Raw genomic sequence first — 144,179 nt, 5'->3', positions numbered from 1 at the left:
CATCCACACGTCTAATAAGAGATAAGGACACTTTTTAGAGAATCCTAAACCCAAAAAAGTACAGAAATGCCCCTAAATAACCCAAAACGACCCACCTGGCCAACTTTAAAAATGAACATATACCGAAATAGGTATCGATTCGAAGGTCACGAACCTCAACATCACATCCGGACGTCTAATAAGAGAAAAGGACACTTTTTAGAGAATACCAAACCCAGAAAAGTACAGAAATGTCCCCAAAAAACCCCTAACGACAAACCCGATCTGGTTTAAACCGAAAAAGAACATATGCCGAAATAGGTATTGATTCGAAGGTCACGACCCTCAACATCGTATCCACTTGTCTAATAAGAGATTAGGGCACTTTTTCGAGAATACCACACCCAAAAAAGTGAAGAAATGTCCCCAAAAAACCCCAAACGACAAACCCGATTTGGTTCAAACCAAAAAAAGAACATATGCGGAAATAGGTATCGATTCGAAGGTCACGAACCTCAACATCGCATCCACACTTCTAATAAGAGATAAGGATGCATTTTAGAGAATCCCAAACCCAAAAAAGTAAAGTAATGCCCCCAAATAACAACAAACGACTCACCCGGTCTGGTTTAAACAGAAAATGAACATATGTCGAAATAGGTATCGATTCGAAGATCCCGACCCTCAACATTGCATCCACACGTCTAATAAGAGATAATGACACTTTTTAGAGAATTCTAAACAGAAATAAGTACAGAAATGCCCCCCCAAATAACCCCAAATGACCCACCCGGTCTGATTCAAACAAAAAATGAACATATACCGAAATAGGTATCGATTCGAAGGTCACGACCCCCCCAACATCGTATCCACGTCTCTAACAAGAGATAAGGGCACTTTTTAGAAATTACCAAACCCAAAAAAGTACAGGAATGCCCCCAAATAACCCTAAACGACCCACCCGGTCTGGTTTAAACCGAAAATGAATGTATGTCGAAATAGGTATCCATTTGACGGTCACGACCCTTAACATCACATCCACACGTATACTAAGGCATAAGGATAGTTTTTAGAAAATACCAAACCCAAAAAAGTATAGAAATGCCCCCAAATAACCCCAAACGATCCTCCCAGTCTAGTTTAAACCGAAAATGAATATAAGCCGAAATAAGTACTGAGACGAAGTTCACGACTCTTAACATCACATCCACACATCTAATAAGAGATAAGGACACTTTTTAGAAAATACCAAACCCTAAAAAGTACAGAAATGCCCCCAAATAACCCCAAACGACCCACCCGGTCTGGTTTAAACCAAAAATGAACATATGTCAAAATAGGAATCGATTCGTAGGTCACGACCCTCAACATCGCTTCTACACGTCTAATAAGAGATAAGGATACTTTTTAGAGAATCCCAAACCCAAAAAAATACAAAAATGCCCCCAAATAACCCCAAATGAGCCACCCGGTCTTGTTAAACCGAAAATGAACATATGTCGAAATAGGTATCAATTCGAAGGTCACGACCCTCAACATCACATCCACACGTCTAATAAGAGATAAGGACACTTCGAAGAAATTACCAAACCCAAAAAAGTATAAAAATGCCCTTAAATAACCCCAAACGACCCACTCGGTCTGGTTTAAATCGAAAATGAACATATGTCAAACAGGTATCGATTCGAAGGTCATGACCCTCAATATCGCATCTACATGGGTAATAAGAGATAAGGACACTTTTTAGAAAATCCCAAGCCCAGAAAAGTACAGAAATGCCCCCAAATAACCCCAAACAACCCACCCAGTCTGGTTTTAACCGAAAATGAACATATGCCGAAATAGGTACAATTCGAAGGTCACGACCCTCAACATCGCATCCAGACATCTAATAAGAGATAAGGACACTAACTAATAAATACAAAACCTGAAAAAGTACAGAAATGCCCCCCAAATGATCCCAAACAACCCACCCGGTCTGGTTTAAATAAAAATTGAACATACGTCGAAATAGGTATCGATTCAAAGATCACGACCCTCGACATCGTATCCACACTTCTAACAAGAGATAAGGACACTTTTTAGAGAATCCCAAACCCAAAAAAGTACAAAAATACCCCTAAATAACCCCAAATGACGCACCCGGTTTGGTTCAAACAAAAAATGAACATATACCGAAATAGGTATCGATTCGAAGGTCACGACTCTTAACAACGCATCCATACATCTAATAAGAGATAAGGACACTTTTTAGAAAATAAAAAACAAAAAAAACTATAGAAATACCCAAAAAAAAACCCCAAACGACAAACCCGGTCTGGTTTAAACAGAAAATGAACATATGCCAAAATAAGTATCGATTCGAAGGTCAGGACCCTCAACATCGCATCCGCACGTCTAACAACAGATAAGGGCACTTTTTAGAAAATACCAAACCCAAAAAAGTACAGGAATGCCCCCAAATAACCCCAAACGACCCTCCCGGTCTGGTTTAAATAAAAAATGAACGTATGTCAAAATGGGTATCGATTCGAAGGTCACGACCCTCAACATCACAACCACACGTCTAATAAAAGATAAGGACACTTTTTAGAAAATATCAAACCCAAAAAAATACAGAAATGCCCCCAAATAACCCCAAACGACCCACCCAGTCTAGTTAAAACCGAAAATGAACATTAGCCGAAATAGGTATCGATACGAAGGTCATGACCCTTAACCTCACATCCACAAGTCTAATAAGAGATAAGGACACTTTTTAGAAAATACCAAACCCTAAAAAGTGTAGAAATGCCCCAAAATAACCCCAAACGACGCACCCGGTCCGGTTTAAATAAAAAATGAATATATGTCGCAGTAGGTATCGATTTGAAGGTCATGGCCCTCAGCATCACATCCACATGTCTAATAAGAGATAAGGACAGTTTTTAGAGAATCCTAAACTGTATAGAATTGCCCTCAAATAACCCCAAATGACCCACCCAATCTGGTTTAAACCGAAAATGAGCAAATGCCGAAATAGGTATCGATTCAACGGTCACGACCCTCAACATTGCATCCACACGTCTAAGAAGAGATAATGACACTTTTTAGAAAATCCAAAACCCAAAAAAGTACAGAAATGCCCCCAAATAACCCCAAACAGCCCACCCGGTTTGGTTTAAACTAAAAATGAAAATATGCCGAAATAAGTATCGATTCGAAGGTCACGACCCTCAACATCGCATCCACACGTCTAATAAGTGATAAGGACATTTTTTAGAAAATACAAAACCCAAAAAAGTACAGAAATGCCCCCAAAAAACCCCAAACGACCCACCAGGTCTGATTTAAACAAAAAATGAACATATGTTGAAATAGGTGTCGATTCGAAGGTCACGACCCTGAACATCGCATCCACATGTCTAATAAGAGATAAGGACAATTTTTAGAAAATAAAAAACCCAAAAAGTACAAAAATGCCCCCAAATAACCCAAAACGACCTACCCGGTCTGGTTTAAATCGAAAATGAACATATGCCAAATTAGGTACCGATTCGAAGGTCACGACCCTGAACAGCGTATCCACACGTCTAATAAGAGATAAGGACACTTTTTAGAAAATACCAAACACCAAAAAGTAATGAAATGCCCCTAAATAACCCCAAATGACCCACCCGGTCTGGTTTAAACCAAAAATGAACAAATGTCAAAATTGGTATCGATTCGATGGTCACGATACTCAACATCGCATCCACACGTCTAATAAAGATAAGGACACTTTTTAGAAAATACCACATGCAAAAAGTATAGAAATGCCCCCAAAAAACCCAAAATGACAACCCGGTCTGGTTTAAATCGAAAATGAACATATGTTGAAATAGGTATCGATTTGAAGTTTACGACCCTCAACATCGTATCCACACTTCTAACAAGAGATAAGGGCACCTTTTAGAAAATACCAAACCCAAAAAAGTACAGGAATGCCCCCAAATAACCCCAAACGACCCACCCGGTTTGTTTTAAATCGAAAAATTAACATATGTTGAAATAGGTATCGATTCGAAGGTCATGACCCTCAATATCGCTTCCACACATCTAATAAGAGTTGAAGGAGACTTTTTAGAAAATACAAAACCAAAAAAAGTACAGAAATGCCTCTAAATAACCCAAAACAACCTGCCCGGTCTGCTTTAGACCGAAAATGAACATATGTTGAAATAGGTATCGATTCGAAGGTCACGACCCTCAACATCGCATCCACACGTCTAATAAGAGATAAGGAGACTTTTTAAAAAATACAGAACTGAAAAAAGTACAGGAATGCCCCCAAATACCCCAACTGAACCACCCGATCCGATTTGAACCAAAAATGAATGTATGTCAAATTAGGTATCGATTCAAAGGTCATGACCCTCAACATCACATCCACACGTATAATAAGTGGTAAGGACACTTTTTAGAAAATACCAAACCCAAAAAAGTAAAGAAATGCACCCAAATAACCCCAAACGGCCAATCCGGTCCAGTTAAAACCGAAATTGAACATAAGCTAAAATAGGTATCGATACGAAGGTCACGACCCTTAACATCACATCCACATGTCTAATAAGAGATAAGGATACTTTTTAGAAAATACCAAACCCTAAAAAGTACAAAAATACCCCCAAATAACCCCAAACGACCCACCCGGTCTGGTTTTAATCAAAAATGAACATATCTTGAAATAGGTATTGATTCGAAGGTCACGACCCTCAACATCGCCTCCACACGTCTAATAAGAATTAAGGACACTTATTAGAAAATATAAAACCCAAAAAAGTACGGAAATCCCCCCCCAAATGACCCCAAACGACCCACCCAGTCTGGATTAAATAAAAAATTAACATATGTCGAAATAGGTATCGATTTAAAGATCACGACCCTCAACATCGCATCCACACGTCTAATAAGAGATAAGGACACTTTTTACAGAATCCCAAACCCAAAAAAGTATAGAAATGCCCCCAAATAACCCCAAACGACCCACCCGGTCTGGTTCAAACAAAAAATGAACATATACCAAAATAGGTATCGATTCGAAAGTCACAACTCTCAACATCGCATCCACACATCTAATAAGAGATATGGACACTTTTTAGAAAATACCACACACAAAAAAGTATAGAAATGCCCAAAAAAACCCTAAATGACAAACTCGATTTGGTTTAAACCACAAATGAACATATGCCGAAATAGGTATCGATTCGAAGGTCACGACCCTCAAAATTGCATCGACACGTTTACCAAGAGAAAATGGCACCTTTTAGAAAATACCAAAGCCAAAAAAGAACAAGAATGACCCCAAATAACCCCAAACGACCCTCCCTGTCTGGTTTAAATTGACAATGAACATATGTCAAAATAGGTATTGATTCGAAGGTTACGACCCTCAGCATCTCATCCACACGTCTAACAAGAGATAAGGTCATTTTTTAGAGAATCCCAAACCCAAAAAAGTATAAAAATGCCCCCAATCGAATGACCCACCCGGTCCTGTTTAAACCGAAATGAACATATGCTGAAATAGGTATCGATTCGAAGGCCACGACCCTCAGTATCGAATCCACATGTCTAATAAGAGATAAGGACACTTTAGAAAATCTCAAACCCCAAAAAGTATAGAAATGCCCTAAAATAACCCCAAACGACCCACCCGGTCTGGTTTATACCGAAAATGAACATATGTTGAAAGAGATAAGGACACTTTAGAAAATACCAAACCCAACATATGTCGAAATAGGTATCGATTCGAATGAACATATGTCAAAATGGGTATTGAATCAAAGGTCATGACCCTCAAAATCGAATCCACATGTCTAATAAGAGCTAAGGACACTTTAAAAAATCCCAAACCCAAAAAAGTACAAAAATGCCCCCAAATAACCCCAAACGACCCACCCAATCTGGTTTAAACCGAAAATGAACATATGTCAAAATAGGTATCGATACGAAGGTCTCGACCCTCAACATCGCATCCACACGTCTAAGAAGAGATAAGGACACTTTTTAGAAAATACCAAATCCAAAAAAGTACAAAAATGCCCCCAAATAACCCTAAACGACCCACATGGTGTGGTTTAAACCGAAAATGAGCATATGCCAAAATAGGTAAAGATTTGAAGGTCACAACCCTCAACATCGTATCCAAACATCTAACAAGAGATAAGGGCACCTTTTAGAAAATACCAAACCCAAAAAAGTACAGGAATGCCTCTAAATAACCCCAAAAGACCCACCCGATATACTTTAAATCGAAAATGAACATAAGCCAAAATAGGTATCGATATGAAGGTCATGACCCTTAACATCACATCCACACGACTAATAAGAGATAAGGACACTTTTTAGAAAATACCAAACCATAAAAAGTATAAAAATGTCCCCAAATAACCCCAAACGACCCACCCGGTCTAGTTTAAACAAAAAATGAACGTCTGCCAAAATAGGTGTCGATTCGAAGGTCACGACCCTCAACATCGCATCCACACGTCTAATAAGAGATAAGGACATTTTTTAGAAAATACAAAACCCAAAAAAGTACAGAAATGCCCCTAAAAAACCCCAAACGACCCACCGGGTCTGGTTTAAACTGAAAATGAACATATGTTGAAATAGGTATCGATTCGAAGGTCACGACCCTGAACATCGCATCCACATGTCTAAAAAGAGATAAGGATAATTTTTAGAAAATACAAAACCCAAAAAAATACAAAAATGCCCCCAAATAACCCAAAACGACCTACCCGGTCTGGTTTAAACCGAAAATGAACAGATGCCAAATTAGGTACTGATTCGAAGGTCACGACCCTGAACATCGTATCCACACGTCTATTAAGAGATAAGGACACTTTTTAGAAAATACCAAACACCAAAAAGTAATGAAATGCCCCTAAATAACCCCAAATGACCCACCTGGTCTGGTTTAAACCGAAAATGAACATATGCCGAAATAGGTATCAATTCGAAGGTCACTACCCTCAACATCGCATCCACACATGTAATAAGTGATAAGGACACATTTTAAAAAATACCAAACCCATAAAAGTATGGAAATGCCCCCAAATAACCCCAAACGACCCACCCGGTCTGGTTTAAACTGAAAATGAACATATGCCAAAATAGGTATCGATTCGTAGGTGACGACCCTCAACATCGCCTCCACACGTCTAATAAGAGATAAGGACACCTATTAGAAAATGCCAAATGCAAAAAATCCAGAAATGCCCCCAAATAATCCCAAAGGACCCATCCGGTCTGGTTTAAACTGAAATGCAACATATGCCGAAATATGTTTCGATTCGAAGGTCACGACCCTCAACATCGCATCCACACGTCTAATAAGAGATAAGGACACTTTTTAGAGAATCCAAAACCCAAAAAAGTATAGAAATGACCCCAAATAACCCCAAACGACCCACCCGGTCTGGTTGAAACCGAAAATGAACATATGTCAAAATAGGTATCGATTCGAAGGTCACGACCCTCAACATTGCATCCACACGTCTAGTAAGAGATAAGGATACTTTTTAGAAAATACCAAACCCAAAAAAGTACAGAAATGCCCCCAAATAACCCCAAACGACCCACCGGGTCTGGTTTAAATAAAAAATGAATATATGCCGAAATAGGTATCGATTCGAAAGGCACGACTGTCAACATCACATCCAGACGACTAATAAGATATAAGGACACTTTTTAGAAAGTACCAAACCCAAAAAAGTACAGAAATGCCCCCAAATAACCCCAAACGACCCACCCGGTCTGGTTTAAACTGAAAATGAACATATGTCGAAATAGGTAGCGATTCAAAGGTCACGACCGTCAATATCGCATCCACACGTCTAATAAGAGACAAGGCAACTTTTTAGAAAATACCAAACCCAATAAAGTGCAGAAATGCCCCCAAATAACCCCAAACGACCCACCCAGTCTTATTTAAATCGAAAATGAACATATGCCAAAATTGGTATCGATTCAAAGGTCATGACCCTCAACATCTCATCCACACATCTAATAAGATATGAGGACACTTTTTAGAAAATACCTAACCCAAAAAAGTACAGAAATGCCCCCAAATAACCCAAACGACCCACCCGGTCTTGTTTAAACCGAAAATGAACATATGTCGAAATAGGTATCAATTCGAAGGTCATAAATGAACATATGTCAAAATAGGTATCGATTCGAAGGTCATGACCCTCAACATCGCATCCACACGTCCAATAAGAGATAAAGACACTTTTTAGAAAGGCCCAAGCCCAAAAAAGTACAGAAATGCCCCCAAATAACCCCACACGACCCACCCTGTCTGGTTTAAACTGAAAATGAACATATACCAAAATAGGGATCGATTCGATGGTCACGACCCTCAACATCGCATCCACACGTGTAATAAGAGATAAGGACACTTTTTAGAAAATACCTAACCCAAAGAAGTATAGAAATGCCCCCAAATAACCTCAAACTACCCACTCGGTCTGGTTTAAACCAAAAATGAACAAATGCCAAAATATGTGTCGATTCGAAGGTCACGACCCTCAACATCATATCAACACATCTAATAAGAGAAGAGGACACTTTTTAGAAAATATCAAACCCAAAAAAGTACTAAAATGCCCCTAAATAACCCCAAACGACCCACCCGGTTTGGATTAAATAAAAAATGAACATATGTTGAAATAGGTATTGATTCGAAGGTCACGACCCTCAACATCGAATCCGCACGTCTAATAATAGACAATGACACTTTTATGATAATCCCAAGCCCAAAAATGTACAGAAAAGCCCCCAAATAACCCCAAACAACCAACCTGTTGAGGAAAAGTCCTCATAAATAAACTCCACTCATCTATCATGATGATATATATGTTTTGATGATAACAAATAAATCGAATTGTACTAACTATTATTTAAGGTGTAAGAGCATAGCAGCAAGTGAGGGGGAGCACTCAATTCAAGAGATTGATGCTTAAAGCAAATTGAACTTGTCCAATCTTTCAAGAACTCAAAGAATCAAGAAGAATGAAGAAAAAGTTTTGAAGACAAAGATCAAGACAAGTTAGAGGAACTCACTTTGAAGACATTCATGTAAAGAAGTGAAGTTCAAGACTTGAAGAAGATTGAAGACTTAGAATTGTACATATAATCTTGTGTTAAAGTCACAATCAATGTATCACACACACTCACGCATGCATATATATAGAGTGACCCTAGGAGGTGTTTTTACATGGACCTAACCTAAGCAAATGGCCCCACACTTGTCCAAGCATGGACTTAGCCATTTTCACCAAAATCAACTGATCCGGGCATACCGAATCCTAATCCGGCATTCCGAATCCATCTTGACCCGTTTGTTTGCAATCTCAGGGTTTGCTCACAGAGAGCAACTGAAATGTGCTACTTCTGATCTGGCATACCGAATTGAGAATCCGGCATACCGAATCAGATACAGCATACCGAATTGCAATATGTCTGTTCTGTTAGACAATGGATAGATTCCATGATCCAGCATACTAAATTGGGAAACATCATACCGAATTAGGACAGAATTATATCCTAAAATGGCAATGAACCTTAGATGCTTTGAGCACCTTTGTCTATAAATAGGTGAGCTCAATTAGACTAATGACAATCAATCAAAGCTAATCAAAGGCATCAAGAAGGCATTGAAACTTGATCACTCAAAGTGTCAAAGCATTTATCATCAAGCATTCATTCGAGCACATCTCCTCACTAGCTCCTTCATCACACTTGGCTTTAAGCTTCAAAGTGAAAGGTAGCAACACACTACTAATGTTGAGGTAACTTCTTCTTTAGTACCATTTTATTTTATATGGTTGTTTGAGTCCTCTTGGTGGGAATCAAGAGTAGTTTGAGTCCGCTTGCTCTGAATCAAGATTGGTTGAGTCCTCTTGCTCGGAATCAAGAGTGGTGGTAAGTCCTCTTGCTCTCAATCAAGAGTTGTACGAGTTCTCTTGCTCATTCTCAAGATTCTTATTAGTGAAATTCTCTCTAAGGTAAGAGGAGTGGACGTAGGCATAATTGGCCGAACCACTACAAAACAATTGTATTACTTTTGCAATTTACTTGCTTAGTTTTATTAATTGTTTTATTTCTGTACTATTTCCACTAGCTTCACCTATTCACCCCCCCTCTAGGTGAATTCACACAATCCGATCTGGTTTTAACCTAAAATGAATATATGCCGAAATAGGTATTGATTCGAAGGTCATGACCCTCAACATCGCATCCACATGTCTAATAAGAGATAAGGACACTTTTTAGAGAATTCCAAACCAAAAAAAAATATAGAAATGCCCCCAAATAAATCCAAACAATCATCCGATCTGGTTTGGACAAAAAATGAACATATGCCAAAATACGTATCATTTCAAAGGTCATGACCCTCAACATTGCATCCACACGTCTAATAAGAGATAATGAGACTTTTTAGAAAATACCAAACCCAAAAAAATACAGAAACGTCACCAAATAACCCAAAATGATCCACCCAGTATGGTTTAAACCGAAAATGAAGATATGCCAAAATAGGTATCGATTCTAAGGTCACGACCCCCAACATCGCATCCACACGTTTAATAAGAGATAAGGACACTTTTTAGAGAAACCCAAACCCAAAAAAATATAGAAATGCCCCCAAAGAACCACAAATGACCCACCCGATCTGGTTTAAATCGAAAATGAACATATGCCAAAATAGGTATCGATTCGAAAGTGACGACGCTCAACATCGCATCCACACGTCTAAAAAGAGATAAGGACACTTTTTAGAAAATACCAAACCCAAAAAAGTACAGAAATGCCCCCAAATAACCCCAAACGACCCACCCGGTCTGTTTTAAATCGAAATGAACATATGTTGAAATAGGTATCCATTTGCAGGTCACGACCCTCAACATCGAATCCACTCGTCTAATAAGAGATAAGGACAATTTTTAGAAAATTCCTAACCCAAAAAAGTACAAAAAATCCCCCAAATAACTCCAAACGACCCACCTGGTCTGGTTCGGACCGGAAATGACCATATGTCGAAATACGTATCGATTCGAAGGTCACTACCCTCAACATCGCATCCACACGGGTAATAAGAGATAAGGACACTTTTAGAAAATACAAAACCCATAATAAAAGTACAGAAATGCCCCCAAATAACCCCGAACGACCCACCCGATCTAGTTTAAACTGAAAAGGAACATATGCCGAAATAGGTATCGATTAGTAGATGACGACCCTTAACATTGCATCCACACGTCTAATAAGAGATAAGGACGCTTTTTAGAAAATACCAAACACAAAAAATCCAGATATGATCCCAAATAACCCCAAAGGACCCACCCGGTCTGGTTTAAACCGAAATGCAACATATGCCGAAATAGGTAACGATTCGAAGGTCACGACCCTCAACATCGCATCCACATGTCTAACCAGAGATAAGGACACTTTTTAGAGAATCCCAAACCCAAAAAAGTACAGAAATGACCCCAAATAACCCCAAACGATCCACCCGGTCTGGTTTAAATCGAAAATGAACATATGTCGAAATAGGTATGGATTCGAAGGTCACGACCCTCAACATTGTAACCACACGTCTGGTAGGTGATAAGGATACTTTTTAGAAAATACCAAACCCAAAAAAGTTCAGAAATGCCCCCAAATAACCCCAAACGACCCATCCGGTCTGGTTTAAACCGAAAATGAATATATGCCAAAATAGGTATCGATTCGAAGGTCACGACCGTCAACATCGCATCCAGACGTCTAATAAGAGATAAGGACACTTTTTAGAGAATCCCAAACCCAAAAAAGTATAGAAATGCCCCCAAATAACCCCAAACGACCCACCCGATCTGATTTAAACGGAAAAGGAACATATGCCAAAATAGGTAGCGATTCGAAGGTCACGACCATCAACATCATATCCACCCGCCTAATAAGAGATAAGGCCACTTTTTAGAAAATACCAAACCCAATAAAGTACAGGAATGCTCCCAAATAACCCCAAACGACCCACCGGGTCTTGTTTGAACCAAAAATGTACATTCGCCGAAATAGGTATCGATTCGAAGGTCACGACCCTCAACATCGCTTGCACACGTCTAATAAGAGATAAGGACACTTTTTAGAAAATACCAAACACTAAAAAGTAATGAAATGTCCCTAAATAACCCCAAACGACCCACCCGGTCTGGTTTAAACCGAAAATGAACATATGTCAAATTCGGTATCGATTCGAAGGTCACGATACTCAACATCGCATCCACATGTCTAATAAGAGATAAGGACATATTTTAGAAAATCCCAAAAGCAAAAAGTACAGAAATGCCACCAAATAACCCCAAACGACCCCTCGGTCTGGTTTAAACCGAAAATGAAAATATGTTGAAATAGGTATCTATTCGAAGGTCACGACCCTCAACATCGCATCCACACGTCTAATAAGAGATAAGGACACTTTTTAGAAAATACCAGACCCAAAAAAGTAAAGAAATGCCGTCAAATAACCCCAAACGACCCACCCGGTCTTGATTAAACCAAAAATTAACACATGTCAAAATTGGTATCGACTCGATGGTCACGACCCTCAACATCGAATCCGCACTTCTAATAAGAGATAAAAAAACTTTTTCGAAAATACAAACCCAAAAAAGTATAGAAATGCTCCCAAATAACCCCAAACGACCCACCCGGTTTGCTTTAAACAAAAAATGAACATATGTGGAAATAGATATCGAATCGAAGGTCATGGCCCTCAGCAGCGCATCCACATGTCTAATAAGAGATAAGGTCACCTTTTAGAGAATCTCAAAACCAAAAAAGTTCAAAAATGCCCGTAAATATCCCCAAATGACCCACCTAGGCTGGTTTAAATCGAAAATGAACAAATGCTGAAATACGTATCGATTCAAAGGTCACGACCCTCAACATCGTATCCACACGTCTAATAAAAGATAAGGACACTTTTTATAAAATACCAAACCCAAAAAAGTGCAAAAATACCCCCAAATAACCCCAAACAACCCACCCGGTCTGGTTTAAACCGAAAATGAACAAATGCTGAAATAGGTATCGATTCGAAGGTCACGACCCTCAACATCGCATCCACACGTCTAATAAGAGATAAGGACACTTTTTAGAGAATCCTAAACCCAAAAAAATACAGAAATGCCCCAAAATAACCCGAAACGACCCACCCGGTCTGCTTTAAAAATGAACATATACCGAAATAGCTATCGATTCGAAGTTCACGAACCTCAACATCACATCCAGACGTCTAATAAGAGATAAGGACACTTTTTGGAGAATACCAAACCCAAAAAAGTAAAGAAATGTCCCCAAAAAGTCCCGAACGAAAAACCCGATCTGATTTAAAGAGAAAAAGAATATATGCCGAAATAGGTATCGATTCGAAGGTCACGACCCTTGACATCGCATCCACACGTCTAATAAGAGATTAGGGCACTTTTTCGAGAATACCAAACCCAAAAAAGTGCAGAAATGTACCCAAAAAATCCCAAACGACAAACCCGGTCTGGTTCAAACCAAAAAAGAACATATGCCGAAATAGGTATCGATTCGAAGGTCACGACCTTCAACATCGCAACCACATGTCTAATAAGAGATAAGGACACTTTTTTGGAAATTCCAAACCTAAATATGTACAAAAATGGCCCCAAATAACTCCCAACGACCCACCCGATTTGGTTTAAGCTGAAAATGAACATATGTCGAAATAGGTATCGATTCAAAGGTCACGACCCTCAACAACACATCCACACGTCTAATAAGAGATAAGCACACGTTATAGAGAATCCCAAACCTAAAAAATTAAAGTAATGCCCCCAAATAACACCAAACGATCCACTAGGTCTGTTTTAAACAGAAATTGAACATATGCCAAAATAGGTATCGATTCGAAGATCCTGACCCTCAACATCGCATCCACACGTCTAATAAGAGATAAGGACACTTTTTAGAGAATCCCAAACCAAAAAAAGTACAGAAATACCCCCCTCCAAATAACCCCAAACGTCCCACCCGATCTGGTTCAAACAAAAAATGAACATATACCGAAATAGGTATTGATTCGAAGGTCACGACTGTCAACATCACATCCACATCTCTAATAAGTGATAAGGACACTTTTTAGAAAATGCCAAACCCAAAAAAGTACAGAAATGCCCCACAAAAAACCCCAAACGACAAACCCGGTCTGGTTTAAACAAAAAATGAACATATGCCAAAATAGGTATCGATTTGAAGTTCACGACCCACAACATCGTATCCACGCATCTAACAAGAGATTAGGGCACCTTTTAGAAAATTTCAAACCCAAAAACGTATAGGAATGTCCCCAAATAATCCTAAACGACCCACTCGGTCTGGTTTAAACCAAAAATGAACGTATGTCGAAATAGGTATCCATTCGAAGGTCACGACCCTCAACATCACATCCACACGTATAATAAGAGATAAGGACAGTTTTTAGAAAATTCCAAACCCAAAAAAGCACAGAAATGCCCCCAAATAACCCCAAATGACTCACCCGGTCTAGTATAAACCGAAAATGAACATGAGCCAAAATAGGTATCGAGACGAAGGTCACGACTCTTAACATCACATCCACACGTCTAATAAGAGATAAGGACACTTTTTAGAAAATACCAAACCCTAAAAAGTACAGAAATGCCCCCAAATAACCCCAAACGACCAACCCGATCTGGTTTAAACCGAAAATCAACTTATGTTGAAATAGGTATGGATTCGAAGGTCACGACCCTCAGCATCTCATCCACATTTCTAATAAGTGATAAGGTCACTTTTTAGAGAATCCCAAACCCAAAAATATATAAAAATGCCCCCAAATAACCCCAAACAACCCACCTGGTCTGGTTTAAACCGAAAATGAACATATGTCGAAACAGGTATCGATTCAAAGGTCATGACCCTCAATATCGCATCTACACGTCTAATAAGTGCTAAGGACACTTTTTAGAAAATCCCAAGCCAAGAAATTTAAAGAAATGCCCCCAAACGACCCACCCGGTCTTGTTTAAATCGAAAAGGAACATATGCCAAAATAGGTAGCAATTCGAAGGTCACGACCATCAACATCGCATACACACGTCTAATAAGAGAAAAGGCCACTTTTTAGAAAATATCAAACCCAATAAAGTACAATAATGCTCCCAAATAACCCCAAACGACCCACTCGGTCTTGTTTGAACCGAAAATTAACATTCAACAAAATAGGTATTGATTCAATGGTCACAACCCTCAACATCGCATCCACACGTCTAATAAGAGATAAGGACACTTTTTGGAAAATACCAAACACTAAAAAGTAATGAAATGCCCCTAAATAATCCCAAATGACCCACCCGGTCTGGTGTAAACCGAATATGAACATATGTCAAAATTGGTATCGATTCGAAGGTCACGATACTCAACATCGTATCCACACGTCTAATAAGAGATAAGGACACATTTTAGAGAATCCCAAAAGCAAAAAGTACAGAATGCCCCCAAATAACGCCAAACGACCCCTCGGACTGGTTTAAACCAAAAATGAACATATGCCGAAATACATATCAATTGAAAGGTCATGACCCTCACCATTGCATCCACACGTCTAATAAGAGATAATGACACTTTTTAGAAAATGCCAAACCCAAAAAAGTACAGAAACGCCACCAAATAACCCAAAATGACCCACCCAGTCTGGTTTAAACCAAAACTGAAGATATGCCAAAATAGGTATCGATTCTAAGGTCACAACCCTCAACATCGCATCCACATGTCTAATAAGAGATAAGGACACTTTTTAGAGAAACCCAAACCCAAAAAAATATAGAAATGCCCCCAAAGAACCACAAACGACCCACCCGATCTGGTTTAAATCGAAAATGAACATATGCCAAAATAGGTATTGATTCAAAAGTCACAACGCTCAACATTGCATCCACACGTCTAATAAGAGATAAGAACACTTTTTAGAAAATACCAAACCCAAAAAAGTACAGAAATGCCCCCAAATAACCCCAAACGACCCACCCAGTCTGTTTTAAACCGAAATGAACATATGTTGAAATAGGTATCCATTCGCAGGTCACGACCCTCAACATCGAATCCACTCGTCTAATAAGAGATAAGGACAACTTTTAGAAAATTCCTAACCCAAAAAAGTACAAAAAAGCCCCCAAATAACTCCAAACGACCCACCTGGTCTAGTTCGGACCAAAAATGAACATATGTCGAAATACGTATCGATTCGAAGGTCACTACCCTCAACATCGCATCCACACGGGTAATAAGAGATAAGAATACTTTTTAGAAAATACAAAACCCATAATAAAAGTATAGAAATGCCCCCAAATAACCCCAAACAACCCACCCGATCTACTTTAAACTGAAAGGGAACATATGCCGAAATAGGTATCGATTAGTAGATGACGACCCTTAACATTGCATCCACACTTCTAATAAGAGATAAGGACACTTTTTAGAAAATACCAAACGCAAAAAAATCCAGAAATGACCCCAAATAACCCCAAAGGACCCACCCGGTCTGGTTTAAACAAAAATGCAACATATGCTGAAATAGGTAACGATTCGAAGGTCACGACCCTCAATATCACATCCACATGTCTAACTAGAGATAAGGACACTTTTTAGAGAATTCCAAACCCAAAAAAGTACAGAAAGGACCCCAAATAACCCCAAACGACCCACCCGGTTTGATTTAAATCGAAAATGAACATATGTCGAAATAGGTATGGATTCGAAGGTCACGACCCTCAACATTGTAACCACACGTCTGGTAGGTGATAAGGATACTTTTTAGAAAATACCAAACCCAAAAAAGTTCAGAAATGCCCCCAAATAACCCCAAACGACCCACCCGGTCTGGTTTAAACAAAAAATGAACATATGCCAAAATAGGTATCGATTCGAAGGTCACGACTGTCAACATCGCATCGAAACGTCTAATAAGAGATAAGGACACTTTTTAGAGAATCCCAAATCCAAAAAAGTATAGAAATGCCCCCAAATAACCCCAAACGACCCACCCGATTTGATTTAAACGGAAAAGGAACATATGCCAAAATAGGTAGCGATTCGAAGGTCACGACCATCAACATCGCATCCACCCGCCTAATAAGAGATAAGGCCACTTTTTAGAAAATACCAAACCCAATAAAGTACAGGAATGCTCCCAAATAACCCCAAACGACCCACCGGGTCTTGTTTGAACCAAAAATGTACATTCACCGAAATAGGTATCGATTCGAAGGTCACGACCCTCAACATCGCTTCCACACGTCTAATAAGAGATAAGGACACTTCTTAAAAAATACCAAACACTAAAAAGTAATGAAATGTCCCTAAATAACCCCAAATGACCCACCCGGTCTGGTTTAAACCGAAAATGAACAAATGCTGAAATAGGTATTGATTCAAAGGTCACGACCCTCAACATCGCATCCACACGTCTAATAAGTGATAAGGACACTTTTTAGAGAATCCTAAACCCAAAAAAGTACAGAACTGTCCCAAAATAACCCGAAACGACCCACCCGGTCTGCTTTAAAACTGAACATATACCGAAATAGCTATCGATTCGAAGTTCACGAACCTCAACATCACATCCAGACGTCTAATAAGAGATAAGGACACTTTTTGGAGAATACCAAACCCAAAAAAGTAAAGAAATGTCCCCAAAAAGTCCCAAACGAAAAACCCGGTCTGATTTAAAGAGAAAAAGAATATATGCCGAAATAGGTATCGATTCGAAGGTCACAACCCTCGACATCGCATCCACACGTCTAATAAGAGATTAGGGCACTTTTTCGAGAATACCAAACCCAAAAAAGTGCAGAAATGTACCCAAAAAATCCCAAACGACAAACCAGGTCTGGTTCAAACCAAAAAAGAACATATGCCAAAATAGGTATCGATTCGAAGATCACGACCTTCAACATCGCAACCACATGTCTAATAAGAGATAAGGACACTTTTTTGGAAATTCCAAACCTAAAAATGTACAAAAATGGCCCCAAATAACTCCCAACGACCCACCCGATTTGGTTTAAGCTGAAAATGAACATATGTCGAAATAGGTATCGATTCAAAGGTCACGACCCTCAACAACACATCCACACGTCTAATAAGAGATAAGCACACGTTATAGAGAATCCCAAACCTAAAAAATTAAAGTAATGCCCCCAAATAACACCAAACGATCCACTAGGTCTGTTTTAAACAGAAAATGAACATATGCCAAAATAGGTATCGATTCGAAGATCCTGACCCTCAACATCGCATCCACACGTCTAATAAGAGATAAGGACACTTTTTAGAGAATCCCAAACCAAAAAAAGTACAGAAATACCCCCCCAAATAACCCAAACGTCCCACCCGGTCTGGTTCAAACAAAAAATGAACATACACCGAAATAGGTATCGATTCGAAGGTCACGACTGTCAACATCACATCCACATGTCTAATAAGAGATAAGGACACTTTTTAGAAAATGCCAAACCCAAAAAAGTATAGAAATGCCCCACAAAAAACCCCAAACGACAAACCCGGTCTGGTTTAAACAAAAAATGAACATATGCCGAAATAGGTATCGATTTGAAGTTCACGACCCACAACATCGTATCCACGCGTCTAACAAGAGATTAGGGCACCTTTTAGAAAATTCCAAACCCGAAAAAGTACAGGAATGCCCCCAAATAATCCTAAACGACCCACTCGGTCTGGTTTAAACCGAAAATGAACGTATGTCGAAATAGGTATCCATTCGAAGGTCACGACCCTCAACATCACATCCACACGTATAATAAGAGATAAGGAATGTTTTTAGAAAATTCCAAACCCAAAAAAGCACAGAAATGCCCCCAAATAACCCCAAATGACTCACCCGATCTAGTATAAACCGAAAATGAACATAAGCCAAAATAGGTATCGAGACGAAGGTCACGACTCTTAACATCACATCCACACATCTAATAAGAGATAAGGACACTTTTTAGAAAATACCAAACCCTAAAAAGTACAGAAATTCCCCCAAATAATCCCAAACGACCCACCCGGTCTGGTTTAAACCGAAAATCAACATATGTTGAAATAGGTATCGATTCGAAGGTCACGACCCTCAGCATCTCATCCACATTTCTAATAAGTGATAAGGTCACTTTTTAGAGAATCCCAAACCCAAAAATGTATAAAAATGCCCCCAAATAACCCCAAACAACCCACCCGGTCTGGTTTAAACCGAAAATGAACATATGTCAAAACAGGTATCGATTCAAAGGTCATGACCCTCAATATCGCATCTACACGTCTAATATGTGATAAGGACACTTTTTAGAAAATCCCAAGCCAAGAAATGTAAAGAAATGCCCCCAAACAACCCCAAACGACCCACCCGGTCTCTTTTAAATCGAAAAGGAACATATGCCGGAATAAGTAGCAATTCGAAAGTCATGACCATCAACATCGTAACCACACGTCTAATAAGAGATATGGCCACTTTTTAGAAAATATCAAACCCAATAAAGTACAGGAATGCTCCCAAATAACCCCAAACGACCCACTCGGTCTTGTTCGAACCGAAAATTAACATTCGACAAAATAGGTATTGATTCAATGGTCACGACCCTCAACATCGCATCCACACGTCTAATAAGAGATAAGGACACTTTTTGGAAAATACCAAACACTAAAAAGTAATGAAATGCCCCTAAATAACCCCAAACGACCCACCCAGTCTGGTGTAAACCGAAAATGAACATATGTCAAAATCGGTATCGATTCGAAGGTCACGATACTCAACATCGTATCCACACGTCTAATAAGAGATAAGGACACATTTTAGAGAATCCCAAAAGCAAAAGTACAAAATGCCCCCAAATAACGCCAAACGACCCCTCGGTCTGGTTTAAACCGAAAATGAACATATGCCGAAATACGTATCGATTGAAAGGTCATGACCCTCACCATTGCATCCACACGTCTAATAAGAGATAAGGACACTTTTTAGAAAATACCAAACCCAAAAAAGTACAGAAACGCCACCAAATAACCCAAAATGACCCACCCAGTCTGGTTTAAACAAAAAATGAAGATATGCCAAAATAGGTATTGATTCTAAGGTCACGACCCTAAACATCGCATCCACACGTCTAATAAGAGATAAGGACACTTTTTATAGAAACCCAAACCCAAAAAAATATAGAAATGCCCCCAAAGAACCACAAACGACCTACCCGATCTGGTTTAAATCGAAAATGAACATATGCCAAAATAGGTATCGATTCGAAAGTCACAACGCTCAACATCGCATCCACACATCTAATAAGAGATAAGGACACTTTTTAGAAAATACCAAACCCAAAAAAGTACAGAAATGCCTCCAAATAACCCCAAACGACCCACCCGGTCTGTTTTAAACCGAAATGAACACATGTTGAAATAGGTATCCATTCGCAGGTCACGACCCTCAACATCGAATCCACTCATCTAACAAGAGATAAGGATAATTTTTAGAAAATTCCTAACCCAAAAAAGTACAAAAAAGCCCCCAAATAACTCCAAACGACCCACCTGGTCTAGTTCGGACCGGAAATGAACATATGTCGAAATACGTATCGATTCGAAGGTCACTACCCTCAACATCACATCCACACGGGTAATAAGAGATAAGGACACTTTTTAGAAAATACAAAACCCATAATAAAAGTACAGAAATGCCCCCAAATAATCCCAAACGACCCACCCGATCTGGTTTAAACTGAAAAGGAACATATACCGAAATAGGTATCGATTAGTAGATGACGACCCTTAACATTGCATCCACACGTCTAATAAGAGATAAGGACACTTTTTAGAAAATACCAAACGCAAAAAAATCCAGAAATGACCCCAAATAACCCCAAAGGACCCACCCGGTCTGGTTTAAACCGAAATGCAACATATGCCGAAATAGGTAACGATTCGAAGGTCACGACCCTCAACATCACATCCACATGTCTAACTAGAGATAAGGACACTTTTAAGAGAATCCCAAACCCAAAAAAGTACAGAAATGACCCCAAATAACCCCAAACGACCCACCCGGTCTGGTTTAAATCGAAAATGAACATATGTCGAAATAGGTATGGATTCGAAGGTCACGACCCTCAACATTGTAACCACACATCTGGTAGGTGATAAGGATACTTTTTAGAAAATACCAAACCCAAAAAAGTTCAGAAATGCCCCCAAATAACCCCAAACGACCCACCCGGTCTGGTTTAAACCAAAAATGAACATATGCCAAAATAGGTATCGATTCGAAGGTCACGACCATCAACATCGCATCCAAACGTCTAATAAGAGATAAGGACACTTTTTAGAGAATCCCAAACCCAAAAAAGTATAGAAATGCCCCCAAATAACCCCAAACGACCAACCCGATCTGATTTAAACGGAAAAGGAACATATGCCAAAATAGGTAGCGATTCGAAGGTCACGACCATCAACATCGCATCCACCCGCCTAATAAGAGATAAGGCCACTTTTTAGAAAATACCAAACCCAATAAAGTACAGGAATGCTCCCAAATAACCCCGAACGGTCCACCGAGTCTTGTTTGAACCAAAAATGTACATTCGCCGAAATAGGTATCGATTCGAAGGTCACGACCCTCAACATCGCTTCCACACGTCTAATAAGAGATAAGGACACTTTTTAGAAAATACCAAACACTAAAAAATAATGAAATGTCCCTAAATAACCCCAAACGACCCACCCGGTCTGGTTTAAACCAAAAATGAACATATGTCAAATTCGGTTTCGATTCGAAGGTCACGATACTCAACATCGCATCCACATGTCTAATAAGAGATAAGGACATATTTTAGAGAATCCCAAAAGCAAAAAGTACAGAAATGCCACCAAATAACCCCAAACGACCGCTCGGTCTGGTTTAAACCGAAAATAAAAATATGTTGAAATAGGTATCTATTTGAAGGTCACGACCCACAACATCGCATTCACACGTCTAATAAGAGATAAGGACACTTTTTAGAAAATACCAAACCCAAAAAAGTAAAGAAATGCCGTCAAATAACCCCAAACGACCCACCCGGTCTTGATTAAACCAAAAATTAACACATGTCAAAATTGGTATCGACTCGATGGTCACGACCCTCAACATCGAATCCACACGTCTAATAAGAGATAAAAAAACTTTTTCGAAAATACAAACCCAAAAAAGTATAGAAATGCCCCCAAATAACCCCAAACGACCCACCCGATTTGCTTTAAACAAAAAATGAACATATGTCGAAATAGATATCGAATCGAAGGTCACGACCCTCAGCAGCGCATCCACATGTCTAATAAGAGATAAGGTCACTTTTTAGAGAATCTCAAACCCAAAAAAGTTCAAAAATGCCCGTAAATATCCCCAAACGACCCACCTAGGCTGGTTTAAATCGAAAATGAACAAATGCTGAAATAGGTATCGATTCGAAGGTCACGACCCTCAACATCGCATCCACACGTCTAATAAAAGATAAGGACACTTTTTATAAAATACCAAACCCAAAAAAGTTTAAAAATACCCCCAAATAACCCCAAACAACCCACCCGGTCTTGTTTAAACCGAAAATGAACAAATGCTGAAATAGGTATCGATTCGAAGGTCACGACCCTCAACATCGCTTCCACACGTCTAATAAGAGATAAGGACACTTTTTAGAGAATCTTAAACCCAAAAAAGTACAGAAATGCCCCAAAATAACCCGAAACAACCCACCCGGTCTGCTTTAAAAATGAACATATACCGAAATAGCTATCAATTCGAAGTTCACGAACCTCAACATCACATCCAGACATCTAATAAGAGATAAGGACACATTTTGGAGAATACCAAACCCAAAAAAGTAAAGAAATGTCCCCAAAAAGTCCCAAACGAAAAACCCTGTCTAATTTAAAGAGAAAAAGAATATATGCCGAAATAGGTATCGATTCGAAGGTCACGACCCTTGACATCGCATCCACACGTCTAATAAGAGATTAGGGCACTTTTTCGAGAATACCAAACCCAAAAAAGTGCAGAAATGTACCCAAAAAATCCCAAACGACAAACCCGGTCTGGTTCAAACCAAAAAAGAACATATGCCAAAATAGGTATCGATTCGAAGGTCACGACCTTCAACATCGCAACCAAATGTCTAATAAGAGATAAGGACACTTTTTTGAAAATTCCAAACCTAAAAATGTACAAAAATGGCCTCAAATAACTTCCAACGACCCACCCGGTTTGGTTTAAGCTGAAAATGAACATATGTCGAAATAGGTATCGATTCAAAGGTCACGACCCTCAACAACACATCCACACGTCTAATAAGAGATAAGGACACGTTATAGAGAATACCAAACCTAAAAAATTAAAGTAATGCCCCCAAATAACACCAAACGACCCACCAGGTCTGTTTTAAACAGAAAATGAACATATGTCAAAATAGGTATTGATTCGAAGATCCTGACCCTCAACATCGCATCCACACGTCTAATAAGAGATAAGGACACTTTTTAGAGAATCCCAAACCCAAAAAAGTACATAAATACCCCCCCCCCCCAAATAACCCCAAACGTCCCACCCGGTCTGGTTCAAACAAAAAATGAACATATACCGAAATAGGTATCAATTCAAAGGTCATGACCCTCAATATCACATCTACACGTCTAATAAGTGATAAGGACACTTTTTAGAAAATCCCAAGCCAAGAAATGTAAAGAAATGCCCCCAAACAACCCCAAACGACCCACCCGGTCTTGTTTAAATCGAAAAGGAACATATGCCGAAATAGGTAGCAATTCGAAGGTCACGACCATCAACATCGCATCCACACGTCTAATAAGAGATAAGGCCACTTTTTAGAAAATATCAAACCCAATAAAATACAGGAATGCTCCCAAATAACCCCAAACGACCCACTCGGTCTTGTTTGAACCAAAAATTAACATTCAACAAAATAGGTATTGATTCAATGGTCACGACCCTCAACATCACATCTACACATCTACTAAGAGATAAGGACACTTTTTGGAAAATACCAAACACAAAAAAGTAATGAAATGCCCCTAAATAACCCCAAACGACCCACCCGGTCTGGTGTAAACCGAAAATGAACATATGTCAAAATCGATATCGATTCGAAGGTCACGATACTCAACATCGCATCCACACGTCTAATAAGAGATAAGATTTTAGAGAATCCCAAAAGCTAAAAGTACAGAATGCCCCAAAATAACGCCAAACGACCCCTCGGTCTGGTTTAAACCGAAAATGAACATATGCCGAAATACGTGTCGATTGAAAGGTCATGACCCTCAACATTGCATCCACACGTCTAATAAGAGATAAGGACACTTTTTAGAAAATACCAAACACTAAAAAGTAATGAAATGTCCCTAAATAACCCCAAATGACCCACCCGGTCTGGTTTAAACCGAAAATGAACATATGTCAAAATCGGTATCGATTCGAAGGTCACGATACTCAACATCGCATCCACACGTCTAATAAGAGATAAGGACATATTTTAGAGAATCCCAAAAGCAAAAAGTACAGAAATGCCACCAAATAACCCCAAACGACCCCTCGGTCTGGTTTAAACCGAAAATGAAAATATGTTGAAATAGGTATCGATTCGAAGGTCACGACCCTCAACATCGCATCCACATGTCTTATAAGAGATAAGGACACTTTTTAGAAAATACCAAACCCAAAAAAGTAAAGAAATGCCGCCAAATAACCCCAAACGACCCACCCGGTCTTGATTAAACAAAAAATATACACATGTCAAAATTGGTATCGACTCGATGGTCACGACCCTCAACAACGAATCCACACGTCTAATAAGAGATAAAAAAAACTTTTTCGAAAGTACAAACCCAAAAAAGTACAGAAATGCCCCCAAATAACCCCAAACGACCCACCCGGTTTGCTTTAAACAAAAAATGAACATATGTCGAAATAGATATCGAATCGAAGGTCACGACCCTCAGCAGCTCATCCACATGTCTAATAAGAGATAAGGTCACTTTTTAGAGAATCTCAAACCCAAAAAAGTTCAAAAATCCCGTAAATATTCCCAAACGACCCACCTAGGCTGGTTTAAATCGAAAATGAACAAATCCTAAAATAGGTATCGATTCGAAGGTCACGACCCTCTTAACATCGCATCCACACGTCTAATAAAAGATAAGGACACTTTTTATAAAATACCAAACCCAAAAAAGTTTAAAAATACCCCCAAATAACCCCAAACAACCCACCCGGTCTGGTTTAAACCAAAAATTAACAAATGCTGAAATAGGTATCGATTCGAAGGTCACGACCCTCAACATCGCATCCACACGTCTAATAAGAGATAATGACACTTTTTAGAGAATCCTAAACCCAAAAAAGTACAGAAATGCCCCAAAATAATCCGAAACGACCCACCCGATCTGCTTTAAAAATGAACATATACCAAAATAGCTATCGATACGAAGTTCATGAACCTCAACATCACATCCAAACGTCTAATAAGAGATAAGGACACTTTTTGGAGAATACCAAACCCAAAAAAGTAAAGAAATGTCCCCAAAAAGTCCCAAACGAAAAACCCGGTCTGATTTAAAGAGAAAAAGAATATATGCCGAAATAGGTATCGATTCGAAGGTCACAACCCTCGACATCGCATCCACACGTCTAATAAGAGATTAGGGCACTTTTTCGAGAATACCAAACCCAAAAAAGTGCAGAAATGTACCCAAAAAACCCCAAACGACAAACCCGGTCCGGTTCAAACCAAAAAAGAACATATGCCAAAATAGGTATCGATTTGAAGGTCATGACCTTCAACATCGCAACCACATGTCTAATAAGAGATAATGACACTTTTTTGAAAATTCCAAACCTAAAAATGTACAAAAATGGCCCCAAATAACTCCCAACGACCCACCCGGTTTGGTTTAAGCTGAAAATGAATATATGTCGAAATAGGTATCGATTCAAAGGTCACGACCCTCAACAACACATCCACACATCTAATAAGAGATAAGGACACGTTATAGAGATCCCAAACCTAAAAAATTAAAGTAATGCCCCCAAATAACACCAAATGACCCACCAGGTCTGCTTTAAACAGAAAATGAACATATGTCAAAATAGGTATCGATTAGAAGACCCCAACCATCAACATCGCATCCACACGTCTAATAAGAGATAATGACACTTTTTAGAGATTCCCAAACATAAAAATGTATAGAAATACCCCCCCCAAATAACCCCAAACGTCCCACCCGGTTTGGTTCAAACAAAAAATGAACATATACCGAAATAGGTATCGATTCGAAGGTCACGACTGTCAACATCACATCCACATGTCTAATAAGAGATAAGGACACTTTTTAGAAAATGCCAAACCCAAAAAAGTATAGAAATGCCCCACAAAAAACCCCAAACGACAAACCCGGTCTGGTTTAAACAAAAAATGAACATATGCCGAAATAGGTATCGATTTGAAGTTCACGACCCACAACATCGTATCCACACATCTAACAAGATATTAGGGCACCTTTTAGAAAATTCCAAACCCAAAGAAGTACAGGAATGCCCCCAAATAATCCTAAATTACCCACTCGGTCTGGTTTAAACCGAAAATGAACGTATGTCGAAATAGGTATCCATTCGAAGGTCACGACCCTCAACATCACATCCACACGTATAATAAGAGATAAGGACAGTTTTTAGAAAATTTCAAACCCAAAAAAGTATAGAAATGCCCCCAAATAACCCCAAATGACCCACCCGGTCTAGTATAAACCAAAAATGAACATAAGCCAAAATAGGTATCGAGACGAAGGTCACGACTCTTAACATCACATCCACACGTCTAATAAGAGATAAGGACACCTTTTAGAAAATACCAAACCCTAAAAAGTACAAAAATGCCCCCAAATAACCCCAAACGACCCACTCGGTTTGGTTTAAACCGAAAATCAACATATGTTGAAATAGGTATCGATTCGAAGGTCACGACCCTCAGCATCTCATCCACATTTCTAATAAGTGATAAGGTCACTTTTTAGAGAATCCCAAACCCAAAAATGTATAAAAATGCCCCCAAATAACCCCAAACAACCCACCCGGTCTGGTTTAAACCGAAAATGAACATATGTCGAAACAGGTATCGATTCAAAGGTCATGACCCTCAATATCGCATCTACACGTCTAATAAGTGATAAGGACACCTTTTAGAAAATCCCAAGCCCAGAAATGTACAGAAATGCCCCTAAACAACCCCAAACGACCCACCCGGTCTTGTTTAAATCGAAAAGGAACATATGCCGAAATAGCAATTCGAAGGTCACGACCATCAACATCGCATCCACACGTCTAATAAGAGATAAGGCCACTTTTTAGAAAATATCAAACCCAATAAAGTACAGGAATGCTCCAAAATAACCCCAAACGACCCACTCGGTCTTGTTTGAACCGAAAATTAACATTCAACAAAATAGGTATTGATTCAATGGTCACGACCCTCAACATCGCATCCACACGCCTAATAAGAGATAAGGACACTTTTTGGAAAATACCAAACACTAAAAAGTAATGAAATGCCCCTAAATAACCCCAAACGACCCACCCGGTCTGGTGTAAACCAAAAATGAACATATGTCAAAATCGGTATCGATTCGAAGGTCACGATACTCAACATCGCATCCACACGTATAATAAGAGATAAGGACACATTTTATAAAATCCCAAAAGCAAAAAGTATAGAATGCCAAATAAAGCCAAACGACCCCTCGGCCTGGTTTAAATCGAAAATGAACATATGTCGAAATAGGTATCGATTCGAAGCTCACGAACCTCAACATTGCATCCACACGTCTAACAAGTGATAAGGACACTTTTTAGAAAATACCAAACCCAAAAAAGTAAAGAAATGCCCCCAAATAACCCCAAATGACCCACCCAGTCTTGATTAAATCGAAAATTAACACAAGTCAAAATTGGTATCAATTCGATGGACATGACCCTCAACATTGAATCCACACGTCTAATAAGAGATAAGGCCACTTTTTAGAGAATACAAAACCCAAAAAAATACAGAAATGCCCCCAAATAACCCCAAACGACCCACCCGGTATGGTTTAAACCGAAAATGAACATATGTCAAAATAAATATCGATTCGAAGGTCACGGCCCTCAGCAGTGCGTCCACACGTCTAATAAGAGATAAGGTCACTTTTTAGAGACTCTCAAACCCAAAAAAGTTCAGAAATGCCCCTAAATATCCCCAAACAACCCACCTGGTTTTGTTTAAATCGAAAATGAACAAATGCTGAAATAGATATCGATTCGAACGTCACGACCCTCAACATCGCATCCACACGTCTAATAAAAGATAATGACACTTTTTATAAAATACGAAACCCAAAAAAGTTTAGAAATATCCCCAAATAACCCCAAACAACCCACCCGATCTGGTTTAAATCGAAAATGAACAAATGCCAAAATAGGTATCGATTTGAAGGTTACGACCCTCAACATCGCATCCACATGTCTAATAAGAGATATGGACGCTTTTTAGAGAATCCTAAACCCAAAAAAGTGCAGAAATGCCCCAAAATAACCCGAAACGATCCACCCGATTTGCTTTAAAAATGAACATATACCGAAATAGGTATCGATTCGAAGATCACGAACCTCAACATCGCATCTAGACGTCTAATAAGAGATAAGGACACTTTTTGGAGAATACGAATCCCAAAAAAGTATAGAAATGTTCCAAAAAACCCCAAACGACAAACCCGGTCTGGTTTAAACCGAAAAAGAACATATGCCGAAATAGGTATCGATTCGAAGGTCACGACCCTTAGCATCGCATCCACACGTCAAATAAGAGATAAGGTCACTTTTTAGAGACTCTCAAACCCAAAAAAGTTCAGAAATGCCCCTAAATATCTCCAAACGACCCACCTGGTTTGGTTTAAATCGAAAATGAACAAATGCTGAAATAGATATCGATTCGAACGTCACGACCCTCAACATCGCATCCGCACGTCTAATAAGAGATAAGGACACTTTTTATAAAATACGAAACCCAAAAAAGTTTAGAAATATCCCCAAATAACCCCAAACAACCCACCCGATCTGGTTTAAATCGAAAATGAACAAATGCCAAAATAGGTATCGATTTGAAGGTTACGACCCTCAACATCGCATCCACATGTCTAATAAGAGATATGGACGCTTTTTAGAGAATCCTAAACCCAAAAAAGTGCAGAAATGCCCCAAAATAACCCGAAACGATCCACCCGGTTTGCTTTAAAAATGAACATATACCGAAATAGGTATCGATTCGAAGATCACGAACCTCAACATCGCATCTAGACGTCTAATAAGAGATAAGGACACTTTTTGGAGAATACGAATCCCAAAAAAGTATAGAAATGTTCCAAAAAACCCCAAACGACAAACCCGGTCTGGTTTAAACCGAAAAAGAACATATGCCGAAATAGGTATCGATTCGAAGGTCACGACCCTTAGCATCGCATCCACACGTCAAATAAGAGATAAGGTCACTTTTTAGAGACTCTCAAACCCAAAAAAGTTCAGAAATGCCCCTAAATATCTCCAAACGACCCACCTGGTTTGGTTTAAATCGAAAATGAACAAATGCTGAAATAGATATCGATTCGAACGTCACGACCCTCAACATCGCATCCGCACGTCTAATAAGAGATAAGGACACTTTTTATAAAATACCAAACCCAAAAAAGTTTAGAAATACCCCCAAATAACCCCAAACAACCCACCCGGTCTAGTTTAAACCGAAAATGAACAAATCCTGAAATAGGTATCGATTTGAAGGTCACGCCCTGAACATCGCTTCCACACGTCTAATAAGAGATAATGACACTTTTTAGAGAATCTTAAACCCAAAAAAGTACAGAAATGCCCCAAAATAACCCGAAACAACCCACCCGATCTGCTTTAAAAATGAACATATACTGAAATAGCTATCGATTCGAAGTTCACGAACCTCAACATCACATCCAGATGTCTAATAAGAGATAAGGACACTTTTTGGAGAATACCAAACCCAAAAAAGTAAAGAAATGTCCCCAAAAAGTCCCAAACGAAAAACCCGGTCTAATTTAAAGAGAAAAATAATATATGCCGAAATAGGTAGCGATTCGAAGGTCACGACCCTTGACATCGCATCCACACGTCTAATAAGAGATTAGGGCACTTTTTCGAGAATACCAAACCCAAAAAAGTGCAGAAATGTCCCCAAAAAACCCCAAACGACAAACCCGGTCTGGTTCAAACCAAAAAAGAACATATGCCAAAATAGGCATCGATTCGAAGGTCACGACCTTCAACATCGCAACCAAATGTCTAATAAGAGATAAGGACACTTTTTTGAAAATTCCAAACCTAAAAATGTACAAAAATGGCCTCAAATAACTCCCAACGACCCACCCGGTTTGGTTTAAGCTGAAAATGAACATATGTCGAAATAGGTATCGATTCAAAGGTCACGACCCTCAACAACACATCCACACGTCTAATAAGAGATAAGGACACGTTATAGAGAATACCAAACCTAAAAAATTAAAGTAATGCCCCCAAATAACACCAAACGACCCACCAGGTCTGTTTTAAACAGAAAATGAACATATGTCAAAATAGGTATTGATTCGAAGATCCTGACCCTCAACATCGCATCCACACGTCTAATAAGAGATAAGGACACTTTTTAGAGAATCCCAAACCCAAAAAAGTACATAAATACCCCCCCCCCCAAATAACCCCAAACGTCCCACCCGGTCTGGTTCAAACAAGAAATGAACATATACCGAAATAGGTATCGATTTGAAGGTCACGACTCTCAACATCGCATCCACATGTCTAATAAGAGATAAGGACACTTTTTAGAAAATGCCAAACCCAAAAAAGTACAGAAATGCCCCACAAAAACCCCAAACAACAAACCCGGTCTAGTTTAAACCGAAAATGAACATATGCCAAAATAGGTATCGATTTGAAGTTCACGACCCTCAACATTGTATCCACGTGTCTAAAAAGAGATAAGGGCACCTTTTAGAAAATACCAAACCCAAAAAAATACAGGAATGCCCCCAAATAACCCCAAACGACCCACCCGGTCTAGTTTAAACCGAAAATGAACATAAGCCAAAATAGGTATCGAGACGAAGGTCACGACTCTTAAAATCACATCCACACATCTAATAAGAGATAAGGACACTTTTTAGAACATACCAAACCCTAAAAAGTACAAAAATGCCCCCAAATAACCCTAAACAACCCACCTGGTCTGGTTAAACCAAAAATGAACATATGTCGAAACATGTATCGAATCGAAGGTCATGACCCTCAATATCGCATCTACATGTATAATAAGAGATAAGGTCACCTTTTAGAAAATCCCAAGCCCAGAAAAGTACAGAAATGCCCCCAAATAACCCCAAACAATCCACCCGATCTGGTTTTAATCGAAAATGAACATATGCCGAAATAGGTATCAATTCGAAAGTCACGACCCTCAACATCGCTTCCACACGTCTAATAAGAGATAAGGACACTTACTAGAAAATACAAAACCCAAAAAATTATAGAAATGCCCCCTAAATGATCCCAAACGATAAACCCGGTCTGGTTTAAATCGAAAATGAACATATGTCAAAATAGAAATCGATTCAAAGATCACGACCCTCGACATCGCATCCACACTTCTAATAAGAGATAAGGACACTTTTTAGAGAATCCCAAACCCCAAAAAATACAGAAATGCCCCTAAATAACCCCAAATGACCCACCCGGTTTGGTTCAAACAAAAAATTAACATATACCGAAATAGGTATCGATTTGAAGGTCACGACTCTCAACATTGCATCCATACATCTAATAAGAGATAAGGACACTTTTTAGAAAATACAAAGCACAAAAAAGTACAGAAATGCCCCAAAAAAATTCTCAAATGACAAACCCGATCTGGTTTAAACCGAAAATGAACATATGCCGAAATAGGTATCAATTCGAAGGTCACGACCCTCAACATCGCATCCACACGTCTAACAACAGATAAGGGCACTTTTTAGAAAATTCCAAACTCAAAAAATTATAGGAATGCCCCCAAATAACCCCAAACGACCCTTCCGATTTGGTTTAAATAAAAAATGAACGTATGTCGAAATAGGTATCGATTCGAAGGTCACGACCCTCAACATCACAACCACACATCTAATAAGAGATACGAACACTTTTTAGGAAACATCAAACCCAAAAAAATACAGAAATGCCCCCAAATAATCCCAAATGACCCACCCGGTCTAGTGAAAATCGAAAATGAACATAAGCCGAAATTAATAGCGGTACGAAGGTCATGACCCTTAACCTCACATCCACACGTCTAATAAGAGATAAGGACACTTTTTAGAAAATACCAAACCCTAAAAAAATGTAGAAATGCCCCCAAATAACCCCAAACGACTCACCCTGTCCGGTTTAAACCAAAAATGAATATATGTCGCAATAGGTATCGATTGGAAGGTCACGGCCCTCAGCATCACATCCACATGTCTAATAAGACATAAGGACACTTTTTAGAGAATCCTAAACCTGTATAAAATTGCCCTCGAATAACCCCAAACAACCCACCCAGTCTGGTTTAAACCAAAAATGAGCTAATGTCGAAATAAGTATCGATTCGACGGGCAGGACCCTCAACATTGCATCTACACGTCTAATAAGAGATAAGGACACTTTTTAGAAAATCCAAAACCCAAAAAAGTACAGAAATGCCCCCAAATAACCCCAAATGACCCACCCAGTCTGGTTTAAACCGAAAATGAAAATATGCCAAAATAGGTATCGATTCGAAGCTCACGACCCTCAACATCGTATCCACACGTCTAATAAGTGATAAGGACATTTTTTAGAAATACAAAACCCAAAAAAGTACAAAAATTCTCCAAAAAAACCCCAAACGACCCACCCGGTTTGGTTTAAACCGAAAATGAACATATGCCGAATTAGGTATCGATTCGAAGGTCATGACCCTGAAGATCGTATCCACACGTCTAATAAGAGATAAGGACACTTCTTAGAAAATACCAAACACCAAAAAGTAATGAAATCCCTGTAAATAACCCCAAATGACCCATCCGATTTGGTTTAAACCAAAAATGAACATATGTTGAAATAGGTATCGATTCGACGGTCACGACCCTCAACATTGCATCCACACGTCTAAATCCCTCACGGATTCCCATCTCCCTCATTCTCTCTATCTCTCATGTTTTCTTTTTCTTTTCTTTTTTATTATTATTAAATTTCTTTGTAAAACAATAGCTATAAAAACCTACGGACAGATTAGAGAGGGATTCCATTCCCATAGCAGTAGTCGTGCCCTCTTCTCTTCTTCTTCTCTCTAGTTTTCCCTCTTTCTTCTTTTATTTTTGTTTTTCGATCTTGGGTTCGGCAAGGGAGGAGGGTCACCTTTCCAGAAGCTTCATCGCCATCGATCGTCATCACTATTGCTGCCCTTTGTCTCTTCGCACCATGATTGGCTAAGTTCCCTCTGTCTTTAGGTGTAGATGAACTAGTGGTGTTTGCTATTGAAAATTCTGGTTTGCATTCTTGATTGCTTGATGTTGAGACCCCATCCCTGTTTGGATGATTTTAATAGATGTATTTAGTTGGAAAATTTTGTTTCTATGATTCATTATTTTTCATTCAAGTAATGGTATTTTGTTCTTAAGTGATTGTACCAATAATGGATTATAGCTGAACGAACTAAGCGTGCCAAGCCCTATAAGCGAAGGATGATAGTACTGGTCAAGATAGTCCATACCTAGGAGGAACCCTACATTCTGTGGTATTATTAGGCCTGTGGTTATAATAAATCGAAGCATGCAACCGAATTAAATAGCTACCCATTGGGGATTCAAACCCTAAAGATAGTCTTCTCCCTTATTTGCATATCGTTGTTAGCTTAGATTTGTTTCTTTAGTTCATAGTTTAAAATTAGATTTATTACAATTTAATTTTCATCACTTTCATCTCATCACCTTAGTAATTTAGCCTTCCAGTTCCCCGTAGATCGACCCCTTACTTGCTACCTGCTAGATTAATTTAAGGTTTTATTTTTGACCAGTTAATGACACGATCAGTGTCCCTTAGGGATTGGTGGCATGTAAAGTGGGGTATCACCCATCGATAACGAGGCTCTGATTCCACTGTAAGCATCCAAAGTGCGATCCAACATAAGCGAAAACAAGATCATGGTTATCGATGGGAGATGTTATTCAATAACAGAACAATACAGGGATCGATCATTACCTAGAGCCTCACAGATGCCAGACCTGCAGCCGATGATAGCCCTTTCACGATCGTTCCACGCACCACACAAAGCTTTGCGTTTCCCGCACAGTCAAGTTCACTCCTCCACACTTCCAAGGAACACAAGACCTTGGACTTTCTCTAAGATCAAACACTAAGAGAGGGAGAGGGAGAAAACGGTTTTTAGGAGGGAGAGGGAGAGCTCCACAATTTGGGTTCCTTGTGCATTCTTGTGTTTTTGGAAATCTCTTGTATTATATAAGATATGCCCAACTCTCATTCCCAAAATGGCAGCTCACATAGGCAAGGCATATTAAGTTTCCAATTGGGACTCAATTGCTAGCCCATCCAATCTTTTCCAACAAGGAAAAATCTTCATTGCTAGGGGAACCAAATATTGGGTTCAATATCCAATATTCAGCCAATATGTTTCCTTTTCTAACATAATAATCCGTATCTAACCAGTAATTTTTGTACATTTACACATGAAATTCATACATAGATGAAGATGAATACAGAAATAAATAATTAAATCTCACTACAAGGGCACCATCCTTAGGTGTACATCGATATCCAAGACCAAGCCACTGGCTCCACTTGATTTGCACCCATAGGTACTCATCAAGAGATTACCTGCATGTCAACTAAAAAGAGGTTGCGTAATGGGGTTAGCTCTACAAGCTAGTGAGAGAGCAAAGGGGAATGCACATACATGCAATTACAAACAGTTCATGATGCATGCAAATGTTAGATTTATTTTTCACCTAGCACACAATCTAAGTCAAGTGTATGCTACTGTGATAACTCGGGAGACACCGTGGGTCACTTAGCTTATCGCCACAGTGAAACCTCAGTTATCAAAAGGAAGCCTACGCCGGTAGAAGCCATTAGACCACTCTGTGGCAGACCCTGATAGCCATCACTACCCCTGACCTGGCCTCTCTCCCCCACAAGCAATAGGTGTTCAGACTATCCAACACATAAACCCCTATTGGTAAGGGTTGTAGCACAAGGGAACAAGAATCCTAGCCACAGATATACTACATGCAAGTCCTATCATCCTGAGAGGTATTTCGGGTGCATCAACGTCCCATCCATCTAGTACTCGGGTACCAGCATGGCATGGCAAATGCAGATCAGGATGACACTTAATAAGTTTTTATAATTTTGGGGTTCCGATACCGGTACACCCGGCACCGTGACCCGATACCAAAATGAGAATATTATCATATCACATTAGTAACCATTCACAGTTAAGATCAATAATGCAATGCACAAGATGCTTATACTCATATAATAGCATGATAATGATTGCTTAATAGTTATTCAAGCCCAAACAAATCACCCAAAACTCACTCACCTAACTCAGGTATTACCTGGCATGGTTGATATGAATCTCACCGGTGCACCTTCTATCCATCGAGTTGGGTAGCCTAAGAAAGCAAGAGAAACGTCGAAGATGTATAGAGGGGTCTCATTTCATGCCCCCAAAGTAAAAGTTGGGTTTCAACCAAGGTAGCACAGACGAACTCACAGACAAAAGTAACAGGGTGAGTCCGTCCTTGACTCCATTCAAGCCAAAAGGTCAAAGCACGAGAGACGGATCCACGGATGGAACTTCCACCTGGATCTGTTCCTGCATCCGTTCGAAACCCTGAGACCTACCCGAGAGCAAATAGAACCACGGATGAAAGCAACAGAGTAAATCCATCCCTGCATCCGTTCGGTCCCTGAGACATTCCCGAGAGGGAATGGAACCACAGACAGAAGCAACAGAGTAAACCCGTCACTACATCCATTCGGTCCCAGTTGCTCGAATACACTGGACGAACCCATGGACGGAACCACTACGGTGACTCCATTCATGCATTTGTCGGAGTTCTTTCCGGGATTTCTTAAGATTTTCTCCTCAATCTCAGAACCTGGAGTTCACCAGGGACTCAGGGTCATGGAGGGGAGCCTTAGGCTTTCCTAGGGTCACTAGAACCTAGGCTTACCTCATGGATCCAAGATCACATAAAGATCTAACTCCATTTGGTCCAATGTAGGGTTTAGTGGTGCAAAACCAGGTAATCAGCAACTGAAGCTGAAATGTAACTGATAGAAAGCCTTCACTAAGCTTGGTCTTCTTCATTAAGGTCTTATTCAAGGGCCAAGCCTCACCTTGAGTCCCAGATGGAACCTTAGGTCAGCTCAATCTCAAGAAACCTACTCAAATTAAGAGTGTAAATGGAGAAGAGGAAGGTACCAAGAGGAAGGTACCAAGTGTTAGAGCATTCCTTGGTGAGTGGAGCTCCAATCCCAAACTAGCCTTGAAGATCCACCTCCTCTTTTCTCCTTCTTCCCTTTTTCTTTTTTTCTTCAATCCTTGTCCGGACAGCAAGAGGAGTAAAGGTAGGGCAGCCAAACCCCTTTGGCATGCCTTCCATCTTCTTCCTTTCCCCTCCCATTCCTCTTCCTTACTTCTCCTTCTTCTTTCTTTCCTCTTCTCCTCCACAGTTTTGGCTTGGAAAGGGAGAGATGAGAGAATATGGGGCTAAGCCCTATCTTTTAAGGACCAAAAGAGGCCTTAGGGCTTGTTTGCCTAAGTGTCCCTAAGACTAAGGATGGTCTTTTAGGTCTAAATGGGCCTTAAGGCCTATTTGGTGAGGGCCACAACTTGTTAGGTCTAATTGGTTAGGTCCCCTTTGGCTTAGCCTAAGATCCTACAAGGGCACAATAGTTTAAGGGCTTGTTTGGCTCAAGCTAAATAAAGAAACCCATTGTTCAATTAAGTTAAGTCATGTGGGCCCACCTTCATGGCCCAACTAATTAAGAAAAGGTAAGGATGGGAGTCCATCTTGTCCGAGGATCTAATTATGGCATCTAGGACACAGGGACATTGGTCCCACATGAATATACATCAAGAGGGCAAGAAACAGTACGGACGGATCCACGAATGGAACCAGTCTAATGAGTCCATTCGTGACTCCGTTGCTGCTGTCAGGGCCCAAACCTCAAGGAAAGTTGCGGGGCTTCAACCTGCACCTTCAGGGCTTCGAGGGGATTCGTATAATGGGATTTAAAGTTCAAGGTCACAAGTGTTGGCTTGTGCCACCGTGGCATTGCCTGTTAGCAAAAGTTTAATTTGACCCGGGGTATTAGGATGTATTTTGGGTGCGAGTGTAACATTCCCCCAACCTTATAAAAAAATTTCATCCTCGAAATTTGATGATCTAGAAGTCTCAATGGGTGAGGATTGTTAAATCAACACCTCCTACACAACCATTGTACGGACTAATTCCTAGGTCCGGTCAAAGCGGGGTAGTGCCTTCGTAGCACGGTAGATCAGGACTTACACTTTCCTCTCTCACAGAGTCGTATTACCACAGGAGGTGTGGTTCACGGTAACTCGAGCTCAGTTTGGGTTAAGAGTCAATGATCAAAATATATCAGGAAAATAGGGCCTTAAAACTAGGCTAAGTCACAAGGAACCGAAGTTTCCTTCTATCTCCAAGTCCAGCCAGTGTCACACTCTGGTCATACTTAAGTTACAAGGTTTATCCTCGTCTAGTCTTTGGCACAAGGTTCAAATTTTGAATGCTTTCACTTCGGATCTTTCATTACCTAACCCAACTTTAGAATGATTTGGAATATTGATGGAATCTTATATTGTTCACTCCCAGTATGGAAGGAGCGCATTTGGTGACCCATTACCCCATTCTTATCTATTGTTGGAGAAGGTACTGTTACCTCCTTTAGTTTCAGCTTTCATAACCTCGCAAGTCCACAATCCATCCTTCCAACGGGAGTAGGTCCATATTAGTCCTCTTTTGAGAACTAAACAATCCTTTACCAATTTCGGTCTAAGTCATTTCTTATAAGCAAGCCGTAAAATCATTGACCAATAACCCGCAACTAACTTGATTAAGGTCGGGCTCAAACTAGCTAACATAGTAAGGTCAAGGCAAGGTCATACTAGCAATACATGGAAGCCATCATAGTTAACCATTTAGGGTTTGAGGGAGGTAATTATTTGGTTTCAATGTTTCACACATAAGGTCAAAATAAACTTAATAATTATATTCACATTCCTAAGAAGGTATCAATCACCAAGGTAAATTCATAAGAACAAGAAATTCTTAGGTACAGCACACTAGGTCATTTAGGAGTTCTAAATACGACTTGGAACTCCATCTATGGGTCAAATTTAAAAGTTTAGATGGACCAAGCAAAAGTCCAATTTGGGTTGTCACTAGCCGGTGAGGTTTCAGGAATGGCTTTCACTTATACATGATCTTCATTAGTTGTTTAGACTAGGTTATTTAAAATAACAAGCTTGACATTAGGTTGTTACCCTCCTTGCTCTGTCTTGCCACAAATTTTGGTTTGATACATTCATTAAGGTTTCTACATTGTATAGGTTTAGGCTTCTTGGCAAATTTTGGTTTGTTTGATCATGAGGCTTAGGAATTCTTGTCCTCAAAGCATAGCATTTAGATTATACAATAGCCACAAATAGGCCAAACAACATGGGGGTAGAACTAGGGTATAAGCACATAATCATCACATACGGGTGTGGCCACAAGGCCTCAAAAATCTGGGTTCAAATTCCTAAAAGAAAATGGATGGAATCATTGTTGTGAGTCCATTCGTGGCTCCATCATAAAATAGGCAAGACGGATTAACAGACAGATTATGTAACATGAATCCGTTCGTTCTTCCGTTCTCAGAAAGTTGGGTTTGGTAAAAATACTGAAACAAACGGATTGACTCATGAGGGTGGATCCGTTCGATGTTCTGTCCCATTATCGGAATGAAACTCTTCAATTTTATGCTGGACTGATTCACGGACGGAATCACGATGGTGGATCCGTTCATGAGTCCATTCGTAAAATTTTATAAAAACAGAGCCACGAGTTTTTCAAACTCATTTTGGCTCCAAGAGGGAAGAATAGAATCGTAGAGCAAAAGCCCTCCAAGAGGCCTTTGTCCGTGAATCCCTTGCCCCCCCCCCTTAGTGGTTTTTTCAAGATTCAAGGCATTAAAGCTCATCCCCACCATCTCAAGGTAAGGGATCCTTCCCTATTCTCCTTTCTTCTCCCTGGTTCCTCTCCCAGTTTCTCTCCTAGGGTTTTCGGTTGTGCCTCCTCCTTGCTCTATCTTCTTCCTTGATCAAAGGGTAAAACCATTAGAGATTTGCATGTATTTATCTTATTGTTTGCTCTTCCAACACATGTGAAAACCGAAACCATGCCAAGACTCCATTGGGGGCTAGGGTTTTTGATTGATTCCTACCCTAATCGAACCATAATACTATTTTAGTACATTTTTGTATGCTTATTATGTTTTGATTGAATTTAAAATTCCTTCCAAGGGAATTCTAGAGATTAAATGTCAAGTTTACCATATTTAGTTGAATTACTTCCATTGTATCTAGCAAATGGTTGGGATAGGACTTTCAAATTCTTACTAGTTTGGGAAAAATTTCCAAGGCATGACCAATCTCAATGTATGCCCTAAAATTTTATGGAAATAAATTTTATTGTCCTATATTCAAACATGTTTATTTGTTTGTGTTGTTGTTGTTATAGAATTTGTAATTCATCCCCCCTTTTTCATTCCATCACATTAAATCTTTGTCTATTGTTGTGGTTCCCATTTAATCAAATATTTGTTGATATTGATTGAGGTATAGAGTAGTCATGAGCATAGGTTGTCCCTATTGATCTCATCCCTTCATGTCCATGCCCTAGGGATTTGTATATCATACTCCTTTCCCCAAGTTGATCATACTTCCCAAATGGTAATCGTGTCTCGTTTAATTGTTGTGAAACCTTTCTTAACCCAGATTTTCCACATGACATAGGCATTCATATCTATAATTATACTTACTAATCATGTTTAACTTATTCCAGTTGGCTCAATTATTGTTGTCTCTTTTTGGTGATCTCTTGTGTGTAGGGAATACTCATGGCTCCTCGTAAGCGAAACGATTTAGCCGTCGTACCCACTCCCCCTCTTGCCTTCAATGTGGGGAGGTTTATATCAGCAGAGACCAAGGGAATTTACAGGGAACACCTCTATGATAGAAATATTTTGCTGGAGAGGGATACTGTTGAGGAGGAGCTAATCGCCTTCAAGGTGGGCATCAGATTTGGCAAGCTGAAGCTCATCCAGACTTCTACTATCCCACCTTGGTCAAGGAGTTTTATTCCAACTTAGTGCTAGTCAAGGAAGATGGAGAAGGTGTTAGATTGACCTCATTTGTGAAGGGAATCACCATTGCCTTCCATGAAGTGGAGTCAGGGATTCTCTTAGATATTTCAGTAGAAGGGGATCGGGTTTATTATTCTCCAGGTAGCGATCTTGACAGATGCCTTCCTCCAGCAAACCGCCAGAAGTTGTTCAAGATCCTTACAAAAGACAAGTCAGATGAAAATGATGATCTTTCCAGGTTTCCCCCCTCTCCGCGAGTTCTCACCTTCATTGCCAAGACCAACTTGGCTCCCTCCAAAGGACACAGCACCCAGCCTCCTCTGATGGCAGCAGCACTGGCATACTCCCTTTATACTGGTCAGCAGATATGTTTCCCCTATGTGGTTATCCAACGCATGGCTCATGCGGTGGCAAACCCTCGCCACAAGAACACATTGCCATATGGTAGGCTGCTCACCCGCATTTTCCTCTACTTTGGGATAGACCTCGACCACGAACCCAAGGGAACCAGCATAGAAGGACCTTTGGGTTTGATGCATTACAGAGGATGGGGTTGTACTGTAACTATGACAATTTTGGGGGGCCGGTCAAATATGGTGAGGGTGAAGGGCCCCGAGAGATCGATGAGCATTCTCTCCTGAGGGTAGGTGGCACCTGATGACGTGCCTCGCCATCTATCTCCTCCACATCTGGATCTCCTTCTTCTTCTTCTTCTTCCTCATTGGCTCTTTCTTCTTCTTCTTCTTCTTCGCTTGACGACACCATTACTTCGCACTTATGCGGGCACTTTCCCCAATCAATTTTGACCGCCTCATCCGGATAGTGCTTTATCACCCAATCTTGCATGCCGTGTGTCCTGGAAACAAAGTTCGGTATTTCCTCGTCAATCATCATTTCTCTAAACTCCTCCGAAGCTTTGAACTCCGTAATGATTCTCTTCTCCACATCTTCCAGCGCGCTCCTTAACCCATTCCTCTCTTTTTCCACTTCCCATTTCTCTTCATAGGCTTTATCGGCTCTCTTTCTCTCCCCCTCTATCTCCTTCTCCAGACTCTTTATTTTCTCCTTCAATGCGCTATTCTCCTTCTTCAATACTTCCAGATCACTGTTCGCCTGACTCAGTAATCGTGTTCCTTTCTCCATCCGCACCACTGTTTTAGTGGCATGCAAGAACACCTGCAAAAATAGCAAATGTTCATCAGACGGGTTTTGTATAACATCGATATTTACATATCCATTTTTACCTACTCACTTACCTCGGCTAGTGCGACGTAAGACGGTGCGGCTAGGTGTGTGTTTGACATCTCTTCCATCTTCCGTTAGTCAATCGGCAGCCTCCACCCATATAGATATTCCTTCGCCGCATTCGGACGAACCAAACTACTATCATTTATCCTCAAATTCCACAGAGGCATATAAGCTATGTCCCCCTTGTTTTGGGGAGGAGTATGCTCCCGGATCCTTGCGACTGAGTCACTAGGAGGTTCACTGTGCTCGGGGATCACCTAAGATCCCCCGACGCCCTCCTCGATAGTCAGCATTGCTGGGGGCGGACTTTTTTGTCCTTCTTTCCTGCTTCTCTTTCCTTTGCTCTTCTCGGCTCCTCCTTTCTTCCTCTTCTGTTTCTCCAGCCTCTCCGCCTCTTTTCTCTTCTTCACTTCTTCTCTCTTCTCGGTAATTCTTTGATTAAACTCCTCCGTGTCAATGGCCACTGCAGCACCATTATATTAAGGATTAGTATTATAAAAAAAAATCCTTATTACATGTCTTATGGCTATAAAATATCGCTAGATCGGCTCACTAGAACTCAGACCATAATGAACAAGAAACGTCTCTACCTCCAGTCAGTTGCAACGTACTTCTGCATTTTCCTACCTTGTCAACTTCCCATGAATTACTGAGTCCTTGATACTCATTTCCAATAACTCATTAACAACTTTTGGCATGGTCTCCGACCATCTTGTGTTAAAGGGGAACCTTGTGCTGCATTTCACGAAGAAAAACTTATTTTCCAGTCCGAGAATTTTGACACATGCCTCTACTACTTTGATACATTTCCTTGCTTGGAAATAAAACCAGCTATCCCCCTGAGGGACAGGTGCGAGTAGAAAGCAAATGTTGAACAATTCCAGTGTTGGATTCCCCCTTAAATACTTCATACAAGCCACAAACGCCCCTACACTCCTAAATGAGTTGGGTGCCAGTTGCGCGGGCACTACACCATAATGCACGAATATCTTTGGATATAGCTCATACATTGGAAATCAAAAACTACTAGTGAAGTGATTCTCATAGAAGCACGCTTCACCCTCTATCCTCAAGCATGCTCGCTCTCCATCTGAGGGTAATCTAAGCTGGTACGTGTCCGAGATACTATAAACCAACCTAGTCCGCTCTAGATCGAACGCTCTTAAGATCGGTTTTTCTTTCATTGCATCCACTTGGGGGGGTATGTCCGCCCTTGCGGCCATATCGGCAAGATCTTCATAATAGTCAGGACTTGTGTCTACTTCCTCGGATTGTAAATCAACATCCTTGTTCCCTAATCGCATAAGTGACTCACTCGCAGTTTCTTCAGAGGATGTTGCTATAGCCTCTACGGTTTGCTTACCAGACATATTTTCATAATAGAAATCAAGGACTCTACAAAGTTAAAATGAGATCAAGTTGGACACTTACTGGTTTAACTACGAGTCCTATCCTGATGGTATCACTCTTCGAGCAATCGATCACTCCACACCACTTTCTCTCTGGGCATTCTGAAGTCTGTTGATAGCAAATGAAACTCTCCAACCCATCCTCCCTCATCCTTTATAGGTTTTTGGGGCATTTAATGAACGATCACTCTTCCCCATGCATCACACTTTCACCTTCTCAATGCCCCAACCGTCACCTCATTATTAAATTTTGAATTTTCAAATCACAACGTTATGATTGACACGTCGGCATCGTTGTCAGAAACGAATCATAACGTTGATCCCCAGTCCCCCATGTTGTTAATAAGTTGATATTCGGCATACTACGCTCAGTAATGTTATGGTATCTAAGCCGAGCATTAACTGTCGGGCACCCAAATGCTCGGCATATTTCGCTCGATAATGCTACGACATCATAGCTGAGCATTACCTACCGAGCACCTGAGTGCTCGGCATATTTTTCTCGGTAATGCTGCGGCATCATAGTTGAGCATTACCTGCCGGGCACCCAAGTGCTCAACATATTTTGCTCGATAATACTGCGGCATCAAAGCCGAGCATTACCTGCTGGGTACCCAAATGCTCGGCGCATTGTGCTCCTTGATGCTGCGGCATCAAAGCCGAGCATTACTTGTTGGGCACCCAAATGCTCAGCATACTTCTCTTGGAAATGTTGCGGCATCGAAGCCGAGCATTACCTACCGGGCACCTAAATGCTCGGCATATTTCTCTTGGTAATGCTGCGGCATCATAGCTGAGCATTACCTACCGGGCACCCAAGTGCTCAGCATATTTTGCTCGGTAATGCTGCGGCATCGAAGCCGAGCATTACCTGCCGGGCACCCAAATGCTCGGTGCATTATGCTCCTTAATGCAGAGGCATCGAAGCCAAGCATTACCTACCGGGCACCCAAATGCTCGGTGCATTATGCTCCTTAATGCTGAGGCATCGAAGCCGAGCATTACCTGCTGGGCACCCAAATGCTCGGCACTTTGTGCTATTTAAATGCTGCGGCATCGAAGCCGAGCATTACCTGTCGGGCACCCAAATGCTCGATGCTTTATGCCCTTTAAATGCTGCGGCAACGAAGCCGAGCATTACTTGCCGGGTACCCAAATGCTCGGCGCATTGTGCTCGGTAATGCTGCGGCATAAAAGCTGAGCATTACCTACTGGGCACCCAAATGCTCGGCACATTTTGTTTCTTCATGTTGTGGCATCAAAGCCGAGCATTACCTGTCGGGCACCCAAATGCTTGGCACATTTTGTTTCTTCATGCTGTGGCATCAAAGCCGAGCATTACCTACTGGGCACTCAAATGCCCCGCACATTTTTCTTAAATGTTGTGGCATCATAGCCGAGCATTGCCTTCCAAGCACCAAAATGCTCGACACATTTCGCTCGATAGTGCTATGACTTCGGTGCCAAGCATTACTTGCCGGGTATGCGAATGCTCTGTTGCCTTATCTCCTTTACACAATTAATAGCTTAACAAAAGAAATTTCTTTTTGCCTAAAAAATTTATCTTCCCCTCTGTCATTTCTCATATTTTTTCTACTCCCTTACCCTTATTTAATAAGTCTAGGGAGTGAGGGGAATCTGATACATATGAAAATATACTTATACAGGTGTCAACATATCTATATGGTTCCACTGACAATACACCACCGTGTGGGCCACCCTTCATTAATGCACCCATGACGTTACATCTTCCAATCCCTTCTTAAGACAACTTAGCATGACCGACCATATCCAAGTCGGCTATGACAGCTGACTATCTACCTAGCCAGATACAAGTCGACCCAGACTATATAAGGAACAGTGTTAACAGAGGTAAACGGACACATTTTTACTTTTACCGATTCTTCTCTCATATTGATAGTTGCCTGGTTCTAACTTAATATTCGGAGCTACATCGGATTAACCCCCGGTCGACCCGAATATCCTCCTTTTGTCTTATAGGTCATCCACCTCAACTCGGACAGAATTACACGGCAACACTCACCAATACCAATGGAATGTGTTTTCTTAAAGCTCTGACAGATCCCAATATTTTGAACTTTTGGCAACATATTGCTGATTATGCCATGAGAAAACAGATTTTTTATGTTTTCCATGGAGAGGATGTACTCGTGAATAGTCAGCTAATATATTTTATTTTTATTATCCAAAAAAAAAAATTTAGGGTTTAAGGTTTCTTGACCATAAAGAAAAATTACCATTTGATGAAGCAATCCTCAATCCTTGATCTTTAACTAATGCCATCCAATGGTTGACATTAATGATTACACATTTTATTGCCAAAATTATAACAATGCTTTGGAGGGTGAATCCCAACCCTCCATCTCCTCTTTTGGTCCTAGGGTCACAAATACTCCCTATGATCGGTACCAAATTAAGAAAGAGAGGCTCTCTAAATCTATAAATAGAGGCCTCCCCCATTCACAAGGGCCCTGAAATGGCTAAGACAATTCGAAACTCTTAGCCATTGACTTAGCTCTCCCCCTTTTGAGACTGGTGCTTGGCGCGAGAGGCACACTCCCCATTTCGGATTGTATTCTGGCCAAGGTATCTCCTTTTAATTTCGTTTTCATATATTCCCTAATGTAGTGTATATAGTGATAATGCAAGTGCTCCATGTGGGGGGGGGGGGGGAATCGTTATCCTCTCTTGTTACAGCACGGTGCAGTAGCGCATCCTGCAAAGGCCATGTGGCACAACAGGTCCCACATGGTGCACATGGCCTCTACAACTGCCGCATGATGCGTTACATCACTATGCTGTAACAGGAGAGGATAAAAATTCGGGGGGAGGTTGGGATTGTTGTTCATAGTGGGGCAATAGTTTCCTCCATGTCAGATTTAAAATTTAGTGCACATATAGAATTTTAGGCTGCTTTTTGGAGGAAAACCACATTTCATAATTTTGTTTCACCATGATTTTTAGCGGATTTTTGTATTTTGCCTCGAGATTTGTGCACACTTTTGTCAAGTATGAAAGAAACTCAAAAATTAGGATTTGGCCTCATCAGACCTTGAAACACCTTCTGATTCTGAGATTTTTCAGTGACAGAAATATATCCTACATATTTTCACCGAATTTGGTTATTTTAAAATTTTTTTACGTATTTATTTCTTTAATATTACTTAATGAATATTTTTTTTTTATCAGGGGTATTCTAGTCATTTGACCAGAACACCAAAAATCCGAGCAGAAAAAAATATTGTGATATGACTTCTGCCAATAAAGGGCATTAATGTGTTCTATGGAAGTTTTCTAGAATTTTCCAAAATCCTTAGGTATCTTAATGAAAAAGTGTTCCCATATAAGAACTTAATTCTCATTTTACTAAACATCTGATGAGGGACTATTCTTTTTTCTCTTTTCCCAAAAGAGAGAATAATGAAAGAAAACATTACTACAATAAAAGGTATGCAATTAATAAATGCATTCCATAAGTGAGATTACCCTTGATCCTATGGTTGGAAGCCATTAAATGCTTTATCTAATAATGATTAAAAGGATCATACCTTCTTCTAAATCACATAGAAAATTAAACAAATAATGTTTTAGATTTATTCAACAAGTGAATCTAATAAAGAAGATGCATACATGTACACAGAAGACGTTGGGGGAGACAGAGAGAGAGAGAGATGAATAGATAAATTTGAACGTTGGATTAAATTTATACAAACTTTCGAAGTGACAAGAATGCCAACCGTTTATGATAATAATGATAAAAGGCTTATGGGGTTATTCACATTCTCCTTTGTATATTTTACTCGTTTCAAATATAAGCTTCAGCGTCTGAAATGACTTTTGTACTAAGGAGATTGTTTGCTTTTTTTAATATATCAAAAGAAGTGAAAGATTTTGGAGCTAGTACAACTTCCATCTTTTCTCCAGTATTTTGAAATGCACTTTGGACCGGAACCACCTGCGAATAACAGACAAATGAAGGAGGAAACAATTAATTGGAATCATTTAATCAAAACCAATTCATAAGCTAGACATGAAAATTCAACTCAAAGTCAACTATTAGACACATGGAGCTTGTGGAATGAACTCATATTTGATTACAAATAAAAAGGAAAATTCTAGAAGAGTGGACATCAGGCTAATATATTAGACTAGATAAAAATTTGGGTATACCTGCTAAATATATTTATAGGGAAGGAAACCAAAACCTCTACTGGGAATCCGAAAAAGAATATACATAATAAACAGTCTTGGTACCTCATAACAACTTCCAAGAAATGGATACTGTACTATTGGTACATGTGCATCATTCATGTGAAGAAACATTGCCAGTCATATGTTTTGTGCTATAATTGTAGGTCCTGTTACACATCTTTTTATTTCTTCCTAGGCAAATGGGAATTCTTGTTAATATAAATTTATTTCAAGCATAACATGAGGGAATTGTGTTAATGTAGTCACGCATTAAGAACAGTGGTATGGATGATTGTAGCAGAGGCCATTGAGTGCAGCGATAAGGAGTGATATCATACAGATTATAGGGATTAAAAGACCAAGAGGAGTAGACCAAAAATGACCTGGGAAGGAGTAATGAGAAAAAATACGAATAACCTAGGCTTGGCAACTAACAATTTTTTTGGGTGGAATCATTACCAACTAACATGACCAAAAATAAAGTTGAATGGCAGAACAAAATCTGTGTATCCGACTCTATTTAGTTGGGAATAGCCATAGTGAAGTTGATTTGAGTTGGAGGGTGAACTATAAACACAAACATTCAGTCCAAAGGGGATACATGAATTTCATTTCAGGCTTGAAGTATTTTCCTAGTTGTTCTAGGAGTTTGAACGTCAAATTGGTTGTTCGTTCTTAAGTCAGGGTTTTTATTTTCCTCGCCACTATAGGAGTTCAATTATGCTCTTTCCAATACACCAAGCACTCCACTTGGATTTGTTGCTAAAATATCGGTGTTAAACCCGAAAACTCCCAGCGGATGGCCAATAACCCAAGGAAAGTCTATCATTAGACAAATAAGTAATGGTTTGAGTGGTATTAAGATTAGGCTAGTTCTAGTCAGAGTAGGAGTGAGATTTTGAATGGAATATGTATGTCGCCCTCTGGCCCTACGATTTGAGTGGCATATATTTGATTCTCTTAAGTAGAATAGGTTGCTTATGAATTGTTAACTGGGGCCAAAGATATCTAATCTTCTCTATTCTTCTTTTCCTACTTCAATTTATCACCCTATTTCTGGATTCCGTCCTTTTCCATCACTTTGTTTTCAGTTTCTTGTGTGTTCTGTTTTCCCTAGTAACAATTGTCAGTTACTGTTAATGGGTATTTTTCAGTCCCATAACAACATTGTTTCTTAATTCTTTCCCTATTCTCTTTTTATATATATAAACCCTATTCAATACTATCCTTATCCTTTCATTATCCTCTTCAATCTCTATAAACCCTATTCAACCCTATGTTTTATCCCAACATCTTTCTGGTAAGTGGTTCAGAATTAGAAAATCCACAACCTCACGCATTGCTAAATCAGGTGTTGACACAAATACACATCCATAACTCCAGTCTTGTTTTCTCTCCATCTTTATGCAGTAGTGTGTAGCTAATCAGTTGAATCATGGCAGTAAAAGGAAAAACATTTGAATAAAATTAGGGTGGCTGACACGAGGATGTTGAGATGGATGAGTTGAAAAACTTGAAATGATAGAATAAGAAACAAATAGAAGATGCTTATACATAATAAAGTAAGACAAGTTCAGGTGGCAAGGACATGTGCAACAAAGATCTCTTGATCATAGTTGTCAAGGCTTCGCCTAGGCTGCCTTGGCATCCAGGCAGTTTTTTAGGGGTCTAGGCGATAACTGTCGCCTTAGTGCAAGGTGCTGGTTTTATTGGTATCGAGCCAGATTTCACTTATTTATGCCAAATATCATCTAAGTAAATGTTTCTATTTACTTAAGATATTATTCATGAATAAGCAAATACCCCCTATTTGAAACCAATAAAAATAGTTACAAATCAAATTCTAAAAGGATAAAAAGTCAATCCCCAGTTCAAGAACAAAAACTGGATTTTCAATGGTAGGTGAAATTTTCAACTTTCAAATGTTGGGGTTTTTCTCAAATCTAAAAGTTCTATAAATCTTATCATTATCAAAACATCATTAAAAACCAAAAGAGCGGTCAAATAATATTTTGTTTTGATGTCTAAAAATTTATTTCCATTTAGAGCAATTTTAAACAGCATTTGCATACACCAAATAAGGTTTGACCGGAACATAACTCCTTCAATATAAATTAGATTCCAGCAATTTTGGATTTGTTGGAAAATTGGTTTTTGTGCTCTACCTAATACAAAAAGTCTCATGTAAAAATAAAATCATTTGACTAGTCAAACTTATTAGAGAACAAGAATATTTCTTTAAATCGAGAGCAGTTTAATTATTTATAAATAAGATTATATTTTTCAAGAACAGTATAAACCAAAAGTGAGACAAGGTATACCAGGACAATGATCATTTCCAAGAATAGTATAAACCAAATGTATGTTTTGATTGTTTCAAACTTTCAATAGTTTGCTTCTTCAGTTCTGTTGTATTCTAGTTCCATGTTGATTTTTGATGACTTGATGTGACTTAATGTTGATTTTTAATGACTTGATGTGGCTAAATGTTATTTTTGATGATATAAGGTATATATTATAGCATACTAAATAATGTCAAAACAGATGGGAATAAAAAATAACACTTAGGCGCTTTGGTCGCCTAAGCCCTTAGGCACCCCTCCACCGCCTGGGGTCGCCTTGACAACTATGCTCTTGATCCACTAGAATCATGGTAAGGAGGAATTATATGATTCAGATTAGAGGCACTTAAAAAGCAAGGGTAAGGTCTAAACTGACTTTGGGGGAAGTAGTGAGAAAAGATATGCATGGTGATGCAGGATCATTTAGTTTCGGCAGTAAGAGTGAGAAATTAGGGACTATGATAGCAAGTCTAAGGAAGCGGACTGTGGTTTGGCTTTAGGGGACAACAGAATTGATGTTTGTGGTGATTTTGGAGAAAACAGCAATGTTGTAGGTTGGAGTGGGGGCAACAAATCTAGTTAGTAGAGGGAATAGTAGTGTATATGGATGGAAGGTGTTTATAGCAATAAGACCTTAAGCAATCATACACAGGCTTCAGGGAATCACACTAGTGCTTCTAGGAAAGTACACCTAGAAATGGAAGCATTCACACCTCCATGGAAGAAATCTCCACATGTGAACTTTCTGAAACTTCAATACCTCTGGAAAGTGAGACATTACGTAGGAAAATAAACTTGACTTTCAAGTAGTAAACTCCCAAGTCCCAACTCTTAAAAGGTAAAAAATTGGGCTCGAAGTAACCTAGCCTCTAAAGAATAGAATATTTGGGCACTAAAGAACTACCCAAAAGAACTAGTATGAAAATGCTCCTTGATTGAAAATTATAAAATTACCCCTAGGACAAATTATAAAAAATATCATTCTCTTTACGAAAACACCCTGACCTAATACCCTTAGGCAAAACAGTGATTTGAAGACTCCATCATCAACTTAACTCCCACACCTCATCCTTATAGTAGTGCCAAATAAGAATCCGAGCGATGCAATTAAGTCCACAATGCCTCCTTTTATACACCTCAAGGTTCTGGAACTGATCGTCACATGGAATAGGGTTGACAAGAAGTATGGCTTTGAATAGAGTTGAATGGAAAAACAAGATCTGTGTACATGACCCCATTTAGTTGGCATAAGGCTTAGCTGAGTCGTATCGTATTTTGAAGTAAGAACAAGAAGTTGAAGCTTACTACTGGAGCAGTCCATAATCATCATGATTATCCATGTTTGTAAATTGAAACCTATATAATGCTGAATTCTTCTTTCCTATCAGCATAATTTGAGTATTAAGGATGGCATTTCTGCAAAATTTGAACGGACAGTTATACTCTTTGGGTAGATCTTGCTCCTGTAAAATGTGATATGATGGTGATCTGCTGTGCAGAGTTTCATGTGGCAGAGTTTTGTAAAGAGACCCCAAAAAACATAATCTGTGTTTCAATTTCATTATCAGCAGGTAGTGCTGTATAGCCTGCTATTTGATCAGTATGTTCTCACTAATTTGTGCATGGAAAATCAGTATGGTATAATAAATTGACCTACTCGTCGGAAAACAGTAAAAAAAGCAGATCATGACCTAATACTTGAGATGGTTCAGTGACTAAAACACAATGATATGGAAAAAACCCCAAGGGAAGGTGGTGGATAGATTTATAGAGAATAGGTGGGCCTGTTTCAAATATATGAGGCTAGAAGAGCTTCTGTTACTAGTTAACACTAGCACTCCTTGAAGAACATCTAGGCTCCATGGAACACACTTTCATCAATAGAAAATGCACCTTCTCATTCCAAATAAAAACCATCCCTTACAAATGACTTAGAAAACCTTTTATAGACTTGGACCTCCACTGCCATGGACAATGGGCTACTCCTCTAAAAAAAACTAAGTGGGGCCCACTTAGCAAACGTTTCTTGCTGGTCATGTTCTGCATCACACAATTGGGTTACGCATTTCTACACAAACAACAATTGGATGGTCCACCCTCTAAAGCTACTTCATAGAATTAAGGTATTCATATTTCTATCCCTCACATCTTAAAATAAAAATTTTTAGGTCATTATCCAAGATTAATTATACAACTATTGGATCTACTAACTTTTCTTTCCTAGATAAATCATCTGTTAGAAGCACAGTTACTCTCGCTGATGTTAGCTCATCTGCTGCATGTGAGTGCACAATTGCACATGTCTGCTTGCTGCTGTCCCCCCCCCCCCCAACCCCCTCTCCAAATCAGTAGTTTAGTACTTATCAACATTTTCATTCTATTTGTTGTCTTCATAAATTAACCATGTCGCTTTTCAATGTTAATTGACACTTCATCCTTCCACTGTATTCCAAGGTCTAAACAGGATGGAAAAGGAACTTCTTGGTACACATGGATCTGGACCATAACTCTCTCAATCAAGTAGTTGATGCTTCTCCTAAGTCTATTCTTCAATATGGAGGAAATCTTTTTTAGATAATCCAGCATTAAATAACTTAGAGTTATAGGTTCCCTCCAATTATTTAATTTCAGAGTTGCATTTTGATGTCTGATTTAAAAAAAAAGAATCTAAGTTTCTGTCCTGCCAGTAGTAGAAAAATGTAGAATAGTTCATCTAGCATTGATTCATAATCATACATGGCTGCCTTTTAAAGCTATTGTTTTGGTAGGTTTTGAAAAGGAAATATAACAAAATCACACACCTTTTTTGGCTCTTTGAAAGAATTCTCATCCATTAAATTATTGGATGTGAGCACAGTTTTTGTTGCCCCAAATAAGCCTATGGAGTTCAGATCCAGTCCGTTAACAGATATCTTTAGGTTCACTGTGTTTCCCCCAAAGTTGACAATCTGCAAAAACATTTCAACATGCCAGTAAGAATAGCCTATGAAACTCGAGTACAACACAAAATTGGTTTTCTTTACTGGATGATGCAAATGAGGAAGCAAGGTGATAACTGATACTAAACGCTGATTCCAGAAAAACATTAAACCATGAGTTTTCTACCCAAAATTAAAGGAAAAAGAGACTTGTGTAACCTAAATCCAGAAAAGGAAGCAAAGCTATTATGGAGAAATTGGAGAAAATCCTATCACAATCTTTATGAGGAATCAGAAAACTGTGTTATGAGTTTGAACCAATTGTCCCCGAAAGATATTTATACATCATAGATAACAACTGCTCGGGGCAGGGATATAAGTCTCATTTAACTCATTAGAAAAAGGTGCATGCCTCATTTTCACCATAAACCAACACGAAACACATCTCAAACTTGTATAATTTAAATATATGCTTTTAATAACCATCATATAAGGATAGATAACCCATAGTCATAAAAAAATAAAAATAAAAAACCAAAGTCCATTGTGCTAGGTACATTACACAAAAGAAATGTCATTGGAGAATGCAAGAAAAATGGTGCATTTGTAAAAATATATTTATTTCCACATATGGTGGAAATAATGGAGAAGAAAACAACAATATATGTCAGAAAAATAAAAAAAGTGTGGGGTAAAATGTGATCTCAATAAGCATCCTAAATGATATTTTCACATGGTTCCAAGTTTAATACCTTTATTCTTATGTAATTGTTGTTGTCATTCATGTCTTTCCAAGTAATTGCAGAGGCAATTAGTGAATTTGGAGAACTTGCTTCGAGGGTGGTGTTGAGAACCGTTGCACCACTTGATTCTGCGAAAAATTGTTGCATCCAATAGCTAGGAGTTCCATACTGTTGCGATGAATCAAAGACAATTGCATCTGGGTTCCACCTTAATGATTAAAAATCATCAAATTTCAGTGAAAAGTAACTTAAAGCGTCACAGCAGATATTCGTCAAGAGGCCACTATAATAAATAAAAATTTGGATGAAAAAAAGGGAATGTTTACCGTCGATCATTAGCATTTACAAAAAGTGGTGCATAGCTTGCCATCTCAATGACATCACTGTATTAGAAAGGAAAACTGGAACTCTTAGCAATGAACAGAACATCCAAAGAAAACTAGGAGTTTAGACTTTAGAATAACACTCTTGATTTGTTTCCTATCAAAAAATGAAATCCAATAATCTGTTTATCTGCCGATTGATGAGAGTAAACAAAAACATGACCCCAAACTCTTTATCCATGTGTAGTGTCCCATCGTTCAAAGAACACCAAAACTAATGATATTTGGCCTTATCTACAGGATCAAGATAATATCTAGGTTGTTTAATAACTATTACAGACCCGAGTTTTGTGAGAAATATCAAATAGCCAAGTATAAAACTGATAAGGCCAAATATTCTAGGCTTAATTCAGTTTCATCAGATAGCTTGGAGGACACTGTAACTATTATGTTTAATCAATAGTAATTATGTGTTTTTCATCCAAAAAAAAAAAAAATTTGAAGGAAACACAGCATATTGGATTGATTCCAAAGGAAACAGGGCACTGTGGTGATTCAAACCACAGAGACACATTTTTTATATTCCAGATTCCAAATTTAATGGACGATCTGAACACCCAATCAGCATGTTTCCCGGAAGTGTTTCATACATCATTCTCTTTCCAAAGAAATTTCTCATTGTTGGTTGTGATCAAGCAATCCATGGATTTTTCTCCCCTTTCAGATAGATACGCAACTGGTGCAATGTAATACACGTGGAAATGAAAGAGGCCCAACTATTGAAATGTCAAGATCATATGCACAAGAGCAGCAAAAATGTTGGCATAGTCGCATAGATCACCCTATGATGCATTTGAAGAGGTTATTGGCTAACAGGCATAAATACTTGCAAACTAGAGCATTTAATGGAACTTGATTGACTCCATTCTCTATGGTGATATATTCCAATGTCAAATAAGGTTAGTAACCAAGTGAAGCATTTTCAAGGGTGGTGGAGAACATGGGGAAAAGTGAGATACCAATATAACTTTCAGTTGGACATGTGTTTATGGCAGAACAAGCATAAGGTGTAAGAATTTGTATGCCATTGAATATTTATCATGAACCTGAAATTAGAAGGTTATAGAAATATCCCTTCAACCTATATCAAAAATTTTCTGGATAAGAAATGAATATATGATAAAACGCTAGCATAAAATGAAACCAATGATAAAAATGAAACAAACACTCATGCCTAACATGTTGAGATGTGCACATAATAATATTCATGAGAATGCTTCCAAAATAGAGCTTTCGAGCCAAAAGTTTTATATTTTCTTCCCCCATGGAAAATAAAGAACAAATTAGTCATAAATATTTCATGATTCAAGCATTTATACGTATTACAAGAATTCTGTGTGGAAAATTATAAAAAGACCTGTTCCTTTCCAGCCCAATAAGGAATCCAGCTTCAGCCAGTGACGCTAAAAGGCTTCCAGTGCCAGCATCTTTTCCAGTAACAGCATATTCACTAACAAAAGCCTGAAATGTTTTCACCGGAAGCATTAATCACAACCAGCAGTGCAAGAATACAATTTAAAATAGAGATAGTATAACACCTTCGGACCACTACGCGATGTATGATCAAATTGATGAGCCATAGAGAACATGTTGTTAGCAGATGTGTAAACCTAAGCAGAAAAAAGATAGAGTTAGACAATGGTTCCTGCCAAATGACCTAACAATACCAAGAAATGGTTGATCAATAACATTTACAGATTTACTGTTAGTTTTGTCTGTAATCTTACATGAAAATCATAGAGATCAGCTGGATGATCCAAGGGGCGAGAGGATCCATCACAGTTTGAAATTATCATGATGTCTGGGTAGGAACTTTTTATGGCGTAATAGAATTTAAGGTAATTTCCTGAGAAACAAACAGTTCACAGTAAACCTCCGGTTATTAAGGGGTTTATCTCAAACTCTCATGAAAAATTAAAGGCAAATCTCATGATAAAAGTTGCCTTTATCATTTAGAAACTTCATGGATGAATCATACCTATCAATCGTACGGATTAATGAATTATACATATGGCATAGCCAAAATATTAGGCATCTTTCTTTATCAAAATTAGAATGTACAAACCACTGCCAATGATGATATAGACTATAAACATGCTACCATTCAGTCATGTCGAAGAAAAATTCTTCAAGCTATGGGTCACATACAGGTTATTCAAATTACTTTCTAGACAGAGCCCCCACACCCCCAGCCCACTACCCCCAAAAAAAAAAGGTTTTGAACAGATAACAAGAACATGTGGATGTGACGAAGGAAAATTACTTGGAGAGAGAAAAAGAACCAAAGTAAAATAGAACAGAGCAGACAAATGTTGAAGGGAATTATAAAATATCCATCTTTGAATTCTAAAATTGCATTAGCAACAATGTCTTAGCCTGTGACAGCACAATGAGTACCTTCCAAATAAAAATTCTTTGTAGAAGTATCAATAACAACCAGCAAAAACAAACTTTCAGGATTTATGATGAGGGAGCATAAAGTAGTCAAACCATGGTTTAAAGTATCGGTCTATATCGTATCGGTATCGGTTGGTTCCAATACGTATCTTTTTTTTAGAACATACTATGTCTTGATTGGTATCGTATTGTATCAGCTGATACAGCTGATATGGCTCGACACAATACGTACTGATACTACTGATACATACGTTAAAGGGTTCTGTGAGAGTATTGATACGTATCGGTATGTATCGACCGATACGGCTCGATACAAACCGATACAACTCGATACATACCACTACAGTCATTACCAATCGATACACGTCGATATGGCCATTAAAGGCCCATGTGCCTATTAGACTATGATTTTGTTTTTGAGATAAAAAATTGAAGGGGATTTCAATTTATTTGATTGAAGGAGATACTTTCCTCTTACTATCTTTCATTTGTCTTTTTTCCTTTGTCATTTCTTATCTCTTTCCCAACCCTCTTCTCCCATCTTTTCTTCACCTATTTTTTGAGACTCTATTTTTTCTATTTTGTTTTGTCTGGATCCATGTAGCCAACGCCATTAAGTTGGGATAAGGCTGAGTTTGTTGTTGTAGATTGAAGGGGATTTCACAAAAAAACTTGGATCTTTGTGTTTAAATCATGGGTTTTAATCCTATTTTTTTGCTATAAATCGATAGATTTAAGTAAAACTAAGTTAGTTGATGCATCAAACTTGATCATTGGCAAGGATTTGTACTCAAATTGATGAAAGTCTCGTCTCGGTATACGTTGTTCTCCATTTTAGTGTTTATGCATGATACATGTTATATATTGCTTATTTATATTGTTTTTTGCTCCAAAAATGTATTTCCATGTGTATCTTGACCATTTCCATGCGTATCTGTAGTGTACGATACATATCTCTGATAAGATACGATAAGTCTCTTAAAATACCCTTCTGATACAATACCCAATACCGATACTTTAACCTTGAGTCAAACCCCAAATCAGAAAAATCCAGCTAGATATTAGTACTAACAGGGAACAAACCAGAAAACTGGGAGAAAACAGTGGTGTTGCATGGTGAATTTGACAGAAATTTAACCCCCAAGCCCAAACTTATAAAATAAATAGAAAGTTATAAGGGGTAATATATATGATTCCACCTGCAGTGGTTATGAAATCCACCATGAAGAGAATCCACTCTTCCACTAAGGAATCCACCAGACACACTAGTGAAACCACAACAGCAACTACTAATTCCACAGTAGCAAAATTCAGGAAATCTGAACTGATGTATTACATCCAATCATTAGGGGAGGCCATAGACCTTTAGATATATTTATGGTGTGAGCTAACCCAAATAGGATAGCATGAGAACTATTACAAATAACCTTATCCAAAAAAAAAAAACCTATTTTACTACAAGACTGACTCTACGAATAATGATAAGATAGGGATAACTTGTACAGCTAACATATTTCAGCTCATAAATAAGATTAAATAATAAATAATAGAAGTAAAATAGAAAGAACTACTAAGACCCCAACTAATCCCGTACTCCTACCTCTTACCCATATTTTAGACCCACTAAAGATTCAAATTACAATGAAAACTGAGTCTTGAAGATTGGTTCGGTTCAGTTCTCTTCTGGTTTGGTTCTCTTGGTAAAGTGTGTAATGTAACTAGGTACATTGGAGTGTCTAGATTCATTATGCACATGTTTAATGTGTTATTGTGTGATTGTGCCATCATACCATATTTGCAATATTCTCAAGATTATAAATAAAGTGGTGGCCTCTGTCTCATTGACAAGTGGTGGAGGGCCGGTTAGGAGAAGAGAGGAAGCTCGGAAAAATCAGAGTTGCAGGGGGAGAGAGGAGAAATCGCATATGAAGGAGGGGGGGGGGAGAAGAGTGCACACGCACACAGCCCTTAGGCTACTCAAACCATAAACTCAATTCATTCTTCAAATCTATTCAACGATGGGGAGTTACACCATATATAAAGAGAAACAAAAGACGCCAAATAATAAAGACTTAACTTTCTAACTAGGAAACTAATTCAAATAAAGAAACTAAGAACAATTGGGAAACCAAATATCCTTCGTACCTAACTTCTAAAATAAAGAGAATAAAATAAACTAAAAGACAATATTTCCCCGAAATAACATAAATTCCTAAAATCCTACTAAATTCCAAAAACTCAATCTGGACCCGGTTCATCTCCATCTGGATACCAAATTGTGTTTGGATCGATCCAAGGTACAGTATCTGCATCAATTCCCCCAGTGTTGAGAAAAACTCGCCCACGAGTTTTGTAGAATGGTAGAAATAAAAGCTCACGAGCGGGGGCTATAGGTTCCATGTCTTCAACTTGAAGAAAATCCAAAATATGAAGCTTTGGGGATGCATCCATGACTAGAAAATTATGGAATAACTTTCACTACACTGGAATCCGTCGCTACATGATCCATGATCTGCTCATCATCCGTTGCCACTATTGGCTGTTCTGGTTGAGGTTGTATCACTGGTGTTGTCTCTTTTGGCTTGGAACAAACCTCATCAACTAACCCATGAAGAATGAATGTATGGGGCATGAGAAAAGGATGTAGAGTGCACACGTTCCCGTCACAATCAATAACGCCTTTTCATTCGTCTAGCCATTCATGACCCAATTTAATAACACGCCGAGGAGAATCAAACATTTCACAATGAGCTTCATCACAATAATAAGAAATAGAGAATTCGACAAATACATAATCCACAGAGTGAATAATGATCCGGTCATTCTTGGATAGCATCTCTACCCCAAATCGTGAGAGGAGATTGTTGCTTTTCCATTCATCAATAAACAACATAGCAAGCTTTCACCCCAAGGGGTCAGCTCAGTTGGCAAAAGACCAACTCCTCAAATAAGAGGTCATGAGTTCAAACCACCTTGGGGCCTATCCCCATCCCCTATCCCCCCCCCCCCAACTATTAAAACTCTCCAATTCCAAAATATATATATATATATATATATATATAGCAAGCTTTTCATTGGGCAATCGAACTCTAAACTTGAACACAAAGTAATCCATGGCCAGAAGAAAAAAGTACTATAATCAAAGATTTAATGGCAATCCTATAATGAAGTGAAACCTATAACAATAATGGCAGAATTGTAATTTTGGGAAACACATCAGAGGAGCGGGTAAACTCGGAAACTAAGGAAAATTTAGGATATGGGTAGACAGAGGGGCAATTCTGGAAAAAGGAATTTAAGCCTTAAAACAACTGAGACGTTAGACGGGAGGGGTAATATTCGGAAATTGGGGAGTAATGGGAGAACGAGGTAGAAGACGTTATGGACTTGCTTTCTACCACTGGAGAACCAGAGAGGAGATGGCAGGAGAAGTGCTGTGAGCTGCAACCGAGGAGCTCGAATTAAACCAGCAGTGGAACTTCGACGACCAGCAATGCACGCTGGAGATGGAGTTTGAACCATAGCTGCTGAAATCAGGAGTGATTTTTTTCTTTTTTTCTTTTGGTTCTTAGTTCTCTTGCTCTCTCTTCTATTCTCTTCACACGTTTTTCTTGTCTCTTGCAATCTCTGTTTTCTTCCCCTCTCTCTCTCTCTCTTTTTGGGTTGCTGGCAGAACACTGAGGTGAAGGGGAAAATCATTTGGAGTAAAAAGAAAAGGAGGCAGTGGTGTAACAGAAGGGGGGTTCTGGGCTTTTGGTGGAACACGAGGGCTAGGGCAAGGGAATCAATTGAAGGTCTGAAGAAAAGGGGAGGGTGGTCGAAGGGGTTTGGCTGGCTGTGGAATCAAAGGGGTTTTGGATGAGGGGAGGGGGTTTCAGTGGAAGTCGAGGGTTTTTTTTTTTGTTCGCTATTACAGGCTTATAGAGAGGGGTAATGAAAGGAGAACAGAAACTGTTGGAGTCAGAAGGGGGGGGGGGTTAGGGAGATGGCACTGTGGTGGTTTTTTTTTTTTTTTTGTGGGAATCGCAGGGGGTTGCTGCTTGGGTTTCAGTGGAGCCGAAGGAAAGGGAAAAGGGTAGGGGTGCTGCAGAAGATGGAATGGTTATTGGTGTGACTGTAGGAACAGCTGAAAAAAAAAAAGAATACAAAGAAGTAGAATGGGATAAGAGAGATTGAAAGAGAAGGAGATGGATCCTTCGGCTCTGATACGAAATTGGTGGAGGGCAGTTTAGGAGAAGAGAGGAGGCTGGGAAAAATCAGAGTTGCAGTGGGAGAGAGGAGAAATCTCATAAGAAGAAGAGAGGGGGGGGGGAGAAGAGTGCACACGCACACAGCCCTCAGGCTACTCAAACCATAAACTCAATTCATTCTTCAAATCTATTCAACAATGGGGAGTTACACCATATATAAAGAGAAATAAAAGACTCCTAAAAATAAATACTAACTTTCTAACTAGGAAACTAAGAACAATTGGGAAACCAAATATCCTACGTAGCTAACTTCTAAAGTAAAGAGAATAAAATAAACTAAAAGACATTATTTCCCCAAAATAACATAAATTCCTAAAATCCTACTAAATTGCAAAAACTCAATCTAGACCCAGTTCATCTCCATCTGGATACCAAACTGGGTTTGGGTCACCAAGGTAGTGCATTTGCATCAACAAGCCAAATCATTCTCTCTTTCTCTGAACTTGGTATCAGAGTGCAATCCCTTTATGGAATTTTTTGAGTCCGCTGCCACCATTGTCGAGGCTTCGGCCTCTTGGTTCAGCATGGTTGACTGAACATGTGTTTATGCATGTCGCACCACACTAACCATTGCTGACCACTAACCACCACCATGCTACCTACCGCTGCCGCCAGCACCGTGGCCCTTTTTGCCCTCCTTTAGGGCATCCCTTTTGCACTGATCACGTCGTTTTCCCACTGCCACCCCCAGCCCCTCTGGCACCTGCCAGCCCTCCTCCGGCCACTGCCTGCCTGCTTGCTGCTACGTCTTCCTGGGCTTCTCCAGCCCCTGCCGGTACATCTCCAGCCCCTGTTGGTGCTCTCCAGCCTCTGCCAGTGCATCTCCAGCCCCTGCAGGTGCCTTTTCCGGCCCTATATTTGGCTCTAAAACTGCTGGGACTTCTCTTTGATGCATCTTTGAGGTGTTTCTGCCTCTTTATGGTTCTCTACCTCTCCCGATCTTGTGGCGGGCACCTTCTTTCCAACTTCTAGTGCATTTGTTGGGTTTTTCATGGAGGGATCTAGTATATCTGGTGCTACTGGGAGCGGTGATCTAAGTCACCCCATTGCTCCTTACCATCGTCCTACTCTCCAACCTGGCTCCACTAAGTTGAATGGAACAAATTACTTAGCTTGGTCTCGTGCATGCCTCCTTACCATTTGTGGTAATATTTTTTGGTGTATATTAATGGTGACAACCCTATACCCACAGAAACTCCAGCCAAGGATAACTAGTTAGCACACGATGCCCTGGTCATGTCGTTCCTGTTGAACTCCATGGAGTCATCCATTAGTTCCCGTTTTGTCCTCCTTAATTCAGCCAAGGAGTTATGGGATGCTGCGAAGCACACTTATGGTCAAGCTAGCAACTATGCCCAAATATATGAATTCATCGTCAAGTTCAGAAAACTAAATAGAAGGATCTTTCTATGTTTGTCTATTATTCTGACCTGACGAGATTATGAAAACAATTGGACTTCTACTATCCTGTCACTATGACTAGCCAAGTTGATGCTGCTACATTTGCAAAGGAACGTGAAATGGAATGAGTTTATGCTTTCCTCACTAGCCTTAATCCAGAGTATGATCAGATACACATTCAAATTCTCAAAAGGAGTAACTTTCCTACTTTACTTGAAGCCTATAATATGATTCAACATGAGGATCACCGCCGTTATATCATGATGCCTCTTACTGCACCTCCTTGGTCTGCTCTTGTTATTACACCACAAACTTCTTTACCTATGGATAGTACTGGTTCAGTCAGTAAAACTAGTCCTACTCATCCTCCAGTACAATGTGACTATTGTGGCTGCCCTCGTCATACTAGGGAGACTTGTTGAAAATTACATGGCCGTCCTAAGGGGTAGAAAGGGAGGGATAGCTGGTTCTGCTCGTCCTTCAGCTCAGGCTAACTTGACTAAAATTCCTGAGGTTACCAGTATTTTCATCTACGTCTTCAGAACAACTTGTGACTCAGCTCCAACATATGATGTCTCAAATGGATACTGCATCTTCTACCCTGGCAACTTCCACTTTACCTACCTCCCATCTTGCCCGATCAGGTATATTTTTGGCCTCTTCCCAATATAGCTCTTCATGGCTTCTTGATTCTAGAGCCTCTGACCATATGAACTGCTCCTCGGACTTGTTTTCTTCTTATCTTCCTTGTTTGGGTAAGGATAAGGTCCGAGTGGTTGATGGTTCTCTCTCAGCTATTTCTAGTAAAGGCTCTATTTCTTGAACCCTAACCATTTCCTTGTCCTCTGTTTTGTATGTCCCTAAACTCTATGCCAACTTACTTTTTATCCATCGTCTTACCACTAATCTTAATTGTTCTGCTCACTTTTTTTCTACCCATTGTGTTTTTCAGGACCTACCGACAGGGGCAACGAGTGGATATGGTAGAGTGTGGGATGGTCTTTACTATTTGGATCCTGGTCTCACTACAGCTCCCTCACCAGTTTCAGCTCATATTACTCGAGAAGCCAGTGCTCTCTGACAGTTGCATCATGAACATTGTCGTCTTGGTCATCCCTCTTTAAATTTTGCATTGTTTGCTTCCTTCTTGGTTAAACAATGTAACTTGGATCATTTTAATTGTGATGTTTGTGAACTTGCCAAGGACACACGCTCTTCCTATTTTCCAAGTGATGATAAAGTTTGATTCTATTTGCTGCTATTCACTCTGACCTATGGGGTCCTTCTCGGACATTTGCTCGGGGTGGGTATAAATGGTTTATTACTTTCATTGATAATTACTAGACTAACCTGGGTCTACTTTCTTCACACCAAGTCGAAGGCTTTTTCTTGCTCCCAATCCTTCAATAAAATGATCCAGACACAGTCCAATGCACATTTTAATGTTCTCTGAAGCGACAATGGGACACAGAGTACCTTGATGGCCCTTTCCTCCAGTACCTTTATACCCATGGCATCCTCTCTCAGACCTCCTGTTCACACACTGGAATAGAATGGTATTCCAGAACGCAAGAACAAGAACCGCCATCTCCTGAAGGTCACGTGCTTTCTAATGTTTACCTTGAATCTTCCTTGGGTATTCTACTTCTCAAAAGGGTTATAAGTGTTATCATCCTCCCTCTCACGAGCTTTTATTACCATGCATGTCATCTTTCTAAGAGGACGAACCTTATTACCAATCTTCTCTTCAAGGGGAGACTCTAGAAGAAGAGAATCCTTCATGTCTGTTCATCATAGACACTGTTCAACTTCAGGGGGAGCAAACTAATGTGATCGATGCTGCCACTAAATACAAGGATCTTATCACCTATCACAGAAAGGAAATGGCTATCCCTAACATACCATGTCCACCTACGCTCCCTGAGCCGGTCCCACCAACCCATGCACCAAGTAATACATCTTCTTCCTCTGATGATCATTTTATTGCCTTAAGGAAAGGAGTCAGAACTTGTACCACACCCTAATTCTAACTTTGTCTCCGATGAATCTTTATCTCCCTCCTACCATGCCTTTGTTTCTTCGTTGTCTTTTGTGTCTATTCCACAGAGTTGGAAGGAGGCTATTGCTGACCCAAAATAGAAGAATGCTATGGTAGAAGAAATGCAAACCTTGAATAAGAATGATACTTGGGAGCTTGTACCTTCTCCTAATGGGAAGAAACCAGTTGGATGCAAATGGGTGTTCATAGTAAAACAAAACGTAGATGGAACGATTGCTCATTATAAGGCCAGATTAGTTACTAAGGGATTCACACAGACGGCATCGATTACTAGGAGACCTTTGCTCCAGTTGCAAGAATGAACTCTGTTCGAGCCTTGTTATCTTACATTGCAAATCTTGGATGGAGTCTCCAGTAGTTGGATGTAAAGAATGCCTTCTTGAATGGCGATCTTGAGAATGTCTACATGGATATCCCTCCTGGTTTTGACTCACCTACTACAGCTGGCAAAGTCTGTCAACTCAGAAAGTCACTCTATAGGCTGAAGCAATCTCCTTGTGTATGGTTTGGGAGATTTCAAAAAGCAATGATCAAGTTTGGCTACAAGCAGAGTAATGCTGATCATACCTTATTTGTCAAACAAAGGACAGGAAAGTCACTGCGCTGATTGTATATGTGGATGACGTAATAATTACCGGAGATGATGAAGCAGAAATTTCATCCCTGAAACCTCAGTTGGCAGCTGAATTTGAAACTAAGGATCTAGGACATCTAAAGCGCTTCGTAGGGATTGAAGTAGCCCGATCCAGCAAAGGGATCTTTATATCCCAATGAAAAATTGTCTTAGAACTTCTTGAAGAAATAGGGATGCTTGGGTGTAAACCTATTGACTATCTCATTAAAGTCAATCACCAACTGGGCGGCCCAGGTGGTGACTCTATCGACAAAGAGAGTTACCGGTGCCTCGTTGGAAAACTTAACTATCTCTCCCACACCAGACCAGACATGTCAATGCTATGGGGGGTCGTTAGCAGATTTCTTCATGATCCAAAGACCACTCATCTTGAAGCAGTATATAGGATTCTTCAGTACTTAAAGTCAGCCCAGGGAAAGGAATCCTATTTCAAACAATGGAAGTCTAAAGTTGGATTCCTTTATTGATGCTGACTGGGCTGGCTCTGTTGATGACCGACGATCTACTTCAGGTTCGTTGTACATTCCTTGGAGGGAATTTGGTAACATGGAGGAGCAAGAAACAATCTGTAGTTTCCAGATCTAGTGTTGAGGTAGAATACATATAATGTAGTCCTAGATTGAATGTAATCCAACTAGGAGCCAAACAACCAGGATATTCTATGAACAGTAATTCAGGTAGGTTAAAAATGGGTATATGTAATCCAACTAGGAGCCAAACAACCAGGATCTGCTATGAACAGTAATTTGGGTAGGTCAAATTAGGGTTAGGGTTTGAGGGGACCTAGGGTTTGATAGTAGGGTTATGTCAAATTGATGTAGGGGAGTCTAACAGTGAAGGTTACGTCAAGTTTTAATGGTGGGAAGTGTGCTGCAAAGGATATTGGCAGCAAGGTTTAAGGTTAGGGTTTAGGTTTCTGAAAAGAGGAAAAGATGGATTTCTAGGGTTTAGGATGATCAATTTCGGCTGCAACTTGGATCGAGTTTCCCAATGGGTGAGGGGAGAAATTGATCCAAAATTGGGGTAGTTTTGATGGCTGGTTTGGTCTGTTAGAGTTGGTAGAAGTTATGTAATAAGGGTAGTTTAGGAACTAGCCTTTTGTCTAGTTGCCTCATTGTGTATTTTCCTTATTTTCCCTTTTTTACCTTTTACCTCCTTAGGGAGGTGGATGTAATATTCTTCTTATTATCAATGAAGTATTATAGGTGTGTTGAGAACTCTCTCACACACAAGACATTACAACTGAACTTTCCTCTTTTCCATTCTCTTGTTTCCTTCTTCTCCTCGTCCTTCAACTTCCTCTCCTTCTATTACTTACATTAATAACCTAAAACTCAACTTGGTCTGGGCAGAATTTAGGTCTTGGGAAAAGTGAAAACAAAAAGGGGAAATCTAACGGGGTAGCAGTTGGGATGAGTCAAACTTACTATGGTTGCAGAATTTCAAGCAGCTTGCTTGATTCTAAAACTTCTATAAAAATCAAAACTTGAACTAGAACTTGAATTTAGAGCTTCAAAAGAACCACCAGGGCTTCCCACCGCAAGGTGTCAATCGGATCAAACACCGATTCCTTCAAACAATCCACCCAGGCTTCACACCACAAGGTGTCAATTGGATCAAACACCAATCCCACCAGCCTTGATCAAACACAAGACAAAATTCTTCAATGGAGAAGAAGAGCAGGAAAAATCTTGTCATTAATATCAAAATTCGTGTCCCATACTTGCCCCCTTACAACCTTATATAAAAGACTCAAAAGACTCCTACACTTAAAAGGAAAGACCTAACTCAATCCTTAATCTATTAGGTAACCTATACTAACTAGGGAAGTGAAATAACAAACGAAATATACTCAAAACATGGCTGGACTTGTAGAGTCCTAATCCAGCCCAACTTAAATAGTCACATGATATTCACCCAAAAGAAAATAATCATATGATCCCATGACCACTAATTACATAAAAATAAAACTAAGTAAGGAATCCCGTATGCAACCTAATTATCCATATTTTAGGCCCATAAAAGTGGCCTATTACATAGAAAATCCATGGGATCAAAGGCCCAACATGTATATAACCTAACCCTAGACTTATTCCTAATAAAAGAAACTTATTTTGATGATGAATCTGCATCAACAGGGCGATGGCACAGGGAGTTTGTGAACTCATGTGGTTAAAGAAACTCCTCCAATATTTAAAAATAGTTCCTAAAGGGCCTATAAGACTCTACTGTGACAACAAGGCTGCAATCAGTATAGCTCATAACCCTGTTCAGCATGATAGAGCAAAACATGTTGAAATTGACCGTCACTTCATCAAGGAGAAGATTGAAGATGGTCTGATATGCACTCCATTTGTTACTGCTGAACTGGCCGATGTGTTTACTAAAGGCTTAACAGTTAAAACGTTCCATCCTATTGTTTCCAAGTTATGCATGTGTGATATCTATACACCAACTTGAGGGGGGGTTTAAAGTGTTGAAGATTGGTTCATTGCGGTTCTCTTGGTAAATTGTGTAATATAACTACATACATTGGAGTGTCTAGATTCATTACACACATGTTTAATATGTTAATTGTATGATTGTGCAATTATACCATATTTGTAATATTCTCAAGATTATAAATAAAGTGGTGGCCTCTATCTCATTGACAAGCCAAATCATTCTCTCTTTTCTCTCTTCCTCCCAACTAAAACCCCTTGGACCAAAAGCCCATTATGTATAGAACCTAACGCAAGGCTTATTTCAACTTAAATAAGCCCACTTCTGTAATTTATATGCATCAGAGAAGGATACTTAGGATGCATTAAAGTCAATAAATCCTTTTGTAAAGACTAGGCACAAATTAAATTACTCATAGGTGTAGTAAATTTTGAATTAGCTCCAATACTGGATGAATCATATTGAGTACACAAGGAAAGTTGTAAACCCCCCCCCCTCCCCGGAAAATTGAAACCAGAAATGAAAGTTTAGAATCCAATGAAAAAATCAATCTCTCTACAAAGCTTAGGCATGAACTTTAGAGAGCAATAGGTAGAATGCTTTGTAGGCTTAATTATAGCAAGTAATGAAGAGAACCTATGAACCGAAAAAGGTAAAGAAATTATACAATAAAGACTTAAAAATCAAATTAAGTTCTAACACAGAACTTACAAATCAGATATTGCAACAATAATCAGGAATTGATTAAAACTGAAAATATAAAATCTGATCTTCCATTTGACGAAGATCAACAGAATTGCAGAATTGAATGTGGAGAAATAAAGATAATAAAGCTGTCAAGTATCAGTACTGAGCAGCATGTCAAAAAGTTTGTTTTAAGAGATGTCTTAAGGACATGTGAGAGAGATGTTTAGCGATGCTAGATACGCAGCATGGATGTACTTATGTTATATGTAAAACTAGTGTGTTTAAACATTGTGTACCATAAATAAGCAATAAATAGTAAAATCAAACCAATATCAAGTTATCTCTGTCTTCAGTCTGTCATATTCCCGCATCGGCTGGATAAAAGCCAATAGTGTCTGTCGGAAGGAGGCAGGGGAAGCACCCTATATGGAAATTCTCAGTTTTTAGTCCCCTCCCCGCCAGTGGATTCATTTCCCTAATACGTCTTCCTTCCCGAATCTGATCAATTATGGCAAGGGGTGGTCCTCTGTCCCAAGAATTCCTCTAAACCATCCCGACCTCCGGCTTCCTTCGACCCAAAGAAGATCCAATTATTCGTTAAGGCTAATAATGGTTTGCTCAATATTTCAAAAGTCCTCCGGCCGGTATTTAGTTTGCCGATGTTTCCAATTTCAAATCATTTGAAGAAGGAAAAAAAAAAAAGAAAATCCTTATTTATGCAATTGTTTTGACTTTTCCAACAATATATAAAAATTTAAATTATTGGGAACAATTAATCATTCACAAATAACTCAGAACATAAAAAACTATCTATCTCCACGCTTATTTAAAACTTATAGACCATTAGAAGACCAAAAAAGCCAAAAATTCCCAATATATACAAATTTTTTATGTTCCTAAAATTAGTGAAAAACTCCAAAAATGAGAACCATAGATCCAAGCAAGACAAAGCACATCCACACTATTCACATAAGAATATTACATTTAAAGCAAGAAAATTTCAAGAATAAAAGCATAGATTTAGGCCAGTTTTCCAATTTAATGTGATACTGTTATCAATGTGTTGAGTAGCAGATTATATATTGTAATTGTTGTCACAAGCGCTGACATATTGTGTTGAGCAGCATATTGTAGCACTTTGCTTTGGAAATTGGCCTGGATTAATGGTTCAATATTCTGGCTCATCGGTTCAATAAGGAACCTAATCAATTCTGGTTTGATATTTGGTCAGCAAGATGGTTTGGACAGCTCATCAGTTACTGAGGCAGTCAGCATGATGAGATGGCAGGTGAAGTCTTAACCAGCTGTACAAGTTGAATATAGAGTATTTTAATCCAGCAAGGATTTAAAGTAAAACTCAGCAGCTCGGTCATTATTTCAGCAAGGTTTGAGTCCTAATTCTCATGGTAAGTTTGGTCAGCTCCTTTGTTGAATCAGCAAAGTTCTCTTGAAGTATTTAGACAGCAGCTTAGAGAGAAGCAACTTGTATGAACTCTTTCTACATTGAGTAAGATTCAGCAAAGCTAATATTCTCAATCTGATACAAGTTGGACAAAAAAACTGAATTGTTGTTTATCTTAAACCTGATCCTAATCGGCTTAGAAGTCTTGATATATGCATTAACAGACACTGCCAGTGATGTTAGAAGACTTTGAGTACAAGTAGTACAGCTGCTGTCTGAGATTCAATATGAGGGTGTGTGTGTGTGTCGACAGCAGCTCCTTCTATCTAGTATCTGAGTTTATAAAAATCCCAAATTATTTGGGATAGAATGGGACTCCTATACGGATTACAGCAAGGCCTAAAATATTCAATTAGCAGGCCTGCGGGCTAAAGAGAAAAAGAAGGATTTCAGATTCATATGGAATCCTCTTTATATGTGTGGACAGTTTCTTTGCTGAGTTAGAGTTTATAAAAAGGGAGAATCCGCAGCTGATTATGACCAGAGAGATGAGTCAATTCAATGTGATATGCAAAACCTTCTAAGCTGTAAAACTGTAAGAGAAAATAGAAGAAGTTTTGAATAAAAAGGACTCTTGAAGCGTTGTTGGGAATATTGAATGCAGCCATGCAGATAATGTCTCGGTTATACTGTTCAGAAAGGGATCTTGAAATTCGGTTAGCAGACAGGATTCTTTTTGTGTGTATACAGCAACTGCTCAAGGTTTATCTCTTTGTTTCTTTATTGCTCATGAGTTGGGGTTGTAAAAAATCGGAGTTCTTTGTTGAGAGAAGAAAAAGGGTTCGACAAAGACTGGGACTCATTACTCATCCATGATGTTGGATCTCTATACTGATATGGGTTCCTTAAACCAACTGTGCTGTTTTCACCTATGGTATAGACTTTCAAGATGCAAAACCGAGGATGAGAGCAGCCTATTGAAAGAGTAGAAGAAGGGTTGCAGATTACTATTTCTGATCTTGGTGCAGCATCCTTTCTTTAAAGGAGGGGGCATGCTGCCTACAGATTTTGCCTGTTGACAGTTTTGTTTTATGAGAGTGAGTGAGCTGCAGTGAATCAGTCACAAGACTCACATACAAGGTGCTGAAGCCTTGGAGGAAGGGTGGTGAAGCCCGATCGCAGGCCACAGGTTGTGAAACCTATCAGTCATATCCCCTTTTATCTTCTTCCTTAAATGTCGTGCAGAGTTTTCCAGCAAGCTTCCTCATCCAACCAAGAACTACTTTGGGTGGCTTCTCATTTCTATTTTATGTTTTACTCTTATATCTACCTTTGTTTTTTTCCTCACATTATTCTGCAAGATTATCTAAGTTTACTGTCATACGATTTCTGTTCTGTCCATTCTGTGCAACAGAACTTCAAACATGCATTCCTCTCTAATCCATGGACGGAAGATCTTCAATTTAGTATGTTGTTCTACTCCTTCACTTCTACGTTTGATTCAAGTTTGGTGTTCATCCAACCAGGCGCATGTGAGTTTTAGTTTTTTTCCGTGTTTCTAATTCTGGATTTTCAGTTTCTATTTTATGTACTTGCGTGTTTTTCCCAATCTAACCATCATCTTGCTTTGATATTTTAACCACATTTTCACCCCATTAGAGCCTCCATTCTATATTAATTTCAACTCCATCAGATGTAGGGCTTGTTAGTTCTAACTCCATTTATGCCCCTATTTCTCAGTTTTCTGGTTCACTGATTCTAGTTTCTCATAGGTTTGCTAGTGTTTGTTACTTCAGCCTAGCTTACCTCATGTGCTCTTCTCTTATTTTCAGATTTCAAATCCGTTCTTAGGTTTCTAGATAGATAAGCTCAATCATTAAGCTGGTTTTCAACTGAGTTTCCAGTTCCGGATATGGACACAAGTATGGATCTTGGATCTTGGACCTGGTTTGGACCCTGATATGGATCTAGATCCAGATCTGCTGCATCAGTTTAATCAAGATACACTTAGAGATTTTAATGATTTTTTTTATCATGAAAAGGAACCAATGCTACAGGGGGATCAAGCACAAGCATCAGGTAAAGGTCCATGTCCAGGACTTGTACATCTGTGACTGAAATCTTAGGATATGGGAACTGAGCTAATATCCATCCATCCACCAACTTGGAAGGATATATAGACGTTATATAGAAATTAGACAGAATTCAATGGTAAAAAGAAGCAAATCAATAGTCTCAATGCACTTATTATGCATTTCAAAAGTATTTAGCACCAAATATATGAACTATGAACATGGAACTAATGAATCATGCTATGAAATTTTGGAGAGGGTTATTGAAACACACTTGAAAAAAGAGACTACTATTTCGGAGAACCAATTTGGTTTTATACCAGGGAGATCCACAACACAAGTTATCTATCTACTTTTAGGAGACTCATGGTAAAAGTTGATGAGATGGGGATTCCACAAAGTGACCATTTTAGGTATCTAGGATCAATCATCAGTAAGGAAGGTGATATAGAAGATGATGTCTCTCAGAGGATTAGAGTAGGAAAGGGCATTTCTGTACTCATACCCAACTGTTAGGGCAATCTTTCACTCATTAGTTAGCTTTACTGGAGTTGGGGTATTGGGGAAAGAAAGGTTAGTTTAAGGCTGAGGGGTGAAGAGGCCGCCAGGTTTAGGGGTTTACCTCGTTAGCCCTACTAGTAGGAAAGGGTTTCTGCCGCTCCTTGATTGAGCGTAGCGGGCTCCATGCCCTGGCTTCTAATGAAACCGGGAAGAGGCAAGTGGGAAAGCTTGTTGAGATAGGGGGGAAGTGATTGATTAGTTAATGCTCCAGTACAGGGGGAGTTTGCAAAGTAAGACCGAGGAGTTGGGTTTTGGATATGGAACAGCTAAAAGGAAAGCTAGCCGCAGGTCCTCTTTTTCAGTACCAGCGTAGAAAAGCCCTAACCTAGGTTGGGCGCTCCTGCGCCCCGCACCTAGCAAAGCCACATACAATTTTGAAGTTGAGCCTTTTCAGCAATGGGGCCTAGGACTGATATGATGATTGGTTTAGGTAGGGTGGCCGGCCTACTAAGGGCACCTGTGAAGTCAACTTCACTTGACCGTGTCTGCTTCAACTTCACCCGTCACTTGTATCGTGTAGTGTAGCAAAACTAACAAGTGGTTGGTACCCAGGTAAGTACAAAAGACAGTAGTAAAGCAGAGAGTATTAGGACACCAGCCCAGTCAGCATGCAGATCATGCGGGCCGGGTGATCACCGAGAAGAGCCCGAAACGCGAAATTTACAGAGTATCACCAAACAAGGAGGGATTAGAAAGGCGCCGGTAAAGGTGATCGAGACCAGGTTTGTTTAAATCCCTGAGAGAATAGTTTAGGAATTTGCAAAAGCTAGTAAGATGTGAAGAATGCGGAGTGCAGCCTTCATCATAGGCTAGCATAGCAGAGAATAATGCGAAATCCAGGAAGAGGGAGGGGAATGCTAAATCTGAAGCAAACCGTTAGGCTAGTTCCAGTGGAGTGAGTATATTACTTGGATGAAGTGGAGAGGTGCATCCGGAGTGTGATGTAATTGACGGATTCCTTTACAGCTTAAAGGGAAAATTTTACAAGACAGTCATAAGACCGGCTACGATTTATGGTGTGGAGTGTTGGGCTGTCAAGAGGCATCATAGAAATAAGCTAAGTGTAGCAGAGATGAGGATGTTGAAGTGGATGAGTGGCAAAACCAGGAAGGATAAAATAAAGAATGATAATATTAGAGCTAGTTTGGGAGTAGCCCTGATTCAAGATAAGCTTCGAGAAAGTCGTCTGAGGTGGCATGGCCACGTTCAATGGAGGCCTTCAGATGCTCCAGTTCGAAGGAATGACTTGATTCTAAATGAAGGTTCTAAGAGAGCTAGGGGCAAGCTTAAAATGACCCTAGGATAAGTGGTGAGTATAGACATGCATAGTTTAGGTCTTCTTTCAAGTATGATGTCAAATAGAGCTGATTGGAGGGAAAGGATCTGCATACCCGACTCCGGTTAGTGTGTTTAAGACTGATTTCTTGTTGTTATTGTTGTGTTTTTTGTCTTTTCCTTTACCTTATTAACTTGTCTGCACTAGGATCCATGTAGCTGACCCCATTTAGTTGGGATAAGGCTGAGTTGTTGTTGTTTGTATGACCAATGGAGCTTGCAATATGACACTAAGATGTATCTAATCAATGATTAAAAAAAATGTGTATTAGTGCAGTATGAGCCCATAGTTAACCTTGGGAATAATGAACAGATCCTAAACAAATATTCCCCCCCTCCCAAAAAAAAAAAAAAATAGGACAAAAGAAAGCAAAACAAAAAAAGTAGTGCATGCATACCCATGTCATGTCTAACATGTCTAAAGAAAGGAAAGAAAGGACATACCCAGTGCACAAGGGTCCCACCACTGCGGGGTCTGGGGAGGGTCATAATGTACGCAGCCTTACCCCTGCTTTCACAAAGAGGCTGTTTCCAGACTCGAACCCGTGACCACTTGGTCACAATGGAGCAACCTTTACCGTTGCACCAAGGTCCACCCTCTCATGTCTAACATGTCTACTACGTGTAAAATAAAGTCAAGCACATCATGAACGATAATAAAATAACAAGGATTATGGATCATGAAAGAATAAAGATTAGGCAGTAACCAAGTTTCCTTGTTTATAACATGGTATAAAATCTCGCGAAATATCGGCGATATATCGCGATATTTCGTGAATCTCGACATGACCGAGATACGAAACAATGTCGAAATAAAAAAGTACAATAACTCGTCGATATATCGAGATATTTCGACGATATATCGTGGAACTCACGATATATCGCGAGATATCGCGAGATATTGTAAAGTGACAATAGTGTCACATTCAAAATCCTTATAAATTTCATATTTCGCAGCTCTTGGTCGATATTTCGACCGAGAGCTGCTGAAAATGAAATTTTCTCTCTTCTTCCTCCCTTCCAAGCCTCATTGAAGCTCCTTGTCGCCGGGAAGACGTCGGAGGGTCATCTAAGCTCATCATCCAAGCCTATTTTCATTATTTAAGGTAAATTATATTTCTCTAAAACTATTTTTTTTAAAAAAAACTTTGTACAAATGTTGTTGGATGTTGATGATATTAATATATGTTAGACACCGGAGGCCGATCTACAGCCTCACGGTGTCGAAATTTTTTTCCCATATGTATTTTTTTTATTTTTTTTCTGGTTTTAAAAATTCATTTTCCTACAACTAAAATAGGAAATAATTAGGGGTAATATGACTTAGATGGTAATGAATTAAATATATGTTAGACACCAATGGCCGATCTACGGCTTCACAGGGTCGGATTTATTTTTCTGCTCTTAAATAATTCTTTTAATTTTCGAAAATTAAGAAAAATATATAAAAAATTAAAAAAACAGAAATAAATAAGGAAAAATATGAGTTTTAAGTTTAAAAAATAATGAAAAAATATGAAAGTTATTTCTATATGTTTTGAAATGCATTACATGTATATTATGTTTACTAATTCATAGTTTTGTTGTGTTAGGTCAATACTTATATTAACATTATATATAAAAAATTGGTTTTAATTTTGTGAAAAATATAAGGGTTAGGGGAAAAATATTAAATAACTATACAAGTGTATTAGTAATCTAAAAGTGTCAATTGAAGTGCATCTACATTAAGTTTTTTAATTATTTGTGTTACTTACATTGCAGTAAACAAGTATCATTATGGCGGATCGTGATACACAACGTGCGAGGGGCAAGCAAAAGGTGGGGGAAAGTAGTCAACAAAGGGGGCGGACGGAACAAAGAGAACAGAGGGAACAAGAGAGACCAACCAGCCAGCATAGGGGTGACATTGCATGGTTACATGGTACTCCCATTGATGGGGATAAGAGAAAATCTATATGTAATTATTGTCACATGCAATTTATGGGAGGTGGGTCCAGTAGATTTAAACAACATCTGACGAGGATCTAAAGATGTTGTAGGTTGTCATATGGTCCCACTCAAGTAGCCAGGAGATTGGTGATAGTTTGAGGGGAAGAAAGAAGAGGAAGGCGACAAGCAAAGGATAAGAGAACAACTTGAGGATACATGAGGAGTTCGATGGGAGGAGGAAGACGATACAATGATGATGATGACTCCTCCTCCTCCTCTGATGATGACATTGCGAGCACTGATGACATACAAACAGCAGAGGAGGCTAGGGATTTTAGGCGGACTGTTTCAAGGAGTAGAGGAAGTTTTCAAGATGATCACAGAGACAAAGAGTAGGGGGTAGTGGAGGAGTCGGCGATTCGGAGGTCCTAAAACTTTGAATCCTTTTAAAAGATCACAAAGTGTGAGGGCAACCCCAACACCTCTACCAAGATGCAGTACCACCATCAACATCCGATCCTAAATTGCATAAGAAGAAAGGAAGCGATCAACCCGAATCAAAGGAGCATGGAAGGGGATGAAGGGATTGGTTAAAGAATCAATAGCTAAGTGGATGCTATACCATACCATCCCAGCAAACACTGCACAAGGCCCCCATTATGATACCATGATAGATACCATTGCAGAGGCTGGCCCAGGATTCAAGGGCCCCACCCCATATGAGGTAATGAATGTTTATCTACCTCAACAAAAGAGTGAGATTGATGAGTACATTAGTGAGATGAGGAATATGTGGGAGACATATGGGGTGACTATAATGGCAGATGGATGGACTGGGCCTACAAGAAAGTCCATCATCAATTTCATGGTTTATTGTGATGAGAGGACAGTGTTCCTCAAATCTGTGGATGCATCCAAAGAGATAAAGGATGCAAAATATATTTCTGATTGTTAAAGGAAGTAGTGGAAAAAGATGTGGGTATTGAGAATGTTGTCCAGATTGTAACGGACAATGGAAGTAACTTCAAGCTGGCCGGTGAGAAGATGATGAACAATAATAAGTACCGGCTCTTCTGGACTCCTTGTGCAGCCCATTGCATTGACTTAATGCTAAAAGATATGGGAAAGTTAAAGTTGGTGAAGACTGTGGTTGAAAGTGCAAGACAAGTCACCAACTTTGTATACAACCACTCCTATGCACTCAATCTATTGAGGGAAAAATGTGGGGGTGACTTGGTTAGGCCTGGCATCACAAGATTTGCCACCAACTACATTGCCCTCAAAAGCATTGAGACAAAGAAGGCGGGAGAAGCATGTTTGCTTCGAGGAGTGGTTTCATGGAAGGGTTCCAAGATCGCAAATGGGAGGGAAGCACAAACAACGATGTCATCCGAGGACTTCCGGACCAAACTAAGCAAAGTGGTGAAAGTTTTAGAGCCGATAATTCAAGTTCTACATGTTGCGACTCGCTCGAAGGGCCCAACCATGCCAGTCCTATATCTTTGCAATAGACTTGATGAAAGATAGTGTCTATAGTGTGGGTCCTCGCAGAGCAAACACTTCTTAGATATCATAAATGCTCATTGGGAGAATCAACTTATGCATCCACCGTATAAGGTTGGTGAGTAAATTTGTTTTATGTTTACTAATTCATAGTATTATTATTTACTAATTACCTATGCATTTGACAATACCTCTATTCTATATGTCATATTTCAGCATACTACTTGAACCCTAAGTATCAATATAACAATAGGCTTGGGTTGGAAACTCAACTTATTGATGCTGTGAAACAAGTAGTGAAGAAGTTGGAGCCAGATGGTGCACTACAAGCAATTTGCAACAATGAAGTGAGTTCATTTGGAAACTCAACTTATTGATGCTTTCAAATAAGTAGTGAAGAAGTACTTACTAATTTTCCACATGGGTATAGATCAAGGTATTTAGGGATGCATTGGGAAGTTTTGGAACCGAGGCTGCGATAAAGGCAGAGCACGTGGTGATCTTGGTAATTCTTTTAAGTTTTAAATTACATATGTATTGAAATTTGAAAGTTGAAAGTTGAAACAACATTTGACACATGTCTTTTTGTTGTAAACTTGTAATGCATTGAATGGTGGGTGTTGTATGGGAATCGGCTGAAAACTTAAGAAGAATAGCAATTAAAGTCCTTCGCCAAACATGTTCTCGCATCCGGTTGTGAGAGGAACTGGAGTACCTTTGCACTCATCCACTCCAAGAGGCGCAACAGATTGGGGTCTCAACGTTATCCACATGGTGTATGTGCACTACAACTTGAGGCTGAAACTGCAACACATACGCACGGGACATGAGGGACGAGGGGCACCATTGATCTAGCGACATCTTTCAAGTTGACTCGAGCGATGATGACCCTATTGTGGATTGGGTGAGGATAGAGGTGAGCCAGTGTTGGATGAGGAGGGAGGTAGGCCCGACCCCATGATAGCTTAGATTGGTGCGATGTGACGGCGAGTATATGGTGACGAGGGTCGAGATACATGCGAGGAAGCCTCACCCATACCATTCCAGCCACGGTGGCAATGTTGCTTGATGATGAAGACTGGTCTAAGTCCTCAAATGATGATGATGGTGATGATGGTGATGCTGGTGGTGGTGATGGTGATGTTGGTGGTGGTGATGGTGGTGGTGGTGATCTTTGGTGAAGAATATGACGGCATGCAAGAGCGTTATGTGGTAGGCCAGGAGGCCGGATTCGGCACCTGTAGACCCACTCCGATTCACTGGAGAGACACAGTTTGATCATGCCACACAAGATACGGACCACGGAGCACGTGCCCCCGCACCCCCACCCTCGAGAGGCCCCCTACATACATACAACAGAGCGTAGGGGTCGACAAACACAGTTGCAACCTGATCACATGGACATTGATAACCTATCTAGCTCTGTTGGTGGTTTGAGTATGGGTGATAGGGAGGGAGGACCGACTGGACATTGGCGTGCCCCATCTTTTGACGCACATGCCACTCCATTGGCATCGGATTATGGTGCATCACAACCTTACGGTGGATATGGATATGGATCATCATCATATGGGCAGTTTAGTGGGGTAGGGGACTATGACTACCAGTCCCAGTCCCAGGGACATACTGGATCATCTTTTGTAGATAACATCTTTGCATACCCTAGCGGACCTAGCTACCAACCTCACCAGCCATACATGCAGCCAATGCCATCGCCTCTTGCGCCGGCGCCAACATCATATCACAGTGGATCATCTTCTTCACGGACTGGATCGATTGGTAACCCTAGTTTATATCCTAGGATAGGTTACCTACAGACTGTTGATGATTCCATTTACGTGACACTTGTGGATGACTACACTCGTTTCTTCTCCGATTCTATACCGTGGTCCACATATGTCATTCAAACAGAGAGCAATGGACGTCGACTCCAGCGAGGCATGAGTGGGATTGATCCAGGGAGGCACAGCAACTACTATTAGCAGTTTAGCACTTGTAATTTGTAACTTAAGTTGTGATTTCATTAATCTATGTGTATTTAACTATTTATACATTAAGGTCGGCGACCGTATGTCAATCAAGGGTGCAAGCCCAAAACACCAATTTGAATTCACATTTTTACAATTTTATGGTTTAAATGTGTTTATTAAGCTTAAATAAGGCTGTCCATGAAGTTTCAGGCCTAAATATGGCCAAATACCCCCCGAGATGGACCCCCGAAATATTGCAGAAAAAATGCAATATTTCGGGAATATTTCGCGATATCTCGGATATTTCGGATATCTCGGTAGGCCCGAGATACCGATATATCGCGAGATATAGTACTATGGTTTATAAGTGTTAGTCCCTTTACACCTTAAACACCAATTAAAACAATGGATAAATAGTTCTGTCTAAATTGTCTTAAATAAATCCCTACCAAAACTGAGAAGTTTTTACTCCTCACCTTTGTTTACTAAAATCAATGATTTCCTTCAGGTAGAAAAGCTGATGATAATTTAGTTTGTATTTAAGGCATTGGCCATGCTCTATCTTTGAATACTGCCTCAAACCTTCCAATCCAAATGCAAAACAAGAAACACACTAGCAAAAAAATGCATACCTTTGTAATTCTTTTTCCAACAATCCTCATTCCCTATTGCAACATATCTCAAGTCAAATGGTTCTGGGTGTCCCATTGCTGCTCGAACAGAGCCCCACTTTGAACCAGAATCACCTCTTGCAAACTCAATGCTATCAAGAACTTCCTGCAGCATTATTACATACTTAACTTTGTGAATATATACCTCCAGAATTAAAATATTTGATTCAATCATTATAACCTCTCTGGGAAAATATAAAATGATGTTCTAAAATTCAAAAATGCTCAACTAGGTTATGACTGTCATCAATGTTATGGTAAGCACTCTGTTTTTCTAATGTCGTCCATTTGTCGACACGATTATAAGTGCATTCACTAGGTATACTAGTAGACGTACAATCAGTCCAAATCAATAACCATTTCGTGCAATGCCCCCACAGCAGGAAGAGGCAGTTGTCATTTGAAAGGACTCCCCCACCCGAGAAGGGTAACCTCGCACTCCTGGAAAAATGCTTCAAAACGAAAGAATGTTTCTCCAGGGCCCCACCCACCCCCTTTCTTTGCCCACCGATAAAAGAACGAGTCCCAACTGATTAACTCAACAAATAAAACACCACGAGTCTGGACATTACAGCTGGGACAATTTTTATGAGCACTGCAGCTGTGCACATCCTTTCTACTCTCAACTCAATAAGCCTTTTCCCAACTAAAAGGGATCAGCTACATGGATTCTGTTCTGCCATCAACCCTGTTCGCGTACAGCTTTTTCAAACTCTTCATTATATAATATCATTCAACTCATCTATGTATAAATACAGAATATGAAGAAAACATAGACTTTATATACATTAGGCAAACTCTATTATTTCTAATTACAGAGAACCCAGAAATGTCCCTCAGGGGCCCTTGTAGCCTGATGGTGAACATATAAATATCAAGCCCTTTGTTACACACTGATTGTCGTCCTTCAATTTTTGAGTATCCCAAATTGTCCATCTTACATATTGGGTAGTGGATTTTTAAGAAACCATAATACACCTTGCATTTAAGAGGTTTTAAATAAGTGGAAGGGCAATGTTAGAAAATAGAGGGGTTTTTAATGCTCGTGTCACCCTGCTTAAACATTAAGCTTTTTCAAGGAGAACAGTGATTGTAAGATGGAGGGACCATATGAATTGACAAGGGTGAATAAGTGTGCTGATACTGTATGCATGGCTATATGTACACAGCATTGGAGATGCACATCATCAATAGCATTAAACAGGCCAGATAAGCCACTTCTCCAACTTTGCACTACATAATATGTAATAGGTAACACTGAAACGTCAAATTCAGGTATCATCAGGGGGTTATGTCGACCAACCTAGCAATGTAAATGCAGGTATCGTCAGGGGGTTATGTCAACCAATCTAGCACTGAACAAACTATAGAATTCTATCTCTGATAGAATCAAACTCAACTATTCATGTTGAATTGGCTGTGCTATTTATTGAGCTACCTTCGTGCCCCTAGAATCCTGATAGATAGTGGAAAGATTGCCTGGGAGATACCAAAGCAGTCAAAAAGATTGGTGCAGGATCATAAGCTAATATGTTCACAATATTATAGTTTGTTTGATGGTATCTGCTACTCAGATAACCATAGTAATTCTAGAGCTAATATGTTCACCAAACCCCAACTTCTAGAAGGGAAGCATTAATTTACTACAAGGTCAACGCGAGCTCTGCCTGTTGCTTTGACGATTCATGATAACTCGAGGGATATATGTTGAGTTCTTGGTGCCAATGTCATTGCATGTCTTCGAAATACACCATTACCAAATGTCACAAACAAGGAATTAAGGAACAAATAACAATAGTTCAAGTGCAGTCCAGTCTACATTGATTTCATTATAGAACTTGGTCAATGGAAAGCATATTTTGTGGAGTGGATTAAGTACAAGCATATGAGATTTCAGAAGATCCCATCCAACTGGAACATATATCTTTGACACTGTACTGTCTGTTCTATTGATTCACATCACTTATAGATAATACCAATTATTCTTGATATTATTAAGGCATGAATGAATCAGATCTTTCGCAATATCAGCATATCAATAGATTCCTATCACAGGAAAAGCATTTTAATGAATGGTTATAAGTTAAAGTAAAAGACTTACCTGCACGAACGGTAAGACTGTGGGAGTATTGACCTGGTCATTATGACTAATTCCTGTAAATGACAGAAAGGAAATGCTGACATTTCAAACAAAGCAGATGAGGGCAATGTTTATTGTCTTAAAGCTCGTCGTCAAGTGGTAGTACCATTATTGAATACCCATATTGGCAATGCACCAAGGTCCTCTGCTAGCTGCAGAGAAGAAATATTAATAATTACTCAAATAGCTTATCAAATTATAACAAACTCCATTGATGATGAATTCATCCAGTAGGAACTATGAAGTAAAAATCCTTTAAAGAAACCCACTTGAAGAAATTCAAAGTATCCAAGTCCATCATCGGTCCAGTACATCCAAACATCACCGAAGTGTCCAGGCCTCTCCTCCCAGGGACCAATGGTTTCTCTCCACCTAAATGCATTTCTTAACCATTCACCTTCAACAAAGCATCCACCTAATACAATATATGGATCACAAAGTTCTCAGTATTAATCATTTTGAAACCCTGAAAACAAAACAAAGCAGAAGATTGCAAAATTCTTTTGCCTAGAAATCTATTTCCAGCAGCCACAGAAAGGTTTCCTACAATCAAGTAAAAAAATAAGAGGTAGAATTGGGTCATTTTAAGTTATGTTCTTGGACAATGACACTCTAAATCAGAGAATTTCATAGATATTACAGTTTTTGTGAAGAAGCTGAAGAACCATAAATATTCAGTCACCAATGTGAAGGAAAGGGAAATCCACATAAGGACTACCAACATTTCATCAACAATGAAGTGAATGAACCTGCTGTAAGGAATGTTGCAAATGGGTTTTCTATGAGATGGTGTCTAGAGATTTTAGCAATACCCAGTCGAAATGCAAAATGCTGCCAGACTCAGCTCAAGATATTTGAGTGTGATTATCACACTCAACATCTCTAAAACTGGTCCCAAACAGTAATAGGAGAACTAGGAAACTCTAAATTTCAAGTGGACAAATTCGGGACAGATAGCCCTTCTGCAGCCACTGGTTCAGCTACACTCTTTCCCGCTATCCTCCATCTTTGAATTTTAAATGAGAAACACAGGTGGTTGCATATTTAATTCAGCCTTGGAATGCAGAACCAAAGCATTTAAATCCCTAGGTGGAACGGCAGAATCAAGTGTTCCTTTGTTCTCCACTAGGACCTATATTGTGGGCATGATATTAGGCAGCCAAACACTCTTAGACACTTGAGTCTGTATTGAAAACTATATCGTGGACATTGATAATAGGCAACCAAAAGCTTCAATGCACATTCATCAGAAAATGAACTAACTTCAAACTGACAAAACAACAAATTTTACTGTAATACCGGGAAATCTGATGAACCGAGGTTTAAGACTTGCAAGCATCTCAACAAGCTCGTTCCGGAAACCATGTCCCTGCACCCGAAGAAAGGTTGGATAAAGAATAGCAATTTAAAATAAATAGATTCCATAAAAAGTAAAACATATAGCTCATCCTGATTTAGAGATCATGAACAAACTGAAAATTCTGTGAAGGACTAATACTTGAGAACTGAAACTGATAGCCATGTTACAGGAGGAACAATTCAGCATACTTCTTTTGCAAATATGTAGAAAAATGGGGAGCAGGGGAGGGGCTAAATGTTAGAGTTACTAGTAGTTATGTTCTAAGGGTAGTTTGGGAACTAGCCTGTTAACTAGTTGCCCTGTTTTGTAATTTCTATCTTTTTCCCTTTTTTACTGTTTACCTCCTTAGGGAGGTGTATGTAATTCCTTTACTTCTACTAATGAATCAATATAGCTGTGGAGAGACATCTCTCACACACACAAGTTACCAACCGAAATATTATTCCTCCATTATCTTCTTCTCTTCTTCTCTTCTTCTTCTCCATCTTCTTCTCCTTCACTTACCTAAATTCCAACCTAAAGACCAACTTGGTATCAGAGCCAAAAGGTTTGAGAGTCGTATCACCACTCTTTTCCACATTTTTTCCCTCTCTTTGAAATCCTTTGAGTTCTAGGATTTCAAAGAAGAGGTTCATATGTAAATCCTTTGCTGAAGTAATATGACATAGGTTTTCTACAACCTATTTGGTGATTGAAGATGGTCCTTGAGATAGTGTGGAGCTCCTTTGAAGTTATTTTCAAGTAAACCAAGCAGCAGCCTGGGGTTCCGCCAGTTCAAGGTTGCAGACAATCTCAGTCCTTCTTTCGATATCTTTTTGGAGCTTGGAATAGCTCAATAGAATCGTGGGTCCCTTCTATGCTCCAAGTGTGCCTCCTTGATGAATGAAGGTATTGTTCAAGCATAGCTCAGTTTCGTTGGAACTGTCGCTGCCCGATTTCCGCGCTTCAAGGTTGAATCCATGGCTCACTTCATTTCAGCATGGGTTTGACTGTTGGACCAGCCCACTAGGATCGTACAGGGGTCCTATTTATTGTGCTTGTGGTCCTCTTTGATGGATGAGAGCATCTTTTGAGCCCACCTCAGTTTCGTGGTGACAGATTTTCTGCCCAGGTAAGCCCAATAATGCTGTATTGTCCTTGTTCTTGCATTTAGGGTATGTTGGGCTTCTTGTCTAGTTGAGAAGTGATTTTGAACATCTGTATGTGAGTATTGGAGCTTGTTTAAGCTGCTTTTTCTTATTGGGGAGTGTGGGAGTGAAGCTTTTTCTTGCTGGAATCTCTGTTTTGTGTGTTGGGATAATTTCGTGGGTTGAGTGTGCCTCCCCTTTGGTCATTATCCTGCTTTATGGTCAAGTGCTATTTCCCATACACTATGGCTGATACACCTACATCTGAACTTGGTTCGGCTACCTCACAGCCTCTCCCCACAGCTCCTCCAATTGTCTATGAGAATGTGCCTACACAGATTTCCTTTGTGAAACTTGATGGCACTAACTATTTGGATTGGTCACACTCCGTAAGGCTTTCACTAAGAAGCAAACGGAAACTTGGCTATATTACCAGTACCATTACGGCTCCTAAGCCTACCTCACCTACTTATGAACAATGGGAAGCCGACGATTCTACAGTCATGACATGGCTGATTTTCTCTATGACCCCTGAGATTGGACAGAGGTTTATAAGAAAAGAGACTGCCAAGGCCATCTGGGACAGCGTTTCACAAACTTATGATCGGGTGGGTGACTCTGCCAAGGTCTACCAGCTTCACCAAAAGATCAACTCCATGCGACAAGGTGATAGGACCATTTCTGAGTACTATAATGCCTTTCTTGGCCTCTTGGAGGAATATGATCACTACAGATATCTTCACTTGAAGGACCCAGAGGATGAGGCTAAGGTCTATCGAACTCTTGAAAAAGAGCGTGTCTTTACCTTACTTGGTGGTCTGAATCCTGACTATGAGCCTATCAGACTTCAGATCTTAGGCCGGTCTCCCTTCCCATCTCTTAGTGAGGTCTGTAGTTACTTACAGAGTGAGGAGATTAGACGTGTTGCTATGGAGCCAGCTTCTGTATCTTCTCTTGAGAGGTCAGCCCTCAACTCCAGTTCTTCTCGCGACACCCGTGGAGGTGGTCGTGGCCCGGGGCCTAGCCGAGAGGTAGCCAACACAGTAGAGACAATGGGTGCCAATAGTGTTGGTCGGGACCATTTTAAATGTGACCATTGTGGGAGAACTGGACACACCAAGGATCGGTGTTGGTCTCTTCATGGTCGTCCTCCTAGCACACGTAGTCGTGGTGGCCGTAGATGGGGAGCCCGAGCTCACTCTGTGATGACTGAGGCAGATACTATACCGGATGACCCCACATTTATGGAGACAGTGATTCAACGGGTCATGTCACAGCTTAGCACATCTTCTACACCTTCTGTAGCCAGCTCCTCATCATCCTCGGCCTTACAGGTCTCTACTTCAGCCTCTACTGCAGCCCAGTCTTGGGTCATTGACTCTGGTGCTACTGACCATATGACTGGTTCGTCCCATAATTATGATTCCTATACCATTCGCCCTGGTAAGGATAAGGTTAGAATAGCTGATGGCTCCCTATCCTCCATCTCTGGTAAGGGTAGTATTCCTGTAAGCTTGGCTATTTCTCTTTCTTCTGTTCTTCATGTTCCTAACCTTACAGTTTATCTGTGAGTCACTTGACAAAATCTTTGAATTGCTCCGTCACATTTTTCCCTTCTCACTGTCTTTTTCAGGATTTGGTAACGAAGAGGATTATTGGTAGTGGACGTGAAGAGCAAGGCCTTTATTTTTTTGACCCTTTTCTGCCCACAGCTCAGTCTTATGTGTGTGGTCATACTGAGAGAAGTTCTGTGGAGTCTGTTATGTTATGGCATCGGCGTCTTGGCCATCCATCTTTTGTTGTAATGAGGAAACAATTGCCTCACTTATTTTCTTCTGTTGTTTCTTCTCATGTTTTTCAATGTGAACCCTGCATGTTTGCCAAACATTGTCGTTCCTCTTATCCATATCATGGTAATAGAACTGTTGCTCCTTTTCATCTTGTGCACACTGATGTTTGGGGACCTTCTCCTACTACCTCTTTATTTGGTTATCGTTATTTTGTGTCCTTTATTGATGATTTCTCTCGTGCTACTTGAACTGTTCTGATGAAACATAAAAGTGATATTTGTGATGGGTTTAAAACCTTCTATCAGATGATTCTTACTCAGTTTGACACCCGAATCAAAGTTGTTCGATCTGATAAAGGGGGGGAATACATGTTTAGTGGTCTCCAAAACTTCTTTACTGATAATGGCATTCTCCATCAGCTAGCGTGTGTTGACACTCCCCAACAAAATGGGGTTGCTGAGAGGAAGAATCGCCATTTATTAGAGGTCACCCGTAGTCTCTTATTTGGTATGCATGTCCCAAAAACCTTTTGGTCCGCTGCTCTTCTCACTGCTTCTTTCCTCATCAATCGCATGCCTACCAAACTTCTTGACTACAAATCTCCCTTGGACATTGGTTGTGTTTGTAAGTTTCAGCTTTCTCTCTTCCCCCTAAGGTCATTGGTTGTGTTTGTTATGTGTATGTAAACAAATCTGCCCGCACTAAACTTGATCCCAAAGCTCTCAAGTGTCTCTTCCTTGGGTACTCTTCTACTACCAAGGGCTACAAGTGCTATCATCCTTCTTCTCGCCGGTGTCTTATCTCAAAGGATGTCACCTTTCTTGAATCTCTTCTTTTCTTTGCCCCTTCTCAGCATCCTCTTCAGGGGGAGAAGTGTGGAAGTGAACAAGCTGCTGATTTTCTTCATTCTCCTCTTCCTATCTCTCCTTTTATGTTTGACATTGGTACACACAGGACTGTGGATGTGGTTAATACTAGTGATCAATCTCAATCAGATGTGAACACAAAATTGGTGGTTGAAAGTGGTCCTAGTAAGGAGAAGGATTACCACATTACATACAGAAAGGGTGAAGGCGTACATAATCAAAGAAAGCAAACCTACCAAGAGTCCTCTGTGGATCCAGATCCACATCTTGAGCTTCATCACTCTCAATCAGGTGACATCCCTTCTCCACCTTGTGATTTAGATCTTCCTATTGCTGTTAGAAAAGGGAAAAGAGCTTACACTAATCCAATAGCCCAGTTTATTTCCTATGATGCTCTTTCTCCCACAAGTATGGCCTTTATTACTGCTCTTTCTACAGCTTCGATTCCCAGGAATGTCATCGATGCTATGTCTGACCCAAAGTGGAGACAAGCTATGTCTGAGGAGATGATGACCCTTGAGAAGAATGGTACTTGGCAATTAGTGGACCTTCCTAAGGGACGTATCCCAGTTGGCTGTAGATGGGTCTATACAATCAAATATAAATCTGATGGTAGTGTCGAAAGATACAAAGCAAGGTTGGTTGCCAAGGGATACAGTCAAGTCTATGGGATTGACTATCAGGAGACGTTTGCTCCTGTGGCCAAGCACAATTCTATAAGAGTCCTCTTATCCTTGGCTGCCAATAATGATTGGCCTTTATACCAGTTCGATGTGAAGAATGCTTTCCTTCACGGTGACTTGGAAGAAGAGGTGTACATGCAAACCCCTCCTGGCTTCAAAATGCCTTCAGCTGAAGGGAAAGTGTGCCTTCTCAAGAAAGCACTATATGGTCTCAAACAATCTCCCAAGGCATGGTTTGAGCACTTCCGACAGGCTATTCTGAGAAATGGGTATTCCCAGAGTCAAGCTGATCACACTCTCTTTACCAAGTGGGGCAATGGTACTATCACAGCCCTCATTGTTTATGTTGACGATATTGTGGTCACAGGCGATGATATAACTGAAATAAGTAAACTGCAAGACTACCTGGCACAGCAGTTTGAAATCAAAGATCTGGGTCCCTTGCGGTACTTCTTAGGGATTGAAGTATCAAGAACCAAGAAAGGAATCAACATATGTCAATGGAAGTTTGTCTTTGATTTGTTGACAGAGACAGGGATGTCAGGCTGTAAACCAACAAATTCTCCCATTGAGCAGAATCATAAACTGGGAGAAGATTATGGTTCTCCTTTGGTTGATGCGGGAAAGTACCAACGGCTAGTGGGGAAGCTTATTTATCTTGCTATGACTCGCCCAGATATCTCCTATGCAATGGGAGTGGTGAGCCAATTCATGCATGCTCCCAAGAGTGGCCACTTAGATGTTGTGTACCGCATTATTAGGTATTTGAAGTCTTCTCCAGGGAAAGGACTATTATATGCCAAACACAATCACTCGAGAGTGGAAGGCTTCACTGATGCTGATTGGGCTGGCTCCATTACAGACAGAAGATCTACCTCTAGCTATTGTACCTTTGTGGGAGGTAATTTGGTTACTTGGAGAAGCAAAAAACAGCATGTTGTAGCCAGATCTAGTGCAAAAGCAGAATTTCGAGCTATGTCTCATGGTGTTTGTGAACTCATATGGTTGAAAAGGTTTGTTCAAGAACTGGGATTTGCTACTGAAGGCCCTATGAGACTCTACTGTGACAACAAGGCTGCCATCAATATTGTCCATAATCCGGTTCAACATGACCGAACCAAAAACATTGAGGTTGATAGGCACTTCATCAAGGAGAAGATTGATTCTGGCCACATTTGTACTCCGTTTGTGCAGACTGGTGATCAGCTGGCAGACATCTTCACTAAAGCTCTTGCTTTTCCTCAATTTAGTACACTCTTAAGCAAGCTGGGAATGCATGATATATATTCTCCAGCTTGAGGGGGAGTGTTAGAGTTACTAGTAGTTATGTTCTAAGGGTAGTTTGGGAACTAGCCTGTTAACTAGTTGCCCTGTTTTGTAATTTCTATCTTTTTCCCTTTTTAACTGTTTACCTCCTTAGGGAGGTGTATGTAATGCCTTTACTTCTACTAATCAATCAATATAGCTGTGGAGAGACATCTCTCACACACACAAGTTACAACCGAAATATTATTCCTCCATTCTCTTCTTCTCTTCTTCTTCTCCATCTTCTTCTCCTTCACTTACCTATATTCCCAACCTAAAAACCAACTCTAAAATCCAGTCATGCAGCTGGAAGAAATATGAAATGGAATATTTTTTAATTAGAATTCTGGGAAAAAATATTCTGCAGCAAAGTCCCAATCAGCCATCTAAAATCCAATCAAGTATTTGAAGTTGTATGCTTAGTCAGAATACTATCTTGAATATTAAGGCCAGATTTGGTACGATTTCTATTTCAATTTTGGATTGATTTCATGAAATAGTCAACAAATAGATTTTTTATTTGGGAGAGGGGGGAGGCGGGGGTGGGTTGGTGATGGTAGCGGGGGGAGGCCAGGGTGGGGGCAGGGGTGGGGTCAGGAAGGGGTGGTGATGGTGGTGGGGAGGTGATGGCGGTGGTGGCGGCGGCGGTAGGGAGTTGGTAGTGGTGGACCGGGGAGGGGAGATTCTCAGTTGAGTATGTGCTTTCCTCCATGCAACCCACCTTGAAAGAGCAAGCTGTTGTTTAATAAAAAGCAGGGAAGCTTGAATTGTATAATGTTGATTTATATGCTTCACTTTCTGAGGTTTCTTTACATACCGTAGTGTTTCACTTCATTCCCCTCTGTCCATCTGTTTAAATTCGCTTTATTTTGGTGATATTTTAATCAAATTGATGCAAAGTGAACTGACAGGTGGGAAAGGATATAATTCAAAATACTGAGAGAAAAGGAAGGAAATTAAAAGCAAAGAAATGGACCGGGTGTAAGCATGGAAAGTGAACATGGAGGGATGGAAAACTAAAGGAACAGGGACCTGGGAGATATTGTAGAAGTAGAGGTCTCTGGTGCCAATCCTGATAGTCCTTTCTTCTGTATTCGTGCAAATGCATTCCACCTTGGTCCGCCTTAGCACATAGAGAGCTCGATTCTGTCGGGAGAATGATCCCACATTGGATACCCCTGAAGTGGTAGTGGGGGAGGCGAGGGTGGGGGCAGGGGTGGGGTCAGGAAGGTGGTGGTGGTGGTGGTGGCAGGGAGGTGGTGGGGGAGGGGGCATGGTGGTGGAAAAATACAAAGGAAAGATACCTATACATGGGTGGATATACAACTGAATTTGAATCCCATATATGACACGTGGCCAATCCGAACCATCCCTTGGATATCCAATGGTCAGAATTCCACATGACCCTGCCACATGGAAAAACTAGGTGGACCATCCAAAGATTCCATATTAGGACCACCGTCCACAAGAACTCTTGCCAACAGACAAAGAGAAAAAGAAAATTCGAAGTCAAAATAACAAAACACTCATAACACTATAACAAAATCTCAGCAATAGTTTCATTATAAATCAAAATAAAATATCATGAAACATTTGATTTCGACAAAAAATTCTATCAAGAATATTTTTTCTTGAGAACCAAGTTGGCATCGCTATGCTTGCAACTATTAGAAAAAGACTTAAGAGGATTAGTGACAATTTCATTCCTTATAAAAAGAAGAAAATAAAAATAAAAATAAATGCATTTTGTAAAATATTTATCTAAATATTCATTAACATAATGGATTTAACTTAATAATGCATATAATGGTAATACCTTGTAAGTGTCCAAAGGCATTGCTGACACTTGATCAAACCAGATCACTCCTTTTTTTGTTGTTGTCAACTGAAGTCTTGAATTAGGGTTTGTTCCTTCAGCTTCCAACAGAACTTCCTTCTTTGTCCAGTTTGAAACATCAGAAGCAGCAGCTCTGCAAGAATCAGAGGAATAAAAAAATAGATTGACATCTGAAGCAAGCCTAGAAGATATTGTTGTTAATAGCCATTAGTTAGAGAACATAACTGGAACTATCCAAACCCGCAAACGATACTCACATAATGTTGGCAGTAGCCAGGATCTGTGATCCATTTGAGCTTGCCAATGAAACTGAGATGTCAACTGAATCTGTTGATGTAATATAAAAAACCACTTTGTAGGTCTTCCCTTGTTCGATATTCTGCATATCAAAAGGATGGTGTGATCCAAGACAGTATCAGCAAGCATGATATTCAAAATTTATGGTCAAAGTTTTTAAAGCAATAATTGAACAGATAGGCATGGGGGCAACACTGGTCACAACTCAACTCAACTAAGCCTTATCCCAACTAAATGGGGTCGGCTACATGAATCCCACTTTGACATTCAAATCTATTCAAATTTTAAACCGGACGCCACACTTAACACAAATTTCATCATCCGTCTTATGTGGCTCACATAAGGATTCAGAAAGAATCAGAACAGATCAAACTCAATCATCAAATAGGTGAAACTCCTTTAGATCACAAGGAAAGGTGATGGGAGGGGAGGGGAGGGGAGGGGGGGGGGGCACTTTCTGAAAGATTATGCTTACCATGCCCCAGAATCCAGGGTTATAAATTCCTACTCCGCTTGCGGGACAGGTTTTGGAACCTTCAATGTCACACAGTACCTCCATTCGAAGTGCCACCATATTACGACTGAAACATGATGACCGTTCAGTTGACACAATTAGAGATGATTCATCGCCAATTACAGACCAAGGATCAATATTCGAGGGAGTGTTAGGGCCCCCAGCTTCAAAACCTGGAATCAAAATTGCAGCAACAACGCTAAAGACTAAGTTTACCATCAGATGAAGCTGACAAGAGATTATTATTTTTTCTTGCTACATAACAGCTATAGGAACACCACATGGATATGAAACAAGAAAGACACTGTAATGTTTCTGCACAGCATTATTGTAAGAACTCATAATAAAATATAAAAACATAACCACCACCTATAAGATCAAGCTAAAGAGAACATCATCCTTGTCCTTGTACCTTTTCCCCAGAAAAGGAATGAGCAGAAAGAAATAAAATGCAGTTTCCCTATTGCTGTTTCCATGAGAATAAAATGGAAGGATATCTAGAATCCATTAGGGGTAATGCTTCATTCTGCAAGACTGTTAAAAATTTACATGTCATATATTTGCAGCTTGTGACCATACCACAGTTTAGTAAACCAACACCAAAGAGGGAGAAGATAAAGTGGAATGATGGTAGGAGATACCTTCCATCACACCAGCCTAAACACTTTATAATATTCTAAAACATACTCTTAGTAGGAATCCTACTAAGGAGGAAGTCATAGTTAAGTTAGACAACAATATAAGCTAAGCCTAATCCCAATCACAAATGGAAACAATAAAAGCAATAACAAATATATATAACTTAGCTAACAAAGCAGAACTATCCCATGGTATGCTGGTCCATGGATGTCCATGGACCAGCACCAAATGCTACAGACTCTAACACATCTCACATGGCACATGCAACCACGAGCACAATATTTAGTCCATAGAGATATCAAATGCTGAGAATAGAACCAATATGATCTCCTATGAATCTTCGGAATGGAGTTTTAGCATATTTATTTGTGTGCTTAATTAAAGAAACGTATTTTTTATAGTCAATATTATTAATCAGGTCTGATCTTCGTCTATTACTGATCTCAAATGTCACCTGATGATAGGTGGATTCAAAATCACACCTATCAATGCCACCATTGCAGCCATAATGGAAGGCTGAAATGTCATATTGTATAGTAGAAAACTATCGTAGTCATTAAGCATGCTAATTTTTTATTTAATTTAACCAGCTAAAGTGCTGCTGATGACTAGCTTTTAATTATTGAATGGTTTCTCTTCTATGGTTATAATTCAACAGAATTAAGAAATTACCTCTGTTGCTTACAAGTTCTGCCCATAACCCACCAGCCCCTGCATGGTTGATCTCCTGCAGAAAAAAAATAAATTCAAAATGTTTCCACTCATCAGCATCCAAGGAAAACATATTAAGACAAAAACACAGGAGATAAATATGCCTAGTATGTTTTTAGTTCTCAAATTACCAATGATGAATGCCTAGTTAGTTTAGACCTTTTAAATAAAAGAACAATTGAGACTCCTTCCCTCCGACCACGTTGAAGTGGTTTTGTTGGATTGTATGGGCCAGAATACCGTGGGGGTATTCTGGACATTTTCTTCTTTTATTATGTTTCTTTTGAATGTGGGTTTTAGTCCCACATTGCTTATTGTAATTTTGTCCTATGTTTTCATTATTATAAATAGATGTGCTTGGGCTGATCATAATCATCCAAGCATTCATACTCTAATTCTAATCTGTTAACATGGTAGATGTTTGCTAGGAATGTCCCATCTCAATATTGGGGAGACACGGTTCTCACTGCTGCCTATCTCATCAATAGATTACCTACTCGGGTCCTTGACTCCCGTAGCCCATTTGATGTTTTACTGGGGAATTCCTCCTTTATTGTGCCTCCCAAAGTGTTTGGTTGTATGTGTCATGCTAAAGATACAAAATCTCCAGGCAAATTTGAACCTATAGGGCTACGTTGTATTTTCTTGAGTTATTCTCCAACCCAGAAAGGTTATAAGTGCTACCATCCCCCTTCCCGCCGTACTTTGGTTAGTATGGATGTTGTCTTTCATGAGACCCTTTCCTATTTTTCTTCACTACCTCTTCAGGGGGAGAGTTCTAGTGAAGATGTGCCTTTTGAGATTCCTCCTCTTGAGGTTCCTCTAGCTGCTTCCCAGCCACCTATGGCTACTGCCTACCCACCCACGGCTACTGCCCAGCCTCCTTTGGATGCTGCCCAACCTTCTTTAATTGATGCCCAACCTCCTCTGGCCATTCCCCCCTCATCTGAAGGGAATCCTTTATAGGGGAGACCATAGAAAAGAATGTTGTTAATGTTCCTATTCATGGGGAGCTGACACCAGTCCAGAGAACTATTGGTGAATTTCAGAAGAGGATTGACAACTCCAATATACTCACCTATAAAAGGGGGCTGGACCAACAGAGGGCAGCTTCAATCCACTTTAGCACTAATACCCATCCAGTTGCCGGCTCAAGATCCAGATCCTTCCTCTCCTGGTAAGCATTCTTCTTCCGACTTACCTATTGCTCATCGCAAAGGTACTAGGACTTGCACTTTACATCCCATATCTCGTGTTGTTTATTATAGTTCTCTTTCTCCTTCTTTTCGTGCATTTGTAGCTTCTCTTTCTTCTGTTTTGATTCCTAAAAATTGGTAGGAAGCATCTACAGATGGAAAGTGGAAGGCAGCAATGTTGGAAGAAATGAGAGCACTACACAAAAATAATACGTAGGATCTAGTGGCTCTTCCTCCAGGGAAAAAACCAGCGGGTGTAAATGGGTCTTTGTGGTCAAACAGAAGGCTGATCGTTCAGTGGATCGATATAAGGCACGTCTGGTTGCAAAGGGGTTCACTCAAACTTATGGAGTTGACTATCAGGAGACCTTTGCACCAATAGCAAAACTCAACACTGTACGAGTGTTATTATCTTGTGCTGCAAATCTTGGGTGGGATCTTCAGCAGTTAGATGTAAAGAATGCCTTCCTCCATGAGGAGCTTGAGGAGGAGGTATATATGGACATTCCATCAGGCTTCTCTGATGACAGGACCAAGGGGTAGGGTCTGTAAATTAAAGCGTGCCCTTTATGGGTTGAAGCAGTCACCTAGAGCCTGGTTTGGAAGATTTCACAAGGCTATGATTTCAGCAGGCTATAAGCAGAGCAATGCTGATCACACTTTGTTTATCAGACGAGTTGGTGACAAGGTAACTCTTCTCATAGTCTATGTAGATGATATTGTGGTCACTGGTAATGATGGTGATGCTATCAAGAATTTGAAGCTCTTCCTTGGCCGTGAGTTTGAGGTAAAAGATCTCAGACCTCTAAAATATTTTCTAGGGATAGAAGTTGCTCGATCTTCGAAGGGCATCTTTCTTTCTCAAAGAAAATATATCTTTGATCTAATGACTAAGACTGGGCTGCTAGGTTGTCATCCTTCAGATACTCCTATGGAAGCTATTACAAGACTTAAGGAGAAAGAGGGTGAACCTGTTGACAAGGGTTGTTATCAGCGATTAGTGGGCAAACTAATCTACCTCTCTCATACACGACCTGACATAGCCATGGCTGTAAGTTTGGTGAGCCAGTTTATGCATGATCCCTATTCCTCTCACTTGGAGGCAGTCCGTCGTATTTTGCGGTATTTGAAGTCTGCTCCAGGAAAAGGAATCCTTCTCTCTCCCAATGGTCACTTGAAGATTGAAGGTTATACTGATGCCGATTAGGCTGGCTCCACTGACAAAAAATCTATCTCCGGCTATTGTTCCTTTGTGGGTGGGAACCTTATCATATGGCATAGCAAAAAGCAGAACGTTGTGGCAAGGTCCAGTGCTGAAGCTGAATTTCATGCGATGGCACAAGGAATTTGTGAACTTCTATGGCTTAGAGGATTGTTGCAAGATATTGGTGTTGCTGTCCATCTTCCCATGATGACAATAAAGCAGCCGCAGCCATTAGCATTGCTCATAACCCTGTCTAGCATGATCATACTAAACATGTGGAGGTTAACCGACATTTCATCAAGGAGAAGCTCGAAGCCGGACTCATTTGTGTTCACTTTGTGAAGTCTCCTGATCAATTGGCTGATGTGTTCACTAAGGGACTAAGTGGCACAGTGTTTCTTCCTATTTTAGTCAAATTGGGCATGCATGACATATATGCTCCAACTTGAGGGGGAGTGTTGGATTGTATGGGCCAGAATACTGTGGGGGTATTCTGGACATTTTCTTCTTTTATTATGTTTCTTTTGTATGTGGGTTTTAGTTCCACATTGCTTATTGTAATTCTGTCCTATGTTTTCATTATTATAAATAGATGTGCTTGGGGTGATCATAATCACCCAAGCATTCATACTCTAATTCTAATCTGTTAACAGGTTTCATGAAAACTCACAATCCTCCAGCAACTCTAAGTCTACAACAACAATTCAACATGCAAGCTCTATAGAAGAATAGGAAGCAAGGGCACAAGCAACATTAGAAGACAGTCTAACATGCAACTAGGAATAGAACTCAAAATTGACAAAAAAAATCACTAAAATGCCTGGTTGGTGTAACTGAGCTTAGAAGTAAGCAATGCCACAATCATTGGAACTTATTCACCAATACTGCCATCAATGTCTTCATGTTGCATGACCTCTTAACATTTCACCACAGATTCCCAAATCCTTTGCTTGTTGTGCAGTGACAGTACCAATATCCACTAATCGTTGTTTCCAGATACAGTTTCCAGTTGACATTTCTTCTGATTCATCGATACGAGAAGCAAATTGTTGTGTGCAGGAATCAATATCTCGGCATCGGCATATTGAGTGTACCAAATCCTTATGAAGTAATGGTAATTTAAGGGGGCTAGCTTATGGGCCAGGCGTCCCTTTGACCTGATAGATATCATCACTTCCCCGCCAACAATAATTTTTTTACAGCTGAGGTAGCAGGGTAATGGTAAGTGTTACCACTCCTGTCTCTCAGCACTCACAAGAATAAATCAATGGCTGTTGGTTCCTCTCAAAGTACAGCTTCTACGAAAATTTCTCCACTTCTTCAGGAGCTTTTAAGATTTGAGGGGCTTTGCCAGTTGGGAAGGACCTTAAGGATAATTCCTTTTCATTCTCTAATAAAAAATCAAGGTAATGGAATGGTGGTATGATGGGAGTTATGGGAGTCTTCTTCAAGAGAGGGGGTAGTAGTGGAGGGCGGTTCAAGTGATGAGGAATTAAACTCTTAGGCACATCAGATATATCTGTTCAAGGGTGATTTTTGCGGAGCTTTTGAATATTTGGAGGGAGACAAACCATCCAGTATATTTTCTCACATCCCTCTCCATTAGCATTTTATAAATTTGTTTCTCTTCCGAAATTCCCACAAAAGGGATTCTTATCATTTCATATACTCCCAATCATGGTTTAAAGTATCAGTTTGTATCGTATCGTATCGTATCGGTCGATACAATACATACCGATACGTATCTATTTTTAGAAAAGTAGTATGTCTTGATTGGTATTGTATTGTATTGGCCGATACAAACCAATACGATATGATACGGACCGATACTTATGATACGTAGGTTAAAGGTTCTATGAGAGTATCAATACATATCGGCTGATACGGCTCGATACAGCTCGATACATACCGATACAGTCGATACCAACCGATACACATTGATACGGCCATTAAATGCCCATGCGACTATTAGACTATGATTTTGTTTTAGAGATTGAAGAAGATTTCACAGAAAAAGGTAGGTTTCAAAAAAAAATTATTCTTTGTGTTTAAATCATGGTTTTTTTAATCCTATTTTTTTGCTATAAATCGATAAATTTAGGTAAAACTAAGGTAGTTGATGTATCAAACTTGATCATTTGTAAGGATTTTACTCAAATTGATGATAGTCTGATCTCATTATACATTTATCTCCATTTTAGTGTGTATGCATGATACATGTAATATATTACTTATTTATATATTTTGCTCCAAAAGTGTGTTTCCATGTGTGTATCTTGACCATTTCCTTGCATATTTGTAGCATACAATACATATCTCTGGTACGATATTATACGTCTCTTAAAATCACCCTTCCAATACGATACCTGATACCAATACTTTAAACCTTGCTCTGAATCATAATTAATGATTTTGGTCGAAATTCAATTGAAATTTGCTACATTTCAGTGGTCAATTGGTCATATTTTGGTTCGAAATTAGGGAAATCCTAATCAAACACCTCTAAACATATTTGAACCTTTAGATTGTAAAAACCAAACCCAAAATAGTAGTTCGGCATCAGACCCTATGTTGGTACTATACATTGTATGTTTTGATATCGTCTCTCTTATATAACTTATTCTATATATAATTTAGTACTAGAAAACACAACACTCACTAAAAGCAATTGAATATGTATTAAGAATGAAAAAAATACATTTAATAGTATACAGTAAAAAAAATTCATACTGTCATTGTAGACACTTAATTGGGATTGCTTTTTAAGCATGTTTACATATGTTTGAAGCATTAGATTGGAGAAAAGAACACCCAAAGTTCTAGTTTGGCTTCGGACCCTATGATATATAGTGCCCATGTTATCTTTTGCCTATGATATATAGGTCTGTGCAATCAGACAATTGTTTTCAATACTTGATGTAATTCCCATGACAAAATAAGAAATCAAATTCCTTCTAAAACAATAGGATTTGGACTCTAATGATATGCATTGAATTGATTAGAACAGCAAGCATTTAATTTGACAGCTCAATTTAAACAATATCTGAAATTGCCACAAATCAGCTATTTAATGGACTCCCAAAATCCATTACAGGATAATAGAATTTTCTTATCTCAAGTGCTCACCTCAAAGAATAGGCCAAACAGCGTCTCAGGAATCTGCCAACCCGAGGCCTCAGAAGCATTTATAGAAAAGTGTGCTGACTGATTAGTGTCTGTACTGACATCAAAACTTTGGCACAAAGCAAATAGACCAAAGAGCATGAACAGAACACTGAGATAAGCCTGGAATGAACCCATGGTTCCTCACTGCATCCAATCTTCACACCTACGGTGAAGCTGTAATACAGAAGCAATTTGAATCATACCCAACCAAATTTTAAGATTATACTCTAGAAAATAACATAAAAGCAAGCAAGTAGAGAGCTTTAATACAGCTTTAGGTAAACAAAATCTTCAAAAACACTACCAATTCTCAATTTTGTTTACTGAGAAGAGAACTTAGAAAAGAATCTTGAATGAAGCGTAAGACTTAAAATTCCCACTCACTTGGACTGGAAAAAAAAATGCAACTCAATGAAAAGACGAATTTCGTGAAGAATATCTAATCAGGGAGCTCAAGAAACATTTACCTGAATTCAATCAAAAACAGCTATTTTTCTTTCCCAAAGGATTAACTGTAGACTACAGAAGTGTCGAAAGATGAGAAAGTCAATTGAGATATATAATTGTGGGTAGGCTCAGTCCGATTCGTATCTTTCTTCCTTGCTTGAGCCGAAACGTCTAACTCGAGCAGACGACGACCGTACGCATGCCGTTGCTTGGCGTGGCAGTGCGGAAAGAAACTACTTTTGTTTCGGTTGTGACGTTGCGTCATATAAGCGTACTGCACTAGTGCACACTGGGTTTTTTTTTTTTTTTTTTTTTCTTTCCTGTTTGTGAGAGTAGTGGATAAAGACGACAACAATACAGTTTTTTAAATCGGGACTGGAGGTAGCAGTCGGACCTGCTTTTGGTTCGGTTGATAGTTGAACCGGTCCTGGTTGAACAAATTAATCTCAAGTGTTTAACCACTCGACATGAATGGCCAAACTGTTGACCCGGATTTAACGATGAGAACAATTATACTGGCTTCATATGGAACTTTTTAGGAAGGAATTGCCTTCCATTTTTTTATTATTTTCTACTTTTATCTCCCCAACTATTTTTATGATGGTATGAGTTTGACGAAGCAGGTTAATCAATTTGCAAGCGGTGAATGGTCATAATTTTTTCTACCAAAAAACACAAAAGAATGGTCATAATTTTGGTGAGTGCTTCGTGTGTTCGAGTGCTTTTTTCTCAAGAGTCTGAGAGTTTGAAGACGTGATAACAACATTGGCTTCTGTTCGCCAAGGTTGCATTTGGGCGTCTCGTTCTGAATCTGCAAGACAATTGTTAGAAGGATTTTTAGGTATTTTCGCCATTTATGCATGTAGTTTTCTCTGTCGTTTGTGTGTTTCATCTCCGCCTTATTGCGTGTAATTCATTTTCCTCCTTCCTTCTTTGCTTCTTCCACCATGATTCTTGGAACCGCCATGGATGATGATGCCGATGATGATGACGAATATGCTTGGGAAAGCATCCCACTTTCATGGATCATCACCCTCCCCCTTCCCCTTCCCTTCCCCCTCCCCTGAAGCTCCCCGTTCTGCTCTATCCATTTTGCCCCCTCACTCTGTGGGCATCAGCTCTGCGATTAATTATGGATTTTAATCATTGTCGGCAACCAATCGCAGTGTCTGTGCTTCAACTTTGGGTTTCAATTTCTCAGCTCTCTATGGACAACGTCGAGGGGCTTCCAATCAAGGGAGGTATTTTATTTTTCTATGTTTATGTGTTTGCAGGTGTTGCCAACTTATGTGTCGATGGTATCATGGTTATCGTTGGCTCCAAGGCTCCAACCGTCGTTTAATCTTCATCATTCCTCTCCTGTCACCGGACGAAGTTCCACTCACCAATCCAGCAAATCCTTGCAAATCTGTTCGAAAATAGGTTGTAGCAGCGATTCTAGTGGTCTTCTTGTTATAGATCAAAGCTCCACTCGTCGATCCAGTAGACCTTTGCCGATCCAGCAAGTTTGTTTGAAAATAGCTTATGCCAGCGTGTCGACATGCGTGGGTAGTTTGGTGTGGGTCTTTTCTGAAGGTGATCAACATAGATTCGCGGAAACATGGTAGGATCGATTCTATCAATGGAGAATGCTATTAAATCATCTAGAACAACAGGGAGATGGTTACCTAGAGTCTCACAGAAGCAAGACCTCCAACCAATGATAACCCTTTCTCAGTCGTTCCATGCACTACGCAAAGCTTAATGTTTCCACACGATCAAGTCAACTCCTCCACACGCAAGGGTTCTCAAAACCCAAGCTTTCTTCAAGATCAAACACTAAGAGAGAACGGTTCTAGGGAGGAGAGTGTTCCACTGATTTTCCAAGGATGAGATAGTCCTTGAATTTTGGCCATCTCATGAATATATGTAATTTGCCCTCTCACTCTCAAATTGGTAGTACACGTGGGCAGGAAATATTGAGTTTCTTATTGGGATTCAATCACCAACCCATCCAATCTTTCTCACCAAGGAAAGATCCCTATTGTTAGAGGAATCCAATATTGGGTCCAATTTCCAATATTGACCCAACATCTTTCCTTTTCTAACATTTTCGACTTGTATAGGAACCCATCTTTTGGCACGCATATGCGTGCACTTAATTTTAGTTGTGTCTACAGCTTTTTATCTAGGGAAGCGGTTATGTCCCATCCCCTACTATTTGATTTGACCACTATTTTATGTAGAAAGCACGACCTTAATGAAATTGCAACGGAAATATTTTCAATAAACGTAATAGGGTTGTATATCTTTACACAATCTCAATTTCTTACCTCTTACACAATCTCAATTTCTTACCTCAAATTTCTTCTTTTTCCTTAACTCAGCTTCTTCAAACCTCTGAGCACCTGCATTAATAGCAAATTACAGTCTCTTTTTATCCTCTGAAATCAAAGCTCTATGTTCTAGTTATATGCCTTTAGCAGTTCTACACCTCATTCTTAGATTCATCATTAGGTCCTACAGATTTTCCCTTACTAGTTCTCTTCTATTGTTGAAAATTCACAGCAACATAGAAGCTTAGCACTTGAACTTGAGACAAATGAATACCTTAACGCCATACTTCTCTATTCTAAGTACAAGATTCAAGTGGCAAGGCTGTACTAACCTAAAAGGACTCCAACTCCACTAACTCAATCACCTAATAGGAGCTCATGCATAGATAACCAATTTTTTTTCCCTTAATGCCCTTGCCTACAACCTCAAATCACATGGTAAACCAAATCACTTAAATTGGACCAAACCATCAATTAAACCACTCTAAAATAAACCCAACCATTCATCTTAGTACAATCCCAAAATAATATATCCATTCAAATAGGACCACATAGTAAAATAAAATAATTAATAAACATTGAAGATAAGCTAAGCAATCATTAACATAATAATATAATATCACCAAATTAAAATAAAGGCTAAATAGTCTAAAACCGAGAATAATCATCTATGAAGGTGACATAATAGCTGTACCCAGAGAGAGACTTGACAGGGATTGGACTCCAAACATCGGAATGGATCAAATCAAGAGGAAATATTCTTTCTTTATTAACTACCAATTAAAACATTAGATCAAACATAATATATCAATACATTCCATATAGCGACCATATACTTACATAATGCCTAATAACCTCCAAACCAGCCTCCTCCACTTCAAGATTAACTTGCTGGCACCAAGATTATTATATTTATTAAACAATAAGAACATGATGCGGGGTATTACACTTCCATTTCTTTATATTGCAATATTTTTCATTACATTGCCTTTTATTTCAGTTCTTTCAATCGTTCCATTTCAGTCCATTTCATTCATGCTTATTCATAAAAACTATCCATTTAACAAGCTTATTCATTCATAATAATTTCCTTACATTCATGCAACATTCCCAGTGAAGTCATAAACCATATTCATTTTTCTAAAAAAAAAAAATCATGTTCATTTATATAAAACCATTCATAACATGTTAAAACATTAATGTAGCATATAATTGAAAGTGTATGCACATAAAAAATTTTCAAGAAACCATGATATGGAAATACATGCATTTTTACACAGAAGTGTTCATACGAAGTCCACTCATCTCTAGGGTTAATACATTTAGAAAATCTAATTAGAAAGTCCCTAGTTCATTGGTAGTACTTGCATACCGAGAACAAATCTCAGAAAAGCCACCAAAATGTTGTACATGGTTTTAAACCGATTCTAACCATGGTCTAAAACCACTTTAGGTCTCCTCTTCCCAATCTCGATTGATCATGTTGCAGTCTGAAATCGTCTGACGGTTCTTCCGAATATGACCTGCACAGAAAACAAACAAACAAGGGAGAGCCGGCTTCAACCAGCGAGAGACTCTACAATGCCTAGGTCAGACTTTGTTGCAACAGATACATTTCTTGAGAATGAATGAGTTGAATATGTTTACCTGGGGTGTACCTGGTTCTTTATAGTTTGGAGCCGAGGGTGAGGCGGTTATGGAGAGTCCCATTTTAGTAGGTATTCTGGTTATGGTAAGAAATCAGTTATGGATTCCTTTTGACAGAAGGCTTCCTATCATGGTCTCGGAACGCCTAGACCTAGTGGGGCCCATGATACTGGATCTGGCTGGGGTCTGTACAAGTTTAACTTAACGTTCACATAAAACATATACTATACACGGTTCATAAACATTCATGTAGTCCAAAGCTGTTCTACCCTCATAGGTAATCCTTCATTAGATCCATAACATAATATCCATCAAAGTCTAGCGGAAACATTCATAGGTTAGGGTAAAAAAATCCAATACCATTAAACCATTAAAACATTTGAATCCCCATATACCTATCCATTGGGTAGTAACATTGTTGGCCTCTAACCTAAATAATTACAGTCATCCTTAAAACATATTTAAACATTGCTTAAGACATATATCTAAATATTCATAATAATGACCTTATCTAAACTAAAACACAAATAAGGTCTTCCTCTTCAATCCGATTGATCCTACTCGGTCATTATACCTTTACCCTTATCCTTTGCTCCTTGATTTGTGGAAACTTTTGACAATAATGGGATGAGTTTTACAGCCCAATGAGCAAGATAAACAACTCTGCAATAATACATATATATGATATTCGTAAACATGAAATCTTAAGTATGAGAATTATGGTTGTTACAATAGATCATAACTTTCATTCATTCATAATACATTCATGTGACATTCAATATTAAAATGGTATGAATCTTATTTGCATTACTTACATCATGAAAAATTGTAGTTTCGTTGTTGATCATTTATTCATACAAAAAATTCTCTTATAGCGGTCCTAGCCCCAACTTCCCCATTTAATCATCTAAGACATTAGTTAAGACACTTCAGATGGTAGTTCGGTATCTAATCATGTCGAAACGGATCAATGTCACATGATTAACCACTAAACTTGCCAGAATGTATCATTGTCGCCCATTAAGTGGCTGGATACCCCCAGTAGGGTCAGGATGTATGTCGCTTTAGACCCAACTTTGTTCTTTCGTTCATCGGTAAAACATTGTCATCATATAATTTCCTTTATACATTAACCATTGACCATTCATTCTTGTTGACATTACCATTCATGCCAGAATAGTATCTTCATCACATGTTAACCCCAACAAATTACCATCGCACACTAGAAGATTGGTTTCGGTCCTCATTCATAATGAGTTCAAATAAGCTTTATTCATCATTCAATATTAAGTTTAACTAACATTACTTATCATTTCATTCCTACATAGCTTGTACATACTTTTAGGTATCGTGTATGCATGATAAGTATATACTAAGTATCATCTTTTCATTGCATAAATCCACATGTAGCATGCATCATTCATAACTTAGAATTCATTGATCACATGTAATCTATGCATTCCAACATATCATTCAATCAGGTGGGATTAACTTTCTAATTCATATCTAATCATAATACATTAGTTGAGAATTCCAACTCACCTTTTGATCGCTTCCAATCACCTTACAATTGTCCTTCAAGCTTTCTATCTTAAGCTCACTTTGAGCAGTTGTACGGGGTATTAAAACATCGAATCATGGGGTGCTCTTTAGTGCCCAAAGACTGACCATATAGGGCAACAAAACCATGCAAAAATCCCATTAAAAATCCCATATTTACCCCTACCGGTCAACCAGTTGCATCGACCAATTGCTTCTAGAGAGCATCTGATCAATGCCTGGTTGATCGCCAGACAGACCAGTGGGTACTAGTAGACCCGTTCCTGGAAAAAGCTGCTTGGGAAACTCATTCCAAACTTGGTAGTTTCATCCCCGAACCTCTATGCATGAATTACAATGCATAAACCCTTCAAAACATGCATCCTAAACATCCTAGAATGCTCAATAAACTCATGCATGAACAATTAAAGAAACCAAATTGATTATACTTCTTCTTCAATGAAAACCCCCAAAACTTAGGGTTCTTCACTTGGATCCTCACTTAAAATGTGAAATCACTTTAATGCAAGCTAGGTTCTAGCAAAACATATCACATAGAATGTGAATCAATCATCTATTATACTAAACATTGCTTAGTTATAAAACCAAATCACTTCGATGACCTTTACCTTGAAAATCTCCTAAAAATCTTGCAAAAATGGGATAAAGTTCTCCTAGATTGCAATACCTATCAAATACAACCAATAACTCCCTTTAATGAGTTATTTGAACAATAATCTATGAAACCAAAACATGATTTAGCTTCCTATGGTGAAACAAAACGATAATCAAGGTTCTATTACCCCAAAATCCTTGAATGAGTTCACATCTTCATTCCATTGATCCAATCATCCATTAATCACTTCAACCATAAGCCTTCATTCCACCAATTCCATCTTGATTCCATCATCTTCAAACCATTTCCCTCTTGTCTCACTCTCTTACCCTAATTTGGTAAAGTGGTGAAGAAACATTGTTGTGATAATTAACTTTTACATAAAGAATACTAATACTCAGTGGTAAACTTGTAAATACTTGGGCTTCTCTAGAGAATACCCATAAAACCAAACCAATAATACTTACCCTAAATCCCTTAACCAATATTGAATCACTATGGGGTATCTACTTAGGGTCTTCCTATTATGCCCTTTGTTCCTTAGCCAAATAATGAACTAGACCAAGATCACTTAAAATACACTAATACATTGGACCATCATGAACCAACAATTAAACCATAATCATAAGTGTACCTAATAATGTCTCACATACACCTAGGTCACATAAATACATATGTCCCTCATTAACCATAGTTTATAAAATAGAACCATAGTGTATAAAATAATATCATAGTCTATAAAATAGAATCATGGGTTATAATTTAACATAAATGTCCATATAGAACCATCAATCATATATATATATACACTTTTTTTTTAACCTGAATATTATTTGGGACCGGGGCTGGCCCCTCAAATTTTATTAAAAATGAACTCAGTTTAAGAAACAAATACAAGGGGAGACTTACCCGCCTTACCCCAATCTGGAAAAACAAAATCCAACTCTCACACTCATCAGTGTAACTTGCAACCCTACAAGGCCCCAATAACAAAATAAAGCTATCTGCGCACAACAGGAAAACCTACCGCATAAGTCCAATAATCTTGATAAATGATGTACAATCATAAATACATGGAAATCTTACTATAATATAGCAACATCATACATAAGGATCGGTCCCCTTCCATCCAGTCCAATCATTCTGCCAATTCAATAATAAAAAATTATTAAATCCATAGTTCTAGGTTTGAGGTATTATATCCTCCTCTCCTTATAAAAATTTCATCATCGAAATTGACTTACCTTGATCATCAAACAATTGGGGATACTTTGATTGCATGTTAGACTTAAGCTCCCATGATGCTTCTTCGCTTGTATGATTCCGCTATAGGACTTCCACCAATGGAACAGCTCGGTTCCACAACATTTTATCCTTTCGGTCTAGGATCCCCACAAGTTCTTCCACATATGATAAGTCTTCCTTCAGTTGTAGTGGTTAATAATTCAAAACATGTGAGAAAAATCAACAACATACTTCTTTAACATGGATACGTGAAAAATACCATGGACATTGGACTGTAGTGGTGTTGGTTATTGGGTGCCTTGCAGTTGTAATCATCGTGGCCCCACTAACTCTTCTCTCTCATAGAGAATCCAGCTTCCCGATCGATTTTATCGCTCAAATTACATCGGTCTACTATCACCGATTAATTGGTAATTGTAGGGTGTAAACAATGCCCCTTGCAATCTCTATGGACGATGCTTATAAAGTCCTCACAAGGTTACAAAACAGTGTTGGCTTTTTGTTGTCCTGTGTACTTGGCCTGTAAGTTATCTTTTCCCTCTCTTTTGGCTCATTCATTTTTTAGAACTCTTGAGTAGATGTTTGAAGTGACATTTGATAGGTGTGTAATGTACTTATTTAGTAGCACCTGTCTATTTCTCTCCTTGTACGATGATGCTCCTGATTCTCTAGGGATACGTTTAATTAAGTCCATATGCAATCCTTTAAAACAAAATTTTTCTTTCATCGAGAAAAATCCTCTCTCTGCGCATTACTGATCCTTCCCATCTCTTTCTTCTTTTCTTCCTGAAGAATGTCTGGCAGCTCTTTGTATCCATTCCCGGTGTCTTCTATGTGAACCAAGATGAACTCTACTCCCGCTTCATTCAATATCCCATCTACCACATCTTTCTTGGCAGGCCCTTCATTTCTTGCTGAGGACCAACTCCATTCTTATCTTGATTAGATGAAGAAAGAAAGAGTACCTAACCCAAATGACCCAGTGCGCTATGAGAGTTTGATTCCTCTTCAATCCCACTTTGTAGTAGGCCCTTGTTTTTCATCTCCTTCTCAAGCACGACGTATCACGTCTCAGTTGATAAGTGAGACAAAGTTTTTCCACCAAGGAATTCCTTCTTTCCCAAACGGGGCTCCCAGAGTTTTTTCTCATTTTTGGCCTTTGCATTCAAAAGCTTGGAATAGCTATGTCGATAGGATGGCTGAACATAAGATGGTTCTTGGAGGAAGCTTGGTTAGTTGAGGCCATTAATTTTTTTTTTCAAATTTTCTATCACTGCTAACAAACCTCTTTTATCAACTGCTTTGTGCTTTTGGTCCCAATCACTGAACACTTTTCATTTTCGTTTTGGTGCGCTGAGCCCGACCTTACTAGACATTGGTACTCTCCTAGGTCGCTCAGGTAAAGAGGAGATCCATGGCTAGTCCTTGGCATCTACTGAAGAACATGAAATCGATTTCTCCAAAAAGGCAGGCAATCTTTCTCATCTTAATCAACATCGACGTACTAGCGGTTTAGTTATAAAGAAAGAGTACGTTGCCTTCCTGTTCCAACTTGGTTTCCTAAATTGTGTGGTTGGCTGGCTAGTAGAAGAGCCTCTAAAGAACTTGTTCTGACCTCTATTGTCTTGGTACTTGTAGACACCTCATTTTGTCTTCCCCCTGGAGGTTTCCCATAACGATGATGAGCACCCTCTAAGGCCTAGAGCTGGTGTATTTGTGGATGTAGCATCAATGTGCATTGCCCGAATTCGCTATCAATCGTCGATTTCCCTTATTGGAGCCCAAACCAGAGCCTCTAAGCCTCCAAGAACCCCTAGAAAGGCTAGCCCTGACCCAGACCCCTTGGAACTAGCCTGGCTGCAGAAGCTAGATTTTGGCACCCCCCAACAATGACGACAACTGGACGCGAAAGACTGGTAATGCCCTTTAAATACTCTTTCCCTTCGGAGTGACTCAAACACCCCCTATTCCATCTCGTTTCCACCCGTGGTCCCCTCGCACCCTGGAACGACCTTACACAACGCCCTCGTCTGGAGCCCTAACCAATGGCATTGTGTGTGGCCGTGGCACTGCGTGACAGCATCGCACGTGACCGTGGCACTGCGTGGTAGCATCACGCGCAGCTACGGCACTGCACAGTGCTTGGCTGCGGCACCGTAAGGCAGCACCACCCTAAACAAAAATTTTTTGATTCGGCGGCGTCGCAGCCAGATTTTTTGGCTATAAATGCCCCCTACTCCTCATTTCAATAAGTCTCAAGTTGAGGAGAAGGGGGACCCCCAGAGCTCCAGTTTTTAGTTTTTTTTTTTTCCTTTTTTCCTAGTTTCGGGGCCCTGCCCCTGTCCGAATCGAGCTTTCGAGCCTAGTCCAAAATCTGGAGTCCAGGTCCTCTGGACCATAGTTTGAAATCTTGCAATATCTCAGTACCTCGGGTTGGTCGAGATATCTGAAATATCCAAAATATACCAAAATTTTGCCAAAATATGGTATTTTTTCTGCCATATTTCAGCACTCCATCTCGGTGGGTTTTTGGCCATATTAAGGCCTGATACTTCATGTATACCCTTATTTAAGCTAAATAAGCATATTTAAATCTTCATATTGCAAAAAAAAAAAATGAACTTAAAGTGGTGTTTTGCACCCTTGATTGATAGTATACGGTCGGACCCTGATGTATAAAATAGTTAAATACATACTGTTTAAGTACTAAAAGACATAATAAGAAATTTAAACAAAGTAATGAAACAAAAATAAAGTCAAATGTAGCCTTTAGCTTAAACTTTAAAGTTTAAACTCATAAAGTCATAAGTGCATAAGTCATAACTCATAAACTTTATAATAGTCAATAGTTCAATACTCAATACACAAAGTATTTCTACAAAATTTACCAAAATGTACCGAAATTCACCAAAATATACTGCTCAATACATAGTATTTATACAAAATATACCAAAATATATCAAAATATACCAAAATTTCTATGAAATTTGAACTTTTTTTCATTTTGGAAGCCCATCTCTTCTCGGTAATGTTGAAATTACCAAAATTTATCAAAATTTTGGCGATATATCGTGAAATTTTGAACCATGCTTTGGACCCACCTTTCCTAACCCGTTTCCGCTCTAAACCCCGAAGCCTCGCATGGCCTAGTTACCCTGCACAACGTCCTAATTCCTAGTTTCTGAAGCGCTTTTCGACGTCATCATTCTGTCCGAGGTCCTAGTACCTGACACCCATGCGCCATTACTCTTCCCGATATTTGAAGAAGCCTAGTTTCTGAAGCTTTTCGACGCCGTTATTCTGTCTGAGGTCCCAATACCCGACACCTGTACGCTGTTACGTTGCCCGACATCTTGGTAAGTACTCTCCAAATATTTTCTGACGTTGTTATTCTGCCTGATATCCAAGTCATTACTTTTCGAAGCCGTTACTCTATTCGACGAAGGACAAAGCCAGTCTTTTGTCTCCACTTGAGCTGGGGGACGCGATTCGTCCCGTATAACAGCATTGGTTTAAATGCATACAAGTATTTAATCCTTTCATCGCATTGCAATTTCGTAACAATGTAGACTTTTAAATTCTGATTGTATAGTGTATATTAGTTAATTTAATTAAGCAGTTTATGCATCATTTTAGCCACACATGTGGAAATAAGACAATATGAAGGAAGAATATTTGAAAACCAGCATCTAATAGAAAGATTGGTTTACCCGATCGAGGTGGGTACCTAACACCTTCCCACTCTCGTAACCTGACCGCTTACCCCGAATCCTTGATCAGACCAAACGAAGTCCCGTAGCCCTTCATAGGGCTACACCAACGGGTCCTAGGCCCTAATCCTAGGTGGCGACTCCATTTCATTTAATTGTATGACCCCCATCCCCTGATAAATTGACATATACCCCTTCAAGAGAAGACTCATTCTTTCTCTCTCTCCAACCGAGGAGCATAACCAAACCCTCCGAGCAAGGAGAAAACACGCGGTTCCAGGAACGGATCCTCATAGTGGGGACTCCACTGGGGATTGATGGTCAAGCTTTCAATACTAGATCCTACCATTGAACGCAAGAATATTCTTCCTTCTGCATTATTGATTGATAACATGTTCGACTAACCCTTTTTGTGTACTAACTGCATCATGCATCGTGTTCAAAGTGAAGTCAAATGACAAGGGTACTCCCTGTTGTGCCTCTACCCCCGGGGAGGTGGGGTACATCATACTAAGTATTCTGAGATTGGATGATACCCGCTTCCGCCACCACTATCATGCACACACAACATCGCATGAAAACACACAGCCCCATGGTTGGTCGTTGGACCCCATATGCAGATATGGGTAATTCGTGGTGAAGCCACAACCCTTAATATTTACTGTACGAGTTTAGAATCACCGACAAGGGAATTCACTAGTGTGACGTGGGGTACTTCACTACTCAAAAAGGGCACTAGTTTGATTACTCTAAGATCATGTGACCTACTCTCCAGGTATATTAAAAGCACCACATACTAACGATTTGCGACCACGAGCGATAGGTATAGTGATTCTATCAAGGGTGACCTTGTTCTATCCTATCAGCCTACCCTTTGCATGCATCATGTAGGAAATTAGACCATATATGATTAGGATACGCCACAAACTAACGTAGCAAACCTTCGGGGCCAAAAATGAGGTTCTTGGCAGTATGTCCTCCTTAATGTAGTTTACTCATCATAGGAAAGAGCTCCATTTGTCCCTCGATAGTCTCTCGATAGTCCCTCGATGAAAGCGGCACAAACGTCTGGGATGGTGTATCAAAAAAAAATGTAGCCTCGATAGTCCCTCGAAAAATGGTACACCACCCAGGACATTATGTCGATAATGGAGCTCTGGTCATCCCAAGGTACTCTACATTAACTAAGGATAGATTGTCAAGAGACCCTCGAGAAAGCCTCTTTGTGATGATCCTAATTCGATCTCTGGGAGCCATCGAACAAGGGAGGATTTATGGCAAGAAGTGGAGTGAAGAGGTCAGAAACGGATCATCACACTACCCAACCACTATTTGTATATATATGTTTGTATATTTGCTATGTAAACCAGAATATAGATATGTATATATACATATATAAAGAAATTTAAAAAAATAAAAAAAGATAAAAAAATGATAATTTATTTGTCGCACAAAATCCTAAAACAATCTTTCGCCCTTGTAAGGCACAAGTCCACGACAAAAGAACCCTTTATTGCCAGCTTGGGACCATTAGGCCGGCCGATTAACTTGGCCCACCTCCACCAGTCTCCATCCCCTTCGTCCAATAGAAATCCTAGCCCATCTTCTAGTACCGTGAGGCAGAGCCTAGTAAGGTCACCTCCTCTTACGAGTAACATGGATCCACTAGAGGCCGGTTCTTCGAAAGAAGTTTTGAGTCAAGAAATGGTCAGTATGCGAAGAGAGATGATTGAGATGAGGCAGCTACTTACATAAATGGTTCAGGAGATGCAAAGTCAGTCTCGAGGAGACAATGCACAAATCCCCGGAGAACCTAGGGTAACACCAATACCCAGAGTACAACCCAAGGTTGTGACATAGGAGGAAGAAGTTGTGGTCCTCAATACCCCACAGAATCCCCCTGAGATGGAAAGATAGAAACAGATGAGGGAGAAAGTTGAAAAACTGGAGATTGCTATGCAAGGGAAAGCAGTAGCAAAACCAGATGATGATTTGGTCTTCTTCCTGATGGGGGGGATACCTGAAGACTTCAAATGGAAGCTTGACAAATTCGACGGGACGGGGGACCCGAAAGGCCACCTGAAAATCTTCATTACTGTGGCCAAATCATGGGTGCTTACAGAGAATCAAATAGGTCAAGCCTTCCTTTACTCATTGGCTGGATCAGCTTTGAGGTGGCTCACCCAATTAGACCAACCTCAAACTCAAACCTGGTCGACAGTGGTGAAGGAATTCACCAAGCAATATTCTTACAACACTGAGGTAGATATTACTCGGCGTGAGTTAGAAACCTTGAGGCAAGGAGCCGATGTAGGATTTTCCAATTTCATTATGAGGTTCTGCAAGAAGGCATCTAGGATGTGGAAACGTCCGAATGAAGCAGAGCAAGTGGGGATGTTACTAGAGAACTTATATGGGGAGTACTATGATCACCTCTACTATCAACACATCAAAACCTTTGAAGCACTCATAGCTATGGGAAAGAGAATTGAAGACAAGCTCTTCAAGGGAAAGTAAGCCCAGGCTTTGACTAAGGAGGCCTCTGGATCCTACCTCAATAAGAACAACAAAGTAGGAAGAGGGAACGGTCCCGAAGTGAATGCGGTCACCACTGGCTAGAATACCGAGAAGAAAATTTCTCGGACAGCCACTATACCTTTGGTTATCCAAGCAGAACAGTCAGCCTCTCCTAGACAGTTTACTTTTGGCAAAATGACTCCTACTCTCCTCTTCTTCAAGCTCAAGAGGGAAGGGATGCTGGATGTTGTACCGTCGAGACATGTAGATTTGGCCAATCCACCTCCAGGATACAAGCCAGAGTTACATTGCTATTATCATAATTAGAAGGGTCACCAGATCGATAGATGGATATACCTCCAGCATGCCATACAAGATCTGATCGATGCAGGGAAGATAGTGTTGAAAGTGGAACAACAGCTAAACGTAACCACTAACCCTTTGCCAAACCATGGGGTGAATATGTTGCAAGAGGATGTTCCTTGTGACGACCCAACATTCATGATCTAACCTACAAGACAAGGGAGGAAGTTGATGGATTCTCGAATATATAGGGCTATCCTAGCAGCCCAAACCAAGGAAAATGAGAAGAAAAGAAAGGAGTTGGAGGCTCTAAGGCAAAGGCCGAATGAAGGATTCTCCGACTTTGTCAAAAGATTTTGTGAAGTAGACTAGATGCAACCTCGCCTAACGGAGGAAGAGTAAGTAGGCATAATCCTGGAAAACCTGCATGGAGTATATCATGAGTGTCTTTACCCCCAGAGGCGTGAGATACTGAAAGAATTCGCCATCCTAAAGGGGTCGCTTGATGAAAATGAACTTGACTCCCTGAGATCATCCATAGAATTTGTAAATGCCTTGGAAGAAGGGACAACGAGTTTAGACCCAACCACTCTAATTCAGCCCGTAGGTGGTCCCTTGAAGGAGTTAAAAAGAATTTGGAGGGATAAAGTGCGTCTCATGTGGCAGATGGACCTCCCAGCAGAAGCTAGAACCAATATCAATAATTTTCTAAGAGACATGTACAGAAGAGAAATGATTGAAGCTTAGCCAACACCTTTTCAGGGCCGAAGCCGATACACTTGGAAGAGGAGAGCAAAAAGGATGATGGTATGTGTTTATTGTGCAAGAACCAACTGCAATGGAGAATTCAGAGAAGGTGGACATCAGTGTGATTGAGGGAAGGGAATAGCCTCTGACCATTGGATGATGAAGCTGGAATACCTAGAGAATGGGTTAGATAGCCTTGGGCCTCATGCGCAATTGAGAAAGTTTGGGTTCACCGATTATGAGATCAGCCACATGGCGTATGTGGAGAACTCAGAAGATGAACAAGAATACGCTAACCCGATGGTTCACATTCAACCCATTGGGGGAGAGCCACCTAAAGAAAATACGAAAATCATTGAAGAGGTCACACCAAGCTTGATCCAAGCTGTTTTCGTGTTGGCCATTGGTGAGACTCTCCCTAGAGACACTTTCCTTATCCAGATGGGAGGAACTAGGAAGTACCGATGACAGTGAAGAAGAAGACTTCGAGTCACATTCTGAAGATGAGTTCTCTATTGAAACGACAATAAACAATATCAGAGCAGATAATGACGGAATGGACCCAATTGATCTCATCCAACCCATACCTCCCGAAAATGAGGGAAGTAGCAACAGCGAGGGAGAAAGGTCCCCCGAAAATCCGAGAAGAGCATGGTTCATCAAAGAAGAAGGCCGATAGATAGGGCATAAGTGTCTTCCATCAAGTGCATGACATCCTTGAGCTAATATCCACAACCCACGACATCATGTATGAAGCAACTTCTAGCTTCCTGAACATGCTGTGTGGCCATTTGACAGAGCAAGTTGAAAAGATAGAATTACCTACAGAAGAAGATGCACTTCTGAGAATGTTGGATGAGCTGAGGAACATGGCTTGGCCGAACCTAACATTAACCAAGGATTTCTTGAGGAATCCACCCCAAGATTCTATGTTATACTCAGATGGTTTCCCGTACGCCGGTCCACCATGAATGATGGAAGGGTGGGAAAATTGGATCAGTAACATAAACACCGGCGATCCATACTTTAATCCAACAAAAGGAATTCACCCTATTGATAGCGGTGGGGAAAAAGAAGAGGATCTAGGTCATCAAGATTCTGAAGAACAGTCAAATGAAGAAACATCCAGTGAAAGTCTGAATGATGTAATGGATGAAGGCACTGGTAGTTAAATACCCAACGAAGCGTTGAAACAAAGGAGGAACCAACTATCAACCAGTATGAGGAAATCTGTGGGGCAAGAGCTTGGTCCCTTCCATTTGAAGCAAGGGGGATCCTTAGAATGGTCGATAAGATTCACCAAATGCTCTTTAAGGTGGTACCTACAGACAAAAGCTATCAGGAAGAACTACAACGGCAATAGTCTGTAAATGAGAAATGGCCATTACCTCAAGTCCTGAAAGAATTGGAAGATGAGGTCTCTCTCATGTTCGCTCTAGCAAAAGATTTGTGCGGAAGTCCTCCAGCATCTCCAGACCATGGAAGTGAGGAGTATCACGAATGGGCACAAGCACATGATAGGTTCTACCTCTACAACATCGATGCGGATGAACAAATGAGGGATCCCACAAAGAACATTCATCCTGTAATCTTAAGCGATGAAGAAACATCAGAAGATGAGGAACATTTCGAGTCCTTGGCTGAAGCTTTGAGATTCCAAAAATTAACCAGTGAAATCTTCGAAATGATCCAGTAGATGATGCCAATCGGCCTGTGAAAGTCGGATGTTGACTAACTTATCGGACACCTCTGTGAAAAGCACGAGGCCCTTTATAAGATCCTGTAAAAGGCCTAAAGGACGATCACCGCCTTGAAAGAGGAAAGCAAAAACACTCATCCAAGAAGGAAGAGCCCAATGGTAGGAATCCTTGTGATAACTGAAAGTGACCTGGAGGATGATGAGCTATGCCCGGTAGAGCTTATTGTCAAGGGAAGAGAATCTGAAGTATCAAAGACCCAGAGTGGAAGAAATTTCAAAGATAAGGGTTTGATTATGGAGAAACTGTACGTACCTACCTTACCTCAGAGCAAGTACGAGGCAGAAAATCAAGTGTTGAGCCAATTGAAGAAGATACAAGCCAATATTTCTGTCTGGGGGTTATTGATGGCCTCCCCGCCACATCAGGAAGCAGTCCTGAAGGCACTCAACAAAGTTCAGGTACTAATAGAGATGGGCCCATAAGAGCTTTCAAACATCGTGGGGGCTACCTATGCCACACATTCTCTCTTATTCTCCGAAGATGATCTGCCACCTAGAGGGAAGAATCATAATAGGGCATTGCACATTACCGTAGAATGCAACAGGAACCAAGTCCCCCAAGTCTTGATAGATAACGAATCAGCTCTCAACGTCATACCTCTCAAAGTTGCAAGCTGCATCAGGCTAGACCTCACTTGTATGAAGCCCTCTGCTCAGACAATCCGAACATATGACAACATTAGAAGGAAAGTTCTGGAAGTTTTGGCCACTGATATCCGGGTCAAACTTGTCTAGTTCACGGTGGAATGTCAAGTGATTGATATTCAAGAATCAATTAACATGTTATTGGGCCGACCCTGGCTACATTCTGTAGGGGCAATGACCTCAAGCCTGCATCAGAAAATGAAGTTTATCCACGAAGGGAAGATGATCACTATCTTTTGTGACCCAGAAATAGTTCACAACTTGGCAAGCATTGAGGTAGGAGTAGAAACTCTAGAAGATACCCAGTTAGGTGGGTTTGAGATTGGGGCAATCAGTGTAATGACCTCAGAAGTAAGAGAGATAATCCCATTCGGATACCCATCCGCATGGAGTAAGTCAACTTAGAAGATGATGAACAACATGGAATATTTCCCAAGGCTCGGACTGGGAAAGAATCAGCAAGGGATTCTAGAATTTCCTGAATTTCTGACTTACAGCAACCATCATGGACTGGGATATGAAGAACCAAGAAAGAAATGCCAACTTGAAAATAGCCTGAAATGTGAGAAGGCAAGCACTGCCATGGGATCATCTGTTACACCCGCACACAAAAGATACCCTTAAATCTTGGGGCAAATTAGACCTTACCAAAGGGTAATGCCATGGTGGCAATGGTCAATATTTATGACCTTGAACCTAGTATTTTATTATAAGTGTCTCCTCGAAGTCTTGAAAGTATGGGTTAAAGCCCCAAACTTTCCTTGAAGTTTGGGCCCTGATAGTCGTAACGGAGTCACGAATGGACTCACCTGAACTGGTTTTGCTCAAGGATCCGCCCATGCTGTTACTTGCCCTTTTGATTTATTTTCTTGTGGGACCCACATCCCGTTGTTCCAGACACCATAATTAGACCCTCGGACCAGATAGACCCCCACCCTTACCATTAATTGGTTAAATAGGCCATGAAAGTGGGCCCACAAGACTTAACTTAAAATAAATAATTGGTTTTATACCCTAACTTAAGCCAAATAAACCTTAGTAGACAAATAGGTTTTATAGGACTTAGGGTATACCCAAACATGTCCTAATTAACTAACTAGACCTAATGGGTTATGACATGGACCAAACATGACCTAAGACCCCTTTAACCCTTAAAAGACAAACCTAAACTCTTATTCCCTTATCTCTCCCCCTCCCAAGCAAACAGTGGAGGAGAAGAGACAAGGAAAGGAGGAGAAGAAGGAAAGAAGAATAAGAAGTAGAAGTAGGAGAGGAATAGAAGGGGAAGGGAAGAGTATGGAAGCCATGCCAAGATGGCTGCCTGTCCTACATCTCCTCCTCTTGCTGTCCAAACAAGGATGGAAGAAGGGAAGAAGAAGAAGAGATGGAAAGGAAGGGAGGAAGGAAAAGGAGGTGGATCTTCAACACTGGCTAGGGCTGGAATTGGAGCTCCTCTCACCAAGGTATGACCTAAACCCTTGGTACTTCTCTTTCCATTATCATTTTGATAGATTCCTTGAGCTTAAGCTAACCTAGGGTTCCATTTGGGACTCAAGGTGGAGCTCGATCCTTAATGGAGCTCAAATGGCAAAGACCAAACCCTGTTAAGGACTTATAAGTACTGCATTGCAGCCATTGTTGTGGGATGTTACACCCGCACCCAAAATGTACCCTTATACTCTGGGGCAAATTAGACCTTGCCAAAGGGTAATGCCATGGTGGCAATGGTCAACATTTATGACCTTGAACCTAGTATTTTATTATAAGTGTCCCTTCGAAGTCTTGGAAGTACGGGTCAAAGCCCCGCAATTTTCCTTGAAGTTTTGGGCCTGACCGCCACAATGGAGTCACGAACGGACTCACCGGAACTGGTTCTGCTCGAGGATCCGCCTGTGCTGTTACCTGCCCTTTTGATTTATTTTTTTGTGGGACCCACATCCCTGTGTCCCAGACACCATAATTAGACCCTCGGACCAGATAGACCTCCACCCTTACCATTAATTGGTTAAATGGGCCATGAAAGTGGGCCCATAAGACTTAACTTAAAATAAATAATGGGTTTTATACCCTAACTTAAGCCAAATGAACTTTAGTGGACAAAGAGGTTTTCTGGGACTTAGGGTATACCCAAACATGTCCTAATTAACTAACTAGACCTAATGGGTTATGACATGGACCAAACATGACCTAAGGCCCAAACTAAAACCCATTTAAGACCTAAGGGACTAACTAGTGTTTGGGGATACCTAAACAAACATGACCTAAGACCCCTTTAACCTTTAAAAGACAAACCTAAACTCCTATTCCCTAATCTCTCCCCCTCCCAAGCAAACCGTGGAGGAGAAGAGGCATGGAAAGGAGGAGAAGAAGGAAAGAAGAAGAAGAAGTAGAAGTAGGAGAGGAATAGGAGGGGAAGGGAAGAGGATGGAAGCCATGCCAAGATGGCTATCTGCCCCACATCTCCTCCTCTTGCTATCCAAACAAGGATGGAAGAAGGGAAGAAGAAGAAGAGATGGAAAGGAAGGGAGGAAGGAAAAGGAGGTGGATCTTCAAGGCTGGCTCGGGCTGGAATTGGAGCTCCTCTCACCAAGGTATGATCTAAACCCTAGGTACTTCTCTTTCCATTTTCATTTTGATAGATTCCATGAGCTTGAGCTAACCTAGGGTTCCATTTGGGACTCAAGGTGGAGCTTGGTCCTTAATGGAGCTCAAATGGCAAAGATCAAACCCTGTTAAAGACCTATAAGTGTTGCATTACAACCATTATTGTTGGACCTTTGGTTCTAAGCAATGAAACCCTATCTTTGAGACCAAACCCTTATGTGGCCTTGAATCCATGAGGTAAACCTAGGTTCTAATGACCTTAAGGAGACCTAAGACACTCTCTCCATGTCCCTGAGTGCAAGGGGTACTCTAAGCTTCAAGCTGGAGAAGAAGCCCTTTGAAATCACGAAAAAGATTTTTTGCGGACGCACGACCGGATCCACCAATCGTGGTATCGTCCATCAGTCCGCCTAGTGTAATCCCACTGACTTGACCTGAACGGACGAAGGAGCGGACTTACTTTGTTACCTCCACCCGTGGGTCAGTCCCCTCTCGGGTATGTCTCAGGGATCGAATGGATGCAGGGGCAGATTACGATGGCACATTCGTCCGTGGATCCGCTTGCTCTCCGGTGTGTCTCAGAAATCGAATGGATACACGAACGGATCCAAGTAAGAAGTTTCGTCCATGGATCCACTCCTTGTGTTTTGACCTTTTGTCCTGAACAGAGTCAGGGACGGACTCACCCTGTTGCTTCCGTCCATGAGTCCGCTCGTGCTGTCTTGGTCAAAACTTGATTTTAACCTTGGGGGCCTAGCATGGGACCCCTCTATACATCTTTTAATGCTTGCTTTTGTATTTTTAAGCTACCCAACTTGCTGGATAGTTGGTGCACCAGTGAGATTCATGTCAACCACGCCGGGTGACACCCGAGATCGGTGAGTGGATTTTGGGTGACTTTGTTGGGTTTGAATATATATATTAAGCAAACTTGATCATGCTATTATATAAATATAAGCATTGTGTGCATTGCATTATTTATCTCAAATGTAAATTGTTATGAATGTGATATTATTCTCACCATTGTATCGGATGATGGTGCCGGGTGTGCCGTTATCGAAATCCTAATTTATTTAATTATAATAATTATTATATGCCATTCTGATCTGTATGTGCCGTGCCATGCTGGTACCAGGATACTAGATGGAATGGGATGCTGATGCACCCGGAATACCTCTCGGGATGATAGGATTTGTATATAGTATATCTGTGGCTAGGATGCTTGTTCCCTTATGCTACGACCCTTGCCAACAGGGGTTTATGTGTTGGATAGTCTGAGCACCTGTTGCTTGTGGAGGTGGGAGAGGCCAGGTCAGGGGTAGTGATGGCTATCGGGGTCTGCCATTGGGTGATCGGATGGTTTCTACCGGCGTAGGCTCCCGTGTTATAATTGAGGTTTCACTGGGGCGATAGGTTAATTGACCCGCAGTGTCTCCCGAGTTATCACAGTAGCATACACTTGACCGATAGAATTTGTGTATTAGGTGGAAAATGAATCTAACATTAGCATGCATCATTCTGCTTGACCTTGTTTGTGTGTATGTATGTGCATTCCCCTTTGCTCCCTCACTAGCTAGTGCAGCTAATCCCATTGTGTAACCCCTTTTTAGTTGATATGCAGCTAAACTCTTGATGAACACTGTTGGATGCGAATTAAGTGGAGCCGGTGGTTGTGACTTGGATGTTGGTGTACACCCAAGAATGGTGCCCTAGTTGCGATTATTTATTATTTAATTTTTGTACTCATCCACAATCACATATAAACTTTATGTTTAATTATGAGGAAGGAATGGTTACAAATATTGAGATTGTACTATGTGCTATCATTAGAGAACCGATGTTGTATAATTTCATGTGATTTAATTAAATTTCGCTTTTGCTAACTCTATGATTGGAACGATTTATTTCATTTGGTACGTTCCTTGCTGTTATCACGATTGATGACAGGGTGGACTGTGGCTCAGGACACTGTATCTATGATCCTGGTAGGTATTGGGATGACTCTGGTTGTCCCAGTCACCCCCTATTAAATGTAAAATATCTTCATCGGGATGGGGGCATGATAGAAAGGTATCAGAGCAAATGATGCTCTGCACCGACCACAGTCTGACGTAACCTCTTGATTTACTCTCCACAAATTAGGTTCAAAATTAAAAATCTCAAGAATATAAATAAGTGTGTGCAAACATAGGAGAAGATTGATTGTGGTGAAACAAGAACCTAGAAGATAATAGGCAACAGGGAACTTAGGACTTGAAACATGGGCTGTCAAATAATAACCATATTAATAGTTTGTTGGGTTTAATGTAAGTTAGTAATGGGAAATTATATGTGACAATTCGTAATGAACAATGATAAATTAAACACAACTAACCCACAATTATGATCAATGATTCAAACAAGAAGAAATAAGCAAATATATATATAAACCAAATACAATTTCCAATTGTTTCAAGTCTTCCTGAAAGCAATAGTCATGTCCTTCTCAACTAAACATCTATGATTCCATCCATTCCAATCTAAAGCATGTAATTCTATTTTTCCCAACCAAAAAGATACAAATCTAACCATTAATTGTTCCAAATTCCTGCTTGGGGAGTGACTTTGATTCTCCCAACTCAAAACATAAGATCCCAACCGATCCAACTCAAAATATATGATTTTGTCCATCCAAAATTAAAAGATACAAGTCCACCATAATTAAAAGTTCCCAAACTGGCTGATCAAAAGAAAAAGAGAAAAGCAAGGAAATAAAGAAAAGCCAAAAGAAAATAGTTCCAATATCCATTAAAGACAAGAAACCAAAGTCTGATCAAAGACAACTTCAAATTGCTTGGAGAGAAAGCTGGGCTAATCATCTACGCCATCGCTACCACCGCGACCAAGGAAAGTGTTGATGTCATCCACCCCTCTCTCTATGCCCTCAAGGCGCCGAGCTTGGTTGGAGAATTGTTTCTTGACATCATCAAAGCCCTCCAACATTCTCAAGTTCAGTCGCCTGATAGCCATAAGAATATCACTTCCAGCCCCTAGTGCACCAAAAGCCCTTGCAGCAAATGGCCCAGAGCCCATGAACTTGATGTCATCATCACTGTCATTATCAAACTCTCTGGGCCCTCTACCCTCCCCATACTTGATTTGCTCCCCGGCACTATCATAATTACAGTACAAACCCATCTTCTGCAATGCATTAAATCCAATGGGCCCCTCAGTATTTGTTTCCTTGGGCTCATGGTCAAGATCAATCCCAAAGTACATAAAGACTCTGGTGAGCAGTGTATCATATGGTAAAGTATTATTGCTGGCAGGATTCAATACGGCATGAGCCATATGTTGGATAACCACATGAGGTAGACAAATATGCTGGCCAGTGTATAGGGAGTGAGCTAATACTATAGACATCAGAGGAAGCTGAGTGCTATGTTCCTTGGAAGGAGCTAGATTGGTCTTGGCTATGAAAGTAAGGACCCGCTGTGAGGGAGGAAACCGGGAAAGGTCTTCATTCTCATCATACTTGTCATTGGTGAGAGTCTTGAACAACTTTTGATTCTCTACTGGAGACAAACACTTATTGGGATCACTGCCTGGAGGATAGTAGACCCTGTCACCCTCTATAGATACATCAAGAAGAATCCCCAACTCCACCACATTAAAACCAATGGTGACTCCCTTTACATAGGAAGTCAATCAAAGACCATCATCATCCTCAGTGACCAGTACCAGGTTGGAGTAAAACTCTCGGACCAGTGTGGGATAATAGAGTTCCGGCTAAGTCAGCATGCTACTCCACCTCAGCCTGTCAAATCTGGCACCCACCTTGTATGCCAAAAGCTCTTCCACTACTACATCCCTCTCTACTTGAATCTTCCTGTTGATGTTCTCAGAATATCCCCTCGATCTTTTCTGAAGAAAATCACCCCACATTATAAGCCATGGGAATAGCTGGCACTATGGCTAGATCCCTATTCCTTTTGAGAGCCATGGCTATTTTCCTACACACAAGACACCACCAAAGAAGACAACAAATAGTAAGCCAAAGTGGAATAAATGAGTTATGATTGACAAATAAAATTATAGAAGTGAAATGCCTATGTGATATGGAAATGGTTAGATGAGAAGGCTATATATAATGGGAAGATCAAAGAATATATATAATATAGAACATGGATACCATTGGAGATATGTTTAAGGTGAAGGAAAAGAGACAAGATCAATACACATGTAAAAATCCATATAAGATCCCTAATGTGTGGATGTGAAAGAATGAGATCAATAGGGACAACATGTGCTTTTGACTATTCTACATACCAATCAATACCAAACAAGCAAGTAATTGAATGAAATACCCCAATAAGAGACAAGAATTATTTATTTGAAGAAAAAGGGGATTAAATATCAAGGATTTACTAATAATCCCATGAAAAGAGAATGTATTTAAGGGTATATCAAGGGAATGATTTTCTATGAAATTTCGATGCATATAATGAATTAAACATGAACTTAAAGAGTTTTTCCCAAAGCATTGAGGGTTTGAAGAATTTATCCAACCAAAACCTAGAAACAATTTGAGAAATTCAACTAGGCATGACAACCATAGCAAACAATCTCTAAAATTCTTACGAAGACCTTGAAAATCAATAAAAGATGCAATGTTCATACAAGGATCCACTAACTTAGTGCCATGGATCGATTAGGGCTTGATTCAAACCCAAAAACCCTAATCCCAATCGATTTTGGGCATGGTCTTGGTGTAAATGGCCATGAAGATACAAACAAAATCAAACCCAATCACAAAGTTGAGATGTCCATACCAAATCCAAGAAAAAAAAAAAAAAGAGAAAGGAAGATGAAGAGACACAAGCAAAAACCCTACAAATGGGAAGGAAAGGAAAATGAGAAGAGAAATGGAAAGAACAATCTTACCTTGGAAGTGGAGGAGATCGATTTTAGGGATTGAAATCACCAAAACCACAAAGGAGTGCAAGGGAGGCCGGAACGAAAGTCCTTGTAGAGCCTTTCTTCCTACGATTATGTTCCCCCTCTTTGGAGCCAAAAGTGAGTTTTAAAACTCGCGGCTCTATTTTATTAAAATTCTGGGAACAGATGAACGAATCGATCCACTTATCGTGACTCCGCCTGTGAATCCGCCCTGCACAAAACTTAAAACTTTCATTTTTAAAACTATGCGGAACAACAAATGGATCCACTTCCATGAGTCTGTCCCAAGATCCGATCGCCTCGGTGTTTTTACAAAAATTGAGTCTTCTGAGAACGGATGAACGAACGGATTCACGTTTCACATTCATCCGTTAGTCCGCTCTGCATATTTTGCGAAGGAGCCACGAACGGACTCATAGACTGATTCTGCTGGTGAGTCTGTCCGATTTCTTTTGGGATTTTGAGCCCAGATTTTGAGACTTTTTGACCACACCCATATGTGTTGATTGTGTGCCTATACCCTTGATTTAACACCCCTGTTGTTTGACCCATTTGTGGGGATCACCTAAATCTAGTTTAATGCCTTGAACATGAAATGGTTAGGGCCTTCACCCAACTGGCCAAGCCGGTAAGAGGATGAAAATCCTTAGACTCCGTAAATTTAAAGGACCAAAACCTATGGGTAGGAAGCCTAAACCTTTGTGGTGTAGAAACCCTTAATGGAGTGCATAGGATCCAAACTCGTAGTCAGACAAGAAGAAAGGGGAATAATAGGTTGGTTCCCAATGACTTAGTTTGAGTGATTGATAGAAGCCTTGTAGAAGTGAAGGACATTCATGACACCTCACGGGCTAGTGACAACCTTGTTGAAATTTTGCTTGGTCCATCCGAGCTCTTATTTGGACCAATAGATGAAGCCTCGAGTAGTATTTAGACCCTCCGAGAAAGACCTAGCATACCGTACCTAGGAACTTCTTGTTCTTGCGAATTGGCTCCGGTGATAATTATGTCCTTAGGGATATGAATGTAATTAACTTATACTATGTATATGTGTGATTGAGAGCAAAATAAAATAAATATATCCCTTAAATCTTTGACTTTTGTGGCTAGACCAACTTCCCTATAGTACAATGTGACCTTGCCTTGACCTTACTATGTTGGTTAGTTGAGTCCTGACCTTGGTCAAGCTAATCTTAGGTTAAAAGGTGAAGATATAATAGTGACCAGGTAGGTTAGTTATTGGAACCTACTTGAAGGAATTGACTTAGACTGAAGCTGGTAGAAGATTGCTTGGTTCTCAAAAGAGGACCATTGTAGGCTTCCCCTGTGAAGTGACTGAATAGTAGGTGTATAAGGTTGTGGAAGCTGAAACTGAAGGATATAACAAGACCTTCTCCAACAACAGATATGGATGGGATAATGGGTCACCAAATGCGTTCCCTCTGTACTGAGAGTGAACAATAGGAGATTCCATTAATATTCTAAATCATTCTAAAGTTGGGTTAGGTAATGAGATGACCCGAAGTGAAAGCATTCAGAATATAAACCCTGTATTGGGGACTGGACATGTTAAGTCCTATAACCCAAGAATGACCAGAGTGGTATCACCTGATCTGGAAGATCTAGGGAACCTTCTGTTCCTTGTGGCTTAGTTTAGTGTGTGAGGCCTTATGTTATCCACTGGAATATTGTAACCACAACCCTTAACGCAATGGAGCCTAGGGTTATTGTGAACCACACCCCCTGTGGTAATGTGATCCTATAAGAAAAAGAAATTGTAAAACCGTACTTGCTGTGCCATGTAGGTACTACCCCACCTTGATTGAACCCTGACTTATTTCATGAAGTGGGTGACTAGAGGTGTTATTATTTAACAGTCCTCACCCATTGAGACCTTAGGTACCTCAAATTTCGGGGATGAAATTTTTAATACTCGAAATATACCATTATACCCCAGGGCAAATTAGACCTAGCCAAAGGATATTGCCATGGTGGCAATGGTCAACATTTATGACCTTGAACCTAGTATTTTATTATAAGTGTCTCCTCGAAGTCTTGGAAGTACGGGTCAAAGCCTCATAACTTTCCTTGAAGTTTGGGCTCTGACAGCCGCAATGGAGTCACGAACGTACTCACCTAACTGGTTCCGCTCGAGGATCTGCCAGTGCTGTTACCTGCCCTTTTGATTTATTTTTTTGTGGGACCCACATCCCCGTGTCTCGGACACCATAATTAGACCCTCGGACCAGATAGACCTCCACCCTTACCAATAATTGGTTAAATGGGCCATGAAAGTTAGCCCACAAGACTTAACTTAAAATAAATAATGGGTTTTATACCCTAACTTAAGCCAAATGAACTTTAGTGGACAAATAGGTTTTATGGGACTTAGGGTATACCCAGACATGTTCTAATTAAATAACTAGACCAAATGGGTTATGACATTGACCAAACATGACCTAAGGTCCAAACTAAAACCCATTTAAGACTTAAGGGACTAACTAGTGTTTGGGGATACCTAAACAAACATGACCAAAGACCCCTTTGACCCTTAATAGACAAACCTAAACTCCTATTCCCTTATCTCTCCCCTTCCTAAGCAAACCGTGGAGGAGAAGAAGGAAAGAAGAAGAAGAAGTAGAAGTAGGAGAGGAATAGGAGGGGAAGGGAAGAGGATGGAAGCCATGCCAAGATAGCTGGCTGCCCCACATCTCCTCCTCTTGCTGTCCAAACAAGGATGGAAGAAGGGAAGAAGAAGAAGAGATGGAAAGGAAGGGAAGAAGGAAAAGGAGGTGGATCTTCAAGGCTGGCTAAGGCTGAAATTGGAGCTCCTCTCACCAAGGTATGACCTAAACCCTTGGTACTTCTCTTTCCATTTTCATTTTGATAGATTTCATGAGCTTGAGCTAACCTAGGGTTCCATTTGGGACTCAAGGTGGAGCTCAATCCTTAATGGAGCTCAAATGGCAAAGACCAAACCCTGTTAAAGACCTATAAGTGCTACATTGCAGTCATTGTTGCTGGACCTTTGGTTCTAAGCCATGAAACCCTATCTTTGAGACCAAACCCTTGTGTGATCCTGAATCCATGAGGTAAACCTAGGTTCTAATGATCTTAAGGAGACCTAAGACACCCTCTCTATGTCCTTGAGTGCAAGGGGTACTCCAAGCTCCAAGCTAGAGAAGAAACCCTTTGAAATCTCAGAAAAGATTTCCGACGGACGCACGACCGGATCCACCAATCGTGGTACCATCTGTAAGTTTGCCCCATGTAGTCCCACTGGCTTGACTTGAACCAACAAAGGAGCAGACTTACTCTGTTTCCTCTGCTTGTGGGTCAGTTCCCTCTCGGGTATGTCTCAGGGATCGAATAGATGCAGGGGCGGATTAAGATGGCGCATCTGCCCGTGGATCCGCTTGCTCTCGGGTGTGTCTCAGAAATTGAATGGATGCATGAACGGATCCAAGTAAGAAGTTCCATCCGTGGATCTGCTCCTTATGTTTTGACCTTTGGGCCTGAACGGAGTCAGGGACGGACTCACCCTGTTACTTTTGTCCGTGAGTCCGCTCGTGCTGTCTTGGTCGAAACTTGATTTTAACCTTGGGGGCCTAACATGGGACCCCTCTATACATCTTTTAGTGCTTGTTTTTATATTTTTAGGCTACCCAACTCGATGGATAGCTGGTGCACCAGTGAGACTCATGTCAACCACGCCGGGTGACACCCAAGATCGGTGAGTGGGTTTTGGGTGACTTTTTGGATTTGAATATATATATTAAGCAAACTTGATCATGCTATTATATAAATATAAGCATTGTGTGCATTGTATTATTTATCTCAAATTTGAACTATTATGAATGTGATATTATTCTCACCATTGTATTGGGTGATGGTGGCGGGTGTGCCGGTATTGAAACCCCAATTTATTTAATTATGAAAAATTATTATATGCCATTTTGATCTGTATGTGCAGTGTCATGCTGGTACCCAGGTACTAGATGGAATGGAATGTTGATGCACCCAGAATACCTCTCGGGATGATAGGATTTGCCTATAGTATATATGTGGCTAAGATGCTTGTTCCCTTATGCTACGACCCTTTATATGTTGGATACTCTGAGCACCTGTTGCTTGTGGTGGTGGGAGAGGCCAGGTCAGGGGTAGTGATGGCTATCGGGGTCTGCCATTTGGTGACCGGATGGTTTCTACTGGCGTAGGCTCCCGTGTGATAATTGAGGTTTCACTAGGGCGATAGGTTAAGTGACCCTCAGTATCTCCCGAGTTATCACAGTAGCATACACTTAACCAATAGAATTTGTGTGTTAGGTAGAAAATGAATCTAACATTAACATGCATCATTCTGCTTAAACTTGTTTGTGTGTATGTATGTGCATTCCCCTTTGATCCCTCACTAGCTATTGTAGCTAACCCCGTTGCGTAACCTCTTTTTAGTTGATATGCAGGTAAACTCTTGATGAGCATCATTGGATGCGAATCAAATGGAGCCGGTGGCTGTGACTTGGATGTCGGTTTACACTCAAGAATGGTGCCCTAGTGACAATTATTTATTATTTAATTTCTGTACTCATCCACAATCATGTATAAACTTTATGTTTAATTATAAGGAGAGGAATGAATGGTTACAAATATTGAGATTGTACTATGTGCTATCATTAGAGAACCGATGCTGTATAATTTCACATGTTTTAATTAAATTTTGCTTCCGCTAACTCTGTGATTGGAACGATTTATTCCATTTGGTATGTTCCTTGCTGTTATCATGATTGATGACAGGGTGGACTGTGGCTCGGAACATTGCATCTGTGATCCTAGTAGGTATTGGGATGACACTGGTTGTCCCAGTCACCCCCTATTAAATTTAAAATATCTTCATCGGGATGGGGGCGTGACACCATCTCCATAGTTCAACATTGAATTGGTATTTTGTCAAGGAAGGGGAGGACTTCCCATACTGTGGTAACGTTGAGCCATGGTTCGATCACGACAAAGGAAGCCTCCAGCCAGGATTTGAAGTCTTCTTTCAAGACAACATCGACTGGGTGGCACTAGAAGTGGAACAAGTAGAATTGAATGCTACTGAAGAAGATTTGAGCATCAGAGAACTGTTCGAGATAGCCATGATTTCTGCAAGATACAAAGAAGGGCCGAAACCTCATCTTTTGATTCACCCTCTCCAAGAACCCATTGTAAACTGGATCAGTGTTTCTAATATGTTTCAGGAAATAGAGTCTCAAGGAGTGGTCAGCTCCAAACTAGTCTCATCTGCTGGTAAATCTCTTGTAATCAAGGAAGGTAGTACCTTGTAGTCTATCGAGTCTGCTTCTACTCCTCTTTCCATCATGAATGAAGTCAACCATTCCAAGTATGTCTCTTCTTCTTCTTCCGATTCATCTTCCGATGATGAGGATATCCTTGAACACCATCACTTAATAAAACAACTAAAGCAAAGAAATGCCCCGCTTGTCCGAGAGGACACATGTCTCATAAATCTGGGAATAGAGCAATGTCCCCGAATGGTTAAAATTGGCTCCTCACTTGATAAGGAGGAAGTTGGTCAGATGACAGCCTTGTTAAAAGAATTTCAAGAAGTTTTTGCATGGTCCAATAAAGATATGCCAGGCATCGATCCATGGATAGTACAACATCAACTACCCACTTATCCAGACGCTCGGCCTGTCAATCAGGGAGGAAGTCATCAAGCCCAGAAGAATGCAGCCTGAATGGAGTGAAAAGATCAGGGAGGAAGTCATCAAGCAGTGGAATGAAGGATTTCTCCAAGTGGCACAGTACCCTCAATGGTTGCCCAATATTGTCCTAGTTCCCAAAAAAGATGGAAAAGTACAGATGTGCATGGATTTTTGAGATCTCAACAAAGTCAGCCCCATGGATGACTTCCCATTGCCGCACATTGACTTGATGGCAGATAACACTGCAAAGCATGCCCTACTATCATTTATGGATAGATTTTCTGGGTATAATCAGATTAGCATGTGTCCAAAGAACAGAGAGAAGATGACATTTACCACACCATGGGAAACCTATTGTTTCAAGGTAATGCCTTTTGGTCTGAAGAACGCAGGAGCAACGTATCAAAGAGTAGCTACGGTCATCCTACATGACATGATACATAAAGAAGTAGAGGTGTATGTGGATGACATGATCGTCAAATTGGTCACCCGGCAGGGCCATTTCCTGGCATTGAGAAAGCTCCTTGAGTGAATAAAAGAATACAAGCTCAAATTGAACCCTAAAAAATATGTATTCGGAGCAACGGCAGGGAAGCTTTTGGGATTTCTCATCAGTGAAAGAGGAATAGAAGTGGATCCCGATGAAATAAAGGCTATAATAGAAATGCCGTCACCAAAAATAGAAAAAGAGATCCGAGGTTTCTTAGGTTGCATCCAATATATAAGCTGGTTCATAGCATGCCTAACGCAACATGTGAACCCATTTTCAAGCTCTTGAGAAAAGAAGAACCAAAAGAATGGAATGATAAGTACCAAGAGGCATTCAAAAAAATAAAAGACTACTAGTACTTGACTCATTCGCTAGTACTTATCCAGCCGATGCTGGGTGAACCGCTGCTGTTATACTTATTGGTTGAAGAAATGGCAATGGGATCAATGGTAGCACAGCTTGATCAAGAGAATGGGGAAGAGCACGTAGTCTACTACTTGAGCAAGAAATTGCTAGAGTACGAAACTCGCTATACCCCTTTGGAAAAGACATGTATCACCTTGGTTTGGGTAACTAAAAGATTGAGGCATTACATGCTTTCGCATCCAATCCGACTCATCTCAAGGATGGACCCGTTAAAGTATTTGTTTGAAAAGCCAGCGCTAAATGGAAGGATGGTCAGATGGCTGTTGTTGTTATCAGAATTTGACATAGCATATGTCAACCAAAAGTCTATGAAGGGGCAAGCAGTCTCAGACCATCTAGCAGTGCATCAAGTGGAGTCGGATTCGCGACCAAATGGAAGATCTTTTCCCAGATGAGGGCTTAGCATACATGGAAGAAGAAGAATGCAAAGACTGGTGGTAGTTGTACTTTGATGGCGTAGCCAATCAGAGGGAATATGGGGCCGGAATATTGCTAATAACCCTAGAAGATCTTTATCTCCCTTCTTCTTTCTGATTAGAATTCCCATGTACCAACAACATCGTAAAGTACGAAGCATGTGCGATCGGCCTCGAGGCCGCCATGGCATGGGAATTAAGAAGTTGAAAGTTTTTGGGGATTCGTCATTCGTAATCTGTCAAACTCAAGGGAGATGGAAGATGAAAGATGAAAAGATGAAACCCGATCAAGAACACTTGGAGGGGATAATCAAGAACTTTGAAGAAATTACGTTCAAATATTTGCTGAGAGTCAACAACAGATTTGTAGATGCTTTGGCCATCCTTGCCTCAATGGTCGAATGTAGCTCAGATACCCAAATCCAACCATTCTGGTGGACAGAAGACGTGAGCCGGCATATGAAGAATCAGTGAATGTTCTGACAATTGATGGAAAAATATGATTCACACCCATAGTTGATTTCATCAGAGAAAGGAGGTATTCTGAACACTTCACGATGGGAAAGAAGCAGCTATAAAAGTACGCATGCAATTCATGCTCCAAGGAGACTTGTTGTACAAAAGATTTTATGATGGCATACAACTGCTCTATGTAGATGAGGAACAAGCTCAAACAATCATGAAGGAAATCCATCAGGGAATCTACGGACCGCATATGAATGTCAGAATGCTTGCCAAGAAGATCCTAAGACTAGGGTATTATTGAGCAACCATGGAAGCAACCAACAAAAATGTCAAAGTCATATTGTAAAAAATGGCTGATACTCATAAAGATTGGGAAAACAAGCTTCCATATGCGTTATGGGCTTATCGGACGTCCATTCGAACGTCTACTGGGGCAACTCCTTTTTCATTGGTCTATGGAATGGAGGCAGTATTACCTGTAGAAATCCAAGTACCATCCCTCAGAATATTGATGGACTGCAAACTACCCGAAGGAGAATGGATGTAGGAAAGGCATGATGAGCTTAACCTGCTAGATGAGAGAAGGATGAAAGCCATGGATCACCTTAAAAAGTACCAGCTTAGAATGCCGAGGGCTTTCAACAAAGGAGTTTGCCCACGGAACATCGAAGAAGAAGATTTAGTTCTTCGTGAGCAAAGGGCACCTGTCCACGACCTAAGGGGCAAGTTCAGGCCAAATTGGAGCGGACCTTATCAAGTAAAGGAAATCCTAACCAGGCAAGCTGTTCGACTTGTGGATCTTAATGGAGAAGACGTCAAGGGCCTTGTCAACATGGACCAATTCAAGAAATATTTCGTGTAGCCGTCATGTCTACATGAACTACGTTTGACCTGATTCCTTTTTTAACTTGGCATGCTCAATTGCAGTCACAACAACCTTTCACCAAGGGCATATTCCTAAATCCGCCACTCGACAATCTCCATCACCCATCCAAAAAAAAATGCTGCCGTCCAACAAAAATCTGCCATCCGACATCTCCTCATTTGTTGCTAGTAGGAGCTGACTATTCCTGAAGTCCAAAATATAAAGAAAAAAAAGCAAGATCTTTTCCAATTTACTAAGGAATTCTTTGGTTGGGTACAAGCAATATGCATCTCCAAAATAAGGCAACTCTCGACGAAACTTTACGTAAATGGGCCATAGACATCAGTCCGGAAGATCCAACCGCTTTGGAAGTTGTACATCCACCAATCCTTGGAAGGATTATGTATGTGGAGATCCATCATGACATGCTTCAAAAATTATACCAATGTTGGGATCCAGAACTGCACATTTTCAGATTTGGAGATGTGAAGACAACCCCCACAATTGAAGAATTTTGAGCTTGTATCCTCTCACCGCCGTCAGGAAGACTTTTCCGCCCCCCTCTGCGCACCAACTATGAAGAAGTTCTATAAGATTTCTTTAGATGGCCCAAGAGGTAAGTCAAGAAGGTCATGGAGTATAGCAGAGTTGACATTATGAAAATAGCAGGTATCTTTTCCATGCAGGTAAGCGTCGGAAGAACTCGACAAGAGAATAGAAGGAAAGCATATTTATTTTGCATGATTGGGAGATACTTGTTGTGCACCCCGAGAAAAGGTGTTCTCCCTGTAATGGCCGACGTTGTTCAGCAGCTTCTAGAAGGATGTGATATCACCCCTACAGTGCTAGCTGAGACTTTCAAAGGTCTGGACGACATGAGTGTTTCCATAAAATATGGCACAGATTATTGCATAGGATCCCCTGCAATTTTGCAAATGTGGTTGCTGGAAAGACTACGATTGGTCCTACCAATACCCGATGCCACGCTGCACTTGAAGCATTTCCGAATCCGAAGAGAAACGATAGAGTTTCATGCAATCAAGGATTGGAGGAAATATTTGGAAGAAAGAATGGACGAGAAGTTTTAGTGGAACTGCCATTGGTGGAATATAGAAGCACCGGTCTTCAAAATTCAGGATTGTGATGTGTGGTTGATGGGTTTGACTAATACCACCTTCTACCTACCTCATCTCACACCCATGCAATGTCATTTGGCTCCAAAAGCAGCAACGATGAAGGTTCGATCACCAGAAGAGTTAACGCCCGAAGATCGTGAATCTACTGGGCGAATTGTGGATGAAACATGTGATTGAGGGGTGACCTTACTGGACTATGTTTCATTTCCAGCACTCTCTTTTCCATTGTCGTACCCTCTTTTCCGTTTCCATACCATTCCCATACAAGTAACGATCAGGGATTAAATGAAAGATGTTTGAGATTGTGTCTTGCAAAGAAAAAAGTAATTATTTCAAGGTAATTAACCTACTCTGTTCATAAGATAAAATGAAAAAGAAAAAAAAAAATACAAAATCTAACATCCAAACAACACTCTAAAATCCATACAAAAAAAGAGTATCTTCAATAACTGGGGAGGGGGATAGGGCTAATTCTCGCCGCCAAAGGATGTGGCCTCGCTATCGGCCTCTGGGATGCGCTCATAACCACCATCGTCACCATCGTCATCATTGTCATCATCATCATCATCACCCCGCGCTGGGGATAGCGATCGAAAGAGTCTTGCATGCGCTAGCTACCTCTGAAGGCGCCTATTCTCCTTAGAATACTGCTGACAACGTTGCTCAAAGTGGTCCCGAGATTCCTTCATCTCGTTGAGCTGACCGTTTTAAAAGAGAAAAGGACCGAGATTACTTTAAGAAAAGGGAAAAGATTCCAAGGGAAAGAAGGGAAAACATAAAAAGATATAGAAGAGGAATTACTCACCAACTGTTGGATGTCACGTATCCTATCCTAGAACTCGTTGTCCACACTCACCTGCATCTGGCGCATGTCGGTATATCTCTCAGTGCTGATCTGTTATGATGATACCAAGCAAAGGTCAGCCAAGACCAAGGAATTAGTCATAAAATGAAATAGAAAATAAGAGACAAGACTGTCAATTTCAAAAAATAAAAAAGAGAGACAGAAAATGTCACAAAAGGAGATAAGGTTCAAGGAAATACCACAGGAGCGAACAAAATCTGTCTCCCAATAAAGGAAGATCTGGTAATTCTGGTTCACCACAACCAGCTCTGAAGCTACAATCCTAACCCTCAAGGCCTCAATGCCAGGAGATAAGAGAGGAGCACACATATGAGTAGGAGGAGGCCGCCTCTGGCGGGTCACCCTCTCCCCAAGATAGAGCTCCACCCCAGAAGGACCCTCAATGGCTATCCGCTTCTGGACAAGCCCATAAGTGAACCAGTACTCCTCCAGGTCATCGGGATATACAATCTGATCCTCATCGTAGGGCTGCCAGCGGATCTGCCAACAGAATTGATTCAGTTAAACAAGCAAAGGGGAATCAGTTCCGAAAGAACAAAAAGGCTGAGAGAAGTTTCTTTGATCATTACCCGGTTAACTGCCAAATCATTGAGCTGAGAGGTACTTAAAGCTCATCGATGAGAGAACACCCAACCTTCCCCCAATGAGTCACTCAGGGGATGTAAAGAGCTAACTCGTCAGGGAGACCAGGGGCATGGATCCCTAGAACCTCATAGCACTAGACCTATCAAGAAAATAGCAATTATCAAGAATCAAACAAAGATTGGAGGCTATAAAAGAGGGATCAGGGGAGCGAAGCATACCCAAAGAACGTAGGCGTAGTAGGTCCAGCCAGGGGCACCGAAGGCAAGACGATCTAACATCCTCAAAAAGTGAGCATAGGCAAACCCGCCCCAGTCGTAGGACGCTGCCTCATCAAAATCCTCAAAGAAACAAGCAAGAAGAGTATCTGTGCGGCCTCGTCTGTCATAGGAAAGGACATTGGAGACAAGATAAAGGAGAAAACTCCTAGCAGCCTGGTCCAATAACTCCCTAGGGGAGTTGCTATCAATCACACGGCTGTCCCACTCCTTCAAGGTGGACAAGAGAATGACACAAGAGGTCACGGTGAAACCCAGGAGATTCCTAATATCCTTAAGGGATCTCGTCTCAAGGGAAGGAGTCATGGAAATGGGTCTCCTAGAGAAGGGGATCCCTGTAATCACGAAGAAGTCCAGAGGGGTGATGGTTACCTCCCTGGCAGGTAGATGAAATGTATGAGTTGACAGACACCAGCGGTCCGCCAAATCGTGAACTACGGGAGTATCCAGCTTGGGTGAAACTACCTGAGTAGTACGACCCAAGCTGGTCAAGTCCATCTTCTCCCTCACGGCAGGCTGAAGGTGCAAGTACCATGACAAGACGTCATTGGTATGACATTACTTCTTGTAACCAGGGGAGTAAAGCTCCTACATGATAATGGGCGGGAATCAAATATTGAACAAGAACATGTGTTGCATAAAAAGAGAAGAAAAGGCAAGCACCACTTACCTTCTTGAGAGCCTGACCCCAGATGGTGTAGCACTTTTGGAGCGCGGTGTCCATCAGAATACTGCCCGGGTACCACTCTGCCTTCAAGTCATCGGATACCTCGGAAGAAGAGGATGATGGCTTGCATCGTTTGGATGAAGACATGGTAAATGGATCACAAAAGAAAAGGAGAAAAAGCAAAGAAAAAGAGAAAAATGAGAAAAAGCAAGGAGGAGAGAGAAAGAAGAGGGGGGGGGGGGGAGAGCCCAAGAGGGAAAAGCCCAAACCAAGGAGAGGGGGAGGTGAGAAATGAGTGTCACCCCCCCTTTTTTTAGAAAAATGGCCTTGGTGGCACCGCGCTGCAGTGCCACGGCCTCGGCTGCAGCCTCGTATGGCACCGCTGCTCAGGCCCATGGCCCCGCGTGGCAGCGCTGCGGCCAGAAAAAAAAAATATATTTCTTTTGGGGTTGTAATGCCACCTCACCATACACTTTGCAAAATTGGTCACGATGCCATCTCATCATACCTTTTTCCCAAGTGGCCATTTCATCGTACTTTTTTCCCAAAAAAACTGGTCACAATGTCATCTCATCGCATGATTTTCAAAGCTGGTCGTGATGCCATCTCATCATCGCACATTTCAATTTCGATCGCAATGCCGTCTCATCATCACACATTTCAAAATTCGGTCACGATGCCATCTCATTGTTACACATTTCAAAATTCAGTCAATATGCCATCTCATTGTTACACATTTCAAAATTCGATTGTGATGCCGCCTCATCGTTACACATTTCAAAATTTGGTCGCGATGCCGCCTCATCGTTACACATTTCAAAATTTGGTCGCGATGTCGTGTCATTGTTGCACATTTCAAAATTCGATCGCGATGCTATCTCATCATCACACATTTTAAATTTCAATTGCGATGCCATCTCATCGTCATACATTTCAAAACTCGATCGAGATACCGTCTCATCGTTACACATTTCAAAATTCCATCGCGATGCCGTCTCATCGTTACACACTTCAAAATTCGGTCATGATGCCGTCTCATCGTTACACATTTCAAAATTTGATTGCCATGCCACCTCATCATTACACATTCCAAAATTCGATCGTGATGCTGTCTCATCATTGCACATTTCAAAATTCGATCGCGATGCCGCCTCATTGTTACACATTTTGAAATTCGATAGCGATGTCGTCTCATCGTTACACATTTCCAAATTCGGTTGCAATGCCCTCTCATCATTACACATTGCAAAATTTGGTCACAATGCCATCTCATCGTATAATTCCAAAACTTTTTTGGTCACGATCCTTTTTCGAGCGTTGCTCATAAATCAGAATTCAATGGAGCGTCGCTCAAAACCATTACCCCATTTGATTTGTTGATCACCCATTGTCATCCGATCCCTGGATCACCCGTTGCCATTTGATTTGTTGATCTCCCATTGTCATTTGATCTGTCGATCGCCCATTATCATCCGATCCTCGGATCGCCCATTGCCATTTGATCTATTGATTACCCATTGTCATCCGATCCCTGGATCACCCAGTGTCATCCGATCCTTGGATTGCCCATTATCATCTGATCGTCGGATCGCCCGTTGCTAGTTGATCTGTTAATCACCTATTGCCATCTGATCCCTGGATCGCCCGTTGCCATTTGACTTTGTGATTATCCACTGTCATCTGATCTGTTGATCGCCCGCTGCCATCAGATCTTCAATCTTCCGTTGACACCTGATCCTCTAGATTTACTGATTGAGCACTAATTGTTACCTAATGGTTTACCGAGTTAGGTCTTATCGTTCAGAACAAAAGATTTCATTGGGCGGTTTGCCGAGAAAGGTTTTATCGTTTAAAATAAAATATTTCACCGCGCGATTTGCCGGATTAGATTTTATCGTTCGAAACGTCATCACCTATTAGCAAAGTGGCGATAGTAGTTGCTCAACCTGAGGAAGTTTACCAAAAGGTTTACTAAGGGGCCTCTATTACCTTTGAGAAAAATAATGAAGTAGTTGCTCAACCCAAGGAAGCTCATTGAAAGGTTTGCATAGGGAATACCATCGCTTATGAGCAAAGCAATGGTAGTAGTTGCTTAAAAGATTTGTCGAATGGTTTACCGAGATGCGGTTTTAATCATTCAACTCTGCCAACTATAGACGCTAGATTTTGCCACCCCCCAGCGATGATGACAACTGGACGAGAAAGACTAGTAATGCCCTTTAAATATTCTTTCCCTTCGGAGTGACTTGGACACCCCCTATTCCATCTTGTTTCCACCCGTGGTCCCCCCGCACCCCTGAACAACCCTATACGATGCCCTTGCCTGGAGCCCTGACCAAGTGGCATCACGCACGCTGTGGTACTGCGCTGCAGCATCGCCCATAGCCGTGGTTTTGCATGGCAGCACCGCGCCTAGCTGCGGCACCAAATGACAGTGTTGCGCTCGATCGCAGTGCCACGGCCAGGAGGGCTTACCCACATGGCACCGCGCAGCGGCGTTACGATGCCGCCAGGTACCCCAAATGAAATTTTTTTGATTCGGTGGTGCCGCCAATTTTGCCGTGGCGCCGCCAAATGGATTTTTTGGGTATAAATTGCCCCCACCCCTCATTTCAACAAGTCTCAAGTTGAGGAGAGGGGGGACCCTTAGAGCTCCAGTTTTCAGCTTTTTTCCTTTTTCTAGTTTTGGGGCCCTGCCCCTGTCCGATTTTGAGCTTTCGAGCCTAGTCCCTCTGTCTAGAGTCTGGGTCCTCTGGACCCGCCTTCCCTAACCCATTTCCACCCAAAACCCCAAAGCCACCCATGGCCTAGTCATCCTGCCCGACGTCCTAATTCCTAGTTTTTGAAGCACTTTTTGACTCTGTCATTTTGTCCGAGGTCCTACTACCTGACACCCGTGTGCCTTTACTCTACCCGATATTTGAAGAAGCCTAGTTTTCAAAGCTTTTCGATACCATTATTTTATCTGAGGTCCCAGTACCAGACACTCGTACGTCGTTACGCTGTCCAACATTCGGGTAAGTACTCTCCAAATATTTTTCGACGCTGTTATTCTGCCTAATATCTAGGTAATTACTTTTTGATGCTGTTACTCTGCCCAACGAAGGACAAAGTCAGTCTTTTGGCTCCACCCGAGCTGGGGGACGCGATTCGTCCCGTATAACTGCATTGGTTTAAATGCATACATGTATTTAATCCTTTCATCACATTTCAATTCCGTAATAATGTAGACTTTTAAAGTTTGACTGTGTAGTGTACAGTAGTTAATTTAATTAAGCAGTTTGTGCATCATTTTAGCCATACAAGTGAAAATAGGACATTATGAAGGAAGAATATTCAAAAACCAGCTTCTAGTAGAAAGACCAGTTTACTCGGGCGAGGTGGGTGCCTAACACCTTCCCACTCTCGTAACCTGATTGCATACCCTGAATCTCAGAGCAGACCAAACGAAGTCCCATAGCCCTTCATAGGGCTACACCAATGGGTCCTAGGCCTAATCCTAGGTGGTGACTCCATTTCATTTATTTGCATTACCCCTATCCCCTGATAATTTGGCATATACCACTTCGAGAGAAGACACATTCTTTCTCTCTCTCCAATCGAGGAGCATAACCAAACTCTTCAAGTTGCGGGAAAACACGTGGTTCTGGGAATGGATCCTCACACTGGCCCAAATAGCCCAAACCATGCCTGTCGACACTGAAACCCAGGTCGACACTCAAATTCCCCGAGTCGACATCAACCCCACCTTCCATCGACATCTACATAACCCCTTTGATTATCGGGCAGAACATCTCTAATGTCTAATTTCCCTCGACATTCAAAATTTAAACTTCAACATTTGATCCATTTCCCTCGATATCAAGTGTTGTTCATCGACAGCTACTTGATGTCAACCTTACCCCTCTTTGATGTTGACTCGAGCAATTTCATTGTCGAATCTATGCAAATTCGAGAAGCCAAAACTTTCACTCCGATCTCGATTCCTTTTACGACCAAGCCTATTTTTGGCAATTTGGATCTCAAACTTGGCTCCCTTAGGCCCCAAGAAACACTTCCTAAGGCAACTTACCACTTGCCCACACCCCATTGGCCACAACCTTGACTTTACACCCACCGTCGATACAAAGACCCATCTCTTGGACGATCCAGATCAAGCCCAAGGTCCCTACACGAATTTGGGAGTTGACACACCCATCTACATCTATAAATACACCCCTCTCACATTGAAGAGGGTTACATGAACTTCATATGAGCCTTGCTTAGTCCCGAGTTGATAGAAAATGCTCCCTTATTCAAGAGCTTTGAGTCCTTAGCTTTGGCCCCTCACTTGGCCTTTAGCTTATTGCCTCTCCCACCTCTTAAATGCCATAATACCCCTTGAAACTTTAAGATTCAAGGCTTAGAGACATCAATCCAGTGATCTCAGTGCTTGAACAACGAAGTATTCACTTACAAAGAGACAAGGGAAGCCCCCTACAAGTGGCAAAACTTGCTCTATGTACAAACCTCCTGAGGTACAAAAGGGAAACCTCCACACCTCCGCTTTGTTCCTATTTAAACTAGGTAGGTTCCCTTCCCTACTCTTATATTTTAATTAACTTATGCGATTTTCAGTTCTACTCCATTTTGCATCTCCAAGAGGAATGTGATCCCATCTTTCTAGTTGGTGATCACACCTCCTTTCTTCTTCTTTTATTTTCCTTTTATGGCATGTCTTATTTTCATGCATGCATCTTCTCATGATCCCTATTCCCCATAGTCTAAGACTCCCCCCATGTTTACATTCATATTGCAAATATTACATATTTTTACATGCCATACTTATGTCTCCCATGCATCTTTAATTTCAGTTTGCATATTCATTCTCGTGTTTTTAACTCTGTCCATGTTGTGCATTTAGATTACATTTTCCCCCATTTGTTCACATATATCTGTTATTCTACCACACTTTAATTAGTGTCATTTATGCTTAGGTCCCATAGACTTTTAAGTCTTTTATTTTACTTCCTGCATACTAACCCTTGCCTTACAGTCGAACCTCCGGGTATGTGTCTCTTCATCTCTATCCTTGCATTTTACTTTCTTGCAATTTCCACCCCTTTACATTCCTTCCTAAAGGCAGATCGGGCTTAAGCCTGACACATTCAGTAAATGGGTCGAGCTGGGCCGAGATTTAACTAGGCAGGCTCGATCAGTTCTATCGGGCCGGGCCTGGAATTGACACCCCTATGACCCTGATTGGCCCTGATCATGGGGAAGGGGAAGGGAGATGTATGGGCTAGGCTGGGACAAAGAGAAAATTATCAATTTTACATAAAATAACACTATAATAAAATGTATTATACCAGTTATTATCTTCATATATAATATATTATATAAAAAAATGTTTGTGACATTGAAAGTTTATAATATAAATATATATAATATCAATATTTTATTATAGTATAACTTAATGTACGTCAAACTACGGTCCATGGGATCATTCTGGTTCACCGTGGCAAACCAATATACTACAAAATTAGAGTATTGCATACCCTGGGTTAGCCCATGGTGTTCCATGGGTGCCCCATTTTAATTTTAAGGTTTCCTATGGTTTCCCATGGGAACCCTGGTGCAACCCTATTAGGGTTTCTCCTTCCCTCGTGTCCCACGTAATTATGGAACGCATTAGGGATAGAGAAAAACATCTCTAATCCATCACATGGCAAGAGAGATCCATCCAATACTCGAATGCGCAATGGAAATAAATTGATTCGAGTTTCTTTCGCATCCCATAAATATTAATAATTAATAACTGAAGGAATTAATCAAGAATTGCTAACCTGGTGAGCCTCAAGTGTTGCTCCTCCAATAGACAATGGTTCTTCCTCCAGTGAGCGCTCCAAGTAACAGATCTAAACCTTCAATGGTGCTACCAAGGTTCTTCAAGCCAATCCCAGATGCTATCAAATTCTTCAGCACAGATCCAGGGTTTCACAAACCCTAACTCTCAAACACAGATGAGGGAAACTAGAAGAAGAAGGAGAGAGATCACAAGAGGGAGAGAGAGAGAGATCAAAACGCAGGAGAGAGGGAGCTAGGCTGAAACGTAGAGCACTGTGTGCCCCCTCTGTGTTTTTGTCCCCTTTTATAGATGTAGGGTTTTAACTAAAAAACCCTGAGATTTGTTTAATCCCTGTGAGAGTCTGACTCTCTCTCTCTCTCTCTCAGTTTAGCAGTTCTGTTTAAACTCAAAGTGCTTCTAAAAGGAAAAGAAGCAGAATCTAATAGGAAAAGTATTAATTAGTTACTTTATTTAATATTTATGGATAATTATAATTAGCACCATATCCATTAATTAAATAAAGAACCAATTAAAATAGCAAATTTTAAATAATTCCCTATATGATAATAAATTATCATATACAACCCCCCCACTAATCAACACCATCATTATGGAATCTAGGGCATGTACACATGTATTGCCAAACCCCCAATCCATAGTCCATGTCCATATAAGAGCATCTGTGCATCTGATCGGGTCTTGTAAAACTCGATAAAACACTGTGTTCAAAATAGTCATATAATCTATCATTTTATGTAAAATTGATTTTTACAAAACCATTTCCAAAACGACACTGGATCTAGATTTCGATTTGACCATACACAGACAGTGTCAATCTTGGTATTCCCCAATCGGGCAGTGGTGACCATGCTGGATAACTCCTTCACTCACAAAGTGTTCACGCATTCCCAGAACACCGGGTTTGACTCGCTTGAGTCTCAGTCATTGATGAACCAAAGAATGCGATCACACTTTGCAGCGACAGGGTTCCCTCAGGCATAGGGTATCGGTGACACATGTCTATCCCTTCCTACATCTGGAAGTAATACATGAGGAAATCGACAAAGTAGATTCTTCGCCAATACACACATCAAACATGTGAATACTCGCATTTGTACCCTAACATCACATGTCTAGGCATACCTAATGCGACGATCATATGATAAGGGTGCCTAGCCCAAACCCTAGTCGTGACTACCATTTTAAGTAAAACTTACGGACACATAATGCTCAAAAAGTTTTTATCATATGTGCTAATATCAAACTAAAATGTATAAATGTTCAATACAAAGGTGAACCGGGTTGAACCGGACCGAACCGGGTTTGATGGGCACACACTTGTCCAACAATCTCCCACTTGTACATCAAAGCCAATTTCCCATACATTTTAAACCCATGCCCTCCATGTGTTTCTCAAACACTCCTGGAGACAAACCCTTTGTCATGGCATCGGACACATTTTCAGTTATGTTCACTTTGGAGATACTCAAGTAACCCTGTTGGATAATCTCTCTGATGAGGTGATACTTCCGCTGCATGTGCTTGTTCTTCTAATGAGCCCTAGGCTCCTTAGCTTGTGTAATGGACCCTCTATTATCACATAACAGGGGTATGGGGCCCTTGACAAGGTCAGGGACAACCTCCAAATCTGATAGGAATTTTCTCAACCAAACACCTTCTTTTGCTGCATCACAAGTTGCAAGGTATTCTGCTTCGGTAGTAGAATCGGCTGTAGACTTCTGTTTCGCACTCTGCCACACAATGACACCTCCACCCATTAGATATACCATCCCAGACGTGGATTTTCTATCATCCTTATCAGTTTGAAAATCCAAATCTGTGTATCCCAATACTGACAACTGATCAGATAAAAAAACCAAGACATATTCCTTAGTCCTTCTCAGGTACTTAAGGATATTCTTGACAGCACTCCAGTGCTCGCGTCTAGGGTTAGATTGATAACAACTTACCATACCTACTGCATAGAAAAGATCCGGCTTCATACATAACATAGCGTACATAAGACTCCCTACTGCTGAAGCATAGGGAATCCTCTTCATCTCTTCAATGTCCATCTGAGATTGAGGACATTGAGAGCTGGAAAGACTGACTCCATGTCAGAAGGGAACACTTCCCCTCTTGGAGTTCTCCATGCTAAATCTGGCCAAGACTTTGTCTATATAGGTAGCCTGTGACAAACCTAGCATCCTTCTCTGGCAATCTCTCACGAGTTTGATCCCTAGGATATAGCTAGCTTCACCAAGGTCTTTCATCGAAAACATTATGGATAATCACTGTTTTACAGATGAAAGAAAAACTACATCGTCACCAATCAGTAATATGTCATCTACGTATAAAATAAGAAAACATATTGCCCTCCCACTGATCTTCTTGTAAACGCATGGTTCATCCATGTTTTGATCAAAACTAAACGATTTGATTGATTGATCAAACCTGATGTTCCAGCTCCTGGAAGCCTGCTTCAGTCGATAAATGGACCTCTGTAATTTGCACACCTTTCTTTCTTCCTCAAAGGAAGAGAATCCCTCTGGCTGTTCCATGGAGATTTCCTCTTGAAGGAACCCATTTAGAAATATAGTCTGCACATCCATCTGTCAGATCTCATAATCAAAGTGTGCTACGATAGCCAATAAAATCCTAATGGATTTCATCATCGCCACTGGTGAAAAGGTTTCCTCATAGTCTATACCCTCTTTCTGGGTATAGCCCTTTGCTACTAGTCTCCCTTTGCATCTTTCGACCTTTCCATCTGCGCCCTTCTTCCTCTTGAAGATCCATTTACATCCAATCGGCTTAACGCCGAATGGTGGATCGACTAGAGTCCAGACCTTGTTGGAATGCATCGAATCGATTGCAGAGCGCATTGCCTCCAGCCACCTAGTAGCATCAACATCCTTTAGAGCCTCAGAGTATGTCATCGGATCATCATCCGATTCAACCGATACCATGTGAAACTCTTCCACTTTTTCCTCTTCGGTTAGAAGAGTAAGCCTGGTGGGTGGTCTAATAGTCCTCCCACTGCGTCGAGGTTCTTCAGGTATTGGTATTTCAGCGGGTATGTCAATTAGTCTCACTTCTAAAAGTGACGTTTCTGAGCTATCTGATAGCTCTTTAATGACTACTGGTTCGGACCTCTGGGTCATCATTTCTTCCTCCAAAAATGTGATGTGTTTACTTAAAAAGACCTTTTGGTCAATCGGGTCATAGATATAATAGCCTATCGTGTCTTTGGGGTAGCCTAAGAAATAGCATCTTGAAGTTCTGGATTCCAACTTGTCTATCTGTTGCTTTCGCACATGTGCCATGCAACCCTATACCCTAAGGTGTTGAATACTGGGCTTGCGCCCTTTCCAA

The 144,179-nt window shown here is 40.3% G+C and overlaps 1 protein-coding gene across 1 annotated transcript; it reads right to left on the bottom strand.

Annotated features, from left to right (window-relative positions):
- Nucleotides 1-47,119: 47,119 nt before the first annotated feature.
- Nucleotides 47,120-98,559, bottom strand: LOC122642096 (alpha-L-arabinofuranosidase 1-like). The gene is made up of 18 exons (XM_043835512.1): nucleotides 98,515-98,559; nucleotides 98,009-98,221; nucleotides 92,444-92,498; nucleotides 91,094-91,305; nucleotides 90,579-90,700; nucleotides 90,301-90,454; nucleotides 82,653-82,722; nucleotides 81,623-81,768; nucleotides 81,460-81,505; nucleotides 81,315-81,367; nucleotides 79,175-79,319; nucleotides 55,625-55,743; nucleotides 55,436-55,507; nucleotides 55,255-55,358; nucleotides 53,841-53,897; nucleotides 53,524-53,722; nucleotides 52,655-52,801; nucleotides 47,120-47,275 (listed from the first exon to the last, which is right to left on the bottom strand). Exons 2-18 carry the CDS (start codon nucleotides 98,180-98,182, stop codon nucleotides 47,126-47,128), a joined length of 2,025 nt encoding a protein of 674 aa, XP_043691447.1. The 5' UTR covers nucleotides 98,183-98,221; nucleotides 98,515-98,559; the 3' UTR covers nucleotides 47,120-47,125.
- Between the last annotated feature and the right edge of the window lie 45,620 nt (nucleotides 98,560-144,179).

The sequence above is a fragment of the Telopea speciosissima genome, chromosome 10, assembly GCF_018873765.1.
Source record: "Telopea speciosissima isolate NSW1024214 ecotype Mountain lineage chromosome 10, Tspe_v1, whole genome shotgun sequence".
In the NCBI taxonomy this organism is placed as follows: Eukaryota; Viridiplantae; Streptophyta; class Magnoliopsida; order Proteales; family Proteaceae; genus Telopea; species Telopea speciosissima.
This window is presented reverse-complemented; position numbering and strand designations above follow the sequence as displayed.

What these genes read in the sequence shown, in the direction of transcription:
- LOC122642096 (XM_043835512.1), bottom strand. Translation starts at nt 98,182, where the DNA reads ATGGGTTCATTCCAGGCTTATCTCAGTGTTCTGTTCATGCTCTTTGGT. An exon ending in ACCCTGGATTCTGGGGCATG is followed by an intron (nt 90,701 to 91,093) that starts GTAAGCATAATC and finishes TTTGATATGCAG; the next exon opens with AATATCGAACAAGGGAAGAC. An exon ending in TCGGTTCATCAGATTTCCCG is followed by an intron (nt 81,769 to 82,652) that starts GTATTACAGTAA and finishes ATATTGTATTAG; the next exon opens with GTGGATGCTTTGTTGAAGGT.